Source organism: Hemicordylus capensis, chromosome 3 (genome assembly GCF_027244095.1).
Source record: "Hemicordylus capensis ecotype Gifberg chromosome 3, rHemCap1.1.pri, whole genome shotgun sequence".
Classification (NCBI taxonomy): Eukaryota; Metazoa; Chordata; class Lepidosauria; order Squamata; family Cordylidae; genus Hemicordylus; species Hemicordylus capensis.
In genome coordinates, this window is record NC_069659.1 from 59,979,609 (window position 1) to 60,123,787 (window position 144,179).

The 144,179-nt window shown below is 44.2% G+C and overlaps 2 long non-coding RNA genes across 2 annotated transcripts; one reads left to right on the forward strand and one right to left on the reverse strand.

Moving 5' to 3' along the window:
- Window positions 1–3,413: 3,413 nt before the first annotated feature.
- On the reverse strand, window positions 3,414–49,021 carry LOC128352331 (uncharacterized). The gene is made up of 3 exons (XR_008320325.1): window positions 48,975–49,021; window positions 26,728–26,807; window positions 3,414–3,531 (listed from the first exon to the last, which is right to left on the reverse strand). It is a non-coding gene; the product is annotated as an uncharacterized LOC128352331 (long non-coding RNA).
- Window positions 43,664–46,248, forward strand: LOC128352330 (uncharacterized). The gene is made up of 3 exons (XR_008320324.1): window positions 43,664–43,731; window positions 43,908–43,948; window positions 45,771–46,248. It is a non-coding gene; the product is annotated as an uncharacterized LOC128352330 (long non-coding RNA).
- Window positions 49,022–144,179: the final 95,158 nt, after the last annotated feature.

The following is a 144,179-nucleotide window of genomic DNA, read 5'->3' on the forward strand; positions in this document are numbered from 1 at the left end:
GCCTTGGGGGACGAGATACATTTATTTCCCCTCACCCAATGCAACTTATGTCCCTGCATTATTGCCAGGCTCCTTCCGAAAGTCTGGTTCCTACTCCACCCAGAAGCTTCAACAGAGGTCCAAACAATCCTCCTTCACCAAGCAGCAGTGACTCCTCCTGTCTCATTCCCACAACATGCCTCCAGCCCTATTTGGAAATGTGGGAATTACTGGCCACTGGGTGCTGACCATCATCAGGATTGGATATGCCATAAATTGGATTGGATATGCCATTGGATATGCCATATTTCGTTCAGAGACCACCCCCTCAGCTAGAGAGGAGTACTCCAGTGATGCTGCAACTCCTGCAGGTACTAGATGCACTATTACAAAAGGATGTGATAGAACCAGTGTCAGGTCACCTCGACAGCAGTTTCTATTCACCCTTCTTTGTGGTTCCAAAGTCCAATGGGGGCCTGCACCCCTTTCTAGACCTTCGGGAACTGAACCGCTTTGTCAGATATACCAGGTTTTGCATGGTGACTATACCGGAAGTAGTGCTCCTCTTGTCTCCAGGTGTGTGGTTTTCAGCAATCGACCTAAAAGACGCTTACTACCATATATCCATCCACCTACAGCAGCACCACTTTTTGCATTTCCAAGTAGGGCCACACAAATATCCGTTCAAAGCTCTACCCTTCAGACTCTCGTTGGCCCCAAGAGTCTTCACAAAAAATGTATGGTGGTGGTGATCACCTACTTCCACCACCAAAACATCAGTGTCTTCCTGTATCTGGACAACTGGTTGCTGATGAGTTCGTCCCCACAGCTTCTAGAACAACAAGTAGCTGCAACTATATCCCTACTGGAAGACTTGGGCCTTCAAGTAAACTTAGAGAAATCCTGGCTGACACTAACTAGATGTATCCCCTTTCTGGGAGTGCTTCTGGACTCAATTGCTATGAGAGTATTCCTCCCAGAAGAAAGGATATCTGCAATACTGCGCCTGGCCAGACATTTCTTTGTTCACCTGGTACAGACTGCCCATGCAGTGCAGAATATGCTGGACTTCATGGCTTCCATGACCTCGGCCCTACCACACACCAGACTATGGATGCAAGTGCTGCAATGATGGTTCCTGGATCACTTTGACCCCCAGCTCAACAGACAGAACAAACACCTTAATCTGCTATCGATGGTCTTGCAGTCCCTCTGCTGATGGATCTCTCATCATCATTTAGAGGTGGGCCTTCCTTTCACCTCAGACGAGCCACTGATAGTCCTCATGACAGATGCGTCCAAACTGGGCTGGTGGGCACATGTTTTAGACTATTGGATAAATGGGCATTGGTCGCCCTTGGAAGCCAGGAGTTACATCAACTACCTGAAACTTCTGGCAGTCTACAAGGCCCTGAAGGGGCTCTTACCATCCCTTCTTGGCCATCACGTTCAGGTCCACACAGACGATATGACTGTCAAAGCTTACTGAACAGGGAATCGGGTACAGGCTCAAGAACCCTGCACTCTCTATCCTTACGGATCTGGCACTGGGCGATATCACACGACTTGGAGCTTTCATCACTTCACATTCAGGGACAAACATCCTGGTGGACTCCCTGAGTCGAACTCCTGTGACCTCCCATGAATGGACCCTGCACCTTCCAACTCTTAAAGACTTGTTTCAGCGTTGGGGAACTCCGGCTATAGATGTTTTTGCCAGCCAGGTGAACTGCCAGTGCCCCATATTGCTCCAGGATGGGGGTGGGTCACCGCTCCCTTGGAGATGCCTTTGCTCTATGTTGGGCAGGGATCTTTCTGTACCTCTTTGCGCCAATCCTGCTGATAGTGCGAGTCCTACAAAAACTGAGCAGGGAACCCACGAAGGCAATTCTAGTGCCACCCCACTGGCTGCGGAGAATGTGGTTTCCAGTGCTGACAGGTAAGCAACCTGTTGTTTTTAAAGTTCTATCTTCCAGATAGCTACTTCTTCCCCTTCCTCAAGGCACAAGAGAAGGGGAGAATTGCCATCACAGGAGGAATAGACAGGAAGAACTAACAGCTGGCCTGCCTAACAGCAAAATTCTGTGGCTTGACTTCAGTGGCAGCTGCTCTAACATGAGTTTAAGGGTAATCTAATGTCTGGACCAAGTGTCAAGGAGCACCCACTTCTATATTGCAGTCCTTGCACTGACTGATAAATTGCTGCCTCTGTCCAACAGCTTGTAGAACTGGCTTGAAAAGAGTGCCATCATCCCACTTGCTTCCCACCATTACAATCTCAGATTCATCACTATATCTTCTTGTGTGCAGCTTGTTGGAATATGAGCAGTGGTATGAAACATTCTGACATCTGAGCTGCAAATAAGTTGAGAGGGTATGTCATCCCCTCCCTAATTCTATAGTGTGGTTTTGCCTCCAGCCTGCTACACTGAACAGTAGTCAAGCACACATCAATGAGGCCGGAGTACAAACATGACTTTATGCTGTAAGCCAGGTCCATGTACCATGTAGCTCCTCACCAGGTTTGCTGTAAAGCAGTGAGGGACATCTGTGGGTCTCTGCTGTAGGATAGCCATCTATGGATTCGACAGAAGGGTGGTTCAAGTTGGAGAATGCAAGTTCCAGCCAGTTTGAGCCTGGTGCGGTGCACCTCTTATTTCAGATATGAAACACCATATGACTTCATCTCCTCCACCTGTGTGTACACCCACATCTTCTTTCAAGCTTTGACCTCTACTTTTGTGTTACTTCTCCATGACTGCTGGAAACTTGGCACCTATTGAGAAGCCTTACACTTTAGGGATCACAGTTGCTTTTATTGGAACTATCTATCATTGTCAATGCAAAAGAGCTTGTAGCCTGGCCTTTCAAAGCTAAATATGTCAGGGGGGAGCTTGTTTCCTTGACCATATACATGCAAAGATGGTTGATCTACATTCTTGAAAGGCCCCTTGTATAAGTATCCTGGATACTGGGATCCATCGCAGAAAGGCAATATGTGAATTACCAGTCCTTTTGGTGACTTGTGTTAGAGAACAGCAGCTGCTAGTTGATTTATACTTAGTGCTTAAAATAAATACTAGCTCCCTCTCCAGTGCCTCATGAATATAACTACTTTCTCCTCTACCTTGCTTCTTTTATCTGTGGGAAAAATAACTTTAATGTATAGAAGCCACACTTCCCATAGAGCAAAGAGGATTTTTGCCATCACAAAAAGCATTATTTTAGTTTCCATTATTTAATATTAATAAAGCCTTGGACGAAGCAACTTCATCAAACTACAGTGTATGTCCTGGGGGAACAAAGGTATCCCTCTCTACTTACTGTGCAAAGAAACATCAAATGCTATTTTCTAACAAATTCCAGTGCATATGTTTGTCCACTTAAAAACACTTAAATGAAAACTATTCACAATAACACTCAGGGTAATTAAAGCCCTTTTTGCTTGACATCCATGTTCCTGACTGCAAAATCTTTCTTTTGGCATTGAAGGAAATGTCTTGGTCTCCCCTCTTACTCCAAGCAGTGGCAGTTACATATCTCAGCAAAGCACTGTAATTAAAATAAGACATACTACTTTACCATACACATAATACTCACTATTCCAAGAATAAGACTCCCATGCCTTCCCTGACTTTGATAATTTCCCATAGATTTAAATATTGTAAAGGTTAAATAATTGGTACAGAAAGTGGCAGCCATACTGGTCTCTGGGCAACCTGAAGGGACCAGAACTGCCTTGGCTGCCAATATTTTTCCAAGTGAAATACAAAGTGCTGGTTATTACCTAGGTCCAGGGTTCTTAAGAAAGTGCCTTCCCTGTCATGAACCCTGTTGCCTATTAAGATCTGGAGAGATCCAGTTACGGTTATCACTGGCTGGTTTGGCAGCTTGGATGGGGCCTTCTCTGTAGCTGCCCCGGAGCTTTGGAATATGCTTCCTGTCAAAATAAGAGCATCTCCTTCTCTGTTTGCTTTTAGGAAGAACCTCAAGACGCACCTGTTTTCTCTAGACTTTAAACTGAAATTTAATTTGTTTTTACTTCATGAGATTGCTTGTTTATCTTCTGAAATTTTAACTTTTAACTCTGTTTTACATTTGTTGTGCTTTAACTCTGTACACTACGTGGAGATGCACAGATTTATTTGAGTTGATTTATATTCCACCCTGAGCCATTTTTGGAAGGGCGGTATATAAACCAAATAGATAAATAATAATAAATATAAGGTTTATTATTAATAAATAATAGAAGGTGGTATTAAAATGATTGATAAATGTATACATGTTTCTACCCCAGATCATCCCCCCTCTGTATTTAGTTGCTTTAAACATGGATAATTCTACTCCTCCTTTGCCTTGCCTACAGGCAGGGGCGTAACTACTATTAGGCAAGGGGAGGCAGTCGTCTTGGGGCCCCCCAGAGGCACATCACATGACTCCCCACCCACCCATGTTGCACTCCCTGTGAATTATGTTGAGTCTCTTGGAGATCGGCAGGAGCAGAGAGTAAAAAAACTAGATTCCATGTGAACTAGATTTTCACCATATTCATAATGGGGATGTGAGTGTGAGTGCACTATATACTGTGAAGTGTGTTTGTGTGTGTATATCAGCGAGGGGCCCATTTTAAACTCTTGTCTCTGGGCCCCCTCCAACCTTGCTACGCCCCTGCCTGCAGGCCTGAACCTAGTAACATCTAGATGGTAGAGATTTCATAAGCACAACACATGATTTTCATGTCCTGCCGTTACTTCAACTAGTTCTCTAACTGCTGTTATAGCAAGACCAGCCTATATTGCGTGAATGTGCTGAATTCATAACACCCAATCAATAGTGAAATTCTGATCTCCAAATTTTTGAACAGCTAATCTTGGAATTTTCTTCTGCTAGGCTTTAAATGGTGAATTAGCTTTCTAGGTGCTACTGTACTAGATGAGCTGAGAGCAGTAGTGAACGTCACAGTCCGGCTCAACAAACACCACTTCACTAGTAAGCAATGCTGCTCATTCAGTGTAAATGCTCAATTTGTAGAAAAGCAGCTTGGCGAGTTGCCTTGTGAAGCACAGAGTATCCTGAAGTTTTGTTAGTTATGCTGTCACTCTCCATTAACGCTATGCGTGGGGAGAGGTGTTTTTCACACAAGGCATAGAAGCCTCTGTCAAGATTTTAATCGCTGTCATTTTTAGTAGAGTTGTACATTCTCTCTTGTCCACCCACTGCCCAATTCCAACAGGCGAGAGAGTTGCTTCCTTCACACATGGGGGTGGGGGTGCATAGCTTCCCACTGACTGGTACTGTAATTAACCTGGCTCTAATTACATGCAATAGCTGTTTGCACAAGGAGAATATATAATTAAGATGCTGAGGCATTAAGATTAAATTAATTCCACCAGAATGGCCAGAGGTTTCCTGCAGGGAGGAGCCCTGGTTTGCTTTCCATCCTTGACAACTTGAGCAGCGATGTTTCCCTCCGTCTGCTGGGCTGACAGTCTGTAAGTAAGCTGTCTCTCTCCCCGCCACCCACCCACCCACTCTGATAAACACACATGCACAATCTTTTCTTATGTAGCTTCCCACACCCCCTGGAGTCACTGTATGTGGTGGTTTGAGGGTAGCTTTAATTACTTTGCTTCTGTCTCACCGGTGTGCTGCAATTAATCCTCATGTAATTACTTGCTCTTTGCCTAGATTGTTCCTGCCTTGTCCTTCATGCTGGAAATGACTGTTCTAAATTTTAACTATATCCCCGGTGAAATATGCAGACAGCATTCTCATGTCATGCATAGCCTCTAAATGTTCATCCATGGAGCCGGGGTTGCATAGTGGTGCCATGAGTTGGGTGACTGGGGGGAGCTGCTTTCTCTCAACAGCAGTTCAGCTGGTTGGTCCACTGCTGTGGGGAAAGCACAGAGAAATGCTTTTGAGCGTACAACATCCTTTACTGCCTCCAAGTGTTCCTGCCCTGGGATCATAGGAACATAGGAAGCTGCCATATACCAAGTCAGATCATTGGTCTATCTAGCTCAGTATTGTCTACACAGACTGGCAGCAGCTTTTCCAAGGTTGCAGGCAAGAATCTCTCCCAGTCCTGTCTTGGGGTTGCCAAGCAGGAAACTTGGAACCTTCTGCTCTTCCCAGAGTGGCTCCATCCCCTGAGGGGAAGATCTTACAGTGCTCACCCTTCTAGTCTCCCATTCATATGCAACCAGGGTGGACCCTGATTAGCTAAGGGGACAAGTCATGCTTGCTACCACAAGACCAGCTCTCCTCTGATCCTGGCAATTTCCAAGCAGTAAGTAAGTATATACTTGATTGTAAAAAAATCAAAAATCAATTAAAAAATCAACACAGTGACTTACCATTCGAAGCAAAAAAAATAGAAAATCAACAAAATGGGGGTGGATCGAGTGGGATACATAGCAGCAATAAAAACACATCCACAAAACAAAACATCAGAACCAACAGAGACACTACCAAATATCATCCATTCTCAAAAGCCATATACAAAAGGCTTAACTTGCTACATGAAGCAAGGGACTGCATAGACTTGAAAAGGAAGTTTACTATAGTCCAATATGGAGATGAGCAGGGCATGATTTGGTCACTTCTTTCCAGGAGCAATCACAGCTGGCACATAGCTGAAGCTCATAAAAAGGTGTTCTTAGTCATTGAAAGTTCTGGATCAAGGAGAACTCCTGTGCTGCAAACCTGATGCTTCATAGGGATATGGGAGCCAACACAACAAGCCAACCCGGTTTGGGTGGCTTATAGTCAAACCGAACTTGTCCCCAAAGTGTGTGGGGGGGTGCCAATCAGAGTTTGAACCGAAGTGCCCCTGGTTCACAGAACCGGCATGCAGGCTGCGTCAGTATGGAGGTAGGATTCCCCTTTATAAGCACAGAGGATTTCCTAGCCTTAAAAAGCTTTCAATTTTAAAGAGGTGGCAGGCGGGGGGTTGGATTCTTAACTTTTACCTTTCAAATGAAGCTGTGGTGGATGCGACCGCTGTACTGGCGGAGACTTGGAAGGCGGCTAAGGGGGCTCCTCCAACCACCCCACCATCCTTCCAAATGATAGTCCAGGCTGGCTACAGCCCAGTTGGAGAGGACTCTGAGCATGCACAGGGCCACTCCAAGTGGGCTGCAGACAGCCTGGACTATCAATTGGGAGGGTGGCGGGTCAGTTGGAGAAGCCCTCACCTCCTGAGTTTCTACTGCTGCTGTGGCTGCCCCTGCTGGTGGGGCTTAATTTTAAAGGTTAAAGTTAAGAATCTGCCCCCCCCAGCCATCTCTTTTAAAGTTAACAGAAAGCCTTTTTAGGCTAGGGAATCCCATGTGCTTGTAAAGGGGAATCCTAGCTGGATTCCCCTTTACAAGTATCACAAACACACACACACACACACACACACAACCACACACCCCTGGCCCACAGGCCAGACCGGAACCAGCTGGGCTCAATCAAGCCTGAGCCACCTGGAGTGGCTTGAATCCAGTCCAGATTTGAGCCAAACCGGGCTAACAACTGGCCCACACATCTCTAGTCCTATGAGATATGACTTCTCCAGAAATGGTTGAATGCCACCTTTTCCCAGCTCAACAAGAGCACCTGTGTCTGGTCTGGATTAGGAGACAGCATCTCTGCCTTGTCTAGCCCTAGGTCTGTTTCCCCACATCATCCCGTCTTTCTCAACTGATGCACCATGGTTCAGCATCTCTGCTGCCTTTCCAGGATCAGTTGAAAATGAGAGAGAACAAGAGCGAGAGCTGCATGACATCAGCACACTGACTAATAAGCTTAAATCTCTAGCTGCCTTCAGCAATTTGATTCAGATATTAAGAAGCTTGGGGAACAAAATGAAACCCTATGACACCCCAAAGGCCAAAGGGTGGAGTGGAAATTCCCCAGCACTACCTGCCGAATCCTATCTTCCACCTGTACACGGTGCCTCATAAACTTGTCCTTGTCAAGTATCCCAGAAGGATGCCATAACTAAGCACATCACAAGCCACTGGGTGGTCCAGTAGAATAAAACGGGCTGTGTGCCCTCTAGCGATTGCCTGGCACAAGTCATTCACTAGGGCAAGGAAGTCAGTTTCAGTCACTCAGACCAGATCAAAGGGGAGACTGAAATGGATCTACATAATTTTTGTTCTACTGAGGCAGATGCCACTATAGGTTTGGATCTTGCCCCTAAAAAGAATAAAAGGTAACTTTTCAAATCAAATATCTCTCTGATTTGATCAGTGGCTGACATATAGAACAAGGGTGCACTTATGCAGTGAGAGAACAGCCTAACAGAACTTTCTAACTGTGATGTTGCAGTGGGGAAGTGCCAACTTTTGATATCCTCCACTTCCCCAGAAAGCCTTCTGTACCACCCAAAAATACATCCTCAAGGGTTGTGCAGCTCTCAGGAAGATATTTGGGGATGGCACAGAGGACTTCTTGAGGAAGAAGAGGGTGTCAAAAATTGCTGCTTCCTTGCTGCACCAGTGCAGTTAGTTGGGAAGTTCTGTTAGGCTGTTGTCTTAAGGTACCCTTGCTCTGTATGTCAGCCAGTTTCTTTAATAAGGGATGTACTGCCACCTCTACAATACTGAGGGAGCAGAGCCTTCTTATAGAGAGGCATTAATCACCTCTTCTGTCCACACAAAGTCTTGTCCAGAACAAGCAGAGATTGAGCGTACAGGTGGTTGGTTACAACACATCTTCAGTAATTCTGTCCCCACCTACTGACACATCCATAGAAAAGGGGCAAGAAGGACTCCTGAAATCTCCAATGTGACCACTGAACAACTGGAGTCTAAACTGGAACATATGCAAGGGACTGTATCTGCAAAGGGTCTAGCAAATTTGTCTCAGTGTGTCTCTGCAGGTTCCACATGCTTCCTTTTTTGAGGACTGAGCTGTAAAAAGCCTTTCACCATTTGAAAAAGACCCTCTGGATGACACTGAGCAGCTGTGGAAGAGCAGAAAGATTTTTTCATTGCCTTAAAATATGCCTGAAGATGGATTATTGTGAACCATAAGAGGTAAAGGAGCTGACAAGTGTCCTAGCTAATGATAAACTGCCAGAAATATGCAAGCAGGTGCACCCACAGTTGCTGTGGGAGGTGATGTTTAACCTTTAGGTGGCAGAATTCCTTTTTCAATCCCTTTTCAATCAATGCTGCACATTCTTTTGCAGTAACCACTTGAGAAATTGTGTTTAAATGCCATCCTTTTAAATAAAGTTCTTGGCACCTTTGTCTCATTAAAGTTGCAAGGAACAGGTCTTGTTTAGCAAAGTATCCAGTTTCTGACTCTAGCTGATCTGGCATAATAAAGACCTCCCAAGAGATTGGATCCAGTTTCTGGCTTTCGCTGGTCTAACACAAACTACCTCCCACTCAATTCAGACAATGGGTGGTTTCCTTCACATGATGGTTGCCTTAATCTTAATTTAAAAAATATTATTCTGAGATGAATAGCCTCTGAAATGACTTCCAATATGGCTACATGTCCAAGGGATGAAATAGAGGCTAAAGTGAGCTGGGAAAAGGAATCCCCAGAACCAGGAGCTTTGGCCTCCTCTCTTTCTTCCAAATACCGTATGTAGTCAGGTACACAAAAGCAAGGGAATAACTTGCATGGGTTATTTAAATGTGCATGTGTGCACACAACCCAAGACAGCCGGTTGTGGCTGAAATGACTCAGTGTGACCTTGTAGATATGCCCAAACTTTCCCAGAATCACCTTGGAGAGGCTCTGTTATTTTCCCCAAATAGGAAAGAATTATGTTCCTTATCCAAGCCAATCTGAGGCTTGAAAAAGTAGCCACGTGGCAAAGCAAGGAAGAAATGTTTCTCTTGCTTAACTAAAGCCCTCTTTGGACATTATGTTGTACTTTCATTCAGATGTCTGTACAGAAATGCATGTTTTTATGTGAATGATTGTACCTGCATTAGTTTTGAAAGTGAACCTGGGTAAGGATATTCTGTATCTGTATCCTGTATTCTACAGATACTGCAGTACCTGCATTCAGCATAATGTGAATAACTGTACCTGCATACAGATCTGTACCTGTGCACAGTGTACACACATTGTATGAGTGCTGAACATAATATGTGAATGGGGTTTAAGTGGCTGTTTTAAAAGCTGTAACCTGAAAAATGGGGGAAGGGGAAGGAAATACAATCCCCTATGAGGAACCCTCTGATCCAGAAGGACCTCTGTGAGGGAGTTGTCTTTCCTTCCCCCATTTTGCAGGATGCAGTCCTTTAAAGAAGCAGAGCTAAACAGCAATGAGTCTCTGCTGTGTAGTTCTGAAGCACCTTCTAAGCCTGGCTTTGAAGAACTTCACTGGCTTCTGGAAACAGGAGAAGCTGCCTTATACCAAGTCAGACCACTGGTCCATCTAGCTCAGTATTGTCTACATTGACTGACAGTGGCAGTCCAAGGTTTCATGCAAGAGTCTTTCCCAGCCCTACCTGGAGATGCCAAGGATTGAACCTGGGACCTTCTGCATGTAACGCAGCTGCTCTACCATTAGGGCCCCATCCCTCCCCCACCCCCAAGTGATGAATGATCTCCAACTGGCTATTGACAGAGGAAGTGTGACTCTGCTGATCCTTTTGGCTCTCTCCACAGCTTTCAATACCAGCAGCCATGGTATCTTTCTAGGTCACCTAAGGGAGGTGGGATTGGGTGGCACTGTTTTACAGTGCTGGTTATTACCTATAAAACCCTCAGTGGCTTGGGTCCAAGGCACTTAAGAGAGCGTCTCCTCTGTCATGAACCATGTCATGACCTATTAAGATCATCTGGAGAGGTCCAGTTACAGTTGTCGTGGCTCTGTTTGGTGGCGACTCGAGACCAGGCCTTCGCTGTGGCTTTCCCAGGGCTTTGGAATATGCTCCCTGTCAAAATAAGAGCAACTCCTTCTCTGTTTGCTTTTAGGAAGACTCTCAAGACATACCTATTTTCTCAGGCTTTTAACTGAAATTAATTTTAAACTGTTTAATTTGTTTTTATCTCATGATTTTTGAAAACCTTTTATTCTGTGAAATAGTTTTAACTGTTTTTACTCTGTTTTATATTTGTGGTGTGGTGTTTTAAATTATATACACCGCCTAGAGATGCAAATATCAGGTGGTATATAAATATGATAGATAGATAAATAAAATATGGAATTGCTTCCTGAATTTGTGTGTTATCTTTGTGCAGGGGCCATGCTAACTTTCTCTATGACAACAGTCCTTTTAGGACTATGGTTGTGAGCATTTCTGAATCTAGTCCTCTCTAATAAAACGCTTGGTGTCCGTCCGTGGACGGACACCAAGCGTGCGTTCGTGCCTGGCCTGTTCTGGGCATGCCCAGAACAGGGCAAGGGAGGCACGAACGGCAGGACCCGGCGGCCATGTTGGGGCCGGGAGAAGGAGAAGTGGCCGCCGCCTACGCCAGGAGGAGAGTGCGGGAGAGGCGGCGGCGCAGCCGTGGCCACGGCCAGAGGTGGCGGTGGCCGCGACGGGGCAACTGGCGGCGGGAGTGCGGGTGAGGCGGCAGCGGGGCCAGAAGCGGCCGCCGCAAATAAAGGAGAGAGGCGCCGGGGGAAGAGGCGGCGGGGAAGCTGGCCGAGGCGGTGGTGGAGCCGCCGCCGAGGCCTGGCGCTGCCAGTAAAGCCGGGCGGGGGGGGGAAACCTTGGGGCCCGATCCCACCATTCCCGTCCCCCCGCCAAATTACTAAGGGCCAAATTGGCCCTGAAAAATGCCGCCGCCGAACCGCCCTCCCAGCTGCCCGATCCCACCATTTGTACAGGAAAGAGGAGCTCGCTAGCAGAGCTTCTCTTTCTGCAAAGGCTCTTCTCAAACTGGCGCTTTGAGCGGAAAGGGCGTCCTTTCTGCTCAAAGCACCAGTTTGAGAAGAGCCTTTGCAGAAAGAGGAGCTCTGCTGGCGAGCTCCTCTTTCCTGTACAAATGGTGGGATCGGGCAGCTGGGAGGGCGGTTCGGCGGCGGGGCCGAAAGCATTACTAGCGCCCGTTTTTCAACGGGCTAAAATTCACTTGTCTTCCATAAAATCAAATAAAGCCAAAGACTTCTGTTGATCAACATGCTACAAAAGAGACCTGAGACTTCTACAACCAGAAAGGTCTTTTAATTTTATAGAACTATGGAATCCAAATCCAATATCAAATTCGGATCAGATCGAATTCGCACAGGCCTATTAGCAAATCTGAAGCAAATCTAAAGCAATCTGAAAGGCTCAGTTCTCTCTTGTAGCCACAAAACGTGGTGATGGTTTGGCTTATACAGTACATAAGCATCTTCCTTATATTCTCATCAAATTTCATTGCAAGCTGAGCACTATAGATATACAGCACATGTTCATAAAACATGTGTGTCTCCCTCACTTCTGCTGGGGCAGGGAGTGTGCGGAAGAGGTAACTTGCTGTAGCATACATATGCTGAGAAAAGACTTCACCACAAAAGCCATAATGTCAGCTTTTGTCTGTCAGGTTCTTACAACTGTTTAAGCTGTTTCCGCAGCAGAGCTCCAGTGATTAGCTGGTGCATGATTAATAGCTGTGTTCTGTGTTTAGTGCCAAACATACCACAAATCTGCTAGCAACTATAGGGTATTTATTTGTACACATTTCTCTCCTTCTGTAAAAGATTTTCCAAGGCACCTTGCAAAAATGTTGAACAATGGGAAAGGATAAAACCCACAGAAATAAAAAGAATTAAATAGCTATAAAACAGCAGGATCAGTAGTAATAAAATCAGATTACAGGTAGTGCTAAGTTTGAAAATGATTGTCTGTTAAATGGGCTTGGCTCCAATGCGAGTTTTCCTTCTGGAGCAAACAGGAGTTGTGCAGTGGGAGCTGAAAATCCTGATTGTGATTGCAAAGAGTTACAGAAAACTCTCCTCCCTGTGTGGCATTGTCACCCAGAACCACTGCTGAGTAAAGGAACTGAGCACAGCAGGACCAAGCAAGTGAATGTAATGTATGGTTTGACCCTTAATTTCAGCTTCATGGATGAAGGTGAGGTGACAGTTCGAAGGAGGTGCCCAGCCTTATGCTGAAATTGCTGAAATCTAGGGGAGAAAAGTAATTATTTGCAGAAGAAAAGGAGGTACCGCAGAAAGGAATTGATGCTTCCTTTAGGGGCATGGCCAAGGTTGAGGTAGCAAGCACATGCTTTGTATGCAGAAGGCCCCAGATTCAATCCCTGGCATCTCTAAACAAGGCTAGGAAAGATCCCTGCCTGAAAAGCAGCTGCCAGCAGCTGCCCAGGTCTTTCACGCCAACCATTCATTGACCTAGAGGGATCGATGGCCCGACTCCATAGAAGGACATTACACATGTACAAGGTTGTGGAAGTTACTTTACAGTCAAGGTCATAGACTCTACCTTGAAGCTACTCTATTGTAGGGATGTGCTGAACGTTTCGATGTCAAAATGAGCCGTTTCAAGCATTTTGAGCTCAGAACAGAAGACCCTTTAAATAAAGGGCCTGTTTCAAGCTTGGAGCAGAGCAATCCTGTTTCAATAGAAATGTTTTGAGCACCATTTTGGAGGCCTGTTTTGGGTGCTATCTACCACCCAAACCACAAAAGAAATGGGCAAGTGGGCAATTTTTAACAAATTTCTAACCTTTCCCCCAAACCCTCATAGGATCCCATGGGGTTTGGGGGAAAGTTTAATTTTTTTTGTTAAGAATCATCCATTTGCCCATTTCATTTGTGGGTTGAGTGGTAGGTAAGTAACTAATAAGTTTATTGTTGTGACCACAAGTCATAACATAACATAGCATGGCATATCATAAAACATTACATAAAAGAAAGAGAAAAACAAGAAAGAACTCAGCATACTATAGAATGACTTCAACAGTCTACTTAAACTCAAACCAATGCTACAATTTAGGACAGAGCACAACAGCTACAAATTTATTTCTATGTTTAAAAGGAAGTAACGCAAAAGCAGCAATGACAAGTGTTTCCAACTTGATGGAAACATATTGGCAAGATAAGTCAAACATTCCACATCTTAACCCTTAAATTTTTCTATAATGTCCCAGCATTTACTCCCTGATCACACCATAGATGAGACAGTGTAAAACAGTAGCCAGCACCACATGGGCGGCACCATGGGGCAGAGGTGCTGTTCCATTGGAAATTTGCAGAATCTTCTTTCAGGATTTGCCATGGGCATAGTTGGGAAGTGTAACATTGTGAAAGCCTTTCTCAGTGGTGCACGGGTAATGTTAGCCAGGTCAGTAGCACTCATCATGCCCTACCACACCACCCATTTTGGTGTCCCTTTGAGCTACCCATGGGGAACAAGGGGGTGTTTTGAGTTTCCACATTGGTCCCTATGGCCAAAACACTCAAAACCTTTTGAGTTGTTTTGACAAAACAGCTGGCTAGATGACTGTTTTCACTGAAACGTCCCAGTCATTTGCATTTTGTTTGTAGCTTGAAACAGAATGCAAAATCTGTTTTGTGCAGATCCCTACTCTGTTGTGAAATACTGCATCAATTCCCCCCAAATACAAAGCTTGAGTAGTGACAAGTATCACTGGGCACAGTTTAGTTCTCAGCTGGAATGGCAGCATCAAAAAAAAAAAAAATCTGTGATAGAAAAAATACTGAGCAGAGAACATTTTTAAAGAAAAGGTCAGACAGTGCAGCGATTCTTAAAACCTGAGCAATCACATCTAAAACTTCAGATGCAACTGCAGTCATTCAGTTTTCAGGTGCATATTGGGGAGAAAATTTCAATCCTATTTCACACTAAATTTAAGACAGTGAAGGTGTCTGAACTATACATGACTGCAAATCAAACTGTGCCCAGATTGCACAACATTGACCCAAAGTCAATTGCAAAATATATGTTCAAATTTTGAAGAGCTTGTGAGGGTACATGTGAAAACCATAGCCTCTGATTAAAAAGGACTAGCTCTCATTCTCACTCATAATGGGAGTACAACATTTGTCTTTAGATTTAAGTTAGCTCGGATGACAGAAATAGGATTACTTTGCACTGATTGCAATAAAACAGCTTCTGTCCCAGATGTGTGGAAGAAGAGAAACCTTTTTAGACAGAACATAATGTTTGCTTGTGGACTAATGTAGCTGTTAACTCATCTGTTTGCAAGTGCCTTTCCACTTTTGTTGTGGAGATATCACCTGTTTCCTTAAAAATGTAATATTATGTTTCTATTTTGAAAATCTATTTGATTCGATGAAAAATCATTTTCCCCAGTTTGCAAATCCATCGCAAAGCTGAATGTGCTGCACAATTGCCCCAAGGTTCAGTGCTGAAGCTCGCATCTCCACTCTTTTAATAAAGCAGCAAAGAGGGAGTACTGTCAGAAGCATGGTTAGAGCTCCACTCTCAACACCATCTGGGAGTGGCTGAAGCTGCTTTGGAGGTCAAGGCTGAAGTTGGAGTTGGATGGAATACAGAAGCAAAGAGATTGAGTGATGGGCTGGAACTGGAGGGCAGAATGGCAGGAACAGAAACCTGGGATGGGAAGCAGAAACAGGACAACAAGGCAGAGACTTGGGAGCTGGCTCTGGAGGATTTCGTGGTTAGAGCTGCCTCATTGACCAAGGAGCTTATGAAGAGAGCAGGAAGTCAGTGGGATCCCCATCCAGGTGCTGTGTCAGGGTTCTTTCCTCTCCTGCCCAGTAGGCCCATGGGAAGGGATCACTTCTACAACCAGGCAAGCACTCTGCCTGTATCCTCCCTGGGATCCTGAGAGCAGAGGCAGTGATGGATCAGAACCAAAGCTCAGAAACAGTGTTCTGGGCTTTGGCTCTGATCCATCACTGCTTCTGTTCTCAGGGTCCTGGCATGATGTAGGAGGATCTGAGTGCTGGATCCCAGAGTGCTGGGAAGTGTAGTCCTCCTCAGTGCTCCATCTCTCTTAAAGTGCAGTACTGTGTGGAGATCAGCACAGTGAGAAATGGCTCTTACGCTGAGAGATCTCCCCCCCTTTTTTTTTTGCCCAAGTGGCCGCCACTTGAAAAATAATGAAGATCACTGTACTACACCACACTATATATTACACTGACTGCATAAAAAGAGTAAGTACTTCCCCACACTTGGATAACATAAACTGTTCTGAGACTGGAGTCTATTGTTGCATCCTTTCTACCCAAAACAACTTATTTCCCCCCTCAGTCATTCCTGATAGCTATACATTTAATTGCAAAGATACAACACAGCAAGGAACCCTGTGGGTCTTGTTCATAATGCTTGCACAATTCCTTGTAGTGGTAACAGGCAGTTCAGCATATAAATTACTGGAGTGTTCTTTCTCTGTCCCTTCTAACTCCCTGGAAAACGTATATTAAACACCAACGGTCCTTGCTATGCAGCATGCGTCATGCTGGCTCAATCGTCCTCACAACTCTCTCTGGTCTTCTGCAACTACTTCTTCACTTGTTCACAGCACTATAAATCTTGACCAAATGACACGTCTTTGTCATTTTCTTCAATGAATTATTTATTCGCCTCCAGTCTTTATTTCCTCATTTGAAATCCCATGTTATCCCCTATTCATCAAGGAAACTGCCTTTATTGTTTAGTTTGTGAAACCTCTGACTCTTGTGCTGATGTGTGTGTAATTTCCATGCTTTATATATGAAGAGAAAGGATAGGGAAGTGCATGGCTTGCTTCTTATTGTTTCGCTTTATTATTTCTTACTTTCTGCCAATGATCAGCCGGGCAAGTCCACAAGAAGTCACCTCCCCACACCCGTTTTCAATGAAGGGCTTATGTGTTATATAGTAACATGGCAGGCAGAAAGAAAGACAATGTGGAGTGACAGTTGGAGCCCTGGATTAGGACTCAGGAGATCGGAGTTCAAATTCCCACCCCCACCCCAGCCACCTAATGGCACAGTGGGGAAATGACTTGATTAGCAAGCCAGAGGTTGCCGGTTCGAATCTCCACTGGTATGTTTCCCAGACTATGGGAAACACCTATATCGGGCAGCAGCGATATAGGAAAGATGCTGAAAGGCATCATCTCATACTGCACGGGAGATGGCAACAGTAAACCCCTCCTGTGTTCTACCAAAGACAACCACAGGGCTCTGTGGGCGCCAGGAGTCGACACCGACTTGACGGCACAGTTCACCTTTACTTTACCCCCCACCCCAGTCATTAAATTGATATGACAACTTTGGGATCAACCACTGTTTCTCAGCACAACCCACTATACAGAGTTGTTGTAATAATAAATTTGAAGAAGAAGAGACAGTATTTGTACACTGTTCTGAACCCCTTGGAAGAAAGACAAGAACATGAATAATTCAACAGATAACGAAAAATAAGTATCTTCCATCAGACTAAGCAGACCGGAACCTATAGGCTGGCATTCTGCTTCCAACAGCTGCTTGTCACCATTACAAGGAATTGCACAATGATTATGAACAAGACCCACAGGGCGTCTGGCTGCCACAGGGTAGTCAGATGCCTCTGGGAGCTCACAAGGAGAACATGAAAGTGGTGACCCTTTCCTAACATTTCCTCTATGTGACAGTGGTGGACTGAAAGGAAAAACCAGACCTGGCATGGGATTTCTTAATTTGAACATTTAGGGGCCCGACCTACACCCACCCCCACTCCGACCCCCATAGCCACACTCACCCTGACAGCCATGCCCCATAGCCATGCCCACACCAACAGCCACGTCCCCACATCCACACACCCCACTTAATTAGATGCAATAATTCTGGAGATGCTGATACAAGAAGTCAAGGATAGTTTCTGCCTGTCATTCTAGCAGCTGGATGACAGGAAGAAATTCAGTAGGTGGTGTTTCCCTAACATTTGGAGTTTAGAACTTTGCCAGCTAACATTCTGGCTGTCATGCAGCTGAAGTACAGGCAGAATATCAACAGGTACTGTGTCTATCCATACGCTCGGATAAAGTTGCATCTGTTGAATGTCTGACTGTCATGCAACTGTTAAAAATCTTGGACCTTCTGGCTCTTACAAGGAACTTAGCAGCCCCTTCCGCTTGGGAGGTACAAGGTGCAGGGTGATAAAAGCAGGGAGGCTTATCAGTTCTGATGTAAAATGAAGCAAAATAAAATAAAATTGTCAAAGATAAGCATAATATAACAGTTAGAGAGAACAAACATTTTTAAGTCATTTGTATTAACAGTGACATAGTCCTGGCACATGAACATTACAGATTTCCCACTGAACAACTTTCCCCTTCTCACAGTATCTACACATGCTTTCTGTTAGGGATGTGCAAGCAAGCTCGATGTTGAGGTGAATGGGGAAATAGGGACATTTTGGCAGGTATGAGTGCTCCTGAAGGAGCTGGTGTGCCAGCTGGGCAACAGCTTGCTTTCCCCCTCCTGCCTCTCCCAAGAAGAAGTGGGAGGGCAGAGGCCCCCTTCTCTTTTTGTCCCAGGGCTCACTCCAACTTTGCTATACCGCTGTCCACTGTTCCCTCTAACAGGGATTCCCAGATGTTGTTGACTACAACTCCCAGCATCCTCAGCTACAATGGCCTTTGGCTGGGGATTGTGGGAGTTGTAGTCAACAACCTCTGGGAATCTCTGTTAGAGGAAACACTGCCCTGGCCTCAACTGACTGCTTCTCTGACCCCACTGCTGTTTCACGTGGCTTCAGGCACCATAATTGCCAGCTATATCTGCCCCCCTTTGTTGCTACCCTAGAATCCCAAGCCACCTGTTTTGGCTTCAGTCCTTCCAGTTTATGAGCGACAGAAATGCAGATACCAAGGGCTGCTAATGGTTCCCATTTCCTGCTTGCAAATGTTCCCTTACAAGCTGCTACTCCGAAGTAAGGCCTTCTTTCTTTTTAACATGGTAAAAACATATGTTAAACACAGTTTTTATAGGTCCGTCCAACACAAGAGTTTCCTAAAGCCAAATGGCAGACTCTGAGGCGATTCTCACAAGCAGCAAAAACTGGGCTAAGGGAGCCCAACTTGGTTTCTGCTGCTCATTTGCAGCAACGGGAGCTATGCAGCTCCTGGCAGCAAGTCTGCCTAAGTACCCTACCCTTTGAATGAGGTGAACAGAGTGAGCGCTCCATTAACCCTGTTTTCCGGGTCATGTGTCTGCCGTGGCTGCTCGCTGCTCTGTGGATAGAGATGACTCTCTCTGGCAGCGTTATTTCAGTAGAGGAAAAAAGCTATTAAAAATCAATGGACTGACCAGTCTGCTTCAAATCAAATATACGCAGCCTTCACAACCTGCCCCATATCTGTGCCTGATATCAAAGACCTATGCCAAGCCATCCCAGAAATATACAAGGGAGCCCAGAGTCCCACACACAGAGGCGTAACTATAGGGGGGCAGGGGGGGCACGTGCCCCAGGCACCATCTTTTCTGGTCACGTGGGGGGTGCCGCCATGTCCAAATTTTTTTTTAATTTTTTAAAATTTTTTGTTAATACAAATGTTTCCTGCTCAGTGCAGCAGCGCTGCAGCAGTCAAGGGAGCACGTCGGTGCCCCCTTCCCCATGAGTGGTCCCTTCCGCACCGCCTGCGCCCCCCCATTGCTTTGCTGGTGCCTGGCAGCCAGTCAGTGGCCTGGCTTGGCGGCGGGCGCTTGTGAGGAAAAACCTAAGTATAATGTAGTATGTTGGGGGGGCGGGGGGGCACGGGGGGGCGCCATTTCAGTGCTTGCCCCGGGCGCCGTTTTCCCTAGTTACGCCTCTGCCCACACACACACATACACACCTTCAGGGCTTCCTGGTGGATGGCTCTGAGTGAGGACAGGTGGGCACACAGCACACAGGAGGCAATAGCAACGGCAACATGGCAGCAGAGGGCATGAGAGGAACCTCCTTCAGGGTCTCACAGCAACAGTGCCAGGAAAAGAGGCATCACAGCATAGTGCTCAAGCAGCACGGAGTGTCATTGGCAAGCTCTGGTAAGCAATGCTGCTGCAGCCCTCAAGGAGAGATGAAAGCAAGATGGCTTGGCAGTAGCAAGCTGCTGCTACTACTTCCCTGCCTGCCCCGCGCAGGAGCACTTTTAATTGTCAGGCAGGGAGGTAGGGAGGCTGTTGGAGGCAGTGTGCACCACACACCCACCGCCCACCCTCGCAACAGCGGATGGTCGGGTTGCAAGAAGAAGGCTCCCTGTGCAGCACAGAGCCCTCCAATTGGCCAGGAGGCAGGCCAGAGATGGGGGTGGGGGGCTTTGGGAAATTGTGATTCTGATATGCGTGTTTGTGAGGCGGGAAACATGGCGAGAATTCGTGGCTGTCCCAGGTAAATCGGGACAGTTGGCAGGTATGTTTTTCACTTATTCATATATGAGTTGCTATAATGAAGGGTTCCATTCTGAATATTCATAAGTAAATATCCTTTCTTGGACAAGCTGATGTTTTGTTGAATCCATATAGGGATTTGGTTTTTTTGGTCATGTTCCATTCTGTAAACAGGGAAGTGTGCTGTTCTTAAAATCAAGGGTGGATTTTGCAGTTCGTGTAACTCATGTTATGGAAATTGTAACAGATGTTTTCAAAACTCCAGGCACATATTAACTGGGAGTGACTTACTTATAACTGCTTTTTCCAGTATCTTGTATTCACGCCAAGTCACAAACTGGTGTTTGAAAACTGACTGGGGAACAGTTGATGGAATTTCAGTTCAATTCCACAGAAGAAAAGAAATTCAATCTTGGCGGGGGGGGGGGGAAGCAACAGCAAAATGGTCCACTTTCTTATCCAGAAGTAAGAGCAAGGTAAAGACCTTAATACATTCTCTTTATTTGATAGTTCATGTAATTAATGAAAAACAAGAATCTGGACAGCAGAACAAGCAGCACGTAACCGCACATGGAGTGGGATATCTGACAGAAAATACTGGAGCAGGTTCAACTTCAAGAGCTATATTGACTATAAGGAGTGCAGGGCAGAACTACACATTATGTTAAGACCATTGTTGATCATCCCATGCTTGTTTTTTTGTTTCTAAACAGGAGCCACAGAGGAGGGCTGGTCAGGATCATGACTGTGGTGGTTGGAGGGGGGGGGCAATTTAACCCTTTGCCTCCTGTCACAATCCAAATCTGGATTGGGAGCCTCTGTAGCTGGCATTTGCCCTAGCAAGAAAGTTCCTATTGGTACCAATGGAAGTTTCCAACCCATGGCAAACAGCTGTGTGTGTAGGGACCTGATCTGTATTAGGACTACAGTAGGAGCTGAGGGCTCTCTCCCTCTCTGCTCAGTGGCCCCAGTCCTGATCCCCCAGCTGCTGTTCGGCAAACAAAGGCCAATGGTGTGTTTAATATATTGTACAGTTTGGCCCTCAGTGTAATCTCAATGCAACCTTAGGCAAGCTTACTAATCAGCAAGTTTTGCCAGAACCATGATGTCTAGAACTTAATGCGTTGGTTGTTGCAAGCACCAAAAAAACAGATCCATACAAGCATAAGGTGATGTATGGCTGTAATCCATTCTTTGCATTGCTCTTGTTGGTTTCAGAAAGGATTTGGGATGTGGGTGGGAGTTATTTTTAACGAAAGGTCTTAACCAGTCTTCCTGCTCTGATCTTGCTGAAACTAATGAAGGGAACTGATGAATCTCCCTTCTGTAAAGGCACTCGGGTTTCACTCTGGCCATAAAACCCACAACAAGGGAGAACAGGCCTGTAGCCAGATGTTTTGTGATGAGAAGGAGGCCTTTGGGGTAGGGAATCATTGGCAGAGCAGTGGGAGCAAGTTCTTAGTGAGCAATTGGGTAGAACACTGCCTGCATGCTTTGATCACCACAAGTCAAAGGGCTAGAGTTTTATTACTTTAGATGAAAGCTCAATGTTCAGGGAGAGGCACAAAGTATATTTAAGTGAGGAGGCCCATGCCATGCTGCTATAGTTCTGGCAAATGCCTAGGACTAAAAGAGAAAGATGTTCCTAAGGAATCTGGGCATGGCTAGACTTGGGAGTTGAAGGGAAGCTCTGGTCCTTGGACAACATCAGCCTGATTTCTCTAGGCTCTGAACAATCTCCAGTTTCTATTAAGAAAAACTAACCTCCTTGAGTCAACAAGTCTTTCTGTCAATGAGAAAGCTTTGTCATCATAAGCCAAAGTACACATTCATGCACAGCATCATTATGATGCCACAAGTAAAGGCCCAGTATTGCTAAGGGGGTGCAGGTGAGACTTTCCCCCCTTTCAGCTTGCAGGTTGCTTGTTCACTGTGTCCTCCCCACCGCCACACACACACACACGCACACACACACACGACCATACAGCTGCTTCGCACACTCTTCTTTTCGGAGAAGAGTATCTTGTTGGATAAAGTGTAAATGTTCCTCAAAATGTTTGAACTTGGATCACCATTTAGGATCCCCCTCCCAACCCAGTACCAACCACCTCTTTGACAGGAGAGCATGAGGCAATCTTCCTGTTGCAGCTTCATACACCTCATGCTGCACACATGAACCTGGGCAGATAGAGATGAAATATTGCTTTGGAAGGATTTCTTCCTTTCCTTTCCCCACTCCCTGTGGGAACTTCAACCTTGCCCGACATGGCTTATACTATCTGGCAAGGGGGTTGTTGTAGAAGGCCTGGTAGAGATTATAAATGCGTCTCTAAGGGAAAGTAGAATGCCTCCTAGTCTTAAGGAGGCAATTATTAGACCGCTTCTGAAGAAGCCTACCTTGGATCCCTCAGAGCTGAGTCTTGTGATAGCAAGCATGCCTTGTCTCCATAGCTAAGCAGGGTCTGCCCTGGTTGCATATGAATAGGAGACATGATGTGTGAGCACTGCAAGATATTCCCCTCAGGGGATGAAGCCGCTCTGGGAAGAGCAGAAGGTTTCAAGTTCCCTCCCTGGCTTCTCCAAGATAGGGCTGAGAGAGATTCCTGCCTGCAACCTTGGAGAAGCCGCTGCCAGTCTGTGAAGACAATACTGAGCTAGATAGACCAATGGTCTGACTCAGTATATGGCAGTTTCCTATGTTCCTATGTTCCTAACTACAGGCCTGTCTCCAACCTTCTGTGGCTGGGCAAGGTAACTGAGAGGGTGGTGGCCTCCCAACTCCAGACAGTCCTGGAGGAAACTGATTATCTAGACCCTTTTCAGACTGGCTTTTGGGTGGGCTATGGGGTGGAGATTGCCTTGGTCGGCCTGATGGATGATCTCCAACTGGGAATTGACAGATGAAGTGTGACTCTGTTGGTCCTTTTGGACCTCTCAGCAGCTTTCGATACTATCGACCATAGTATCCTTTGGAGCATCTGAGGGGCTTGGGAGTGAGAGGCACTGCTCTGCTATGGTTCCACGCCTACCTCTCGGGCAGGTTCCAGCTGGTGTCCCCTGGAGACTGTTGTTCTTCAAAATCTGAAATTTTGTATGGTGTCCCTCAGGGGTCCGTATTGTCTTCGATGTGGTTTAACATCTATATGAAACCGCTGGGAGAGATCATCAGGAGATTTGGTGCAGGGTGCTATCAGTATGCCGATGACACCTAAATCTATCTCTCCATGTCAGCATCATTGGGAGAGGGCATAACCTCCCTAAATGCCTGTCTGGAGTTGGTAATGGGCTGGATGAGGGATAACAAACTGAGACTGAATCCAGATAAGACAAAGGTACTCATTGTGTGGGGTCAAAACTCGGGAGATGATTTTGATCTGCCTGTTCTGGATGGGATCACACTTCCCCCAAAGGAACAGGTACGCAGTCTGGGGGTCCTTCTGGATCCAAGCCTCTCCCTGGTGTCCCAGGTTGAGGCAGTGGCCAGAGGTGCCTTCTATCAGCTTCAGCTGATACGCCAGCTGCGTTCGTTTCTTGAGATAGATGACCTCAAAACAGTGGTACATCTGCTGGTATCCTCCAGACTGGATTACTATAATGCGCTCTATGTGAGGCTGCCCTTGTACGTAGTCCAGAAACTACAGTTTGTTCAGAATGCGGCAGCCAGGCTGGTCTCTGGGTGATCTAGGAGAGACCATATTACACCTGTATTGAAGGAGTTATACTGACTGCTGATATATTTCCGGGCAAAATACAAGGTATTAGTTATAACCTATAAAGCCCTAAACAGCTTGGGCCCTGGGTATTTAAGAGAATGTCTTCTTCAGCATGAACCCCACCGCCCATTGAGATCATCTGGAGAGGTCCGTCTGCATTTGCCACCGGCTCATCTGCTGGCTACTTAGGGACAGGCCTTCTCCGTTGCTGCCCTAGGCTTTGGAATGCACTCCCTAATGAAATAAGAGCCTCTCCATCTCTGACAATTTTTAAAACATCTTTAAAGACACATCTGTTCAGTCAGGCTTTTAACTGATACTGTTTTGATTGTTTTTAATGTTGTTTGAGAATATTGTTTTTAAATTTTTAAATTGTTGTGTTTTAAATTTCTTGGTTTTGTTTTTAACTAAAGTTTTAATGTTGTTTTTATCTTCTTGTAAACCGCCCAGAGACACAAGTTATGGGCGGTATAAAAATGTGTTAAATAAATAAATAAATAAATAAATAAATAAGCAAACAAACCTAACAGACAGGATATGAGCAACTCCTTTATCTAACAGTTTGTGCAGAGTTTCTACTACAGGTCTCAAAGAGAATGAGAGAGGGAGAATATGCAGATATGCATGGTTTGGGAATTGAGTGATCCCTACTCACTGCTTTTCTTCTAGCAGCAGTGATCACACCCAGAGTCCCAGCACTCACAGCCCTTTCACTGGTTGGTCAGTCTCTCTGGGCCAGTTCAAACCATATGGCCCAGCAGCACATGTGAACAGGAAGGGGCACACCAAAAGTGCGCCCATCAGAACTATTTGCCCAAGCCGTCGTTCCAGTCCAGATTCTCCCTGCTCATGTAGCTGCTACATGCCTAGAAGAGAAGCTATTTGGAACATGTGCTTAGAAGTTATTCAGATGTACAGGCCCCCCCCCGCCCCACACACAGTCAAGGGATGCACCAGGAGGGCATCAGGACATCCTGAGAGGTGCACTCTCAGCAGAGGTGCTGCTGAGCCATATCGTGTGAATCAATCTATTTCTCTGTCTCACACATGCACATGCACACAACTCCAGAATCTGAGAACCTGGGATGAACACTGTTACCTAAGAAGTTGAGTGCAAGTGCTTCGTTTGACTCTAGACATTGGCACCAAAGGGAGCTTTTATTCCAGGTAAATTGCAACTGCTGATGGGGGTGGGTTGGGTGTCTGGATTGGAACCATGGCTCAGGCAAAGGGTTAACAACAGTCCTCCCCCAAACTGTAGCTCTAGTCCATGAGGGGCTTGATCTTGGTGGTATTTGCTAAATAGAAAACCAAATATTCTAGGTTCAATTATGTACTTAAGCAATGTTCTGTTTGATCCTCAGGCATCTGTTACCTTTCTTTAATAGGGAAAAAGCCACCCAGGCTGCATTCTCACATGTGGACATGGCCTATTCTGAGCTTCTGTGTAGCAAAAATGTAATGTAGGATCAGGAGTGAAAACCTCCCGGAACCTATTTACATACCATGTGCTGGTCTACAGATTATCTTGTGATCCACGTCATAATGAGAGCCAGCGTGGTGTAGTGGTTAGAGTGCTGGACTAGGACCGGGGAGACCTGAGTTCAAATCCCCATTCAGCCATAAAACTAGCTGGGTGACTCTGGCCCAGTCACTTCTCTCAGCCTAACCTACTTCACAGGGTTGTTGTGAAAGAGAAACTCAAGTATGTAGTACACAGCTCTGGGCTCCTTGGAGGAAGAGCAGGATATAAATGTAAAAATAATAATGCAAGAGGTCCCAATTTTGCATCCCTAGATGCTTTTAGATTCCTACTCCTTTGACCACTGTGGCTGAGTATGATGGGGGCTATATTACAATAACATCTGAGGTCCCAGACTCAGAAACCTGTTACAATGCTTCTGATTTAGCTATCTAGTTGATATGAAGGCAGCAAACTAAGCTGGAGGTAAGAAAGAGGGCTGGAACAAGGAAAGTCCTTTATGCTTCTTAAGCATTTGCTTAAAATGGTTGTGTTAAAAAGATTATGACCAGGAATAATAATAATAATAATAATAATAATAATAATAATAATAATAATAATAATAATAATCTGCATCGATATCTATAACAACAGCAACAACATTGACAATGAAATTCAGCCATCCCAGGTCCTTGGGAAGGACTCGATGTCTGGATAAAACAAGCCAGTCAATAACACCTGTCTGACTGTGTAAATAAAAATAATTAATAATAATAATTCGATTTCTATACTACCCTTCCAAAAATGGCTCAGGGCAGTTTACACAGAGAAATAATAAATAAATAAGATGGATCCCTGGACCCAAAGGGCTCACAATCTAAAAAGAAACATAAGATAGACATATCTGACAAAAGTACATGCTAGGGCAGAAAACTAAACAGAGAGGTTATTCACACATGCGTGCAAAACCAGGCTAAGAGAGCCCAATCCAGTTTCGCACATGCATGTGAACCACTGGAATTGGGCCCAATCCTGGCAGCACCATAGTGGCAAACCTGCCTAAGAAGCCTCCCTTCAAAATGAGGTTAGGAGAGCACTCGTTGTGTGTGAGCCGCAGCTGCTTACAGCCATGGCTGCTAGACTGCAGGGAGCCCAGGGAGGGCGGGGGGGTCCCCATGATGCACTTCACATTCCTGTGGTGCATTATGGTATTTCTGGGGGCCAGGACAATACATCCCTGCCCTCGACCCTCTCCGCTGTCTGGGTGCCCAGCACAGGAGGAGCAGTCATCTGCAGGGAAAGCAAATTTAACTCACCTTCCCCATCACCTGCTCTGGAGCCCTTCTCGTCGGTTGGTCGTGAGAAAGGACACCGAATCTGAATACTTGTTAGAGAGCTGTAAAGAAGAGAGATGGAGACAGGGAGAATTAGTGAGTTTATGCTCAAATATCACACAAATTGATTATACTGGTGTTCACCACAGCCCACAGGCTCTGCAAATACAGCTAGGAAAATTAATAACAATCTCATTTCATACAAAGGTTAATTTAAATACACACCACTCCTCTAGAAAGTAAGGAAGGATGTTAAGGCAATAACAGACAAAAACGTTATGCTCACTGCCTTGCATTGTTATTAGGCAGCTGTTGGACTCTGTTATTTGGTTTCCACTGATGGGGAATTATAGTGCTTTAAAGCTGCATCTGCTACAGTCCATTTTGAAGATGTTCCTTCATTACTGAAGAACAATTTCTGAAATAACTCAACATCGCTTGCTTGCTGGGATGTCTTTATATTTAGAATAAGAGATATGCAAGAGAGCTGCTATGGCCCACTGGATTAGAGATTTGGAATTGGAGCTGTGTGGTTTTCCTAACAAATGTCCCAGCCTCAGTTTCCCATTTGTAAAATTTGATTAATAATTACAAATCTCACAAGGGTATTATGAGGTCATACACGATAAAGATGTAAAACACATTAGTTTGCCAAGTGCTATTCAAAAGATTTTTAATAAAATGATTCCTTTTGCAGATAGTTTCCAACATTTCAAATCCAGATCTGTTTAGCTTGCTAAATAGACAGTTTGAGGATGCTGTTTTAGGATGCTGGAAAGTATTTGCTTTTGTCATGAATGTGGAGTAGCTAACTGACAACATTCAATCTGCAATGAATTGCTCAACGTGGCTTGCATACCATATTGACCTGACTTCAAGAGTAGGTTTCTTCCAAGTTCTTTGATGTTACAAATTGGGGGGGATTGTCTTAAATTCAGAGTCCTCTTTATTTTGGGTAAATGCAAATATAACCTGTAGTTAACCTGTATTGTTAAGGGTGCCATCTTAAATTCAGAGAAATATTCTATTTCGGTAAATACAGTTCCATGCAGCGGCGCTCCACTAATCCAAAAGCAGGGATTGTGCTGGTTTCGTTCCCTAAATTTTATCAGCGTGGAAGTGACTCGTGGCAGAGGTGGTGCTTCAGCACTGGCTCAGTCACCCTGGAGACTCTGCAAGTTTGGTAACAGGAGTGGACACCACTTAGTAATGGACTGAGTCAGCACACATACCCTGCTCTTGGATCAGCAGAGTGCTGCACAGCAGGTAAGCCAGTCTTTGGAGTAGTTACTCATGTTTAGCTAGATCAGGGTTTCTTAACCTTGGGCCCCCAGATGTTGATGGAATACAACTCCCATCATTCCCAGCTTGTGACTAGGGATGATGGGAGTTGTAGTCCATCAACATCTGCCGGCCCAAGATTAAGAAACTCTGAGCTAGATTTCACAAAGAAAAATGTCACTGCGAATATTGGCCAATACCACCACAAGCAAATACAAAGGTCAGGTCTACCCATGCTGGAAACCACTGCCCATGCAGGTGGTTTGTTGAGGTGGTTGAAAGGATTTGGATCACTTTAGACTGCATATATGGATATTTATGTTGGAGAGCGAGCTCTAGATGGCATTGACCTTTTGCACCAGTAACCCTAATGACCACCAAGGACATTGGGAGTAGATATAGTCAGTGAGGGTCTCCTCTTTCCTGTTTATCTCGGCCTCTATGACCCCCTCAATTGATAGAATGTACTCAGGAACTTCCTGGGAGTGACTTCCTCCTCCTCCTCCTGCTTCTTCCCAGAATGTTTTCACTCTCTCTGTGCAACATGCTTCTATAGGTCTCTCTCTGACCACCATGTAGCCAGCAGTTAGATAGAGGTCTGTTTTGTATCATCATGTACTTTTGAATGAAGTAGTCCATATGTTCTTAGATTAGTTTACTTTGTCACCCCCACCTCCCGCCCCACTTGCTATGAACCATGTGGGTTCAGTAGACAGCAGCAGGAGTTGTAGGGGAAGAATGGCAGTTCAGTCCCCAAATAGCAAAGCAAAACCAGTTTGGCGAGAAAGCAGCAGAGCAAGAGGTCTCAAGACAGTTCTTTAGGGTTGAAGAACTACAACGATTTTTTTTAAAGAAAAGGTTACAAACAAATGTGAAAAAGCCTGCAGCTTAATTTCAGCTATAGCTCATGGCTGAAGAGAGAGACCAAAACAAACAGCCATCTCTGGAGAGACAAAATGGAGATTAACACTGGAAGAACAAAGAGGGGAGGACTCCAGCACTTTTATCCATGACTCTAACCCCGCCAGCGGTCACTATTATTTTATTATTTTATTTATTTATTTATCAAATTTGTATACCGCCCCAAACTTTCATCTCTGGGCGGTTATGAGACATTGCAGCTGAGAGCTGATGCTGCCAGGGTCCTAGCTCCAACAGGAGTGACAGCAGCAGAGGTGGCATGCATTTATCTCCTGTTTGTGAGGCGACTCTGGCAAATAGGATGTTGTACCAGGTAGGCCATGGGCCTGATCCAGCAAGACTCTTCATATGTTCTTATGTAAGACATAGTGCTATAGGAGAGCTGGCTAAAATCTTGGGAATTCTGATGCACTAGTGGAATCATGGGAGAAAGGGGGCTGGTAGCCTCTTTATAGAGGCTTTGTATATTGATTTTAGCTTTGCACTACCTTATTAATATTGCATTTGACTAATATTGCTCTTTGCCCCATGTATTGTCCTTTATTCCATGTACCATAAAAGGGATAATGGGATAGACCTCTTGTGTTGACCGGGGCCCCTGTTTGCACTGGATAGTTGCCAAAGTGCACTAAGTATGGCTTCTTTACATTAGTGATTTAAAGTTCTCCATAAGAGAGATCATATTCCTTGTCAATTTTTTCTTACTGCTGTACAGCTGCACAGAATGCAAAAGATGTTACTATTTAGGAGTACCACAAGCAAGAATGAATAATATACCAGATACTGTGAAACATATCCAGAACATGTTGTTTGTTGGCTATTTCAGACTCAAACAGGCGTTGGTGACATATGGCTAAGATTTGCCCAGGAATAACTTACACTTTCTATTTTAGGAATAACTATTATGAAAGAACTAAGAGGGTTGGGTTATTTTTCTTTTTTGTACAGTTCCAAGTTCTGAGGTGTCAGCTCAGCTCTGAAGCCTTATAGCGCAAAGTGAATTAACAAAAGCATTGTTTCTCTGAAGAAAACCTTGATAAGGAAAAGAAGCTGATGTGTATATTTCTCTGCATATGTCATGGATTGTAAAGCAATAGTAATTAATCTGTAAGTTGCACTGAGTCCCAAAAAAGTTCACAAGTGGCTATTGGGGAAGTGAGACAAAAAGAATAATCAAGTGAGGGGAAACTCTTTTTTCCCCATCTCTGATTGTCAAAAAGAGAGATTGTCTTTGTTCTTAAGAGCTTCCAAGTACAAGATGAAGGAATTCCATTGTCATTCACATCCTATTTTGTGTAAGGGAAGCTTTGCATCTGTGTGATTGCCATATTGTCTTTCTGTGCTCCTTCCTGCCTTGCAAAGAGGCACTCATGCAAACAGGGATATTACATCTAATTTTTGTAACAAGTATCTGTTTAGAATGTCAGTGAAAACAGCAGATTTTAGCGTCTATTACAATCCATGTGTTATTTGTATATCAAGATATATGGAGCTCTCCTGAGGCCAGGAATTAGTCCTATGTAGCCAATAAACTAGGAACCATCCATCTTTTCTCAGAAAGCCAAGCATATATAAAGCCTTCCCAACTGTACACAGGAGCAAAATCATGAAGTGTATGCTATCTCCCCAGGAACAGCCAAGGTTGGGCAATTATGTCCAGCTTGCTCAAATTATTTTTAGTGCATCTACTGTAATTGCTGAAGATTGTGGCAGATTCAGACATAATAGGAAACCATGACGTCCCGCTACAAGAATAAGCCTATGAAAGCCATGCATGCTCCCTTTCCCCCCTGTTGCAAATGGGAGGAATAGATTGAAAGCTTCCACTTCACCTTAATAGGAAGCTGAAGTTTGATATATATTACATACAAACATGGGGAGCTACAGTTTAAGTGAGAGGTAGGCAACTTTATCTCTCCAGCTGTTGTTGAACTGCAACTCCCATCATCCCCAGCCACAATTGATGGAAGTTGTAGGTCAACAATAGCTGGAGAGCCAAGATTGCCTATCCCTGGTGAAATAATAGTAGTTAAAACAAATCAGGATATCAGATTATCCTGGTGTGATATCCTGACTTGTTTTAACTCTAGGGGTGGTGAAGGTGAAGAATTCTTTATTGAATGATTTATTTAATATATTTCTGTACCACTTTTCTATAAACAAGTGCACAGGAAGCAGTTTATAGTAACTAAAACTAGAAATCCATGTGAAAAAAGCAGAATAGAATCACCATATAAAATCAACCTTGATATTAATCAAAAGTTGGCTGAAATTAAGGAAAAGGTTCTTTTTTAAAAAAAACAAGCATGGGACCTTGACATACGTTGTTGGACAGGAAACCCTATCATTGCAAGGTCACCACAGAGAAGGCCTGGTTACCATTAGCTGGATTTGTGTTAGCGGCAAACCAGACAGCAAGGCCCACAATGATGATCTTAGGGCTTGGGCGGGTACATATGGGAAGAAACCGAAACCATATAGTCTTGAGTTGGGCCCAGAAGTGAACTGCTAGCCAGTGTAATTGATATAAGATAAATGTGATAGGCTCCAATGGCTCACACCCATCAGCAATCTGGCAGTCACATTTTGCACAAGCTGATGTTTCTGAACCATTTTCAAGGATAGCCCCACATAAAGCATTTTACAATAGCCAAGTCTGGATGTGCCCAACGCATGGCTTACTAGTGTTAGGTCTGATTTCTCATCTTACGACCCACAAAGCCATATACATCAATCAGACATATGTATTGTGGTTCACCAAGTACTTGACAGTCTCCTCCTTCAGCAATAGGAGAGAGGCAGTAAAAACACCAGGAGTTTTAAGATCCTGGTGGGCCATTCACTATCCATGATTAATAGACCACATTTGCCTTGGTTAGTCACAGGTTGTAGGAACCTGCATTTTGTCTCCAAATGAGATGATCAGTTAGACAATGAACATGAAGATAAGACCCATTAATCAGTCATTAATTCATGGGTAACTTTTCTCAGCACATTGGGATGCACTTGAATCTCTTGCTGTCTTGTCTCCTCCTATTGTAGCAACTTCATATCCATTAGACAGATGAAGAGTATGTGAGTGAGGTTCGGGGAAGACTCCTTTCCATATGCCTTTAGGTTGACAAAGTATTATATCAGAATGCCTTATACGATAATAGCATAGGATTCTGTGCTTATGTTCATTAAAGAAACCTGTGTTTGGCTTGGTGATGCTTGCAGCTATGGACTAATAGGAAACTGCCAGTTCCCATATGGATGTGATGTTGAGGTACTTACCACGTTCACCAACTAAATTTCGTCCCAAGGTACTTGAGTGCCCACCTGCCCCTTACAATAATTTGTGGACCAACCCCCTTGCAGACTTATCTCAAAGTAAACATGGGAGAGGTATTTTAATGTAGTCAGCTTAGGAAATCACTCCCCTTGAGATTCATGTTTTTCTCACCACCTATTTTATGTGCCAGCTAAAGCCTTTGGCCACATTTGCACATAACGCAGAACCTACCCCCCACACCTGCTCTTCTGTCTGAATTTGGATGTAAGGGAGAGCTCCCTCTCTGCAGTCAGCAAGACTATGGAGGAGGGAGAACTAGCTGCCTGGGCTTCTTTCTTTACTGAAGGCCAGCCCCAGCAGCCAATAGCAGCCAGGGAGGCGCTTCACATGATTAGTGTGACGTGCTGGGAGGGTTAGTGAGGGGAGAGCATGCTTAGCCTGTTCTCCCTGCACACAAGCAGAGCACCTGCCCTGGGCAGCTGGATTGGCCACTCACATGACTACCGGCTATGGTAGGGGTGGCGGGGATGGAGGCTGCCCAGCCCTTGGAAGTCCCAGTGTGTGGGAAATACTGGGAAGACCACCAAGGCTGGGAGGCTTGATGGAGCCTCCCGGCCAGGGGTCTCCTTGTGAGTCGCCACAGAATGGAGGTGCGCCACGGCATCTCATGACCCAAAAACCTAGGTTAGCGGAGCATGTGGTTTTTAGGTGGGCTAGCCACCAGAGAACCACCAGGCTCGCCAGTGAGCCTGGTGGTTCTCATGACTGCCCAAAAGCAGGCTGGGCTGCATTATCCCACTTTCACACAGTTGTGTGTATAGCTTAAGAGTGAGGGAAGAGCTTCCTCTTTCAGTCTCTGGTTGCAGAACAGTCAGACTATGGTGCCATGTTCAGACGCAATGTTGGCACCGCTAAACTGGAGGTCTAGGTGGCGAACCTCACTACAAACCGAAGGTACAAACTGAAGTCAAGGGTGGGGGGACAACTGCAGTTGTCTGCATTTGGATGTACACAAATTTCAACCAGAGGCCCCTTCCCCTCCAATTTTGCATTTTGTGCGAATGCAGCCTTTTTCTTTAGATTGGCTTTTGGATGAGACTTTAGTTTGGGATCTCTCTCTAATTCCCCTGTTGCCTTTGGTTTTACCTGTTTATGGCATCATTTTTTTTAGGCTGTTTTATTTCTATATTTTGTTTGTTTGTTTTTGTTGTAAACTGCCCTGAATCACTTGTGGGATGGGTGGGAGTAAATTAATTAATTAATCTTGCTTTAATGTCACTCTCCTCTCACACTCATTTATGCAGATAGTGCTCCAGAATTCACTCGTCTGTGTAACCAGCATTACATGCTACAGTTAAGTATGTTGGAAAAGGGCTTCTAAAACTGGTGGGCCAGTAGTGAGGAATATTTTGTCCCAAGCCCCTGGAAAAAAATGGCAGTGGCTGAAGGATAAATAGGGAGTTACTGCAACTCAGGGTTGTAGTAACTCTCCCACACTTCAGTCAATTGACACTGTTGCCAAGTTCTCTGAAGGTCTTGGGTACAGCATACATTTTCTGACCATTCTGGTGTGGTACAAACCTATGCATTGGGCTGCCCCTCCATTTTCATTTATATTTTCCAACACTCTCTTGTGTTGCTTAGAACTAGTAGAGCACGGCGAAGAAGGGTCATAATTATTTGAATCCATCCCTTTATGACTGCCTAGAATGTCTGACAAAAAAGATAATTAAATGACACATTAGAAAAGATGACATATTGCAGAGGCTGTGTGTAGGAGGCTGGCACCAAAGCAGTCCATGCTACTGCAGATCTGATGACATGAGTCTCATTAGCAGTTCTGATCTTTTAGCCAAATGAAGGCATTATGATGAACGTGTTTCAGGTGCTAATTTGGATGTGATGAAAAAGCCCATCCTTGCTTAAAGCTACAGCAATTGTAGCTGTATATTAAGGTGCTTATAAATGTGTTAAATTCATTGTAGGTGCAGTGACCAAGGTTTCTCAGATGTCATAGTTTTGCTGTGTTCCATTGCTTCATGTCAAAGCAAATGTTGGGGACTCCAGTATCCCATATGCACCTCCCTATTCTCTGATACTGGCAAATGGGAATTTTGTTCCATGTGTCTTCTGTTCAGGCAATTAGTAGTACTAATATTCAGAGCATAGCCTTACCCGTAGTAACACAGCAGTGACAGAACATCATTTTCCAAGAAGGCTCACTGTGTTGTATTCAGGCACAATGTATAAATTCTGCATTATCCACTTAAGCATAACACATTCTCCCTCTTCCTCTTCCTCTCTCTTCTCTTTGATTAGAAGAAACTCTGCTGCAGGCTACATTAAGAGCCTTGCCAAGGAATTATATATAACCCTGTTATATATACAAGCCAATCATAAAAATGTCTGTCATCACCGTTAGGGCATTGGGCTCTTCAGAGCTTCACTCTAACTGTAAGAGCGTTCGGTGTGGGGGTGAGTGATGTGCCAGGGCAGGGCTTCTAGAACGCTTTGGGACAGCTGTACTCACACATTGTTTTTAAAAAGCTCTGTCTGAATAGGGCTTTTACCTCTTGCGACTCTGATGCAAACTAATCAATACTTAGGCAACATTTGAGCTACTGTATGTGTACTTCAAAGATTTTCTTGCATTCTGGAGCTTCATTCTGTTGCCAACAAGTCGTATTTCGGGGTAGCACAGAGATCACCCTTCTACCCAAATGTCTCAATTGCACTGGACCATGGACTCATGATCTTAGTACCCGCTTTACCCTCCCTAGTCAAAAGAACTTGGCTCAAAGCAGGTTGAAAGCACAGGTTATTCCGGCAGCGTGCCTTCAGGTCTAAGCTACCAAGACAGACCGAAACCATGATGTCCGTGCAGATTTGTGCAGAAATCAAAAGGTACTTTACTTCAAAGGTAACTCACTGATGGGAGGGATCTCCTCATCTAAAAGAGATAACAGTGAAGCACTCTTGGGAATAATGCAGATAAAGCGACACATTTCCCAGACTCATCATGAATTAACAAATTGACTGGTAAGGACTCAGTGGAGAGGCTCATAAAAAACTATAGCTGTGTAATCTTTCCAAACTTGGTCTTAAGATAGTTAACCAAGCACAGCCCTATTACCCACATATGTCACATTTATATAGCTTGCTCCTGCCTTTGTTAGGCAAGCTACCCCCAGAGTGATTAAGTTTGAGGGGCAATAGATTTCTTTGTCTTTCATGAAATTGGCTACCCTTTGGATAAGCAGAATGCCTTGGAAACTGCTGCAGGGCATGTTTCAAGGTATATCTACCTCTAGCCAAAGCACATGGCCTTTGTGGATCACTATCCTACAGACTCTCATACACGTGGGTTGTAGTCTTTTGCTCCTCGTTCCTCTTCTTTGCTCTTCTGCCTGATTTCTCCTGAGGAGGCTTCCCTGCCAACGTGCAACAAATGCAACAACCTATCCAGGAAGGATAGGTGAACTAACGTCTGACCCTTCTAAAACCTCATTGCTTCTCTCCTTTCTCTGCCTCACTTTTTCTGCTTTCCAAGCATTTTTCATGGCACGCCAAGCTCTAGTTTAGAACCTGAGCCAAACTGAATGCCTTTCAGTTAGGACTTCAGCTAAATTATTTCCAGTTAGAATACTAGCCAAGATTTATTGCATTGCCTTCCTAAGCTTCTGACCTTCTGTACCCCCATCCTACCCTTAATAAAGCTTTTGAACTGTATTTCTGCATCCTTGTTCTTTCCTATATACCAAAACTTGCCCAAATGATACTGAAACTCCCCAAGCTAATTTCCCAGTTCAAGCCCAAAGCATAATTGAGGTGTCTAGCCAGAACCTTGGGGCAGTTCGGTTAACAATTCACATGACTTTTAAATCTATGGTATTGTAATTTTTGGAGAACCAGGACTGATCCCTCCCTCTAACAACACATTCTGCTGTGGTGTTTTTGGTTAACCCATTCCTTGATTCAAGGCCAGCTTTTCAATGGGGCTTTAGTTACTTTTATAGGTGGGGCTACCAGCCAGCCAGCAGCAAGAGCACTGAAGGCAGACTGCACTTGCCTCTCTGTAAATAATATCTGTCTCATTAACCCATTAATATTCCTGATTCAACTCCATGTTCTTGTCCTTGCATAACACAACTCTTTCTTCTGGATTCTACAACTGCTGCAACTCAAAGGATCCTGAATGATAGAACCAGTGTTGCAGAGTATGGACTGCACGCCACCTGGACTGGCTATTTGCACTCAGTCACAAACACTACAAGCCTGCCAACATGCCCTTATTTTCCCATTCAGGTGAATGAGGAAATAGGGACAAGTTGGCAGGTTTGAAACTATGATCAAGTACAGAGAGCTAATTTGGCTTGAGCTCAGCACATACTGACACTATAGGTCAAAATTCATGACTAGCAGGGGCTCAAATGATTGTGTGAACATACTGTTTTACACTGCTGTTGAGACAATAACTGGTTACTTTAAATCTTGTAGGTAATATGTGAAGGACACCCCAGAAGAACAGTAAAAATAAAAGAACTAAAGAGAATTGGTAGGTTATGTAACCTTCACAAAATCAGAGTTCATTTAGGTTCTTCAGTTAGTTTTGTGAGAAGCAAAAGAAGGCCTTGATTGACAGGCATGAAAGAAAACACACAAATGCATTCAGTATCATCATTTTAACAAGGACCATGCTCTCTGCTGTATTCTAGCCAGTAATCTTTGCTGTTTGTTAGGACATTTGTCCTAGGGGGGATCCTGTAGAGTGTGGGGGAGGAGCCAGAAAGAAAAAGGGAGGGAAAGGAGAAGTTGTTGGAGAAGTTGAAGTTGAAAATGGAGTTGTTGCTGAATAAACCTTTACTTAATCTACATAAGATTTCCGTGTGTCTATGGGGGAAGCAGCTATGAAACATTTGGGGATAAGATTTGGAACCAGTTAAGTGTGTAATCCTGCAAAGATTGTGAATGTTCATGCAACATCATTGCATTGTATTGCTGGGCCTAGATTCATGAACTGCTTTCTACTATAGCTGCTGCTGATATTTTTTTTCTCCGGCTTCCTGTCCTGCATAACCCTTGAAAGTATTTTTCCCTTATCAACCCTGGACTCTTTTGTTCACTGGATGCCCACTGCAGCATGACTCAGATCCCACCACCATATTTTTTTTTTCTTGTCCACACCAGGAGAAGCTGCTCCCCCCTGGAAACTGTGGAGGTCCTATTTCTGCAATTACCTTTTCATCATACAGATCACTGAATTTACTCCAGCAAAGCAGAAGACTACAGTATATTGCTTCACTTCCTGAGCCCTGAAGGCCAGAGAATATATAATCATTTGCCCTTTTCTGACAATTTGGAAGGGGATGCCAATTCTTATGAAGCTGCTCTTCAAGCTTTAGATTATCATTTCAACCCTTCTTTGAGTGTGACTGCTGAACGTTACAAGTTCTATTCTAGATCCCAACTGCCTGGTGAATCTATTGATTAGTATTTCACAGCATTGTGTGCCTTAACTGCAACCTGTGAGTTTGCCAACCTTACTGATGAAATGATCAGGGATCAGATTGTTATGAAAACCAACTGCTCTGAACTGTGTGAAAAACTGCTATTGGAGTGGAAACATACCTTGGGAAAAGTTATAGAGATGTCTAGGAGGGTGGAAAATGCTCTTCACTGTGCCAAATCAATGTTGGAATACCAAATTCACCTCCCCAAATCCAAGCTGTTCAGTCTAAATTCTTGCAATCCCAATAGTCTCATTCAGCACTGCTCCAGAACAAGGCAGCACAAGAAAGCAGGAGCTACCCAGGGCTGTCCTTAGGGCATGGCAAGCAGGGTGACCACCCTGGGCCCCACTCTTTTAACCCCCATTAGAATTAACTGGAAGGGGACCCTGCAGGGGCGGAGCCACCATTGGGCCAATGGGTTCAAAGAACCTGGGCCGTGCCCAATTAGGGGCTGTGCCTCACAGCCCCGACACGCCCCCTGCATCTAACGTCAGACACGGGGGTGCTGGTTTCACTCCCGAGCGGGGGCTGTGCAGCCCCTTCGGGATTTAAACTAAGGCTGGCGCTGTGTTCTCAGCACAGCCAGGAGCGGCTCTTTCCTGCAAAGGAATGCAGCGCCAGCCTAAGTAGCTCCTGAAGGGGCCGTGCGACCCCTTCAGGAATTAAAAGGCTGGCGCTGCATTCGCAGCGCAGCCAGGAGCGGCTGTTCCCTGCAGTTGAACTCCAACTCCTGAATGGAGCCTCAAGGTTCTGTTCGGGAGCCAGACCATGCCCCCCGCATCTGATGTCAGACATGGGGGGGGGCAGCAGGGCTGCGGCTGCACACGGGCTGCTGGAGGTCAGGCTCCACGCCTGGGACCCTGCACAGGCTGATTTGCCCCAGGCCCCACACCCTGCTAGGGCTCTCTAAGGACAGCCCTGGAGCTACCAATGCTACTGATGTGGAGACTCTGCCCACAAAGCCAATTCTGTTCACTGTCCTGCACAGAATGTCACTTGCAACAGGAGCAAGAAAAGGGGATACTTTGCTAAGGTTTGCAGGTCTGCTGCTCACTCCATTACTGGGTCACCATATGATAAGGATGAGGCCGATGAACTGACTTCCTGACAGCATTTTAAGTGTGACAGAGTCAGAGCTGTTTATCCACATTGCCAATTTCAACTTAATGGCCATGGAGTGTGGATGCTGGCTAATTCTGGTTCTCTGTAAATTATCATTTCCCATCTGCTTTACAAGAAACTCCTCACTATATCAGATCTGTGTCTGAAGGTTCCAGACATCAACCCATGGGAATATGGAGGCTCCTCTATTGCCATAAAGAGAGCCAGCATAGCATAGTCGTAGAGTGTTGGACTAGGACTGGGGAGACCCGAGTTCAAATCCCCATTCAACCATGAAACTCATTGGGTGACTCTGGGCCAGTCATGTATCTCTCAGCCTAACCTACATCACAAGGTAGTTGTGAGGAGAAAAATAACCATGTACACCGCTCTGAGCTCCTCGGAGGAAAAGCAGGATATAAATGTAATAAATAAATTAAATAAATTAAATAATGGATAGTTTATTGCTTTCCTGGAATACAAAGGATGTACTGCAGAAGGGAAAGTGTATGTGTCACATAAAGTAGTCTCAATATTGGGCTGGAAACACCAGAAAGATCTATGGATAACGTTAGACCCAAATAGCATGGAACCCTTTTACAGGTGACAAAAGCATCCATATGCTGACATGATTGCTGATTTCTCAGACGTTTTTGCTAATACTCGTGGAACTGTCATACATTTCTAACATAAAATTCAGATGAAGGCAAATGCAATACCTGTACAACACAAAGTGAGGAAGATACACATTGCATTGCATCAACCACTTGAGGAGCTCTTAAGGATACAGCGTGTTGACATCATAGAATCTGTTAAGTAATAAGAATGGATCTCTCCCATTGTTCTTGTGCAGAAATCAAAAGGTACACTTTGAATCTGCATAGACTGAAGAGATGTGAACTCCAACATGGCAGTGGCTTGTCATTCATTACCCATTATCAATGAAATGCCGCTTACTCTGAAAGCAGCCTCAGTATTCACAACTTTGGACTTGCCTTTGTCGTATCATCAGATTTCTTTGCTCAAAAACTCTCACAAATACACAGCCTTCATTATCCCAGAGTGTCTTTTTCAATCCAAAAGACTGCCCTTTGGATTAGCCTCTGCAGCTTTGGTATTTCAACAAACAACAGATGGCATTACTTACTTTCAGAATGACATTTTAGTGTATGGCAAGACCATGAGGAGCATGATGCTTAACTGACAGAATTCTTACAAAAACTCCAACACCACAGTCTTACCATCTCTGCAGAGAAATGTCAGTTTTGCACATACTTGGTGATATTATTGGGACACTCTGAGGCTATTCACACATGCAGTAGAAACCGGGCTAAGGGAACCCAGTCTGATTTCTGCTGCGCATGTGAACCGGCAGGAGCCACGTGGCTCCCGGCAGTGGAGAGGTGACTAGCCCTCTTTGGGTGCGAGTGCACCCCAAAAATGGGTTATAGGATCATGTGTCTGCCGCAGATGCTTGCAGCCGCAGCGCGCGCGCACACACACACACACACACACACACACACGGTGCATTACTGGGGCTCTGGGGGGTGAGGCACCATGCAGTGGCACTTCTCTTTGCCTGACCCCAGGAGCAGTGGAGCAAGTGGCATGCCCTCAACTCCTGCCAGTGGCTTCCAGCGGCATCCGGTGGGCCACTGTGCAAAACAGGATGCTGGACTAGATGGGCCTTGGGCCTGATCTAGCAGGGCTGTTCTTATGTTCTTAGTGTCAGAGGGAAGCTGCCGCTTGTCTGCACCACTGATCTTCCTGCCCAGAGCCCTGCCCGTGATCATCTGTGGGGAGGTAAACGCTTTTGGGCTTCCTCCTGGCAAAAGAGGGTAGCCCTTCCCACTTCATCGTGGGAAGAGCTTCACTATCTCAGTGTGGCGTACATCCCAAAACAGATTTGGTGAAAGCTATTTGGGAAGCACCACAACCTCACAACAAGGATGCATTTCGCTCATTTTTAGGACTCTATAAGTATTACTCTAAATTTGTTAGAGAGTTTGCCTCCAAAGTTGCTCCATTGTGTCTTCTTTTTAAAAAGATGCTTCTGAATATGGTTTGGGTGCTGTCTTGACCCAGCAAAAAAAGAGAAGTTACAGTTGCCTTTGCTTCCAGAGTGCTTACTGCTTCAGAAAAGATGTATTCTGTTATTGAAAAAAAGATGCTCTAGCATGTTTCTGGGAGTGAGGCACTTTAAGACATACTTGTGGGGCAGCAAATTCATTTCCTGCTCAGACCATAAACCCCTATTTGCTTTATTTACTACTCAGGGATCAAGTTGAGCAACCCCAAGAACAGCCAGATGGATCACCAGATTATGGATTTTGATCTTCCAGGTCTTTGGAGTACAACTGCAGATTGTTTATCTTGACTTCCACTTACAGGCCAAGAGGAGATCCCAGAAGATGAGGATGAAGGAGTACTAATTGCACAAAGAGCTTCATCCACTCATGGAGTGATCATGTCTTCTGATTGGAAAGCAGCCCTCAGTGCTGATCAACTGCTTACTGAACTTAAACCTTACATAACTACTGTAATGGATAGCCATGCAAAAACAAGGTACCTGAACATCTTCAACCATACATGCACATAGTGGGTGTGCTTTCTCTTCTCAATGAGTTGGTGCTGATTGTTTGGTGGTGCCGATTTCCTTCCAAGCAAAAGTGATCAAATTTGCCCATGAATGTCACCTGGGCATGAACTGACTAAAAGGCGAATCAGAGAAGGTTTCTGGTTGACAGGTTTGGACAAACACACTAAAAATGTGATCAGACACTGTATGGCTTATGCTGTATCTGACAAATCGCAGAATACTTTTACCACCCCCTTGACTCCAGTAGAGGATCCCAATGGTCCCTGGGAAAAACTTGTTCTGGATATAGCGGGGCCTTTGATAACCAACCCGCAAAGCAAAGCTTTGTTATAGTGATGGTGGATTACTATTCCAGGTTGTCAGAAGTTTCATTTGCTGACAACATCACTACAAACAAGATGATCCAGTTCATGGCTGCAGTTTTTACGAGGGAAGATCTCCTCAAAGAACTAGTGACTAACAATGGAACACAGCTTACCTTATTTGAAATGGAGCAATACTTGCAGAACCATGGGATAAAACCAGTGATGTCGTTGCAAATTCAAAAAAGCAGGTGCTCTCATGACAGCTGAGAAGTGCTGGCCCTCTGTCCCTGTGTGTCCTCCCCCCCCCCGCCGCCCAACTACACCCCTGGATAAAACACAAGACTCTTTCCTTGTACCATCCTCGAGGGAATGGCTTAGTAGAAAGAATGAAAAGATTAGTGAAGGAAAGTTTACAACTGGCTACTACTACACAACAACAACCCTGGCAATTTGTGAAATTCTAGTTGCCTGTCGCGCGACTCTTTATTCTACTACAGGAAAATCACCTTTTGAACTCTTGAGAGGAAGCAAAGCTACCACCAAACTTACCAATGGCAAAAACTGATCGGGCTTTCTGTGCCATCTCACCCTGAGGATGCACAGATTCATGACTGGATAAGGGAGAAGCAACAAAAATGTAAATTGTATGTAGATCAGAAATGGGGTGTGAAACAGCTAACATTTCAGGCGGGGTACTTTGTTCGGGTATGGCTGCCAAAAAGTGAGAAAGGGATGTTTCCAATATTCTGGACCAAAACAAATAATGGAAATCTGAGGAGATTCTGTCCTATTGGATGATGGCAAGAAGTTTCTTTCGAGACATTCCGAGACTTTCCAGCATGCATACTATGAGATAAGAAGAAAGGGAGTCTGATCTCAAGAGAGGAACTGAAGAGGAAGATGATCTTGCATCTAGTTTTTACCTCACAGATGAGGCTGATGAAAGTGATGGACAGTCCTCGGTACCAGAAGACCAAACAGCTCCTGTGCCAGAGAACTCAGGACTTAGGAGAAGTATTTGTGACAGGAGACCACCTAAAAGACTTGAAGACTTTTGTCACTAGATTTTAAATCAATTCAGTTTTTTTGGTTATTGTGAAGGATGTGCTGTATCCTATCCAGTAATCTTTGCTGTTTGTTTGGACATTTGTCCCGGGGGGATTCTGTAGAAAGTGTGGGGGAGGAGCCAGAAAGAAAAATGGGGGGGAAAGGAGAAGAAGAAAATGTTGTTGTTGCTAAATAAGCATTTAGTTAATCTACATAAGATTTCCTTGTGTTTATGAAGGAAGCAGCTATAAAACCCTCTCTTTACCCAGTTTCTTTCCTTTAAGAAATAGCAGGTTTCTAGCTTAGCAATTGGGCTGAATACATTATCTGCTCTATTTTATATTCTACGGTCAAGTAGTTTTTGTGTAATTAATTTTCTCAAGTAACTTTTTAAATGAACACCCAAGATCCAAAAGTCAATTGCTGCTGCTCTGTTTGCTATTAATGTCTGGCTATTACCATAGAATCCACTTAACTTGTGTCTTGTAGTTGTCCCACTTCCCCTTTGTTAGGCGAAAAGACGTGCCAAGTAAGTTACTGGGCTAGATCTCAGGTTTTAAAAATGCTTCTTGCCAGCTGCCTTGAATTAATGGTTGCTTTTGAGGAGATAAAGCATCAAGGAATGAAGTGCCTCTGTCATAGACTGTCTCCGTATTATGTTATACAGCTTTCCTCTTTGTATATTATTACCATGGTGTTACTCTGCTTGTCTCCATAGCACCTCTGCTTAATTCAAAGCGCTGCCTCAAAAAAAAGAGCCTATGCAGCACTTTCCATGACCTCTAACAATGACAGAAGGGCACCTTCTAGAACATTCTAAATGGAATGCTTCATTGTGGCAGCATGTTAATTCCTAGAACTTCCTAGGTATGTATTTATGCTTGACAGCACCAATTTTCAACATTGCAGCGTTCCCACGCTTCGGCAATCTTCATGTACTTTACAATGGTTGGATATTTGTGTGTTTTCAATGTTTACACAATTTTCTCTGTTTCCAAGACATTTTACATCTAGCACACTGACAAAACAAATAGCCACTAGAAAATAGTGTGTGTTTTGGTTTTTTTGTTTATTTGTTCATTCGTTCATTTGTGTGTCGCACCCCCCCCCCCCATGTTTTGCAGGATACCCAAGATCTATAGACCTTGGCCATTTGAATACAAAAGTGAGTAGTTCTAAAAGTGGTTCAGGTAATTTCTAACATGTGATTACAAACCAAAAAGCGAGGGTTCTCCCCAGTGTGGTGGAAGTTGCATGGAGAGCCAGTGTATATGACTAACTGTTCAAATAAGCCCTAGCCTCACCTACTAAGAAGTGATAGATACATTTTTATTGCACCCTTTCTCTTGGGTGATCAAATAGGCACACATGATGGTCCTCTCATTGTTGTCTCCACAACAACCCTATGAAACAGGTTAGATGAGGGATAGTGATTGGCCCAAGGTTACCTAGTGAGGCTCTTGGCTGAGCAAAGGCTTGAAGCTAAATTTATCAAGCTGAAGTCAGGTCTCTAGCCAGTATACTGTTTGACATTTGGAAAAATGGACAGCATAGAATGTGAAAGTCTCTTATCTCTAGTTTCTGTGCGAACAAGGTATATGGCCCAATCCTAGGAGCCCTTGCAGCCCCCACAAATCCATGCATAGTATGGGATTTGATGATGTTGTAGCAGCCCAGTAATTGAGAAAAGAGCACCTTTTAAAGTGGTGGTTCTCTTCTCTTTAGCAGGAGAGCAACTGTCTCTATTCAACCCCAGCATAGTGTCCCTCAAACAGCTGTTGCTGGTGTCTGTTTTATGTTTCTTTTTAGACTGTGAGCTGTTTGGAAACATGAGACCATCTTGTTTGTATATTTTTCTATGTAAACCTCCTTGAGAACTTTTTTTGAATAGTGGTATATAAGAATTTGTTGTTATTGTCATAGTAGCATGGTATTATGGCCTGTGCTATAGCGCTGGTGTTGCAAAGCAAGAGCCATACAGTTGGCACCTAAGGACATAGGTGGCTGCTTTTTACTGAGTCAGACCATTGGTCCATCTAGTTCAGTATGGTATTGTTACTCTGTGCTGACTGGCAGTGGCTCTCCCAGGGTTTCAGACAGGAGCCTTTCCCCAGTCAGAGGCTAGCAGGGACAGAGCCTGAGACCTTCATCCTGCAAAGCAGATACTCTTCTATGGCTCCATCCCCAATCCCTGTATTTGCAGAAGCTACCACTGCTAGATGGCCTATGGCAAACACAGTATCTCAAATGCTATAATACAGACCAAGCAGAAAGGATATCTGGAAGTGGTGCAGCAAAGACAAATTGGGAATAGCTGCCATATATAATGCAATTAAAATCTCATGAGTGTTTTTCACACAAGGATTTTCAAGCCCTTTAGCTCACATCTCCTCCGGAATGGAAGGGTGCGTTCACATATCAGGCAGATTTACCCCGAAGTCCCTGCAACCTATTGGGGAGCTCTTCACACATAATTCAGGTTTTTCACTGCACGTTAGAATGTATCCCGATTTACATCCAGGGTGGGGAAAAATCCACTTTTTGCGTCAGTATTTTGGGACAACTTCGAGTTCCCAGTAAAGCCTCACAAAAAAACCCGTGGTAAAGCCTGCTGTGTGAAGAACTCCATTGAGAAGACGGTGTCAGATTCTGCTTAGGCTTTACATTAGGCTAGGGCTCTGCTGCCCCTTGTGGCAACTCTCAGCACTGCAGCAGCCCTTAAGCCTAGCTTAGCCCCACCCTGTGAGATCAGTCATGGGTTCTCTTCCCATTTCCAAGCAGGAAATGTTTAAGAACTTCCTTCCTTCAGATCCAACTTTGTCCTAGTATCAACATGCTCTTGTGCTGGTATGTCTGGCTTGGTGCTTCTCCTGATAGTCTGCTTGAAATGATCCTTGGTTTGTTCCTGACTTCCAGTTTTTGTTGTGACCCCCTGGCTCATGACTATTGATAATTCTTGACCCTTGTCCTTGTCCTGGCTCTCTCAGGTCTGGCTTTGGACTTGCAACCCCTATCAACTGCTGCCCATGGCTCAGCTTCTGACAGACGGAAAGAATTCAGTAGCTCATAGTCAACATGAAACCATATCATCTGCCTAATACGGGACAACAACTTGCTGTAACAAGATTGCAATTGACAGAGAGCACAATGGAACAGATGTACACAATGCCCCACATGGCACGCATAGGAGATGATGCAAGTCACTCAGTGCACTTTCATGTGTGTATACTTCTGTAGGATTCAGGTCTGAGTATTTCTGCACTGACTGTAGTCAATTATTGCCATATACTGGCCCATTTGGTGGCCATTTCCCATACGTATACGTATCTTTGTTTCAACAGGGCACTTTGCTTTTCTAAGAGAAAGTCTTAAAGGAAACTCGAACACAGCAAAACTGCAATGCAGATTTTTGCTGCTGTGGGAATGTCTTCAAAACTGACCCAAAATGAAAAGTCTATCTGTCATTTTTCTCTCTTTAATATGGTCAGTAAATTGGCATAATTTTCTGAAGATGTTTTTCATTCACAGTAATTAATGCACAGTTAAGCTTTGAAGCCTGAAGCTTTGGAGCAGCATTTCCGCTCAAACTCCCCAGCTATACAGAAAAAAAGTCATCTTCAGGATTTAGCAAAGGCATTATTGCCTTGAAGGCCTTTTCTTCAGATCTCAGAATGATACTAATTAGTGGGTGTATGACTGATCTGAGAGGTTTGTTGCCCACTTCTTCATTTCAACAACTTAGTTAAATTGTAAATGACTGACGTTCCTGTTATTGCCACAAGCCCCATTCGCACATAACAGGAAACTGGAGTTAAATGGGGCAGAGGTTTCTTGTACATCTGAATGCATGGAACCTCTGCCTTGTTGGAAAAGCAACCTGAGGTTTCTTTCCCCAAACTCCAATGTGAACCTCCAATTTATGGTAGATTTTGCTGCTCCTGCCTGAGGTTTGCAGCCGGTTGCTGTACACCTGTATTCAGAACTGAAGGCTGGATTCTCTGAAATTGCAGGAGGGAGGAAGCTCCTCCCTCTCTCTGTTCCAATTGGCTGCCGTGGCTGTCCATGTGAGGGAGGAAGCCCAGAAGTCAATTCCCCACCCACACAGCCAGTTCCCCCTCTCCTTTACTGCAGTTCCGGTACTGGGTGATAGAATGCAGAGAGGTAGGCATGTGGGGGGCAGAACTGGGGGTCCATTGGACCCTCTGTTCCATGTTACATGTGAATGCAGCCACAGTGTCACTAGTTCTGAGCCAGATTTGAAATCTTAGTATTAGAAAGGGAGCAGAAGGCGCCCGCTCTTTGTTCTTAAAAGTTATACTCGAAAGAAGTAATAGTTGTGTAAAAGTTATTCCAAAAGTGGTCCCTAAAGAAAGCTGGAATAATCTATTCACATTTCTAGGAGGAAATGGGTGAAGTTGGATACAGAAGGAGCTACGTGTTTGCAACCAGGGCTAATGGGCAACGTAGAGGTAGTTCCGATGATATTTCTTTGTTCAGATGAAAGGTGGCATGACAAGTGTACACTTATCATAACATCTTTTGTGGACGTCCTGATGCTCTTCTGGGGCATATTTTTATTGCATGTGAGTGTCTGTTCATCTGAATGGCAGCTCCACATGAGATGCAAGTGCTAGTTTAAACTAGGATTTGGATTAGAGTTGCCATTCTGATGAACAGCCCCTCCCCACACACATGATAAAGGGATGTGCCAGGAGGGCATTGGGACGTCAGCAAAAGACATCATGACAGGCAACACTTGGCATGTTGCCTGCCCACAACATATACATGCTGGTGCCTGGTGTGCACAGGCACATCTGATATTTCCAGTTACTTTGGGAGATGCGGTGACGGGGCAGCAGGGAGGTACGCTGCTGCCCTGAGGGGCTTTTAAAAATGGAGCGCCAGCAGGAGAAATGCGGCGGGAGGGGTAAGTGCACCCTCCCTGACCCTTGAAGATGCACACACCCCCTGCTGTCGAACCACCCCCCGCCTGGTTCTATGCACATCCCTAGTGCAGGGAAGAGAAGCAACAAAGAAGCACACACGTGAAAAGGTTCTTGGGACTGCAGTTGTTCATGAGCTGGACATGAGCCAGCAGTGTGATGCAGCTGCAAAATAGGATAATGAAATCTTATGTACCATTAACAGAACCATAGTTTCCAAGTCACAAGAAGTAACAGTTCTACTTTATTCTGCACTAGTCAGATTTCATTTGGAATGCTATGTCCTGTTTTGGGTGTCACACTTTTAAAAATGTAGACACATTGGAATGGGTTCCACAAAGAAGGGACACAAAGATGGCCAGGGGTCTGCAAAACAAGTCCTATGAAGAAATGTTGACGGAATAGGGTATCTCTAGCCTGCAGAATAAAAGACTGAGGGGCAATATGATAGCACTCTTTAAATACATGAAAGGTTGTCACGTAGAAGAGGGCAAAAGCTTGTCATCTGCTGCCCCAGGGGGCAGGACTAAGTCTAATGGGCTTAAGTTCTGGCTGAACTTTAGGAGAAATTTCTTAATGGTAAGAGCAGTTCCACAATGGAACCAAATAAGCTGCAACGTGGAATGTTCTCCCTCACTGGAGCTCATCAGGCAGAGACGGGAACATATACTGGAAGTTGCCATATACTGAGTCAGACCATAGGTCCATCTAGCTCAGTATTTACACAGATTGTCAGTGGCTTTTCCAAGGTTGCAGGCAGGAATCTCTCTCTGCCCTATCTTGGAGATGCCAGGGAGGGAACTTGGAACCTTCTGCTCTTCCCAGAGCAGTTCCATCCCCTAAGGGGAAGATCTTACAGTGCTCACACATCAAGTCTCCCATTCATATGTAACCAGGGTAGACCTGGTTAGGGGACAAGTCATGCTTACTACCACAAGGGGACAAGGGGACAAGTCATGCTTACTACCACAAGACCAGCTCTCCTTTCCAATAGTCATCTGTTGGGGGTGCTCCAGCTCTGGATTTCCTGCCTTGAGCAGCGGGGTCAGACTAGATGGCACCGAACATCCCTCCAACTCGATGAGTAGTCAAAATTGAATGAATATGTTTATGACCAAAACCTTGGATTTGATCCAATCCATGCAGATGAAATGAAATTTTGCACAAATTCATATCAGGAGAAACTTAGAATTGAAATAGGACTTCTGCAATTTCAAAGGGGGGGGGAACACCCTTGTAACAAACTACCTTCTCTGCTGATCTATCATCCTGGAAGGTGATGAATAGGAATAGCTATGGCCTTCTTCTCTGATGTAGCTGCTTCTGGGAATCAGAAATAATATGAGATAAATAGAGAGAGAACGATGTGTTTACAATGATAATCACCAAAGATGCCCAAGCCATCTTTCTGTGTTTAAGTAGACCTATTTGTTTAGCGCTAACTCAAGTATTGCTTATAAAAACATTTGGCAGCATCTACACCAAAGCAGCATCCTCGCATTATGAATATGACAAATATTTAAATGAATACGGTGAATATTTATATATTGCTTTTCAACAAAAGTTCCCAAAGCAGTTTACATAGATATAAAGAAATAATTAAATTAAATTAAATTAAATAAGATAAAATGGCTCCCTGTCCCCAAAGGGCCCACAATCTAATAAAAGAAACATAAGATAGACACCAGCAACAGCCACTGGAGGGATATTGTGCTGGAGATGGATAGGGCCAGTTGCTGTCCCTCTGCTCAAAAAAGAGAATCACCACTTTAAAAAGGTGCCTCTTTGCTCAGTTAGCAGGGTACCAGTTAGAAAGTTTAATGCATGCAGCAATTTTTCCTGAGGCCCCCTTCTTTCTGCTGTCCCTGATGTATCTTGTGGAGGGCCCCTCAGCCTCAGGGTATGTTTTTGGTAGAGGAATGGGGGACAGCAAAGGGAAGCACAGCCACAGCAAAATATTGTTGCAAACACACAATGTTCTAATGCAAAGGAAGTGTTAGTCTGGATGCTTCCCACTGAGTTGTAAAGGATCTAGCGGTCCCAGTCTCTCTGGTATAAACTTGTGCCATAGCATGGGATAACCTAGATCTAATTATATGGGACACAACTAGATTTATTAGGACCAGACTGAAGTAGAAGGTCAGGGCCACCCTTATTTCCTCACAAAACTTTTCGATTCCTGGTAAGTCCTCTTCCTCTTCTTGAGCTGTCAGCTGGGGGCAAATCAAACACTTTGGGTGGAGTCTGCATTTGGCATAGAGGAAGCCAGTTGCCAGTTCCAACTTGGTACAGAAATGTTAGTATTAGTTGTTTTTTGTGCAGATGGCTGCAGAGTATCTTGCAGCACCCTGGACAGCTCCACAACTTTAAAAAAAAAAAAGCCTCTTGACCTCCAAGCAATAAGCACTGCTTTGTTTAACTTTCTAGAGCTCTGACAGCTTGATGCCAGGCAATTAACATTACATCTAAATCCATAAAGTAGCTGATAAATTTGAATACGCTGACTCAGTTTTAGCTTGCATGCCTGTCCAAAGTAGTTTAAAATCTCATTTTTAAGCAGAAGTAGAAAGTGCCTTTTCACGCTGATAGTGAGAACCAAAACAACTTGCCAGGAATGATCAAGTTGCTTTATTGTTTCTATCAGAATTTGGTTGATTGTATTTTAACCTTAGGCTTCTGTCAGAATTTAAACAACACTATTTGTTTCTTGGGGTAGATTTATACTGGAATGGGGCAATGAATGGCAACTCCCCATTATATGTTTCATCATAGACCCTAAAACCCTATCGTGGTAGATGGGCATGAGAACATTGATAGTTGTTAACATATTTCAGGGTCACTGTGGTTTTCAATGAAACTTTTAAAATTCACTAAGTAGATTTGTACCCTGACTAGTTTCATTTTGGCATACAAATTGTTTGGGATGCCTTTCTCTGAGTGTATTTTTAGACGTAGAAGGTAAATGTGACATAAATGTTAAGGGCATACTTAAGATATGCTTCATAACAAGTTGCTGATGACAGTGAGTAATATCCAGATTTAGTACACTAGAAGTTTGGGGGACCCTCAGGAGGAGGTGGGGATGTAGGGGCTACAGAAGGAAGGGGGAATGGGCAAGAATTGCACTTCTTCTCCTTTCATGAGCAGAAGAGTTCTGTTGGTGGATATACTAGTTTGGATACTACCTAATGCCTTAAAAGGGCAAAGTAGTAGAACCACTAACTTGAGAATGTTTACAAGATAAATATATATGGGGTGCAGATCTGCCTCAGCTCAATTTAAAACAGCATTGCATCTCTTAGCTTTATGAATGCTTTTGTTTACCATCTTGATTTTTTTCAAAGTATATTGCTCAGACAATCTAGATTTCTTGGAACACAGCGTAAAGTAAGAAGGTTTTATTCTCTGGAAATAAGAACTCAGAATTGAAGGTTGTGATATCAAAATTACACAAAAAGGCATAACAGATAAAGTGACTTTTTATCTAGGTAGTGACATCCAGCAAGACAGTGACAAAATTATTTTGCTATCCATGTGATTGATTGTAATCAGGATTATTGATCTTTCATTTCATATATAATGTTAAGCATGCAATTCTCTTCCATGTTCTTAGTGGTTTGGCACAAGTCAATTGTCTGTATTCTCAATTGTTCTTATGTTTGTATTGAGTTTAATATATCTGTTATGATCTATGGCTGAGAAACACAAATCTTGACCATTTGAGTAATCCTATGAGAGGGTTTGGTATAAGACAGCTCCTCATATCTTTGGACAATCACACTGTTTATAAACATTCCGGCTGTCCAAATGATTTTTAAAAACTCTTTGCACAGGCAGGGGGCAAATTGGGACTAGGTACTACTGGTGAGAAAAGGGATTCACACAGAACGGTATAGGGTGGCAACAGAATGCTGACTTTGATAGACTGTTGGTTCCTGAAACGAGGCACATTCCAGGTAGATAGCACTGAAAGTGTTGAGCAACTATTAAGCTGTGTGTATAAATGATGTGTGAGTGTGTGGTGTATAAATAACATGTGTAAGAAGTCAGCATGGGTCTGTGTATTTGAATAGGAAGTGTGTGAGAGAGTGAAGGGGATGATGAACAGAGAGAGTTTAAAAAATAAATCAGATCTAAATATATGTAGATTTCTTTTAATGTAAGCCATACCTGCTAAACTAAGCATGACCGGCCAGTGGGGGGTGGGGGGTGCAGGATGCATTCCCACAATCACAGATACACTGAATGACACTTGAAAACATGTACTTTGTCAATTTCCAGTAATGCCAGCTAGTGCATCCTACATCGATGGTTTTGATTAGTGGTTAGTCTGATCATTCTGATCACTTAATGAACATTACACATGTGCCATGTGCCCATGGGTGTTGTGATAACCACAAAATATTGTATGTGACTGTTATGTGCTAATGTGCATTAGTACCTCAGGCGTGTCATTGTTTCTTATATGTTTTACGAGCACGTAGAATTTCTATGGTGCCTTTTCCCCCAAGAATTCAAATGATTGCTGTGAAGGAGACACAGGAGAGCACAAACTCCCACCCCCCCCCCTTATATTTGCCCTTTCAATATTTGTGCTGCTTAAGCCTGTGTGTCTTACTGTGATTGTAGCTCTGTGCTTTGAAGCTGTGACCTTCAAGATCTAAACAAAAGTCATTGTAGCTTAAAAGCAACAGCAATGAGCTAACAGAATGCTAAATCTGCTCAGTCAGGGACTAGGAGAGTTCTTCTGAAAAAGATGTGCTGGCTCTTTAATGTTCAGCAATTATGTCCTTTTGCTGTGAAGTTGTTAACATGTTTAATGTATCTCTCTCCCTTTGTTTAGAAATAACTATGCAAGGCATGATGCATGTCTAACTAAAGTTCAAACTGTGACTGGCCTCTTTGTAGTTAAGGAAATGTATTAGTGCAAGGCCACATTCTCCATGTCGATGGAATTCCTAGAGGAGCATGCCCAGTCCTCCCTGTGCTCTTATTTCCAAGCTCACTTTCTCTGGAAGCGTATAAAAGGTAAAGTTGTGCCATTGAGTCGGTGTCGACTCCTGGCAACCACAGAGCCCTATGGTTGTCTTTGGTTGAATACAGGAGGGGTTTCCTATTGCTATCTCCTCTGCAGTATGAGATTATGCCTTTCAGCATCTTCCTAAATCGCTACTGCCCGATATAGGTGTTTCCCATACTTTGGGAAACATACCAGTTGTGATTCAAACTGGCAACCTCTTGGTCCCTAGGCAAGTTACTTCCCTACTATGCCATTAGGTGGCCCTGGAAGACAGAGAAGCAAAAATATGGAGGAGAGCCCAGCCTCATCTCTCCAAAATTGTGGGCTCTGGACAACATGGGAGTATTTCTAATTATACAGATCATTTGCTTTGACTTGATCCAAAGTCAACTAGAACACGATGTAGGAGGACTAGGCTCCAGCAACTCCATTCACCATCATCCAAGAAGCTTACTAAGAGTAAACAGCTTCCTCCAGCTATATTATTAATTAAAGCCCCTAGCTGATACTGTAATTCACTGACTCCCTTTCTATGATTTGTGTTCTTGTACCCTCTCTCTCTCTCTCTCTCTCTCTCTCTCTCTCTCTCTCTCTCTCTCTCCAATTATCTCTGCAAATATATTTCTGATCAAGACAAGATTTAAATATAAGAAACCATTTTTTTCAACAGAGTGGAGGTTTCCACCCCAAACGTCAAAGCAAAACCTTTGTGTCTCGGTTCAGGCTTTGATATCTTTGCCTTAGGAAAGACATTTTTCTGTTTCCCTTTGAAGTGCATGCTATCCATTCAGCCCAGCTTAGTGGCTGATATATGTCAAATGCATGGTGTTTAAAATATGAATGGAATCAAGATTATTTCTGAAGCAAAATGAAGAATAGGAGAGAAAGGTGAGCTTGTTACCTGAAGGCGTGGGTTTCATGGGGCCCTTGGCAGCCATTCTGCTCTCTTTATATTTGTTACTGCATTTATTAATTTCATTTATATACCACCCAACCAAAAATGGCTCAGGACGGTTCATGACAAAAAAATAACACTAAAACATAAAATAAAAATTAAAAACCATTTAAAAAAAAACCCCCTCAATCTTATTAAAAGCCAAGCTGAAAAAGTCGGCCTTTATGGCTCTCATGAAGACCTACAGGGAAGGAGGCCTCTTATTTCCATGGGGAGCACATTCCACAACCTAGAGCCGGCTACTGAGAAGACCTGATCCTAAGTTGCCAACAGACGAACTGATGGTATCTGAAGATGGACTTCTCCTGATTATCTTAATTAGCAGTGGGGATCTTGCAGAGAAAGGCGCTCTCTCAGGTAACCCAGGCCCAAGTTGCTCAGGACCTTGAAGGTAACAACTAGCACTTTATATTTTGCAGCCAGTGCAACTGTTTAAGAACAGGCATGATTTATACCAAGGGAGGAGATGTCCTTCCCTTTGCACTTTACTACATATATAGCAAGTTCCCTTATATTAAGTTAGAGACAATAGGTTTGTCTAGTTCAGTAATACCATGGCAGCAGCTCTTCAAGGACTTGGGTAAGACTAGTGATAGGCAGGATCTAGACACCAGATCTGAAGGTCATATTATATTGATTAGTTCTGGAGACCACTGAGCTTACTGCATTTCTCTTGACAGATTGGACCCTCTCTGCCCCTCAGATAACTTCATGAGAGCTGTAGAAAGAGCCCAGTCAATTACAACAAAAAGTGCAACAATCTCAGGGCTTTCCAAGGCTCCATTGTGCTCTTGGATGAATCACTGGGAACATAAGACCCAAGCCCTGAATAGACTTTCTTGTTTTAAAGCTGTATGCAAGTAAAAACACCCCAAAGTGCTGAGAGTCCCATTCAGCACATCACTCACCCCTCCATCCTGTGTTGGGCACAGTTATGCTGGCATTCATCTGGAAAGGCAAACATTGTAACGGTGGTGGCAGGTGTTTCCATGATTGGCAGGCTTAGGTGTCTGAGCCTGCAAATCATCAAAACACCTACCATCATGGTAATGGCGTTTGCCTCTTCAGATGAATGTCACCGAAACCATGGCCAGTGCAGGTGGAGGGGTGAGTGACATGCCAAGGCAGGACTATGCATGTTTGTTTATGTCAAATGGTATGCCCAGTGAAGCTTACTTCCAAATAAGCATGTCTAGGATTGCAGCCTGAAAGCAGCAGCGATTTAGTGGGTGGAGAGGACTTGGCATTTGCGGGGAACTGGCATTCATTCCAGATGCCCCACTGACTGAGTCCTACTGCTAAGACTACACATATTTATATACTGCTTCTCGAGTAAGGACATCGCCTATTTTCTGACCACTATTCTTGGTTAGAATTGTAAGTGACTTGATGTGGCGGGGGAGGGCAGGGAGGGAGAGCCACAAGTAACTAATAATTGCTTTCATTAATATTTTAAATAATATCAAAGTAATAACCCACTGGGAATTGACCCTGACCGCTCCCCCCCCCACACACACACCAATTAAGCTATGGATATCCTACATGCAAAATGCATGTTCTGCAAACGAGGTACAGCTAGTGGTGAGGAAACTGAATCCAGAATCCAGCATCCAAATCTCAGCACTGTCCGTACTTTCAGTTAGGTAGTGATTTATATTTAGATGATGGTGATAGCATTTTATTAGCGCAGTTGATAGGCAAGATCCAGCAGCACAACAGATGATTCTAGTAAGGTCTGCTGCACTCCAAATCCTCAGCAAATAGTCAAGAAAAAGATAAAGCCAAATTCTCACATTTTCAGGTGCATCAAGTTTCACATAAATTTTGAGGATTATCTTGATTTACCTATTCTAAAGCCTCTGTTAATTAAAAGAATTGTCTTCTTGAATTCCATTTGAATGAGAATATATATAAACTTTCCAAACTGCTGTTTCATGTATTTTCTATTCAGTTTTAGTGCTGTCATGTTCTTTTCCTGCACACAAACTGAAGCTTTTAAAAAATATGATTACCATCTCACCATCTGTCCATTGCCCAAACAAACGGAAAATGAAAGTCACAACCCAAACTCTCAGTAACTGAAAGCTTGATATTTATATATTGATATTAAGCTATGGGTATCCTACATGCAAAATGCATGTTCTGCAAATGAGGTACAGCCAAAGGTTCACATTTTCAGGTGCATCAAGTTTCACATAAATTTTGAGGATTATCTTGCTTTACTTATTCTAAATCCTCTGTTAATTAAAAGAATTGTCCTCTTGAATTCCATTTGAATGAGAAAATATATAAACTTTCCAAACTGCCTTCATATATTTTCTATTCAGTTTTAGTGCTGTCATGTTCTTTTTCTGCACACAAACTGAAGCTTTTAAAAAATAGGGCTACCATCTAGGGATGTGCAAACTGGTTCAAATTCGAACTGGTTTGAATTGGTTCGAAATCAGACCAAACAGGGCATTGCATTGGCAATGCCGGTCCAAGTTTGAACCGATCAAGCCTGGTTCAGTTTGAGCCAATGCGAAGGTTCTAGTGGCCATATTAGATCTTGTCCTCCATTTTGTGAGACTTGTTTTGCTTGATTGCATTGGCTGAGCTCTTGCTTCCCTGATTGGCCAGATGAGTCTGGCTCTCTGGTAGGCTGTGCTCTGTGCCAGTCCTTGAGAACTGGCACCCTATTGGCCAGGGGGAAGGGCAAAGGTGAGGGCTCCCAAAGGAGGGAGTTTCAAATCCTATTTAAAGCCAAGTGTCTGGCCTAGCCAGATCACTCTGGCTGTAGTTGCTGCTTGGCTTCCTCTGTCCCTTCTGATGTGGTGAGGGTCTGCTTGGCAGGCTGGTGCTGTGTTTTTGTCCCCAATCGCCTGTTCTCTCTGCTCCTGCTTTAAACCATTTCCCCCCACTGTGTGTCTGTTCTGCTGTGTGTTTGCTGCTTTTATTTCCCCCCCCCCTCAAGTGAGTGAGTAAGTGAGTGAGTGTCTGTGTCTCTCTCATTCCCCTACCCAGGCCCTTTGGCCTGAGGCCTCTCTCTGGCCCATCCAATTCCCTAACCCAGTCCCCACCTGTTTTGCTTTTGGTGGCTGCTGCTTTAAAATCTGTTGGCTGAGTTCAGAATCTCTCCTCAGCAGAGCAGCCACTGCAAGTTGTTTTACACAAGATGAGCAGGAGAAGACCCAGGTACATGTTACTTTAAGTTCTCCTTCAGTGTGTGTTTTTGCCTTGCCCCTCTTTCTTTGCAGTTTGCGTGCCAGGTTGGTTTTACTGCCTTGTGCCATCTAGTTAGGTCTTGTTGGTTTGTGGCTGTTGTTGTGTAGCTAGTCTGTGCTGTGGTTTAGTTTGGTCCCCTTGGCTTTGCAGTTGTGTGGGCACAGCAGCAGGTCTATTGCTGTGGTGGTTTTTGGTTTCCAGTTGGTTGTCTTCTTACTTGTGTCACTGTGTGTTTGGATGGTGGCCTGCTAGGGGCACAAAACTGGGGTGGGTGGTAGGCACCTGGGGTGTCAAGCACCCACCAAACCCCAAAGCAATTGGACACTTCTGTGATTAATGATGAATTTCTGAAGTTTTTTTCCAATTTCTTCACATAGGGAATAATGGGGATTTGAGGCAGCCCATTGGGCCCATTCTCCCCTTGGGGGTGTGTGTGACTAGGGTACCCCAAAGTGGGTCTGGGGGCATGGCAGGTATGGCCTCTACTACCCCCAGGCACCCCCAAGTTTGTAGGATTTTTTAAAAAAGAATTGTTTAAAAGAATTTCCCCCCTTCATTGCAATGCATTAGGAGGAATTCTCCATCCATGTCCTGTGTGTGTGTGCCCTTAACTGCTGTGAACTCAAAAATTCACAGGAATACAAGAGCAATACAAAAGTTGGAAAAATCTTCACAAACTCATCAATAATCACAGAAGTGTCCAATTGCTTTGGGGTTTAGTGGGTGGTTGACACCCACTCCAGTTATGTGCCACTAGGTGCTCTACACAGGGGATAATGGGCCAGTTTGAATCCCCATTATACCCTATGTAGAACCTTTCAGAAGCGGTTTGAATTAAAACCAAACCGGTGTGTGTGTGTGTGTGCATTGACTAAAACCAAACCTACCCACCCTGGTCTCAAGCTGGTTCAAATTCAAACCAAACAGGCCAAGCCGGTTTTGTGCACATCCCTACTACTATCTCATCATCTGCCCATTTCCCAAACAAATGGAAAATGAAAGTCACAACCCAAACTCTCAGTAATTAAAACGAGCTTGATATTTATATTAGAATTGTACCATACAGACATCTTGTTCAGCCTACCAATGAAAAAAAGAATTGTCTTTGTGGGCTAGATTTTGATCTTTCTGTCACTTATTTTCCAACAAGAAAAGAGAGAAGAGCAGCAATTGTGAACAGCTCTATGTTGCCTCAATGCATATGTGAAATTAGTATGCCCAATTTGTCAAGTCTGAAATTCAGGATGGAGACCTACTATATTAAATTAGCAGTGACTAATAAAATGTTCACCTGCAGTGGTGAACACTTTGTTCTGAAATATGCTGTAAACTGAAATGTGATACCAGTAACCAGAGGTGCCAGGGACTAAATCTCTACCTTAGATTTGCCGAACATGCTTGTTTACTATTAAATTATGGCCAGGGCTAAGACCTAGCTATAATTTAATAGTAAATTATACAAACATTAGGAAGGCAAAAACTGGGATTTTGGAAAAAGTGAAATATCCAAAATATATGTTGTGGTTGTTTTCCACAACAGTGTTCCCTGATCTGCTGCTCTTCTAGTTTTATCTTCTTTTACACCTTAAGTGGTGCAGTGGGGAAATGCTTGACTAACAAGCAGAAGGTTGCCAGTTCAAATCCCTGCTGGTACTATATCGGGCAGCAGTAATATAGGAAGGTGATGAAAGGCATAATATCATACTGAGTAGGCACTGGTAACCCACCCACCCCCCGCCGTATTCTTCCAAAGAAAACCACAGGGCTCTGTGGGTGCCAGGAGTCGAAATCGACTTGATGGCACACTTTACCTTTACACTGATTTTGGCTAATCAGGGATCACAGGGTGATTGAGAGGAGAGAATGTCACATATAGCCAATTAGACTTGCCATGCAGAATTGTGAAGAAAGACTATCGCTCTCTGTGTCTTCCAGTGCTGCACTGTAAGTATGGACATTTAGAATGGTGCTGCACAAAGGAAAAAGAGTGAATGTGACCCATAAACAATATTTCCTCCCCCCAGCACAATGAATGAACATTTTGCTCCTGTACTTACCACCCACTCCGACCACGCTGCAAAGCTGTGCCAGTTAATAGGACTTTGAAGTTGAGAGGGTTTCTCCCTGCCCTAGTTTATGGCTGCTCCCAAAATGAGCTCCTGGCTGGAGGGCTAGTGAGGGATCTGAGAGACAGCAGCCAGGAAGGATCACGCTGTATTTGGGTGTAACACAAAACTGGAGGTTAAGTGGCCTCCAGTTAAAATTTATGTTCATCTGAATGTGTGCAGCCGCAGTTTGGACAAAAAATTGACCCACGGTTTCCCTCCCCAGACTTTGATTTGTACTAACAGTTTGTGGTAAAGTTCGTTGCCTTCTACTCCAGTTCTGTGGTGCCAGCATTGCATCCAAATGCATCACTGCAGTCTCCTTTTTCGGCAACTAGAGTTGAGGGAGGAAGCTCCTCCCTTGCTTCAGCTGCGATTTGCTGCTGGGGCTGTCCTTCAGACAAGAAGGAAACCTAGGCAGCCAGTATCTCTTCCTCTCTGCAATCTCGCTGACTACAGAGAGTAAGCTCTCCCTTATGTCCAGAAGAGCAGTGGGAGCGGAACCGTAGATCTATTGGGCCCACGGTTCCACATTCATGTGAATTGTGGCCTAGTCATAGAACAGGCCTATTGCACAATACAAGTGTTCCTGTGAATATGCTATTTGCTGGATGTTGATTTCATGAAGATGCTCTGAGTTGAAGGCTTGGATTCCAATTCCCCTGTGTATTCAGTTACGCATCTCTCCTTTTGTCTGCCTTTACACTTTTCCATTTAGGAAGTATAATTAGACAAGAGGGATTACACCAGTTCATGAAGAATAGGTCTATTAATGGATACTAGTAACAATGGTTGTATGGAAACTCCGGTTCTGCTTGAAGAACAGCTTCAGAACTAATTGACCAAAAATCTATCCAGTACTGAATTCATCATGGTTCTGTTCCTGGTATTACACTGGCATATTTCCTCTTGTCTGCATGGCTCCCTGGTTTAGCAATGGGTTATGCTAATCTGGGGTTAGAAATTCAAATGTGCTGGTACATTAATCTGATGCATTCAAATTAAAAACAGCACCACATTGGTGTGTTGTTGGAAATAGGATAATAAATACTGCAGCATTACAAATGTCATCCTGCAATGCTTGGGCAATGAAGAACATAGAAACATTGAAGATCTAGCAGTATGGAGAAGATTATCTTTATCTACTAAGTACATTTCAATGACATTCCAAAAGGAGTGAGATAATGATTTACAATTCTAAATTACTTTAATCTGCAGTGTAAAATATCTTGACAACAGCTTAGTGTCATTTGCTACTAATTTTGGTCTTTGCTATTTCAGAATAGGTTTATCGTCTTCCTATAAAATTTCTGTTGTTGTTGACCAGCAATATGCTCTATATAAGCAGGATTTAACATTTTGACAACTGAAGTTGTATTCTGTAGCATTTACCCAGATGGAAGATGACCCTGAATTTAAGACTACTCCCTTTAAAAACAGAGGTTAAATACAGGTTATACAGGTTATACCTGTATTTACCCAAAAGGAACAGCAATCTGAATTTAAGACCACCACCACCACCCCCTGGAATATCTAACATTAAAGAACCTGGGGGAAAGCTAGTCTTAGGTTCAGGGAAAAACAGTAGTGCTTGTGAAATGAGTCTGTTTTCATTGTATCCTCAGGCAGCACCACTAGTCTTGGTCTGGGTTTCAGTCTGTCTTTTCAAGACTTGGAGAATGTTTGAGATTTCAGCCAGAGATGAAATAGGATTGGGGCTAAGGACCATTGAGGTGCAGAGGTCCTGGAAAGCTGGGCATTTTTGAAGCTGGCATATTTTAGAGCTACTCCTAGGAAGGGCAGAAAGTGCATGACTGATTTTCCTATCCAGCCACTCCTTCCCTTTTGCAGGAAGTGATTGTTGGGGAAATGAACAATCAAGTACATTTGTGTGGTCCTATCCATCTCTTGGACCACTCCCAGATCAGCATATCACTGGTTATACTAGCACTGAGATTGTACGTGTGTGTGTGTGTGTGTGTTTGCATAGCAAAGGGTTTTTAGTAGCTACATAAAAATTGGATTTCCCCCAAAACTCCTCAAAGCCTGCTGGTGAACATATTTTTATAAAGTGTACTAAATAGGGACATCAACATATTAAAAACAATTAGTTGATGACTATATTTCTTAAATGATTCATCCCTTAAATCTAAACACACATTACCAAAACTGCAATATATAATATTGAAGCAAATGTGAGAACTTGGACATTAATAAATAAAGGTGATCAGTCATTACTGTGGAAAGGCCATTGTTGTGTTAAATTTTCTACTGCACACCAGAAGCAAAATAACTTCACTGGAAGGTGTGTCATGCAATATTAGCCTAATTGGTTGACTAGAGTTTTTATATATATAAAAATATTCTCTATATTATATTATATACTCGATATTATATTCACAGCCTTGAGATTGTTTTAGTGAAAGGCGGTATAAAAATTTAACAATAAATAAAAAAATATTAAAATGCCATTTGCAAAACTTTTCTATTGGACTAGATTTGGGGGACTGGGAGCAAGACTACATACATACACTCTCTCCTTCAGGGAGATGGTAGGTGTTTTGAAAAAAACTGGGATAATATCCCAGTCCCTGAAACCGACTCTGAGATATATAAATAACAAAGTTGGTCTCATGCTTCCCCCCTCAAAACTACCTTACTCTATGAGATCGCGATGTTTTTTTCAAAACACCTACCATCTCCCTGAAGGACACAGGGATTTAAAATAGTTAGCATTTTCCTCAGTGTTGATCTTTTTATCCGCCTATGCACCATGAGCCACAGGCGCACCAATTCTCTCGAGACTCCTGTCAAAGGCATGACCCACAATTTGAGAAATGCTGCTCTAAAGGAGGATTTATTTTTTTCTTGTTAAGCTACCACTTCTGTCAGGAGGCAGGGTAGGTTAAAGCAGAACCTGTTTCATATTGTAATGGGCTGAATTGTGCGAGTATGCAGATCATTCTGGCAGGAATTCAAAGGCAGGCATTTCTTTCCCCTCCCACTCTCTTTTTTTTTTTTTTGCTAAATATTTGCTGACCCCTTTGCTTGGTGATCAACCCATCACAGACACAAATTTTTTACTGCTATTTCCTGTTAGTGTTGAAAGTAGATGCTGGAATTGAAAAAAGCCTACATGTAACACACATCAGGCCACCAAAAGCCTATGATTTTAGACAGCCAGACTATCATGTCTTAACAAAAATGTCCGCTTGTATGAATTCACCCAAAGTACTCTTTCCCACATGCAATGCTCCTATAAGACTCCGGAGTAAAAATAAAATAGTAACATGGGGAAGTATTTATTTACCCTTACCCATTCAATTATGGGTAGGATCTCTGATGCCAACATAAAGCTTCACTGCTCACTACCTTTAAATGAAGGAAGCACTCTATATAAGGTACAGCTGTAAGGTATTCACCATAATGCCTCTGTTTACAATGGCTGAGCAGATGTAAATTAAGAAGGGCTATTTCTCAAGAGAATAGTAAAACTCCCTCTTTTGGAATGAAGGATTAGTTTCACTAATTGTCTTCACAGGAATTCAGATAAAGCCGAAGCACTCCCACCCCACTATCACGGCATTAATGGTCTAGCATGGACTGTAGTTTCAAAAGAATCTTTATCCTGCACCTGAACTTACCCATTCACTCCAGCCCATACAAGTTGTCCAAACCATTTCACTTTACTGTTCATTAAGATGAGACCTACCATTGATCAAATCAAGCAATCTATCTATATGTATAATTTTCTAAGGCATACCCATGGCTAATCCCGTGTGTGGCAGCTCTCACAAGAGTTCATGAGCAGAAACACCATGGTGATTGGGCAGTGGCAATTCCATTTGCAGATAGGGAGGAGACACCTTAGACACCTGACCACTTCTGGATTTTTCTTGGAATCAGACCCTGTCCTGGTTTCCTCTCCTTTTCCCTGTGAGGAGACCCAGCAATGCACTCTATTCTGTAAGTGTGACTGACATACCACTGGATATTGGATTAGGTATTTCTAACTGCCTATCTTCCTAACTCTCCTTGCCCCCATCTCTTTTCTCTTTAAGTGTTGCTCTTCAGACCATTTCTGTTCTTCCAAAGCTGCTCTTCAGACCATTTCCCTAGCCAGCCCTAAGCTGATTTTGTCATAATTCAAACCTTAAACTAAAATACCTCTTTGTGAGATTCCAAATTAGCATTATTGGTCAATGTTTTATTGCCTTCTTGCCTGCTTAATCATTTTTTCCTCTTCCTTACCCCAAAATCCTTAAATAAATTTGATTGTACCATTTTTCTATCTTTCTCATCATTTCCAGATCAAAACATTTCACAAATTGATACTGTAACAGGCTGTTTGTTTTAGTCTCACTGATTCCCCACACAGTCCAAAAGTAGTCTCAGGGCATTCTGCCACGACTCCAGAACAGTTCTATTAACACCTGTCTTCTAGCTGAAGTCTTTTAGGTTGGTTTACAATATTTCATACTAGTTATTGAGGCCCGGGCAATGTCTGGGCAATGTCATTTTGCATAGATTACACTGATAGAGAAGTTCAAGAAATTATATATATGTAATAGAAATTTTTTATTAATGTCCTTGCAAAAGGAAAGTGTCTGGCGGGCAGCTTCATGGAAGACCCCGCTGACCTTACTGGGTCCAGTGGAGCCACGGCAGAATCAACAGAGGCTGCAGTGGACCTTAGTGGTGGTCCATGTTGATTGCACACATTTGCTCAATTGTAAATCCACCCAGGGCAATATTTATCTATATACAGAAGCTGACATCCAGATTAATACAATGCTGATGCTATGGGGGAGGGATTATTTTTTCCAGTCTCCCCTTCCCTCTGAAACCCACTGTGCCTTCTGAAAATAAGTCTCCATAGGGTTGCATAACCCTCAGGAGGCACAGTGGATTTCAGAGGGAAGGAGAGATTGTTTTCTAGAAAGAGGGAAGGAAGGGAAGTTAGCAGTTACCCCTGCTAACTTGGCAAAGAGGCACCTTTTAACATGGTGATTCTCTTTATTTAGCAGGGGGAGAGTAACTGGCCCTATCCACCTCCAGCACAGTACCTCCAGTGACTGTTGCTGGTGTGTATCTCATGTTTCTTTTTAGACTGTGAACCCTTTGGAGACAGGGATCCATCTTATTTATTTGTTATTTTTCTGTGTAAACCGCCCTGAGCCATTTTTGGAAGGGCGGTATAGAAATCGAAATAAGAAGGAAGGAAGGATCAGTGTGGCCAATCTATTGCATGTCTGCAACCATGTTGCCAACTGCTTTGCTTTCTTTGGTTCTTTCTTGTAACAGGTTCAGTTTTGTCCATCTACTGTTTGTTAGCAATTTGCTAGAATTCATGGGTTAGTCAAGAGGTGAATCAACTGGCTTATTCTAGCTGAGTTTGGGATTCTCTTTCATATTCTGGTTTGAGTTTAGAAAATGTCCATAAAATATGTTGCACTTCTAAACATCTCTTTTGTCCTCCTCATCCCTGATTATCTAACATTGTATCATATTAACCAACAGCAAATTCCTCTTTTCTCAAAACTTTGCTACCACCTACAGATGAAATAATTCCAGATTATTTGTGCAGCTGAGCTTCATTTGTTTCTTCATCTGATTTTTATCTATGTTCAGTTTTCAAAAGTGCATATCAGCACTGAGATTTATATATTTTACTTGCATTTTACTGAAATTCAGATGTCTTCAGATTTTGTAGATCATCAAAAAGAGCTGATACTGCTTCATTTCTCCACTCAGTACCATCCATTTTGTTCCCTGGTTCAGTATTACATGATCCAGATATTTAACCACTTCTATCGGTTCAAAGCTAGACTGTCACAGGCCATCTTCTCAACAGTTAGCAATTATCACTTCTGAGGACACTCGTATTGCTGTGGTAATTTGCTAGTGTCTGTAGACAAGGCCATGCAAACATTAGAAATGACTAGTATTCTTTTCTTCAGCAGCCTCACAGATGTCACTTGTAAGCTGAAGAGTTATTCAACTTTCCTCTTTATTTACGGGGACAGCAACATGGATAGTGTTGGCCTAGATGCATTGCACCCACACCCCAAGGAGACACAAGCTTTTGGTGAAAAGGGCCACAATTTGATTTAAACATAATTAACTGAATGCTAACGGACTGAACTGGGATTGGTTCTAAAAAGGCTGGCCTGCATGGGGCCGCCTTAGCCTAGGTGACATGGGCGGTAACACCTTGGCTCCAAGCAGCCCCATGGCTCAAGAGAGGAGGCTGCCCATCTTTGCTGACCTATGGTCAGGTCTCTGTTGTTGGTGACACCCCCCCACCCCCAGGTTGCCTAGCCTTTCAGAAGGATATCATTTTACACAGTTGAGTGGCTAAGTCAGCATCCCTGATCCTCCAAGCCTCAAGGGATCTGACCGTCCTCCTTGCAGCCAAGTGCTTACCTAAGATGCTCACCAAGGCTTCGTTGTTACTTTCCACCACACTGCACCTGCCATGGCAGGGGTTAGCCTAGCTTAACACCCCACACTGCCCACCAACCCCTCAGATTCGATGCCAATCCCAGCCTCAAGTCCTCCACAAAGAACCTCATGCCAGCTGGCGAGAGATGCACCCCATCACCTGGGTAGAAGTGGGGCTCTGAAAATATTAAGTCAGGCAGAGTTAAGCAACCCCCTCCCAGACTGCCCACAAAACAGGCCAGGGCCATGTTGATCTTTCTTCTTGCTCTATCAATCCTACCCAGTTTGAGTGTGCCCCTCCATACTCTATGCTGGATTATTTCAGACCAAACTGCAATCAGGTCTGGAAACCACAATCGTACCACCCCCATGCATGCGTTATGAATAAGGAATAGCCCTTACTGCCTAACTAAGTAATTTCCCCCCAAGTAGGCCACAAGGATATCCAGCGGCAGATTGTCCTTTAGAAATTCCAGAAACAGAGGCAAAAAATGGGCAAATAACATGCCCCTCCGGCCAAGCCAAATGATTGAAGTCCACTGTCCCAGGCCAAGTTGTGTTCCGGGTGCAGCACCACTTGCCCACTTGAATGTCTAGAACACAAACAAGTGCCCGACGATAAGGACTCTAGCACGCTCGGCCCTTGACGTTGGTCCTGCAAGGAAAGAAGAAACACTAGCAACAGCAGCCACACACCCTAGCGCACATATCTGTGGTACAACCCTGAACACCACCGACCCAATTGTTGGATGGCCATCCCTGGGTAACCCAGCTTTGATGCTGCAGAGGCAGCCCCAATCCTGAAACAGTTCAGTGACATCCACTGCATGGGAACGTCAGCAGCCTCTAGCATCTTGTGCATCACAGCCCAGAATTGATACTGTGAGAGGGGTTGCCCATCAATGTGAACAAAAAGGCACCCCACCCCACGGATCCTCTCAGTGTAGTGAAATGCTCCAGCACCCCCAAGCACTGCCTTGTCTGACTTGTGAAGGGTGACCAGCTGTTCTTTCCTCCTCTGATCTGTCTTAGAGAACCGCAGCAGCAGCTGTATTTCCCCGGACACAAAGGACAGATCCTGAAACTGCAGGACCCTGGAGGCGAGGTCACACCTTCCCTTGACAAACAACTCCCGTGCCAGGAAGGCACTAAAAAAGGCAACCAGTGGGGCTGCATGAAACAGTGCTGCTCCATAGGGCGATGAATAAAGTGTACCTCTCGAGACCAACCCTCGAACATACGCCTCACTCTAAAATCACTAGGGTGATCCTGCCAACCCTTAGACTTAGCAAAAAATGCCAGATCTGCCAAATGTCCCGACAAAGTCCCTGCAGCCAGTCCCTGTGACTGAAGATGTACCATGTATGGCATGAGATGTTCTAGAGGGGCTGGCCACAGCTGGCCCAGTCCTTCCTGGGACCTAAAGTGCTGGAACACCTTGACCTTTTGCTCATATGCTCTATGTGTACCCAGCACCAAGGAAAAGCTAACAGTTCTGTCAGCCTCTAGGCGCCAAGACTCCACGGCCAGTGGGGCATCGTATCGTACTGCAGAGCAGCTCCTGGAACCAGCTGGCAAAAACGGTGCACCTGAAAATGAGACAGGGCATCCACAAAGCCATTCTGGACACCCGGAATGCGGCTTGCCACAAAAACCCAGTGTGGTGTAGTGGTTAGTGTGCTGGACTAGGACTGGGGAGACCCGAGATCAAATCCCCATTCAGCCATGATACTTACTGGGTGACTCCGGGCCAGTCACTTCTCTCTCAGCCTAACGTACTTCACAGGGTTGTTGTGAGGAGAAACTTAAGGATGTAGTACACCACTCTGGGCTCATTGGAGGAAGGGCGAGATAGAAATGTAAATAAATAAATAAATAGGATGTTATGCTGCAGCATGCCAGAACCCACAATCATGCCTAAACCTACTTGGGGATCGAGCACATCTGCCATTGCTGTTAAATTCCCAGCAGATGAGGGGGCTTTGAACCCCCTGAGCACCTGCCCCTGAAGCGGCAGGCGCTGCCAGCACCCTAGATATAATGTGCCCACTGTTGGCTCTCTCCTTTTGGATGGGCCTAGATGGTGTCATGATTACCAGCCACAATTCCTGGTGTTGTTTGTCCCAAGGGATGGCTGGATTTAAAGATGCTCTTAGGAGGAAGGCACAATCATAGCGCTCCCACATGTTTCCCATACAGTCCATATAGCCTCTGTGGATTATATATAAATATTTTACTAATGCAGGCCCCTTAGCCGGCTGCACCTGCATAACCACACCCATATATATATGGTGAAAACTGAAATCCAGTTCGCTCAATTATGTTCTACCAGTTTTCTTTTGGACTTTCCCTTTTCCTTCTCCTTCTCACCCTCCTTGTCCACTGGCTCGGGCTCCCTGAATAAGAGCTAGAATACATCAACAAAGTCGCCTTTCCATATGCTCTCCTTCGGTAAAAGGTGATCCTCCAATGGCAGGGAAGTATCACCAGGAGGGTATGGCTCTTGAGATGTGGCCTATGGTGTTAATGTAGTGGTTCATGCTGGCCATCCCATCAACCCCTGCGCAGGTAAACCCTGCCATACCTGGTTACTGGCAGCATAAGGTGTAAGCTGACCAAACGCCATAAGGGCCAGGTGGGATGCCATAGTGTGGCATGCTCCAGGGCCAAAAACCCTGGGGGGGTTCACCTGACCCCATCTCTCCTTGCTCGCAGCCATCTCCACCATCCTTCTGGGGTCTTGGTGCTGTGCAGCCATCATCAGGATTCACCTCAATTGGCCCAGGTTCAGGATTCGTGGCCCCCTCCATAGGCACTGGTACTGCATTCATCCTTTCAGCCTTGAGATCAGACAGTTTATCAGAAAGTGCCTCCATTAGTTTGGCCTGTTTAGCTGCCCTCATGTGCTTCCTTGGCTGTGCTATCACCCCTGACGGACCCCCTCATTCCCCTCCCTCCTGGGGTGTTTTGTGCTCTTTTTCAAGTGCTTTTGGAATGAGCAGTGAGCGCTCTGACTGTACCCATGCCCAGAGACTCATCATCTGAAGAAGAGGACTCAGGAGGTGGGGGTCTCCTGGGAGGGTGAACCAACTTACCCACACTCTTCCCTTTAGCTTTCTTAGGGCCCATGGCAGGAGTGAAGCCCAAACAGCTGGACAATATGTAGAGCATCTACAGATCAGCCCCCCTACGCCCCCACAAGACGCTGCTCAAAGACTTCCCAGTTGTGACTCTGTAAAACACTGTTGATGACTAATGCAACCAGCAACCTGATCCCCAGCAGGCGCAGCCATCACCACCACCAACCCACACCCAGGCGTGCTCCAAACCTGGACCAGAATAGCCCGGCCACTTCCAGATGCCAGCCCCACTCGCAAAGCCTCAACTGCTCCTCATGCTGAGCTCCATGCTCCTCCCAGGTGGCTGCAGGCTGGAAAAGTGGTCCCCACAACCAGCCTCTGCCTCCTACAGCCTCCAGGATAGCCACTGAGCTCCTCTCTGAACACCCACTCTCAATGCCTGTGAGAAGCAGACTGATGAGGAGAATGCCGACACGGCTGTTGCCATTCAAGCCCCGCCCCCCCCAGCCCACAAAGCAACCAATCAGGAGAGCCGCCAGCCTCGTGCTCCTTGATTAAAGAGGTGGCTGGGGCAAACAAGCCATGCCACCCATTCGGGCGGTGAGCGTTTAGATTGCAGGATGTTTAGGCCAGATTAAAAGTTAGTTAAGCAAAATGAATTGAGGCCACAGCAATCTGCTTGGTTAGGAAACTATGCAGGTCTTTCTCTGCGTAAGAATGTGTGGTTAGGAGGTGAAAAATTTTCATATGACTTGCCAGTTGACTTCCCCATAATTCTGGCAACTTGCTGACAAAGAAGAAAGTTTAAAGAGCTGCAGATTGTTTAATTCTGGGCATTTGTTTTATATTATATTGTGAAGCTCATTGAAACTGCAGCTTCATGCAGAAAGTTAGACTCTTTCTGACATGTCTGCAGCAGAAGATGCCAACTCCAATGTGTGAAGTTTTCCTCCTCTCTAATTTCCTACTGTCGCTGCATTTAAATTTCTGGGGCCACTTCACGTGAGACACTTTCCTACAAGAATATGCTACCATGTAAAAGAAGTACATATTTGCAGTGTTGCTCACATGTAGTGGTGGTTTTGTACTCAGGCCCACGTGTCACAAGAACTAAAGGTTTGCTTTTATTTGCTGTCAAACATGCTTTTTTGATGCTGGATAGAACACATATTAACTTAGAAACTGAAAGGAAAAGAGAAAAACCCAAGCATGGTCTGACGCCAACCCATAATAAGAGGTTTTAATATTTAAGTCTCTCATGGTCATGTTACTTCAAGTGGATGCCCACATTTATTGCACTGATAATGTATTCACTCTTCACACTTGCTACAAGACCTATTCACATGACCATTTGGAGATGGGTTGGAGGATTAGAGAGCTCTTACCCCATTAGCAGCACACATGCAGAATATGTGGGTCAGCAAGCCCAGGAAACACACAGTTCATTCCCCTCTATGTGTGTAGTGAGCAGAATCAGCCATGTACCCCTAGCATCAACCCACAGACATTCAGTTGGACATGTTAAAGGGGAACCTTTGAGCACAGAGCCGTATTCTGTAGTTCCCACAGAAATGGGAACTTTGCACATTTAGCTCCCCGATTACATAATGAGCCTGCGTGAAGGTTCCCATTTCACACACCCCACCATATGTGTGGATGTTGGAGTGGGTTAATTCCTTCCACTCATATGCTCTGTACATGGAAAAAGAGACAAGTGAATGGGGATATTGTTTCTTGGCAATATGTTAATGTTACCATGTGCAGAACTTTTAGCATGTGCAAAAAGAGAGGTTGGTATTTTGTCAAACCTTCCTTTCCTCTATTGCCCCCGATACCCCCCTATATGTCCCTGAAGGTCTCTCAACTCTCAGGAGCATATATTTGAGCAACATCCAGGCCAGCAGAGGGAAGGAGTGATAGATGAAAATGGCTGTCCTCTCTTGAGGATTTGCAATGTTCTTATGTACGCCCAGTGTTAGGATGGCTCCTCCTGTTTTGGTCACCATGTTCTAAACCTAAATAACAAAAGGCATAAATAGCTTCTTTTCAGATTATTGGAATTTGAGATGGAACTGGCAGTGCTGCCAGATAAATAGTAACTAAAATAAGGAGCCATCCTAGCTCTCTTCAGCTTTATTCCTAAACCATATCACTCATACTAGCATCATATATTTGTACAGCAGCAACCGATAGTTTCTAGTTATTTACATTTAAAATTTATCACTTCTTTCTGGTGTTATTGTCCTCTACGAAAGAAATATTTTGCACAGTTGTATAATAGGCCTTTTTAAAACCAATGGGTACAACCAAAAAAAATTAGTTATGACTGAGCACCAGTGAAATCAATGAAATCTAATTTTAGTCCCATTAATTTCAACAGCATTTAGTAATGACTAATTTTATTTGGATATAATCCTATGAATTAGTAGGCCCAATAACAGTTCCTTTTCTACTAGATTCCAGTTAGACAATTTTTTAAAAAAATGCTGCCCATATGGAAGAAAACAGTTAAGATTATGCAAGTTCATTCAATTAAGAATGCCATGGCAGCAATGTTTGGTATGACTGCATCTCAGTGAAGTAAATATCCGTATCCCAAAGTGAGTCACTTGAAGTGGATCAGTTAGTACAGCACTCTCTGCATGAGTTCAGGCTCACTGTTTGGAATTCTTTGACTCCTCCTTCAGATCTGACATCTCCATCTGCTTCCTGAAGACGGGGAGCTTTCTTCACTTACTAGTTCTTCAGTGTGAGGGTTTTCTTCTAGTTTTCTTAATGGTTGCAAGCTATGAGAGACTTATTCTTTGAAACCAGTGGAGATGAGGGAAGTGAGGAAAAAGAGAACATTCCTGATGTTTCTCCTTGAGAGGAACCTTTAAATTCTGTTCAGATTTCACATTGAACAAATTTCAGTTCCAACCCTACCTGAGAATGATATTTATTTATTGTTTGTTTGATTTCTATACTACTTTTCATAAAAAAAAATCCCAAAGCACTTAGGAAACCTGCAGCAGATTATTGTAGCTCTTCTTCACTAAAATATTAATCAAAGGCAGCAAAAGAGATTGCAGCATCTGAGGCAAGGCACTAAATGTGATGTGGGCCAAGACCCTTTCAAAACTGCCCTTTGCTAGCATTGGAAGTGGTATGAAGGGTGAGGAGGGGAGAGGGTTGACAGCAGTCTCCTCTTCTCTCCTTCTGCTTCTTGCGAACGTTGCAAGGAGTGTGAGGAGAAACACTCCTTGCTATGTTTAGAAGGGTCAGATCAGTCTCAAATGGCTGTTCTGATGGTAGCGGGGAGCATCTCACAACCCTGCTGCTGCCCAATAATCTGCTGTCTGAGACAGCAGCCTCACCTTGCCTCATGAAAATGCCATCCCTGGAAGGTCCCTGGCTTGAAATTCTCCTCTGCTAAGAACTCCCTCGGCCTCCAGCCATCTGCATTATTGAGATAATAATACAAACCTATTTTATGGAATAGTTGTTGCAAGGACTAGAAGATGACATATGTGTGGTGCTTTGAACAATTGGAAGTGCTATATAAATGCTAATAACCTCTATGGAAATAGGAGCAATGTATTCTTCATGGGACTGTTGTGTGGATAAGAGCCCAGTCTCTAGCACAGAAGTGATCCTACTAAAATGAGAATGGGTTACAAAAAAAGTGTGTTGATGCATTTCAGCCACACAGTAGCAATCGAGGAAATACAGTGTGCTGCTTCAGAGTCATGTGACCTCTCTGTGCTTGGCAACTGCTGCAACTTAGGACCAACCAGCTGCTGTGATGTGTGAAATGCATCTTAGTTCATTAAGATCAAAGGATCCAGGCATTTGTTCACAGTGTGGATGTCTCCAGCCCAAAGTATTTACGCTGATTAACTGCTTTTGCTTGAATTGTTAACCTTCACATAAGCCATCCCTTGGGAAATCGCTGATGCCACAGCCACTTGTCTCAAAACTCAGCTGTCTGCTCTTTATTGAACTTGATGTGCAAATATTTAAAAGATAATTGAAACACTAATTAAATACTGTGTCTGGGCACTCTATTCAAGCATTCATAGATGGGGTAAATCACCTAATGACAATTTCAGGAGCTAGAAACTCAGGCCAGGGATGGGGAGAATGGCCGTTTTTCATTTGTTCTTGCTGATCTATCATCCACTGCTTGTTCTCAGGATATCACAGTTTTCCCGGGGCGGAGGGGGAGGGGAGGAGAAGAAAAACAAGAAAACCACAATATCCAGGCAGCAAAAGGGCTTCCCTGACAAGATATTCAATGACTTAAATGATATTAGAAGTCATTGCTGGTTCTGTCATAAGGTAAGGGTGTACTGACACCTCATATTGAGGCGAGTCTCACGATCAGTGAACCCCGCTTTGAAAGGGTTTGTGGGGACAGCCGGCTAAGCCCACTTTCCCCACAGACGATCAGCAAGCCCTGCCTGGGTGGCCAGATTGGCTGCCCACATGACTGCCGGCTCCGTCATGGAGCCGGTGGGGGCTTGGGAGCTTGGGGCCTATGTGGCCCCTAGAAGTTCTAGCATGCCCTGTGTGGGTGCACAGAGCATGCTGTGGAGAGTTCCCTGAGCTGGGAGGCTGCTTTTTAGCCTCCCAGTCAGGGGTCTCCTCATGAGTTACCGTGGCATGGAGCTGTGCCTCAGCAGCACATGATCCGTTAACCCCCACTCGTTCCACTAACCTGGGCTAAGGGGAGGGCTTCTCAAGTGGATTAGCCACTTGTAAACAACCGGGCTCGCCTGCGAGCTCGGTGGTTTACACGAGCAACAAAAATTGGGCTAGGTTCTCCTAGTCCGATTTTTGCTAGTTGTGAGAATAGCCTCATTGTCTTGTAACAGAGGCAGAGAAAGTGGCTTAGAGCTTATCATCCTGTCACTGTTCCTAGCAGGTAGGGGAGGCTCTAGGCAAAACATGCTGTGTGTCAGACCAGCTGCACCCAACTCCCAGCATCCCCAATGGAATCAGTCTCATCTAGATGGAAACTCCTCTGTAGTAGGAGTGGCAATGGGAAGGTAAGTTCCATGGAAGCAGCAAACCCGCAACCCACTTTTGTGTGTAGCTCAGTGCACAGTATCTAAGCCATTGTTATGTGAAGGGATAAAAGCGAGGTGGGGAGATGATGCATGTTAACAATAGATACAACACTCCAGCTCAAAAATAGGTGTGCCCCTTGCCCACTGAAGCCTATATGCCCATATGAATGCTAGACGAGTCTAGGCATATCCAGTTCATGCCAAACAGTTCAATCTGCTTAAGACTGCATGATACATTTTGGCATGGGATCATGATCAATAGCAGCATTTATATAGCTTTCTAATGTACACAGTGTAACTGGTTGACATCCTGACTACCGAAGTGAGGATGCAGCAGGGTGCTTCTCCTAATGGATCTGGAAGCTTCCCCACTTCCATAATGCACAGGTGCCTGGGGAGGGAGATCCATGTTTGCTGCTCTTCCCTGCCTCTGGAGGCGCTCTGTGCCTTCCCAGATATGCCCCTGTGGGCTGTGCAATGCTCAGAGACATATTTTTGGAAGACACAGAGCTCTCCAGAGTCAGGGAAGGGCAGCAAAAATGGCTCTTCCGCCCACATGCCGTGGAAGTGGAGATGCACCTAGCTGCAAGGATGCAGCCTCCTAATGCTTCCTCAGTCAGGATGTCAGCCATTAATTCTTGACAATGTAAGAACCTAAGAAGGGCATGTTCTATGGTGTTTTCTATAGCCAAATTGACCAGATTACTTGACCAAAGTGCAGGAAAATTCAGGCTTTCCAAGTCTACTAAAATCAAAATTGTGCCTTTCAGGCTCGTTTCAGACATAGGTTGTTTTTCAAACAAGTTTCCAAATAACAAAAGATGTGCCTTTCAGAAGGTGCAACTTTCAGAAGGCATACCTTAGCAACTTTCCAGTGTGGGTGAGGTCCTACATCAAAGAAACTGAGAGGATATTATGATATGGGCAGGATGGGCATAAGCACAAAAGTTCCTGTCTGGTTCTCTTAATGTATATACTATGAAGTAGATTACAAATGAAAATCCAAGACATATGGAAAATGCAAATATACCTGTATCAAATTTCATAAATTCTACATAAATCATGGTCCAAGACCAATTGACCAATTATTGCATAGATAAATAGTATGCTAAATTAATCTGGCCAATCATGTTAAAACAAACAAGGGGGGAAATTTAAGGAGGTGATGTCAAGACAGGATATAATTATGGGGTAGTAGTAAGTCAGAGGCAGGGAGGAAATAAGCAGGGGAAAAACAGACGCAAACATCCGGCTCAGAGCAGCTAGGTTTCTGAAAAAGATCTCCATTTAGAATGTATGATTAGAGAATGCTGCCTGCATCCTGGTGCAGTGGGGAAATAACATGCCTAGGCAGCAAGAGGTTACTGATTTGAATCCCCACTTATATGTTTCCTAGGCTATGTGAAACACCTATATCAGGCAGCAGCAGCATAGGAAGATGCTGAAAGGTATCATTTCATACTGCGTGGGAGATGGCAATGGTAAACCCCTCCTCTATTCCACCAAAGACAAGCACAGGGCTCTGTGGTCGCCAGGAGTTGACACCAACTCGATGGCACAACTTTACCTTTTTACCTGCATCCTGAGGACAGCAACAAGATCCTTTGTTGCTGTCTTCTGAGATTGTCAAGAAATTGAGTGAGAATAAAGATTCTTAATTTTATCTGTGTGTTTTCTTGAATCCCGGAGGGGCACAAATCAGGCAGACAAAGATAAAAGAACATAGACTTTCTGAATGCTCCTTTCTCCAACTGAGAGAAGGGAATTTTGATATAAATTAAAATCTTTCAACAACAGTGTGGTCAACATCATTATCCCCATATTGCAAATGGGGACTGAGGCTGACAGTGGCTTGGCTAAAGCCCCCAAGAGAGTTTGAGGCAAAGATGGATTTGAGTGGGGGGGACTTCATGGCTCACATGCTTAGCCACTGTGCTTTCAGTGCAGGGTACAGTCATTCTGTAGTGATATAGCCACTCATCATTTTATTTAAATCAAGAAATACTGTATTTACCTGAATCCAAAATTAGTTTTTTTTAAAAAACAGGGCTCAAATTCAGTCGTCCTTTATTTGGGTAAATACAGGTAGTGTTTTGATGGAATAAACTTTCCATAGAGTGAGTGGAATCTCCATCTTTGAAGGCTTTACCAAAAAAATTGGGAATGCTGTTCAGTCCACCTTGAGACAGGTGATTAGCCTCAATGAAGCATTAGGCCTGTCATATCCCATGATTCCATTACACCTACAGTTTAATGTGGTAAAAACAGTACACCTTACACTGTTTTTGAACATGAGCCTTGGATTGGGTGAAAGCAAAGTGATGTTCTTTCAGTGATCTCATCATGTAACAATGTCTGATGGGCATTGGCTATGTAGCACTGTATCATCATCAAGTCTACTGCATGATCCATGATCAGGTAGGATTGCCCGTGGCCCTGATTCTGAAAAAAGAAAGCAACAGCAAGTGTGTGTGTGTGTGTGTGTGTGTGTGTGTGTGTGCGCGTGCAGTAGCAATTGTGAGGGGAAACAATGGCATTAGATTGCCCTGAAACAAAGGTAAGTATTAGTATGTAGTATTTGGGGGGGGGGAATATTTCTGTTCCACTGAAATAACTATTTTCAAATAGAAAAGTGAAACTTTAGACTATTCAGCATAGCCAAAGTGGTAGTAATATCTCTGCCTTCCTCAGGCTTGTAAACTCCATACTGCTGTTTTCTAGCTCCCCTCTGAATTGGTCACCTTGAATTGCCTCTAAAATACCTAAACCCCTAATATCCATATGCAGGACACTATTGATAGAAGAGTCTTATCATATAACAAAGTAAGTAATTCTTCACTGGCTCAAGTAAACCTCTGTTTTACTAACTACTTTCTGTGGAAAATAACCCTCGTAAAGATGTAATACGTCTATGGAGAATTGCTCCTTCTAAAGTATATATGCGTAGTTCTGAGTAAGTCCCCATGGAACCCTTTCAACCTTTAAATGCTCTTTTGCAACTCTCTCTCCCTCTCCTCTCAATGCAAATGATTGTGTGACAGTTTCTTTTCACTTAAAGGACATGGCTTACCATTTTTCCCAAAGGACAAAAATCTCTGTTCTTCCTGTCTGCAATTGTTAAGAATTTCCACTCAGGAAGCATAAGTACTAGGAATGTTCTATTTAAAAACTCTAGGAATCAAGACCCTGCCACCAAATGTACCCCAAAAACATTATAAATGAAGGGTTTCTTTTGTATAACTTCAATTTTTCCATAAGCAATCCGATCAGGCTGAATCACAAGCCAGGATGTGATAGCTCATCATTGTCATCATACTTTATGACTACAAACCAGCAAATCCTTTACCCATATCTGCATCATTCTGAGTTACTAAGTCTCAGGTCAGAGAACAGAGAAGGGAGTCCATACTGCCAGCCCTTGCATATGTTTCCTTTAATTAATTTGCTTGAAATTACTTGAATATGTTCATTGCAGTCTAATTTGCTAACAAAAATGTCTTACTATTTGATAAACCCATTAAAAAACTCATCTACTAGTTCATCTTGGTTATTTGCAAAATATGCTGTAGATGATTCTAAACTGATTGGCTGACATCCAGACTAAATTACTTATGAGTAGTTCCATTGAAATTATTGGAACAAGTGAGTCATGAGTAGTGAATAATTAACTGCAGTGGGGCTACTCATGAGTAATTTAGTCTGGCTGTTAGCCACTGGGAAAATGTTGAAAGGCTTTTACAATGAAAATTAGAGGTATTGTAGGAATGTTTGAATTATATTATGGACACAAAGAAATAGTGAGCTGTCATACGGCCATTCCCTGCAGTTCCCCCTGCCATCACAGTAGTTGGATATACACTGAATCAGAGAAAACTCTGTCTGCATTATGTTTCCAAAAGCAGCCAGTCAGAGATAGATATCACTAGGAATTCACAAGCAGAGCACTGGTAATTGGATGCACACTGCTTTAGAACATGGAGTTTCCATTTACTATCATGGCTATTAACAGATCTGTCCTCCCAAATAACTGTCTCATTCACATGGCTTTTGCTGAGGGTGTTGGGAATTGCAGTCCAACATCTGGAGAGACAAATTTAAGAACCCCTCTAATCCTAAAGACATCTGTGGGCTTGTGTTAGAAAACCTGGTATGTCTTTTGCTCCCACACCCCAATAAGACATGAGATACAGGTGTATGGTAATGAAGGGCCACAATTTATTAATTAATTCAAACGCAAACAGTAAAATAGGGATTTTCACTGCACACACACACACACACACACACACACACACACACCAACAGTGCGGTAACGAAAGACATGCCCAAGCAGGGCATGCCTTACGTAATTAGCACTGGCGACACACCTTGGCTACAGACAGCCCCCAGTGTTCTAAAGAAGAGGCTGCCCTTCTTAGCCAATCTAAGGCCTGAGTATCGAGCTCAATGCCCAGGAAGGTAAGTCTAGAAACAGGGCCCTCGGTCTTACCATGTGCTAGGGTACTCCTAACTCTGAACATAACTCTAAAAAGGATTCCAAAAGGTGCGCACATTGAATGGTCCTGCCCCTTCCTGCAAAAAGAAAATCATCTAAAGTGTGAGCAGATGAGGTAAGTCCCGCCCTGCGATGAACTACCCATTCCAGCATGGAACTGAACACCTCGAATGTGGAACAGGACACAGAACAGCCCATAGGCAGGGCTCAGACAATGTAGTACTGGGCTTGAAATGCAAAACCTAGGAGGTCGAAATCTGCAGGGTGCACAGGCAGCAAGTGAAAAGCCGACTCAAAATTGCACTTTGCAAGCAAGGCTCCTCTACCACAGGAGCGGATCATGTGCACTGCTTCATCAAACGAAGTATATCGCACCGAGCAACACCCAGGTGGTATGCCATTGTTCACAGAAGACCCCCATGGAAACGACTGGTGATGAATCAACCTGAACTCCCTGGGAGTCTTTTGGGGCACTACCCCCAAAGGGGGATATGCAAAGTGCGGAGGGGCAAAACATCAGGGGCCAAGAACCCTACCCAGTGCTACCTACTTTCAGGTCTTCCTAGAAACTACATCTTCCATGCCCTGTATTGATTTTAAATTCTGAACTGACCTGTGTTCCCTCAGGAAAGTGCATGGGATCCTAAACCCAAAATGAAAACTAGCCAAAAGATATTCGGCCTTTTGACACTGGGGATAGCAGCACAATGAATGGACCAGCACATGGAGTTTAATTGGGCTGGGTCCCTTATCCATTTCTGCCACCCTGAGGCACCCCACCTCCCTTCCTGCCTCCAGCTTGTTAGTCCCTGAATCCATCTATGAACCCACTGGCATGGGGGCATTTGTTACCTGAGTGTTGGCCTCCACAGAAGCCACAGTCATGCCAAAATCTGCAAGGTGAGTGGGAGCATTTCCCATTACTATTGAACTAAACATAGCAAGGGGCTTTGAACCCCTGTGCAGCCACCTTCATTGAAGCAGAAGCTGCAGATGCCTTGGATATGATGTGACAACTATCAGAGTGTTCAACCTTCATGGTCTAGATGGCATCATAATCTGCAGCTATCACTCCTGATGCTGCTTATACCATGGAATAGATGGGTTCAATGCTGCACGTAAGCGGAACATGCACAATTATGGCACTCCCAAGTGTTACCCATGAAATCCATGTACCTTTGGTGTATGATGTTGAAATACTTAACCAGGGCAGGGCCTTTTGCAGACTGCACTTGCAAGACCACCCCCATATAGACTAAGAAAGCAGACAACCAATTAGACCAATTATGTTCGATGGGGTTCCGCTTCGATTCTTCAAGTTCCCTATTCTGCTCCCCTTCTTTAAGCACTGGTTCTGGTTCTGGTTCTCTGAAGAGCAACTGGAACACATCCACAAACTCCCCCCTCCAAACGCACTCTTTAACTGAAGGCAGTAGGTGATCCTTCAGTGGAAGGGACATGTCACCTGAAGGGTAGAGTTCCTGTGCCGGTGTGGGCACCCTGCAGCAGAAGTAGATGGTGCTGGCCAACCTGAATAGCCAACCGCACTCACCCCTTGCCAAACCTGTGTGCATGCACAATAAAGTGTCAGTAGTTGGAAGAACCCAGGATGCCACCCAAAATAACCTGGGGAGACCCCATAAGGTGTGATGCCCCATGGCCAAAACCCCTGTGCATTCTCACCTTGTTCAGAATCCCCCGGCATCGTGCCACTAGCTCCAGGTATGTCAGGTCCCAGTTTAGCTTTGTCTTTCTCCTGGGTCAGCTTCACAAGCCCTGGCATGGGTGTTGGCTTGATCTTCTTAACCTCCAAAGCAGCAAGCCTATCAGATAATGTCTGCATCAATTTAGCTCTCTTAGCCCCCCTGGTGAGCTTTTGGGGCTCAGCAGGAACCCCAGACAGCCCCCCTCATTCCTTTCCCCCAGGTGGAACACGCTTCTCTTTTTCAAGAGACTCCAAATGACTAATAAGATTTGTAAGGTTGGCCTTCCAAGGTTTGTAAATTGTTTTTTAAAGTATTTTAATTATTTTTAAATGGTTTTAAAAATTGTTTTTGAATTGTTTTTACATTGTTTTTAGAACTGTGTTTTAAATGGTGTGTGCCTTTAGGTCTTTTTAAATTTGTTGTACACCATCCAGAGCCTTTGGATGGGGCAGTTCATAAATGTAAAAATAGATAGATAGATAGAATAAATGCCTTAACTGAAGGAAGCCATGTCAGATTCTTCATCTGAAGATGATGATGATGGGGGAGCAGGTCTCTTGCGGGGGGCATACTGGCTTCCCCTAAACTCCTCAGTCGGGTCAGATTCTACAAGACCACCTAGGCCATCCGCTAGGCCACCCCCAGCCCTAGAAAAGCCCACGCAAACCATTCAAGCAACCCCAGCAACCCGTAGACCAGGCCCAGCAAGGAAAGAAGGCCCACCCGTAAAGGCCCTGGCTCCATGCTCTGTACGACCACAAAAGGGAGGAGGACCCGACCTCCCAAACCAGCAGGCCCAAATAGGGCTGTATGAACTGCGCCGTGGCCCCCACCACGACCCTGACACCCCCAAACCATGGAGCCCAGCACTCCCAACTACGGCTTCTCCTGGCTGCTGCGATGCCGCTCTGCCCCACCGCGGGAAGGCTTTCTCCTGCCCATGCTCACTGCCGCAGCTTACCCTTGCAGCCCTTGCCTCAACCCCACACTTCCTGGCTGAGCTCCAACAGTGGCCTCCGTCCTCTCTGCCAACTAGGAACTGACTGAGAGGGAAGGACACCAATGGCTGCAGCATGCTTGAAGACCCACCCCCTTGCGCCCAAGAGCCAATGGCCTCCATTCAGGCCTCATGCCTTATGCAAGGGGGACGGGGCAAACGGGCTGCACCACTCATTCAAGCAGTGAGTGGCCAGAATCTGGAGAAATTCCTTTTCTCCCAAACTTAACTGCTAATCAATTTCATTTCACACTAGAACCCCAAGATGTAGTATTATAAGGACAACATTTTATTGGTGACTCTCTCCGCAAAGTTCTAAAATGCAGCCATTCCCCAGTCCCATGCTGTGAGTGGTGTTTTGCCTCACCCACCAATTTAGAAAGGCAAGAGGCAATCTCCATTGACTGAAGTACCAGGAGGGGCTGGAACTTGAGCAGCCATTTCTGGTGACTCCAACTTCAGGCAGGCAGGCAGGCTCCCCCTTGTTCTCACTCTGGTACAGCATGGGTTTTGCTGGCTGTCCTTTTGGGGCTCTGTGTAGGAATTTTTTTGCTTTCCAACAGATTGGCCAAGTTGGGAGGGGTCTTTTTTAACCTATTGCATTCTGTTTCCCACCATTTAGTTAGGCGGCTAATTAGGCCACAACTGGGAGGTACAGTGTGGGCTGAGAATAGGTGGGGTATACTGCATGACTCCATTGTTACTGGAATGGGGAGGGCAGGGGGCAAGGAAGGCAGGGTTGAACCTACCTCCCCCTCCCCCAGACAATTGTTTGAATTCCACTGGATGTGCAACATGCGCAGACACATGATCCTCACTGCTGCACAGCGCAGATCTCTGGAGGCCAACGAAAAGAGTCCTGGCCTCTAGGAATCCCAAGATACACTGCACAAGGAACATGGGGCATTGTGGGATTCCCCCTCAAGTCAGGCACTCTAGGCACCTGGCTTTGTGATTGCTTGCAGGGGTGTAACTATAATAGGGCAAGGGGAGACAGTTGTCTGGGGGCCCACTGTCTTGGGGGCCCCCCCAGGGGCAAGTCACATGACTGACTCCCCCAGCCGTGCACCCACCCGGGCTTCCTTGCATTCATCCTCCGAAATTGATGTGAGTGTTAAGACCTGGAGCTACCAGAACAGCATGTCTTTCTCTAGTACCATGAAATGACTTGCATCATCCACAATTTACAAAATCTTTTTAAAAATAGGATGATGCTCTATTGTGGCACATAGGAGAATACACACACACACACACACACATACACTATGCTTTTTGTTACCACTATTCAGCTCCAACCTTGCTACGCCCCTGATTGCTTGAGCTGCTTGCATGACCCTTTAACCCTGGTAAAAACCTCAGTTTAAAACCTGGGCAACCGGGGAGGAAGCCTTACCCAGGTAGGGCTGGCCAAGCCTGGGTAGGGTGGCTCAAGGGAATAGCCTTATTTTCTTATTTCAGAGCCAAGGGTTGGTACAGATGACCTGTGGTTCCCAAACTCTTAAATTCTCTGAGTTTCTATTAGAGGCAGAGGTTTATGTGACAAATTTATGGCATATTGTATCATAATTGGCTTGCTGGGATACAGCAAGATTGCTCTTTCCCATCTATGCAACCTTGCATGGATTTACCTCTATAAAATGCTCCAATTCAGGTTGTGCTGTGTTGGCATTTCCCCCCTGCAGTGCTCCTGGGAGCCTTGCCAGTTGTCCAAGCCACAACTGCTTGGATAAGGATGGATTGTCTGCCTATCTCAAATGTTATATTCTGCAGAATTTATTGATTCCATTTGCAAATAGATATACCAGCAGCCAAAGGCAAGTATAAAATACTTGAGCACACAGCTGTAATCAGGGGGTTCCGCTGGCAGCACTTCATACCTTGGAAAAGTTGTAGTCTAAAGAATGGGATTGAAATATAATTTGCCCCAATTCTTGGGCCTGTCATACTGATCAAATTCTGAGGACTCCAACTAGTCGCTATGGGACTATAATGGGCAGGTTGTTTATAAGATATGGGCAGTTCTCAATTCTTATTTCAATCTCATCTTTGTTGTTGTGATCAAAGGGCAAGTCCCAGAAATTATTTTTAAAAGAGCCGCTAGCTTATTTGGACTTGCCTTTGTTTCCTTGTGGACTGAGTTAACTTTGTTTTTATTGTAACGGTTAAGTAGTACTATACAAAGCCTGTAAAATACTTTTAGTATTTCATTTACAGATGTAGTAGAGGTGAAATAATAGGATTGCATGACCTTTTTATAGGGACAAAATGCCGACACCTGTTTTGATAGAGGGTGGAGAATAAATTGGGCCAAGGTGAACCCCCAAAAAACTTGAGGAAAATTTGGTAGGTAAAAGCAATTAAGATGGCCAACAGCGGTCAGCAACTTTATCATATTGTCCCTTGAAGAAGTTCAGCAAAGGTGTGTTTGGTGTCTAAATAGGTGTGGTTTTGGTCACAGAATCCATTATTGTCAATGTAAACATTCACTAAAACTTCTAGAATAGTTTATTCTGTAATGCTATGGGTTATTGTACATTACTGACATGCAACTTACATGTGAGTATAAGCTGCTTTTTACTATTTTATGCAGATAACCATTACAGAAACTCACTGGCTGACATTCTTACAGTGTTCATTTGCAGTTGTGTGTGTGTGGTTTTTTTTAAAGCATATCTGCAGATCCCCTGTCTCTTCAGAAGTGCTCCAGGTAATCCAGATTTTACTAGGTTGCCAAAACCTAAGGGGCAACTCGTGGGTCAAATGGGCTGGAACCCAAAGTTTGGCTTAAAAAAAGCCAAACCTGCCAACCTTCCAGATTCCAGAAGTAGGTCCCTGAGGTCTATGACCTTCTGGGACCTACTTCTGGACCATGTGGAACCCTTCTGGAGGGAGGAGGAATCTGTGAAAAATGTCCCTTCCCACATAAACACTCACACTTTAGAGCAAGGCAGCTAGCACGATACACATGCTTTTTTGCCTACACATGTGTACTATTATTCAGGATGCCAGCCAGTGGATATGAAAAGGGAGTGGGTTCACACTGGGGTGTGCAAGCTGGCTTGATTCAAACCATGGTTCAAAATGAACCGGCCTGGTTTGGGTGGTCCAAGTTTGGACTGGACCACCACCCCACCCAAAGTGGGGGGCCTTGGTTCTAAGAACTGGTTTGTGGACCAGTTCAGGGGTATACTTGTAAAAGGGAATATGGCGAGGATTCCCCTTTTACAATAAAGGGTTTTCCCAAACCTAAAGAGGGGGGAGAGATGAGAAAAAGGGTAATGTTTGTATCTTGTGGAGGCGGCGGAGAGACAGCAAAGGCAGTGGAGTTCCTCCCCCAAGCCCCCCGCTGGCCTCCCAAATGACAGCCTGGGCTGGCTGCACCTGGTTCAGACCTCCACACGTGTCACCATGGTGACACAAATGGACTCTGCACATGCGCATGCATCACAGTGGTGACACAAATGGCCTCTGTGCATGCGCGGAGGTCACATGTGCAGAGACCTCTGCATATGTGCGGAGACCCCAAACCAGGCTGCAGCTGGCCCAGGCTGTCATTCAGGAGGCTGGCGGGGGGACTGGAGTAGCCCACGCCATCACCACCGCCAATGGCTCTCTGCCGCCTCAGATGTCTCTCCACTGCCTCTGTCATGGCCTCCTAAAGGTATAAACACTACCCTTCTTTCACCTCTCACCCCCCTCACCCACCTTTAGGTTAGGGAATGCCCTAAACTAACCTCCTTGTATGCCCTAACCTTAACTTGTAAAGGGGAATCCAGTGAGGATCTTCACCACATTCCCCTTTACAAGTACACTCCCAAACCAGCCCAGTTTGGCTGAGCACAAGACTGGACTGGGCCGGGTCGGTTCTAATCCAGTCCAGATTCTAACCGAACTGGCAAAACCGGTTCTGTGCACACCCTAGTTCACACCTACTGGACTCTGCACACAGGTGTATGCATTTATTATTAGTGTGAAAGGAGACCTACACTCAGGCCAATCAGGGATCCTGCTCATGTGGAGGAGCCCTATAGGTATACACTGTATGCATGTAGCCCTTTTAACACACTAACGCTGAATGCAGCTCCTTGCAAGCACTATCTATGAGCACATCAGTGCAAGGGGATGTGGCCAGCAGCTGCAATCCTGCTCCCGCATCATGTGTTCAATGGGGGAGTGTCATTTGCATACTTCTACTGAGTCAGACCATTGGTCCCACTAGTATAATACTGTGTGTTCTGACTTACAGTGGCTCTTGAAACTCTAAGTTATTTCTCAACCATAGAAATTCAGTGGCATTACCAGGGATTGAATATGGCACAGCATGTTCTCTACCTCTGAATAGATAAATGCATTTCCCAACCGAGTGAATGCATTTCGAAAGGTGGTGGGGGGAGATTCCCAAAGTGCTGAATGGATTAACGAATGGTTTATTCAATACTGACTGACACATTTTGAACAATAAAAGCTCTTCTTCAGAGACAAATGTACTTCTTTTATTTTTCTAGGGATTGTATCCCAGATTGTATTCCAGCAGGAAGATCTGGTAGTTTATTGGGACTATCCCAGTGGCAGGGAGAGGCGGGAGACAGAGCGGCAGATGGGACAGGGCAAGAGGAATGTGAACTTGTTTGAAACTCTGGGACTCTGAGTCAATCTGAAACTCATTTTCCACACACCACAGCCCACCATCCTTACTGGTTGCCACTGTTGTTGTCTGAGGTTCTACCAAGTTAATCAGATGCAAACACAGCCAAAGGTTCATTGCAATCTTAATTGTCACCATTTTAATGTTGAAATCTGGCCATGACTCCTCAATTATTCAACTGTCCGGCCCACAAGAACTGGCAGGGAGGGCCTCCTGGGCATGCCACTTCTATACAAGGTCCATCTGGAAGTCACATGGGATAGCACCTTCTCTTTGATGGCCTCTCCATGTGAAACTTCCTCTCTCAGGAGGTTAGGCTGGCCCTTCTCTACCAACTTCTTGGTATCTTTTAAAAACATGCTTGTTCTGGATGACTTTCCCCGCTACTGTCTCATTGAAATTGCTTTTTTAGATAGTTTTAATTTTATTATAGTTGGTGTCTGTTACTGGTTTTGGTACAATTGTGGTGCTTTTTTGTAAGCTGCTTCGAAACTATTGTGAAAAGTGGAATAAACATTTTTAAAGAAAGAAAGAGCGGAGCAGGTGAGTGATGCAGCAGCCAGCAGTCTTTTCTCCAGATGTGATGTTAGTTAAGGATATTTTAATTTGGTCTCTGCAAATCTTCTATTCATTCAGTTGCTGGAGCGAGCATGGATGCTCTAATTACTAGAGCCATAGTGACTGACTGTTAGTTCTTTCTCAGCATGTAAAATGGTTAGCCAAATTACTAATCTGACCCTCATCTGAGGATTTGTCTGCTTCTGATGTTTTGGTCTCAACTTTTTAACAACTCTGATCAAATTCTTTATTATTTTCCTCTTTGAATTTCCATCACCCTTGGAGATGTCATTAAATGTTTTGGGGCAAGGGCTTGAAACAGCTTGACTTCTTGTAGTTCCCTCTTGAACCTTCCATGTGAAATTTTTAATGAGGATCAAGTTAGGGTCTACTAGTGATGTCGCATCGTCACCTTTTCTCATATGGACCTGCTGCTGTAATAATTACTTTTCTGGGTAGAATCAGGGGCCGGCCCTCAAGTCAAGCTAACTTTAAAATTCCTGAGTACTTCTGAACTGTGGTGATTTCTGCTAGAAGATAATCAGTGCTGATCACTGTGTCTGACACTAAGTTTAAATTGAATACATTTATTTATTTATCTATCATATTTATATGCCACCTGATAGGTGTATCCCTTGGCAATGTATAGAATTTAAAACACAACAAATATAAAACAGTAAAAACAGTTAAAACAGTTTCACAGAATAAAAATTGAAATTGATCCAGGCTGATTACTTTGAAATCTCAAAAGTCTGGTAATCTGAAGTTTGGATTTGGTGTGGTTAGTATGATCAAACTATCTGTCTGTCTTTTACTAAACATATTATATTATTTAATAAATCCTACCAGGTTAATCTAATTTCTTTTAAAAAATCAGGTTACTAGTTTAGTGGATTGCTTGAATGCTCCAGACATAATTTCTCTTGATTTCTGAAAAGTTTTTGACAAAGTTCCACATGATATTTGGTAATCAAACTGGTCAAATGTGGAGGATAATACGATCATGTGGAATTGCAGCTGTTTGAAAAACCATGCTCAAAGAGTGCTCACAAATGGCTCCTCATCAAACATGAAGGAAGTTTCTGACGGGGTGCCACAGGACTCTGTCCTGCATATAGTGGTACTCAGTATTTTAATTAGGTGACGGGCTGAAGGTACAGGAAGCTGCCTTCTACAGAGTCAGACCATAGGTCCATCTAGCTCAGTATTGTCTACACAGACTGGCAGTGGCTTCTCCAAGGTTTCAGGCAGGAGTCTGTCTCAGCCCTATCTTGGAGAGGCCAGGGAGGGAATTTGGGACATGCTCTTCCCAGAGGGAACACATTCCCTAAGGGGAATATCTTACAGTACTCACACGTAGTTTCGCATTCAAATACAACCAGGGTGGACCCTGCTTTGCAAAGGGGACAATTCATGCTTTCATGACCAGCTCTCCTCCTTAATATAGCACAATGTAATATAGTAATATAGCACATTGTAGTTTGGATGCTGCTGCTGCGAGCAGGCTGCAATGCCTTTCCTGCAAGGGAGAGAGGAAGAACACAACCCCTCCCAACCTGGCTATTAGTATTTTTGTATAGAAACTAGCTTGCATCCTTCTCAAGTGAGCTCTGTTATATAGGATTATTACAGTATATTACACAATAATTTCACTTATGCAGATTGTGAGGCTGTTCACACGAGCAGCCTTACCCCAGCTTGGGCAGCCCTACCTGGGCAGGGCTGCTCGTGTGACGCACTGGGATCATGGCCAATCCTGGTGCTACCTCACTGGGTATCCTGGGATTTTTACCCAGGTCCAGGGTTGTGTGAATGTTTGGGTTATAGCCTGAGCAGACACAGAGCTGGGTGCCTAGAGCACCTGGCCTGAGGGGAAATCCCTCCATGCACTGCACTTATCACACGGTGTGTTATGGGATATCTGGAGGCTGGGATACATTTTCCTGGCCTCCAGAACCCTGCACAGCTTGCAGCAGTGTCTGTCATGTGGGCGTGTGAACCGCGCATCTCAGATCATCACTGTATCATCTGGGGAGAAGGTAGGTGCTATCTGCTGCTCTCCCCAGCCCAGCAAAAGAGCATGTGAACAACCTTCTTGTGGCATTCTTTTGTTTTAGATTATCTGATATCGACTTCTCTGTCTCTATCTCTCTGTCATTTGCCCCGTCCCAAAGTCCCTGGGTAGGTGATTTTTAATGTGTAGAACTATTTATTCCACGATGGCTGGAGTTCTAGTATTATTATTTACTTCCTTTCTCCTGTTTAACTTTATTTAATAGTATTTGTATTTAATTGTTTTAATTTTATTTTAGCTGCCTTGAACGTTATTTGGAAAGGCAGGGTAAAATTTCTATGATGAAAAATAAATAAATACTAACAATCACATTAAAGCACAGTTAAATCCTATATGATGAAAATATGATTGAAGAAATACTTGCAAATATTGTTGAAAATATTGTTGAAGAAAGAGATGAAAATATTATTTAAGAAAAGGAGGAGAGGTCTATCAATGGCTACTAGTTGGAGGGCTATAGGCCACCTCCAGCCTCAGAAGCAGGATGCCTCTGAATATCAGTTGCAGGGGAGTAATTGCAGGAGAGAGGGATGACCTCAACTCCTGCCTGTGGGCTTCCCAGCATCTGGTGGGCCACTGTGCGAAACAGGATGCTAGACTGGATGGGCCTTGGGCCTGATCCAGCAGGGCTGTTCTTATGTTCTTAACCACATCTCTTTGCCAGCTTAATACAAATTCAAATTTGTATTAAGTACATTTTGTATTAAGTACTTACACATTCAGCCAAAATTGGTCAGCCTGTCTTTGCTCCCAAAACATGTTCAGGATTTTGGATTTTGATAACTTTAATGGGAGAGAGTTTCATAACTGGAAGTATGATCACAGAGGTGTATCTGCTTAATTATGGTTGGGTTTTTGGGGGGGGGAGAGGAGATCTCCATTGAGGATTGGGAATCCAGCTCCTATAAGAAGATGCTCCCATATATGGCTGAATGCTTGGCTCATAACTGTAAAAAAAAAAAAAAAAGCAGGGATCTGCATATTATAGCTCTTGAAAACATGCTAATTCAGTCACACCCAAAGAGTAGTGGGTTGTTGTTGTTTTTTAAAAAAATCTTAGGGTCCACTGTAATTAAATAGTATCTGAAGCTAGTAGTATTAATCAGTACATTTTGTATCAGATTCATCAATCAATGCTTCTTGAAACATTTCACTCCCCCTCTGGCATCCATTTTGTTACTGACCTCTTCTTGTTTGCCTTTGGCCAACCCTCTTGTATTCAACATACTAGGAATTTACAAGGTACTATATAGTTAGCATCTGCAGTTTGTAGTTGTTGCTCTGTAATTACTATGCTCATTCAAATGCAGTGGGATGCAGTGATTAAACAGATTTTATTTCTTGTCACTGATTTATCACTGTAGCATGAGAGGACTTGGTTAGAATTGATTTTTGTTTCAGATTTCCCTGCTCACTAATGATGGATTGTTTGGTAGTTTAAAGCTCTGTCTTCATATCATAAGATTGATTGGAATTGTTATTGCAGCCTACTGTTTAATCATCCTGCTGCACAATTCTTCTTGTTGTGATTATTTTGGAGTAGCTCTTGATTAGCAATATTTCTTGTAAAATGGCTTGGTCATTTTAATAATCTGTTAGGAGATGGTAATTGGGTCACCACTCAGTGGTATTTAATGGAACTATCAGGACCTTTGCCAGAATGAGTATTTCAGATTGCCTAGCTATCTTGGTTTGACTGGCAGTTTTTTTAAGCTCATTAACTGCAGACAAAACATGCAGCCTCAAAAATGCTTATGAGCACAGGTTCAACAACCTCAGGAACGCATGCGCGAACAGGTTAAACAGTGTTATAGGATGTAGCATTGTTCTAAAGCAAGTCAGAATGAGGGCAATGCTACCTACCCTCATTCCAGGAGGGAACCCTGGGTAGGGATATGTCCCTCAGAATTCCCATTATGGCAGTTTGCTTCCAGTTTGCCCTCTTTTACAGCTCCCATGTACCTCTCAGCTTGGCACCGTGTAAATGGAGTGTCAAAACTGTGGGGTGGGGATATTTTAGCTCAGCACCAAATTAAAGGTGTCAGAACACCAGCAGTGTAACTGATCCATGTTTACTTTTGCAGTACAAAGACGTAATCCCTTGAAAAAAATTTTTTAACATACTTGTTCTTTGTAACATTGACTTTCTCTCTTGCTCTGGCTGTCAACTGCCCTTAAAGATCCTGTGTCTATCTCTTAACCTTAAAAGCTGATTAGTTAGAAAAACACATCTCTGCTATAGAGGTGATCTGTCGAGTTTTCCTGCTATGGTAAAATCTTCTCATTTATTTTCTTCCTACATGTGTTACATTTCACTTCACATTTGGTTTAAGGTCCGCAGTAGCACACCTCGGTTTAAAAACCTCTCACATCTCTACCACAGTAACATGTCAAAGATATATTTTTATTTCCTTTGTTTACTAACACACTTACTTTTTAAAAATGATTTTTTAAAAAAAGAAACAAAGTGTTAATAGAGCGAGAGTCAGTGTGGTGTAGTGTTAGCATGTCCAGAGTAGGACTGGGAAGACGAGTTCAAATCTCTTCTCAGCCATGCAGTTGGGCTCAGGGCCAGTCACAACGTTCAACACACATACAATCTGTGTGTAGTGTATGCATGTACAGGTCTGTACGCACACATAATTATTCACCTGTTACGTTTAACACACATACTGCAGGACACTTTCTCTCTGTGTACACTTTCTCTCATTTGCGGGGCCCATATCGTGATTCATTTTTAACATGTCCACATGTACAGTCATGCACCCCAAAACATATACATGTGCACAGACGCTGAATGAATGTAAAACATAATGTCTGAATATGGGTTAGCTCTGCCTAATCTACCCCTCAACATTTTTGGAAGGGTCACTGGATTTAAAACAACAACAACAACAACTACTAGTAAAACCAAATTGCCACATTGATTAAAAAAACTTTTTTGACAGGTACAGACCCACTATTCTGAGGAACTAGAAGACATGGAGGTCATTTGTGAGAATGACGAGGTAGGAGAGCTGTAGCCTAGGTAGGGCTGGTTGTGAGAAGTGCTAGGATTGCTCCCGATCCTGGCACTCCTCCCCTGCATAGCCCGGGTTTCAAACCCAGGCTAAAAGTGAGGTAGGGGAAGTGCACGTGCCTCATACCTCACACCTGGGTTGTGTGGAAGCTCAGGCTGTTGGCAGCTCCTCCCAGGCTGCTGACAGCCATGGCTTCCATAGAGCCAAAGGGAAGGAGCAGCCAGGCAGCACAAAACTCCCCCAATGCACCGTGCTCCTCATACAGTGCATTGTGGGATACCGGAGGACACATACCAGAGTTTCCCCGCTCCCCCTCGCTGCTCCAGGATTGCTCATGCACTGGTTGTGTGGGTGTATGACCTGCAGTGTTGGTAGCAGTCTTGAGTTGTCTGGGGGAAGGGAGGGAGGTATTTAACATCCAGCCAACCTGATTTTGGTCGTGAGAATGGCCTTCTGCTCTTGCTGCCCATGTCGCAACACTCTAGTCTATAATAACGCCTCGCAGTTCTCAGGGGCCGCTGGGCCAGATGGTCAGGGCCAGCGGCTGCTACTGCTCTGCCCGCTACCGCCGCCACTACAGGCGGGGAGGCTGGGGAGGCCTGCTCGGCTCACCCCCCACCCACCCCAGTGGCTAGAAGTATTGAAAAAAATTGGCGGTTCAGCCTTGTGGTGGGGCAGTGGTGGCAGGATCCCCCCCCCACAGACCTTGGAGGCCACAGGCTGGGCCTCCAAGGTCCCGTCGTAAGAGCGCCTCTGACTGCAAGCCACCCTCGCCAAGGATGCCTTCATGCACTGATTGGCCAGAGTGGGTCAGGTGATATTCTTTGGCCATACCAAAGCTTCCAGATCTAGATTCCTTGCTAGTCTGAACAACTCTGCTTTTTCTGTTCTGCTTTTTCTGTCTCTGCCCTTGCCTCAATTGCTATCAGTTCCCCAGAAGCTGAATCTGTCACATTATGTGGTTTTTTGGTTTCTATTGTTTGGGGTTTTAATGGATTTTTACTTATTATTTTTGTAGCTTTTAAACTGATTGTTGTAAGCTGTCTTGAGAGACCTTTGGGATTGGCAGGAGGAATATAAATATTTTAACAAACAGAATATTATTTTTCTCCAGGGAAATTTCACAATGAAATGAGAAATTCCTGTGATTCTTGCCTGTTTACATGTTCTTATAATATCCCTCCACACAGTTAAGAAGAGGCATTTTGGGAAAACAAAAACAGTGTATTTTCAGTGAATAAAATATGTTCATATTTTTTCATATTCTGGGGTACATTGATTACAGCCAAGAAGGAAACATGAAGCATGTGAGGGATTGCTCAATCACAAATGAATGTCATAGCAGTACATATCAGCTGCTGCTTATCAGGTTTGATCTTGTGATTTATGCTTTGGTCTTTGAGCTTGTATCCTGCATGTCAGGTAAATGAAACAAATGTGATTAAGTGATTAAAGTGCAGAGCTCACCACAGCTGGAAATAGTTTCTTCAATTCTCACATCTGTCATTGACTGATCCTGAATATGTCAGCTTTCATGTTTGCAAAGCAAGCTTCTAAATCTGTGCCACTTCCACACTAATAATTGAAGTTGTATAGGCATCTTATAAATTGCCCTAAAAGTCTTCACATTTGCAAGAATGAAAAAGGACAAAATGGCTGATGCACCAGAATTTTCTGTTGCATGAAGTGGGAGAAGCCATTTTTGGTGGTCTCCACTTTTCTCTGCAGCCACTCTGCCTTCTGAAACTACTTCTCTGAGTTGGTGCAGGGTTTGTCTGGATGTCAGGCAGTGGAACTAACTGCATCAATAACTAGATTTTAACCAGTGGCATAAAAGCCCAATCTACCCTACTGGCCCTGAAAGAAAAAATATTAAAAATAGCAATAGCAATAGCACTTACATTTATATACCGCTCTATAGCCGGAGCTCTCTAAGCGGTTTACAATGATTTAGCATATTGCCCCCCAACATTCTGTGTACTCATTTTACCGACCTCGGAAGGATGGAAGGCTGAGTCAACCTTGAGCCCTTGGTCAGGATCGAACTTGTAACCTTCTGGTTACAGGGCAGCAGTTTTACCACTGCGCCACCAGGGGCTCAGCATTTTGTAGTACAGCTCAAAATGCTGTACTACAGTATCTACGAACACAAGAACAGCCCTGCTGGATCAGGCACAAGGTCCATCTAGTCCAGCATCCTGTTTCACACAGTGGTCCGCCAGATACTGTTGGAAGCCTACAGGCAGAAGCTGAGGGCATGCCGGCTGGAGGTGGCCTATAGCCCTCCAACTAGTAGCCGTTGATAGACCTCTCCTCCATGAAGTTATCCAAACCTCTCTTAAAGCCATACAGGTTGCTGGCTGTCACAGCATCTTGTGGCAGATAATTCCACAAGTTGATTATGTGTTGTGTGAAAAAGTACTTCTGTTTGTTGGTCCTAAATTTCCTGTCGTTGCAGTACCCGGCAGAACTATACTTCTAGTGTACACATGCAGCAGTCATCTTTGCTGCAAAATTGTGATAAGGGATGCATTTTTATTGGCATTCTTGTCCCATGTTCATTTTGTGTAGGGTTGCCAACTTTTTTCTGGTAGTGCTGTTGTGCATTCTCTTAAAATTTAAATCTAATTGACGGGCCAATTAGAAATCATAGAGAATATTAAAGATGCTTCTTTCAAAACCATCCTATTTCTCCCCTGCCCTTTATCTTTTATTTGAGTCCATCAGCAGATATTGTAATGGGCACCAGGACCTAAATACATTTACTGATTACATTGAAGAACCATTTCTGGACTTAGGATTTAATATATCCTCTTAAAACGCATGTTTCAGGAATTCTATGAATTCCAGATGGGGCCAATTTGGATTAGGACTGAGCTCTGATTTCAAGTTTGTATACATAAAAAATGTATACCCCTCCCTTTATGGCATGCTAATGGTGCTGCTACTAGGGTGAGGGGATCCCAGGCAAGCTATCTATGCTATATACACCAGATACCTGATTAAAAAAAGCCCCCCATGGTTCTTCTAAAACTCCCCTGTTATCTGGAGCTTAGTTTTAACACACCTATCTCCCAAATTATCTCAAGGCAAGAGAAGACAGCTTTTTGCTTTTTTTTTTAGTTCCTTTATGGGAAAATACTCAGTCTGCCCATCCAGTCCTCCATGATCTGCTTTAGGACTGGGCTATTCAAAAGTGCTTCCTCAGGGAGTGCTGTGAAGAGAGAGCAGGAGGAAGAAAGAGGATGGCCAGAAAGAGACAGCATCTTACCTTCTAACTAGCCTGATTAATACTAAACTGATAAATTATGGGCAAGCAACAACATCAAAATTAAGGAGCAGTTTTAAGGTTAGAGTCTCCTTAAGCCAGCAAGTTTTGGTGCTGCATTTGGTTGTACAGGGTTGGTTGGAATCATGACATAGCTGTAGATCTGAGCATGAACAAACACTCTGGCTGACATTCTGACTAACGAAGCATCATTGCAATGGGAGAAGCACTGGTGCTTCTGAAAAGTTCAACTAAGTTCCTCTGCTTTTTCAGCAGGGGTAGCAAATTTTGAAGACCTCCCCTTCCTAAGGATGCACTCTGTACTGCCTGAGAATATGTCCTTGAGGGTTGTGCATCCCTCAGGAATATGTTCTCGGGTAGTACCGAAGGTTGCCAGGGAAGGGAGTCATTTAAATTACACACACACACAACCCTTTCTCATGATTGGTGAGAAAGGCCATGAGGAGAGCAAGCCTTAAAAAGCTTACGTCCCTGCAGATGATCTGCGTCTGGGTGCGGAGATCGTGCACCCATATGTGCAGCTGCCTCCTCTAGCAACGTGGAGGGTCAGGGGCTGTGATTCATTGCTCTGGCCCCCAGAACTCCCATAATGCATCACACCAGTGCATGGTGCATTATGGGGATTCCCCTGGCACTGACCAGGAGGCTGCTGCTGTGTTGGAGCTGGGCAACACTGCACAGCATTATGACATGATCATTTAGCCTGGGTTAAGGCTGTACTCATGCCCTTAACCCTGACTAAGTGGCAGTCCTCTTTGGTGGATTTACTGCTGCGCCGCTGCCAGGAGCCACATGGCTCCCTGAGGTTCTTATAATCTGCAAAATCTGGGCTTGGCTTCTTTAGCCTGGTTTTGGCTGGTCAAAAGAATAGCCTCACACATAACCAGTGCAGCATTAATCCGGACCTCTTCAGAAGTACTGGTGTTACACTGGTGATCCTCCCATTGCACTGATGTTTCATTAGTCATGATGTCAGCCACTGACTTCAAAAACAGACAAACACTCATGAGCTCTCAAAGGCCTGTATGCCTTATCAAGGGGCATCTATGAGACTTATCTAACCTAATTATTACAGTGCTTCGGGGGGAATTTAAAACCATTATGGATATTTGAACTTAAGATGACCCTCCTCAACTAACTTTCTTTAAACAAAGGTGATCTCGATAAGGATAGTGGCTTTCTATCTCTCTGCATTTTGTCTCTGAGCTTTAAAGCTTTTTTTTAAGGAACAGACAGCTTCTCTGGAGTGAAAATAAGTTCTAAACTAACCTAAACTGGTTTTAAAATGTCAATGAAATTGACATGCCACATTTGTTGAGTTTTAGGGGAGCTGTAGCCAAAGCCCTGACAAATAAAGGAAGTACTTATTAGAAAATCTTGCTCACAATTTTGTTTGCTGTAAACCTGGTATGTGGGGGGGTTTTTTAATACCAATCTTTAGATTTTTGTATTACAAGATGGCAGAAGGCTTTAAGTAGCTTATTCCCCCCCCCATTTTTCATATGTGTATATTTATTTAGCACTAAGAATACATTCAGAATAAAAAGAAATGCAGAAAAGACGCAGAAAGGGAACCCAGACAGCAGCTGATCCATCAGTCTAGCTCATGTTGAAACTGGACACAGAAACTCTGGGCTTATTGGAAACATCTATTGCACCTTCCTCAGACTAATAATAGGACTATTCAAATCACTCTCAGGCTACTCTGGCAGCATGACAAATTCTGATTGGTGAGCTAATGTAATCCTCCCACCCCCTCCAGACAACTGCTCCTGCTGTTTGACCCCAAAGATCAACTCAGCACCTACCCCAAAGATGCAACAGCTGCAAATTTACATCCTGCCTAGCCAAGTTGTTTCCAACTATTACAGTGGAACTGATCTTCACTAAATGATCCTGTGTTCATTCCCATAGCTGATCTGGTTGTGACCTTTCTCTGTGTTCCTATTGTTCCTTTTGATGACCAATAATTTCATCATATATGAGTCAGTCAGCACACTTTCCCTTTTAAATCCCTGACAACCCTTTCTATACAGAATTCTCATGCTAGGGAATCAAGAAGCTAGGTCAAGAGCTGTCATGGGATACGAACATCATAGCCGTTTCATATGCTTTAGGTAATGGGCTGTTGATCAGCCTTCAGCCATCCTAATTTTACACAGAACTCTTGTATAAGAAACTGCCCATAAATAGCCGAGGTATTTCCTCGCTTCTTCTCAATTAAAGTAGGTGTCATTTTACTATTCTAGAATCTGGAACAGACACTTACTGATATTTTGCAATGTACTTCTTCATCATCTTCTACTGGTAGTTATGCTATCCTTGGATAATGAAGCTATTCAGTATATTAGCATTAACATTATGCCAAGTGCTGAAACTGAAACATTTATCTGGCAATTTCCATATAAATGTCTCAAACAACTCTCCAACTCATCTCAGTGTTCGACTATAAAAGATTCATCTTTTGTTGGCTAATATCAGATGTGGTAATGCCTTTTGCACTGCTATAGGCCTCACTGTAATGATCACCCTTATGAAATAATTTAGGCTCACTTGCCTTTTTGAAATGCAGACTTGGTTCATAATGAATTAAAATGCAAGCAACACAAACCCACCTGGAAATGAAATTATGTACGAGCTTCACTTAAAAGGATGTAATGGCATTATAATAAAGCCTCCATTCTTGGAGAGAGTGGGTGATGAAATATGTCATAAGCTGAGAGGGCGCAGATTGTTCTTACAGATATTATTCTTTAAAAAGAACCAAGTAGATCATTTTAGTAAATGATATACTGTTCAACAGGGAAATCTCCAACTCCAAGCACATTAAAAGAGCTGGATGACAGGCATGACACAATTCATCTATATAGTGAAGCCTTAAAAGGAATCCAAAGGGAAGCACACTGTTGGAATGGCAGTCCAAATATATATCTACAACATTTAACATTAACTTTCTTGTTCAATTTTAGTTAAAAGCTCTATGTGATATCGGCTTTTGTTTGGCTTGTAGTACCATTCATCACTGACCATAATTCATAGTCATGGTGGATGGACCAAATTTTTATTCACTGGGATAGATTTTCCTGCACCTTCATATGATGGAGACCTCTTACCACTTGGATGGTGCTGGATGCACACAATGGTGGCAGAGAAGTAATCTCTTTGATGTAAAAATCTGTGATCAGTGAAACTATCAGTTCAAAATAAGCTATATGTACTCCTTGGTATGATTAATTCTTTCAGAATGATTCTAAAAGAAGAATTAATAAAGAATGATCCGATTCTTACTAGGGATGTGTCTCTTTTTGAAACATTTCATAAGAAGTCAAGCCTTGCTGGATCAGGCCCAAAGACCATCTAGTCCAGCATCCTGTTCCACACAGTGGCCCACCAGATGCCTCTGGGAAGCCCATAGACTAGGGATGTGCATGGAACCGGATGGGGGAAGTTTGAAGGTGGGGCAGGGATACCTTTAAGAGCGCTCCATTAGTAAAGGCTCTGTCAGGGTGGCAGCATACCTCTCTGCCGCCCCATTCCCTCTTTGGCTGTAAGTGGACAGAAGTGCCAGGTACATGTGCACATGCTGGGTGTACACACACATTGCACTCGCACTCACTTCAGGCATGCATGCATGCACCCAGCGTGTGCACATGCACCCAGCACTTCCGGCCACTTCTGGCCAAAGATGGAACAGGAAGGGATGTGCACAAACCCATTCGGAGGCCCTCTTAAGGGCCTCCAAACCGGTTCGAGCAACCAGCAGTTCGGCCAGTTCAAAGGTGTGTGTGGGGTGTTGCACTTTAAGGGTGGGGGAGGGTGCACTTACCCCTCCCTCTCCTTTCCCCCTGCCGGCGCTCTGTTTTTCAAGGCTCCTTTGGGGCAGCAGCATACCTCCCTGCTGCCTCATCCCCTCTTTGCCCAGAAGTACCCAGAAATAACAGGCACACATTGCACTCTCTTGTGTGCATGTTGGCGCGACGTGCACACGTGCACGCATGCCCAGTACTTCTGGATACTTCCAGGCAAAGAGGGGACGGGGCAGCAAGGAGGTATGCTGCCACCCCAAAGGAGCCTTGACAAACAGAGCGCTGGTGGGGGGACAGCGGAGGGAGCGGAAAGTGCACCCTCCCCATCCTTAAAATTATCCTTCCTGCTTTCGAGCCTCCGAACCGCCTGGTGTTTGTAAAAGGGCCCCTGAGCAGGTTTGTGCCACATCCCTACCAGAGACAAAAGCTGAGGGCATGCGCTTTCTGCTGCTGTTATTCCTCTGCAACTGGTATTCAGAAGCATCTTGCCTCTGAGGCTGGTGGTGGCCTATAGTACTCAGACTAGTAGCCATTGACAGACAGACCTGTTCTCCATGAATTTATCTAAGCTCCTCTTAAAGCCATCCAGGTTGTTGGCTGCCAACACATCTCCTGATTGTTCAAGGAGCCTGCTATTTGATCATGTGACATGGAGTGGATCCTTCCACAGTCTCAGACAATAGAACTCTATTAAAAATATTTAAACATGGACAAATTGGATTGAAGAGGATCATATAGATGTTTGTTGGATATTCAACTGAATATACATATTACAACTGATAACTGTTTCTGTACACAGATATTTGATTTGAGTGAAGGCATCTACCAGCTGCCTTTTAAAAAAAGAGCTTAGCTCTCAAACTGCTGAACAATGCTCCTAAAAGAATGACAGGGAAGAACGCCTAAGTAGCTTAATAAACAGCTGATGATTTTTTCCCCCCCACTGCCATTATGCTTGGATGAAGGAGGATGTTCAGCACATTCTCTGGATGTAATGTTACTTTTAATAAACCCTCAGGGACAGACCATAGGCATTCCATACTGATCTCATTGTTTGGGACTTGAGATGAAGAGCTGCCTTTGAAGCTCCTGGGAATGTGCATGCTTCCGTTTTTGAACTTAGAGATTTGCACTTGTGTATGCAATGGAGGGAATCCATATTTGCAAATATTTGAATTTCTGTGCATATTCCAATTTTCAGCATTCTGATTCTTGAATGGAAGAATTCAAAATAAAATTCAGATTTACACATTCAAATTGAAGTAAATATTTTAAATTTCTTGTGATCTGATGGTTTTGTTTTTGGCAGGCTTCAAATATGAAATTTCATATACTAAATGACAATTGCATGTTACCCAACAAATGCTATCAGATTAGGGGAAATGAATAAATAAATATCAACTTTCAAATAGTAATATTAACTACTATGGCATGCCAACCAAAGAATACTATCAAATATTATTCCTAAGTAATTTCCAAGCTATTTTGTAGGAAACCCTGAGTACCTTTTTATCATTCTTTAGAAAGAAGGATAGTGAATGACAGTTTGGCCAGTGATCTTAATGTGTGATACACACCTACAAGGGAATGTTGGTTATGTTCTAAAAAGATAGTAGGCAATAATAAAACTTAGTGGTACTCTATGTGAGAACTTTGTACCCTGCAGCATGCCACAGAATCCTCCGCAACACTCAAGAGATTTTGTTGTAGCCATAGTGTGTGATTCCTTGTCACAAAACCTTATTGGGTTTTATTTTATTTTAATTTTTGTACACCACCTTGGGATGAGTTTTATGAAAGGTAGTATAGAAATTGAACTATAAATAAATGAATAAATCAGTGCAGAAAGTACTTCACTGTTGCTGCTCATCTTGTCCTGGGTTGGCCTTTAGGGATGTGCATGAACCAAAAATCACAGTTCGGCTCGGATTCAGATTTAATTCGAACCGAACTGCATGCTGTCAAACTGGTTCAGTCGAACTGACTGGCTGGTCCAGTCCATTTTGGCCAAACAGGTTTGGCAGTTCAGGTGGCTAATACTTGTAAAGTGGAATCTGGTGAGGATACCCCTTTACAAGTAAAGGGGTGGAGATCCAGAAATGTTAAGGGGTGACCAGGAGGGGTGGCAAGAGAGATAGAAAGGTCCTTATTCAGCCAGCATGGCTGCTGACACTGGCACTCGTCCCCTCTAGCGTGGATCAAAGCATGCATGCAGCTTTGTTTAAGAAGCTGCCTGCAGGGCGGCTGCCTGCCTCTGTGTATGCACAGAGACCATTTGCATGGCCACACAAATGGTGTCAACACATGCACAGATATCACACAAATGGCATCCGCTTCCTAAATAAAGCTTTGTGTGCACTTGGGGCTGCACAGGGAATGGGGAAGCAGCGGTGCTTTGCTGCCGAACGGGTTTGCTCAAACCAGGCTTGGTCCAGTTCATTCATAGGTTGAATGACCCCAGTTCAGTTTGTGATCAAGCCACTGAAATGTCCCAGTTCAAGGCGAATCGGTTCAAGGTGAACAGATCATGCATACCCCTATTGGACTTCCATCAAGGCTTGATTTTACCAACTAAGTAAAACCCTACCTCAACAATTGTTAATTAAGTAATAGATTTTTATACTCCCTCACCCAGGTGGCTCTAGGCAGCTCACAAATATAAAAACAGCTAAAGGCCAGGCTAAAAAGATATGTTTTTAGGGCTCTTTTAAAGACTGCAAAAACTCTTAAGCCTCTAATATCCACAGGGAGCACATTCCAGAGCCAGGAGCAGCTACAGAGAAAGCCCGAGTTGCCACCAGGTGAGCTTGCAGCAGCCAGAGACAGACCTCTCCTGATGACTTTGAAGTGCATTGGGGATTATACTGAAGAAGGCGCTCTCCCGGGTAACCCGGTCCAAAGCCATTTAAGGCTTTAAAGGTAATTATCAGCACTTTGTATTTTGCCTCGAAACATATCAGCAGCCAGTGCAGTGGTTTAAAACAGGCATAATATGGTTTGTTATGGTTTGTTATCTCATTGCATAAGATACCTGTGTTCTTTAGTCTCATCTTGAAAATGTGTTTAACTCTTCTTGTCCCTTGGGGCTATACATGTTCTCAAATGAAGAAGTGAAGTTCTTGGAGCTCAGGCTTGGGACTCAGAAAAGCAACCCTCTTCAAACAAGGAGCAGATTTTCCAAGCACCAAAAGTGCTTCCCTACGTTCGAAGAAATTCTCCACCCCTCTTTCACCAGCCTCCTCTTCAGCCCCCTACTCTTTACTTATAGGTTTCAGTAAACAGGCAGCAGGAGAATGAGCAGTGAATGACACCATGGGTGGTGGGGAGGAAGGAGGCTACCCCTTAGGCCTGGATAAAAGTGGTGGCACTACTACTAGGGATGTGCAAGCCAGCTCACTTTGAGCCAGGTTTGACGCTGAGCTGGGGCAGTTCAACCGGTCTGGGTTTGAATTGGACCTGCCCTCAGTTCGAAGAACCGGCTTTACAAGTAAAGGGGGCATGTGACCAAGAGTCACATTTATTTTTTCTGCCAAAAAAAAAAAAAAAATAGCAAAGCACTTCAAATATATTATCTTACTATATCCTTACTACAATCTTGGACTATAGGAATTATTTTCCCTATATTGCAGCTGGTGGTGTAATATTGTACATGCAGGAGGTATGCATACCAAGGAAGAAGAATTATGATTAGGGGTGCTGACTGAGAGGCCCTGGTGGTTATCTAAGGTCATCCAGTGCCTAAGGTCATCTAGTGATGGCAGAGGCAAGAGTAGAACCAAGAAAAAACTGATTAGCAGCTCATTAATTTGGTCACTTTGCTATTCCAACTCTCCCACAGTGGTGATAAAAAGGAAGGGGGCTTGACAGTGAGGCTGGTGGAGATGGGGTGAAAAATTTATCCAGGCCACCTAGATTGTCTCAGCTAATTGTTCAAGTTCTTCCTGATTTTTTGGTGAAGAACTTGAATCACTTCTTGAGTAGCCTAAGGTAAACTCTGAGGAGTTTGTCCATCTCTAGTTGCTTCTGTATTATTTATTTCTAATCTCTACAAACATGAGAAAATTATTCATGTCAACATTAATACAAACTGTAAAGAAAAAAGCCCAAACTGTAATGTACTCAATAAATTAAAGGAGATGAGTATGTTGGTCAGGAACAGTGAATTTAAATGTCAGCCATTATTAATTTCAGGCTTCCAAACAGAATGTAAACCTTAGATCTGTAACATGCATTTTAAATAACTTTGGAAAGTTTTGAAAACGCAGAGAGGTTTTAGGAGTTGTTCTTTGATGGAGAAGGCTGTCTTCCAATGAGTGCTTGTTTTTAGTTTCTGTAGCATTACATAATCACATGGAAATCCTGCTTTCTGTGTGAAGTTAGGGCAGTTAACTTATGTGAATGCTGAAGACTACCTCAGTATAATAGCTTTCATTCAAATAGTCATTTTACTTTACTCCTAATATGTCCATTTATTTTTTACAGCATTATTTAGTGCCTTGCCTTCTAACATCATGCTTTGGTCCCATTTTTAGAGTACAATGTGTAAATTACTAAGGATTTTTTCTTATTTTTAAAAGGATGTGTGTATTATTAGAAGCACTATGATAAGTGATTAATTGACGGTCTATATAACTTCATTTTGAATATGAAATATGTCTGTCAGGAAGGGACAGGATTCCTTTCTCCTTATATGTACTTTTAAGAAAAGAGAACATTTTTAATTACAGTATAGCAGGAGGTCCAGTTACAAGATAAGAAGGAGTTTTCCTTTACATTTTATTAGAGTGTCCTGTTTCACTGACTCTTTCTATGTATGTATTCAGTTACTTTGTATATTATGTACTATGTATTATTTATATGTATACTAAAAAAAAAATTCTCTGGTTAGTTTGCTTGTAAACAGGGCAGAATCACTACAGGAGCCAATGAAGCTCTTCTCTTTCCCCTCTTGCTTTTCACTGTGTGTGGTTGAAATAAATTGGCCCAGTGGAACCTAGAGTGTAACTTCCATACAAGCACGTGGTGATCGGGGAGGGATAATCTTTATATTATCAGATTCTGTGATCAGTGTTCAATGCAATATGTTTTGCCCCCAAACAAACCACCTTTTTATGACACTAGATCAAACAAGAGTAGGGTTTATACTATCATAATGCAATAATCAACTATCAATAATCAAATTCAGTATTCAATGCTTGAATTATAGGAAGAAAGGTAGGGGGCCCTAATGAAATCTATGATTCCCACTCCTGATTCCTCTCCTCTGTAGACTTCTAAGAACTATGGTAAAGGTCGGGTCACAAAAAAGTAAAGGGGGCAACCACGCCCCCCCCCCCCGCCGAGTCACCCTGTAATTCAAGCACTGTTAGTTTCCCATTTAATCAGGAATTCACTCTTTCCTATAAAGATGTATCTAAATACACAATCTGAGTGGAATAGTGTTGTACTGATTATGTACAGACATACAGTATTTGTAGTAAATTAAGCAAGAACCTGTGCAAAATTGAGCAAAGAAAACAACTCCCTACTATTTCATCAGTCATAGGGAAAGTCAGCTGGAATCCCAAGAATCCAAATTCCAGGAATATTATTTGTTTGTTTGTTTGTTCGATTTATATGCCACTCTTCTAAAATGGCTCAGGGCATTTTACAACAAGGTAAAAACAATTAAAACAAGTTAACAGTTAAAATCAGAGCTCTAAGAACAAAATAAAACTAATTAAACAATACAACAGCTAAAAAAACGCTGGAGATCGAGGACAACCATTTAAAACAATTTTAAAACAGTTTTCTTTAAGTTTACACTTAAAGAAGCCGCCCGCTACCCCCCACCCCACCCCACCCCCGGAAGCACGTTCACGGCCTGCGCCTGTTTCTAAGATAACTCGGACCTAAGCAGTTCAGGCCTTTAAAGGTAATAACCAGCACTTTGTATGTTGCCCAGAAACATATTGGCAGCCAGTGTAACTGTTTCAAAACAGGCTTAATATGGTGTCTCCAGGTTGACAGCACTGAACTAACTGAAGTTTCTGGACTACGTACAAAGGCAGCCCCGTGTAGAGCGCATTGCAATAGTCAAGCTGGGAGGTTACCAGCTGATGCACCACTGTTTTGAGGTCATTCTCTTCAAGGAATGGGTGCAGCTATCGAATCAGCTGAAGCTGATAGAAAGCACTCCTGGCTATGGCCTCCACCTGAGATACCAGGGTGAGGCCTGGGTGCAGAAGTACTCCCAAGCTGCATACCTGCTCCTTCTGGGATAGTGTAACCTCATCAAGCACAGGAAGATCTAACTCACCGCTCAGATTCTGAGCGCCAACAATGAGCACCTCCATCTTGCTTAGATTCAGCTTCAATTTGTTATCCCTAATCCAGCCCATTACTGCCTGTAGTCAGGCATTTAGAGAATGAGTGCCATTTCCTGAAGATGAAAAGGAGAAGTAGATTTGGGTTTCATCAGCATACTGATAACATCCAGCACCAAATCTCCTGATTACCTCACCCAGCGGTTTCATGTAGACATTAAAAAGCATTGGTGACAGAATGGAGCCCTGGGGGACTCCATATAACAGCTCCCGTTTTGAGGAGCAACTGTCACCAAGCTCCACCATCTGGAATCTACCCAAGAGGGAGGAGCGGAACCACTGCAAAGCAGTGCCCCCTATCCCCAACTCTCCCAGGCGATCCAGAAGGATACCATGGTTGATGGTATCGAATGCTGCCGAGAGATCCAGAAGAACCAGTAGAGTCACACTCCCTCTGTTGATTTCCAGATAAAGATCATCCATCAGGCCAACCAAGACTGTCTTAACCCCATAGCCAGCTCTAAAGCCAGTTTGAAATGGGTCTAGATAATCAGTTTCCTCCAAGACTGCCTGGAGCTGGTCGGCCACCACCCTCTCAATCATCTTGCCCAACCAAGGGAAGTTGGACATTGGCCTGTAACTATCTATCGCTAAGGGGTCCAGGGAACGCTTCTTTAGAAGTGGTCTAACCATTGCCTCCTTCAAACAAGGGGGCATCCTACCCTCCCTCAGCGATGCATTTATGATATTAACTAGGCCACCCCCATCAATCTCCCTGCTAGATAGAAGCAGCCAAGTCAGGCAAGGATCCAGAGAACAGGTGGTAGGCCGCACCACTCCAAGCAGCTTGTCCACATCCTCAGGAGTCACAGATTGAATCTGATCCAATCTAATACTGCAAGAGGGATTACTAGACACCTCCTCCATAGACCTTGCAGAAATAGTAGAGTCCAAGTTGGCCTGAATACAGGAGAGCTTGTTCGCAAAGAACCCATTAAAAGCATCACACAGCAGAACGACCCCGGGGACAGATTTGAGGTAGAAGCAGCAGAAACCAAACTCCTCACAACCCAGGATAGCTCCACTGAGTGCGAACGTGCAGTCGCAATGCGCACAGACCAAAATCTGTTCTTCCCTGCACGCATCATCACTGCATAAGTCTTCAAATGGGTCACATGCTGTATGTATCATGTCAGATTCGAACAACTCCTCAGTATACAAAGGGGCCATTTTTAAAGTAGGTCGGAAGGGACGCTTTGGACCGATCATGTCTACTGCCCTGATGAGTTCTCTGTTCCAGGTTTCCACCAGGGCATCAACATAATCACCGGCCACACCAACATCAAAATCCTCCAAGGACTTTTGAAATCCTACTGGGTCCAGCAGCCTTTTTGGATGGACCATCCTAATAGGTCCACCACTCCTCCAGGGGTGGATTGGAGACCAACCTTAAACAGGTAGTGGTCCATACATGACAATGGGGAAACCACCGGATCCCCTACCCACGGAACATCCCCATGATCTGAACAAAAGACAAAATAGAGTGTGTGGCTGGCAACATGAATTGGCTCCAAAACTAATTGGGATAGGTCCATAGTTGTCATGGCCGCTATGAACTCCTGAGCTGCACCAGACAAGCCAGCCCCCAAATGGATATTGAAGTCCCCCAGCACCAAAAGTCTAGGAGACTCCAACACAAACTCCGCAACCAGCTTCATCAGCTCAGTTAGGGAGTCAGTTGGGCAACGGGGTGGACGGTACACCAACAGAATCCCCAATCTATCCCTAGTTCCCAGCCACAAAAATATGCACTCAATGTAAGTCAGCTGTCTCACAGGGGCCCTGGTAAGGGAAATGGTATTCTTATGGACCACACCCACTCCACACACACCCACACACATCCCCTCTGCAACAGAGTAACCTGGTGAGAGAAGCTGAGCACACACTGGACCACTCGCCTCCCCCAACCAGGTCTCAGTTATACATGCCAGGTCAGCTCCCTCATCCACGATCAAATTGTGGACAATTCTGGTCTTATCCTGAACTGACCTGGCATTGCAGAGGAGCAAGGCCAGACTCTGTGGGTCATTGGAGCTGCTCCCCAAAGCCTGAGAGTTGACAAAGCAGTTGGAAGTGGAAACTGTTACTAAATTACTGATTTCCCTTCCCCTGTAATGGCCAGCTGCTCTGCCAGCGCCAATTCTTCTATTCCCCACCACTACAGTAATAGCTGCCCCAGAACCGCCATCCCACTCAAGAGAGCCCAAACACATATCTGCAAAAGGCCTGGCACAAACCAACCCCCCAGCCCTCAGTCCCACCCTCAAAGGCCCAGCCACTTTGGCAACTGGCTTCGGCAGCCACCTACAGGCAACCCAATTATTATGCCTTTGGCGAGCCTCCTTACTTTTAAGCCAACAAGCCCCAACAGCCACTCCTCCCACAAGCAGCTCCCAGGGCAGGTGACAGGTGGTATTGTTCAGCAATCTAGGGGGTGGCAACTCCCATCTCTGAGGTGTATCAGCATAGTGATGGCTATGCAAATGAGTTGCTGTTCATGGTGGCACAAATACTAGGACTGGCAGTACTACGAGTCACTGAGCCCTTTCTCATGATCCCGTGAGTGGGCTTGAGGGCGGGTGGTGGGGAAGGCTTCCCCACAGATGATCCAGAAGAGTTTTGGGGCATGTGGATTGCGCACCCATGCAGCATGGAGGTTTGGGGGCTGGGACATGTCATCCTCGACCCAGAGAATCCCACAATGCACCATGTACATTGAGGGAATCCCCCCAGCGATGGCCGGGAACCCACTTCTGTGTCAGTGCCAACTGGGAGCAGCCGGCACTGACACACAAGCAGTTACCCTGGGTTAAGGGCATGCTTGCGCCCTTAACCTCAGCGAACCAGTGGGCTTTTTAGGTTGGTTTGCCACCGAGAGCCATGCAGCTCCCAGCAGTTCTCATAAAAACATAAGAACAGCCCTGCTGGATCAGGCCCAAGGAGGCCCATCTAGTCCAGCATCCTGTTTCACACAGTGGCCCACCGGATGCCACTGGAAGCCTACAGGCAGGAGTTGAGAGCATGCCCTCCCTTCCTGCTGTTACTCCTCTGCAACTGGTATTCAGAGGCATCCTGCCTTTGAGGCTAGAGGTGGCCTATAGCCCTCCGTCTAGTAGCTGTTGATAGACCTCTCCTCCATGAACTTGTCCACACCCCTCTTGAAGCCATCCAGGTTGTTGGCTGTCACCGCATCTTGTGGCAGAGAATTCCACATGGGCAGCCAAGCCTGGGATTAGCTGCTCTAGTCTCACTGAATACCCTTTTCAATGGTTTTGCCTCAAGAAATAATTGCCTATGGGACTAAGAGCAGGTATGCTAGTGAATTAGATTTATAATCCAGTAATTTAGGCACATGGATAAAAATATCAAGCCACATGCCAGTAAGGCTCTTTTAAGTCAGCAGCACCAATCTTGAAACCAAATGCTTCATAGTGCTGATGTGAGGGGTTTTGAGGCATCAAATAATACTATTTATTTTGCATGACAAAGACTGTTGGCAACACAATGCTGAATATGCTGACAAAAGATTATAGATCTCATCTTATCTGTAACAGATGAACAGTTGAGTATGACCGAAGTCTTGCCTAGAGGAAATAAAAGCACAGTTGGGTTTCCTGGAACTGGCTAATGATGGTACTGTGTGTGTGTGGGGGGGGGGGGGGACGACAACTGAACAAGAGCAGGAGTTCTTCCACACAGCATGCCTGACTAATGTATTACTCATCAGTTCATAATGGAGGACCATACAGTGATCATCTTTATTCTGCTAAATTCTATTTATACTCTCAAAAAATTAGATTAGAAACTGTGATTTGGGAGAGCTGACAAGGGGAAGCCAAGAGTCTAACTACTCTCACCCCGTTTTTAATCTTGCTTTTCAAAGAGTAAAACTTTCAACTCATCCAGGTTTTGTGTCCCATTGGCAACAGGTTAGTTTTGTCACACTGTGATTCAAATAAGCCTTTCTCAAAGTAATGTGGCAAGTAGGAATGTGCACGGAACTGGTCTGGGGCCATGTTAGAGGCCTCCAAACTGGTTTGGAATTGGACCGGTCCGGAGGTCCAGCAGGGGTGTGTGTCTAGCTTTAAGGGCGAGAGGATAGTACTTACCCCTCCCGCCGCTTCCCCCCCCCGGCACTCCACTCTGGAGCAAAGTTTTAGGGGCGGCAGCATTCCTCCCTGCCACCCCTGCCCCCGTCGTTGCCCGGAAAAGGGGGAAGTTGGCTCCACGCATGTGGCCGTTGCAGGGCGTGCGTCCATTGCTGCCGTGCGCGTGCGCTGCACACATCACACGTTGCGTGCACCGCAAAGTGTGTCATGTGTGGTGCACGCGTGTGGCAATGACTTCGGATGCACGCGCCCCGCAACGGGCGCATGTGTGGAACCAACTTCTCCTTTTTCCGGGCAACGACGGAGGCAGGGGTGGCAGGGAGGAATGCTGCCACCCCTAAAACTTTGCTCCAGAGTGGAGTGCTGGAGGGGAGAAAAGCGGCGGGAGGGATAAGTACTACCCCCTGCCCTTAAAGCTAGACACCCCCCAGTGCCGGACCGCGCCTCTGTGGTTCCGTGCACTTCCCTAGTGGCAAGCTGGTATACAATTCATTGTCAAAGAAGTGAAAATTAAGGACACAACACTGATAAATTTGTTGCTTTTAGCGGCCTATAAGCCAAAGTAAACATTATATTAAACTTGTTATTTGCAAAAGGCACCTTTTTTCTCTCAAATCAGAGCTGTGTGGGGTAGAATCCAGATCAAGATGGTGACAAAGGGCAAAGAGTTTTGGTTCCCTCATCCACCACAGTCCCATTCTGGATTGGGTCCCAGCTATTTCTGCAAGAATATTTAAGCCTCAGTGCTGATGGGCTTTTTTTTTTATATAGGGCCACCTAAACCCTGTTGGGTCCTTAGACCATATGGTCTGGCTTGGCTGATGAGCAGCACTACCCCCTGACATCAACTGCAGTGCAGCAAAGATGAGGCAAATATGGAAGCTGCTTTCTATCGAGTCAGACCATTGGTCCATCTAGCTCAGTATTGTCTACGCAGACTGGCAGCTGCTTCTCCAAGGTTGCAAGCACGAATCTCTCTCAACCCTGTCTTGAAGATGCCAGGGAAGAAACCTGGAACTTTCTGCATGCAAGCATGCAGAACTTTCTGCATGCAAGCAAGCATGTAGGTGTTCTTCCCAGAGTGGCTCAATCCCCTTAGGGGAATATTTCACAGTGCCCACACATGTAGTCTCCCATTCACATGTAACCAGGGTAGACCCTGCTTAGCAAAGGGAACAAGTCATGCTTGCTACCACAAGACCAGCTCTCCTCCTGTCTGAGGGTTGCATTATGATGCCACAAATAAGGCATCTGGGTCTGGGTGCAACAGGCCCTGCTTTGAGACTGCCCGCCCCCTAACCTCACCTGACAGACAGACAGCAAACTTGCTCACCACTCCTGATCTCCTGAACCTATCACAGCAGCCACATGAGGGGACTGTGGAGAGGCCTAGTGTTGTATTCCTAGAACTCAGTGGATCCATGTTGGCCTCCTCAGGGTTCTGTCATCAGCTAGATAAGGAACTCATGGAGACTGGGAAGAATAGGGAAAACATCTTCTTTTACAGTTTTGCCCTATGAACCCAACCTTTATTATTGTATTATTGTTGGCCCAGTTTTGTTCCGATTAGAAGGATAGGGTGTTATTAATTTTCCATGCATTGTGGTTTAGAGTGCTTTTTTTTAAAAAAAAAATGGTGCTTAGTGTAGACAATTTCCTTTGACTTTAATACACATTAAAATAAGTTCTTGAGATAGGAAAAACTGTGCCTGCTTATCCTCCAGAGAGTATATACTGTGAGTGAGATTTAATCTGCTACAGGATGTCATCTGAAGAATACAGATGAAAATGTACTAATATGAATAACAAATTAGACTGTATTTAAGGTTCGTAATTCTCCTCCAAGCCCCTGCTGTGTTTAATTTCTGACTCCCAGCACTTAACTGATTGCCTGGAGTGACCCACTTCAGAGATCCCTGGAAGGGGTAAGTGCTCTGATCCAGGGGTGTCTTGATATATGACACCTAAGAGAGCTCTTGGAGAATGAACTTGTATTGAATTCTTAGACAGACTTCATAATAGATTCAGTGAGCTGCACTGACAACTTTTATGTGGCCACATACATTTACCAAGACTAACTTGAAGGTTTTGCTGCTCTGTGCAGAGTAGAGTACCTCATCCATTGCAAAATCTCCCAGTCTATGGAGAATACAGAAGCCACATAATGGAGCAGCAGGGAAATGACATGACTAGCAAGCCAGAGGTTGCTGGTTCAAATATTTTCCAGACTATGGGAAACACCTATACCGGGCAGTAGCAATATAGGGAGATGCTGATAGGCATCATCTCATACTGTGCAGGTGATGGCAATGGCAATGGTAAACCCCATCTGTATTCTACCAAAGACAACCACAGGACTCTGAGGTCACCAGGAGTCAACACCAACTCGATGGCACACTTTACTTACGGAGGATACAGTCTTTGGTTTGACTTCTCCCATGGCTTCACTGTCTGCACTCAGCAAGTGATTTTGTATTCAGCTCCGTGTCTCGATGGAATTGAAATAAGGGGTTTTGACTCTGAATATTGTTCAGGATATGCAGAAAAATAGAACAATTTGGATATACAATGGCAAGCCACATCTAGATATATCTGCGGCGGGGGGGTGTGTGTGCAGGGTCACAACATATGTTAAGTAACTGCCACCTGTGAATTGTCTTTCCTGCTGGCTATCTGGTGATACTTTAGCTGGCTGGCAAAGAGCTGTGGGCAGTGTTGAGAAGGTGCTGTCAGCTTCAGCAGCAAGGAGGAGTGGTGATGGGCTGCAGGTAGCAGCAAATGGGGACAAGGAACCAGCTGTTGTGGAGTTTAGGTTACTGGCTCAGGCCCAAGCTGTACCATGCTGATGATGGCACCAGTAGTGTCACTATTTAGTAGGTAGGCTGCACAAATTGGGGCTTAAGACTCACATAAGACTCACACAGGCAGTTGGTCCAGATGTGAGGAGAGCTGGTCTTGTGGTAGCAAGCATGACTTGTCCCCTTAGCTAATCATGGTCCACCCTGGTTGCATATGAATGGGAGACTAGAAGGGTGAGCACTGGAAGATCTTCCCCTCGGGGGATGGAGCCACTCTGGGAAGAGCAGAAGGTTCCAAGTTCCCTGCCTGGCAACCCCAAGACAGGACTGGGAGAGATTCCTGCCTGCAACCTTGGAAAAGCTGTTGCCAGTCTGTGAAGACAATACTGAGCTAGATAGACCAATGGTCTGACTCAGTATATGGCAGTTTCCTATGTTCCTATGTTTCTTTTCCCTGGCTGGCTCCCCATAGGTGTGTGCTGGGTGCATGAAGTGTTATATGCTACTAGTATTTTTAAGCCCGTTATGATAACGGGCGCTAGCTTTCTATCCCGTCTTTTCTCTCTCTCTCTCTCTCTTTCTGTCTCTTTTTTTCCCCCTTGTCCCCTCTCTCTTTTTGTTTTTTGTTTTGTTGTTGTTGTCTCTGTTTTTGTTCTTCCTTATTTTGCTTATACTTTTTTTTTGGGGGGGGGTGGATGAATAACGGCCAAAATGGCCCATGAGAAGGTGGCCGCCCCCGCCTATCGCCCTCCCGCGCACCCAGCTGCCGGAGCCCACCTTACCCGCTCCAGCCCGAAGGAGAAGAGAGGAACTCGGGAACAGAGTTACCCTCTGTGTTAAGCTGCTGCCCATACTGTCGCAATGGATGCAATAGGCATCCTTTGCGTCCATAGCGGCAGTTTGAGCAGTGACTTAGCACAGAGAGGAGCTCTGCTCGTGAGCTCCTCTCTTTTCCCTCGGGCTGGAGCGGGTAAGGTGGTCTTCGGCAGCTGGGTGGGCGGGAGGGCGATAGGCGGGGGCGGCGACCTTCTCATGGGCCATTTTGGCCCTTAATCTTTTGGGGGGGGGAGCGGGGAAGGTGATTTTGGGCAGCTGGGAGGGCGGGTGAGCAGGCGGGGGCAACGGCTGTGAGCGGGCAGGGGCCTCGTTGGCGGCTTCGCCGCCACCTCGCCCAGCTTCCCTGTCCCCCGTCTCGGTCTTCCCCCGCCGCCATTGCCCTCGCCTTTTTCAGGGCGGCCGCTTCTGGTTGCCTCGGCCTCCTCTCGCCGTGCCGCAGCTCATGGCCGAGGCGGCGGCTCTGCCGCCGCCTCGGCCACTTTCCCCCGCCGCCACACACCGGCTAATGGCTGCCCGTGGCTGTGGGACACTGGTGTCTGAGGTCCTGTGTCCCTTGGGCTCTTCTGGGCCTGCGCTTCGCGCAGGCCCAGAACAGCCCAGGGAGGCAGGGACGCAGATCCCCAACGTTCCAAAGCCACGGCCACTCACTTAGCCTTTTATTATATAGGATGTCTTTTGTGTGCTGCATGCAGTTATGTACTGCATTAACCTGAATCCAAGACTAGGTTTTCAAGTTTTTTGTTGTTAGAATTTGGGAGGTCATCTTAAAAACAAGGTCCTCTTCCTTTTGGATAAACGGTATAACCTGTATTTCACCCATATTTTATAAAGAGGTTGAGGTGGTCCCACAGTCAGTGGGAACCGCCTCGGCAGGGTTAGCAGGGAGAGCGGGCTTAGCCCGCTCTCCCCACAGACGACCCAGCAGTCTGCTCCAGGTGGCTGAACCAGCCGCCCACATGACTGCCGGCTCTGTAATGGAGCCGGCAGGTGCTAGGGGGAGCGGGGGCCGATCGGCCCACAGAAGTTCCAGCATGCCCTGTGCTAGTGCGCAGGGCATGCTGGAGAGACCCCCAAGCCGGGAGGTGGCTTTTTGCCTCCCCTCCGGGGGCCTCCTCATGAGTTGCTGAGGCGTGGAGCCATGCTGCGGCAACTCACAATCAGAACGGTTTTAGAACGGGGCTACTTAAGCGGGTGACCCGCTTTCTCTCACGATGAGAGAAAATCGGGCTAGCCTCCACTAGCCCGATTTTCTCTCATTGTGTGAAAAGCCTCATTGTCTTAAACCGAGGGTCATCTTCTAGTTGGGTAAATATGGTATAGTATGTGTTGTTTGTGTGGACTAGGAAGCAGTAGACACTATGTTCTGTAGCTGTATTTAAGTGTCATGTTTGTGTGAGAAGCAGTAAAAGAGTCTATATGTCTATCACATCCGTGTACTGTCTGCTGTAAAAGAAAACAAAGAGGTCATTCACACAATCGAAAACTGTGTTCTACCCAGGTTTGGGAGCTGGGTGTGCTCCCAATTTTCGGTTGTGTAATAGGAGGAAAACCTGGGTAGAAGTGATCATGTGGAAGCAAGATGGGAGGAAAACCTGGGTAGCTTTTCCTCCCACCTTGCTTCCACAAAAATTGGGAGTGCACACAGCTCCCAAACCCGGGTAGAACACAGTTTTTGATTGTGTGAATGACCTCAAATAGTAGTTGATTTGAATTAGTCTCCATCTTCACCTTCTGCAAAGTGGGTAAATATTTCATACATGCTTAATTCCTTAACCATATAGGTTTGTGACTTGGCTCACTGTCTTGAGTTATCTGCTGTATGTATTCTGAGTTCTCTGCCATGGAGTCATTTATTGTCCTTCAGACTGGTCTTAGCCTTAGTGTTTCCCAGCTGTAAAAATAGTAAATGTTTTTAGGCTGTTTTCTATGTTTGTCATACAGATGTGCAGGATAGTATCAAGGAATTCTGTGTCATACATGTTACTTGCCATGCAACCCGTGGTTGGACTTACCTGAATGATGCCTCTGCTTTGCATTCACTCTTAGTTTTTGCTTGGTATCTGTGATATAACTCTAGTATAGATTGCTAAACTGATCTGTGGTAGTCTGATATCATGTGTGGACTGTGTTGCTTGGTGTCAGAGGATTTGTAAATTCATGCACATAATTGTGCATCTTTGATGAGCAGAAGGTTTTCTATGGACTTAGCCCCACTGGGTTCTGAAGTAATAGAATTTTTTATTTCAAGAGTTGGCAACTCTAGAGTGAACTTGGGCCCATATCTATGGCAAGCAAAGCTGGGAAATAAATATTTTAAATAATCAAAAAATCTAATCTCAAAACATCTACAAACTTCCCATTAACTCTATGCATCTCTCTTGTTTAAACACTTACTGCAGAAAAGCCCTAATTTTTAAAAACAGTAATCTGTTCTAAGATTATTCAGGGCATAATTGAACAGGGGTGCCACTAGCTAGCCCTGCCTGCTTTTCAGCAAAAAATACTTTGCCAATACTTCTGCCACAATGTCCTCTCTGGCCCACCTTCTGAGAGTGATGCTGTATGGGCATGGGCACCCACAATGTACTCCCCATCCTTCTCTGATTCTTAAAAGGCCCCTGTTCTCCCTTTTGGCTTAAGGACACACACACACACACCCAGTCTGACATCACTGTGTTGTGATACAGTTCAATATTGAAGATAAAAATTTATTCCACATCTCACTGATGTACAGTCCTGGACATTAGGCATTCAGGGCAGGATTAAAAAGGTATCCTGAACAACACTGTAATAATAGTTACTCAAAGTGGAGTTCTAAGCAGCACCCTGCAAGGTATAGAAACCTCAAGCACAGCAGCCATTTTATACTACTGAAAGATTGGCAGTGTTACGCTTTTGTTGCATGCACCAATTTGTATCAGTTATAGAGTTTGCAGCAGCAGCAACTACAGCAAACACAACAGCCCTAATTATACATTGTATTGTACATATATTCAGGTATCTGTACATGTGTACATGTTTTTGTATGAATGACTGTACATGTGTGTAATAGTCAGGGGAGTGATACAAAATCCCTCCTCTAGCTGGGAGGTGTCACAGCTAGGCTGCCATCATCCTTTTTAATATGAGCAGATTCACCCTTCCAAGGGGATATTCTGGCACAGTAAAGTGGAGAACCCCTCCCTATAAGAAAGGATTGAGCAGTCTTAGGCCTTCAGTGGCATGTGACTAGGGGAGGACCCAATAAGGAGTGACACTCTATAACAACAAGGATTTATTAATAACTGGTTGATAAGGAAAACTATAGAGGCATCAACAACCACTGCTTCCATTCAAGTGAAACTCTTCCCCAGGAACTACAAGAACCATGCAGTCAGAGCCAACCACTTAAACAAAAATAAATTCCCTGACACATCTAGCTAAACTGGTCCCTACCCTTCCTACTTATTTCCAGGTGAAGAACTTCCAGCTAATTTCCAGCCCAAGGCTGTTTGTCTCCCTTCTTCCTACATTAGTTCCGGATCAGCCCTCACTCCAAGGTCCCCAGAGAAAAACTGAACACATCCTCCCCTACTCCTTTATAGGCTGTTGTACAGTAAACCCTGCCCCTTACTCTGGATTGAACCACAGCAATTTGATTCTCCCGGGCTTTCTTCCTTTTTTGGAGAACCCCACCCTCAAGCAGTTACTCTAATTGAGGCCTAGTCCTCTCTCAAGCCTGACTATCACTGCAACATGTAACCCATGCTGTTACTACCAGCCTTATTAACAATAATGGTAGGGAATAAAGATAGAAAACCCTTTCTTAATCTGGTAAATAAAGGGTATAATGAGTTCCCCTCCCCCTTTCCTTGAAGTGAAGCATGCTCTCTGTAGGGTCTTTAGAAGCTTCTGGGAGCTTGCTACAGAAAGAGGCAAAGAAGGGAGCTACCCCAGATCAAATGCAGAAGGAGGCCTGCAAATATTTCATTTTATGGGCCTGTCTGTATTTGTTACAGGGACTGTAATCAAGTGGTATCTTCATTACCCTTCAAGCAAGTTGCATTCACCACATGATCTTAGCCAAGGGCAGGAGAACTCTTTCTATGCCCACCCCCCCAGGATTACATAAGTGTGGACACTGCTATATTTGCATCATCAGGGGTGCTGAAGTGAACTGTGTATTTTCTTATTAGACTTTTGTATAATTGAGGGCTATGGTATAATAACAGCAAGATTACTGCTTATGTTGTAAATTTAACCTGGTTTAAAATTGTGTTCTGGTTTAAGAAAGGAAAATACTTAATTTCAATCATATTGTATTTGTTACTGTTCATTTCAAAAAGTTGGTTTAGGGAATTATGCAGCCATGGGTGGGAGTAACTGTTCCCACTGTCTAGTAAGAATGAACCCGCCTGCTCCTTAAGAGGAGTGGGTTACAAAGCTAGGTACAGAATCCATGAAATCCAGCATATAGATAGGAAATGTACTACTGTATGTGTACTGAACAATATGTGTGAACAAATGTATGGGTGTAACATGTGAATAGAACTGACGGTATTCCTGACTGAGCAGAACAATTCTGCATGGTTGGCCCAAGGAAGCAAGGGCACTCACTGTGTTGAGTGCCATATTGTATGTATTGGGAAGTTGCAGCTGTGACTTTATATTGAGACCACAATATTTTTAATTGGTTTGCAGACCTCATGCCTGATGAGTCACTAGGATCCTGATATATGTATGTATTAATTGCATCCTACATAGCCTATCCTGACAATAATCCCAGATGCCCTTTGACACTCCTCATCTGCACATACATGTTCACACACAAATAATGTTTATAACAAAGGACTGACATCACTTGTCTTCTCCAGGCTATAAGAATGAAGGAAGCATTGTGAAATGCTTGTATATAGGATTGCTTGAGTTTCTCTCTCAGACAGAATAATTTGCTTTCCCTAATTCCCTGCAAAATGGATTCACCTTGAAATGAAATGAGCACTCCGGTTTGCATAGCTGGATAAAGTCTATAAACAGGATTTTCCACTAAGTTGACAGAAAACCTCTTTAATGAATAGCAGACTAAAGTATAAATTGTAAAATATTTCATTGACCCACTTTATTCTGCTCTATAAGGCTCATTTCTATAAAGAAATGAAGTAAACCTCCTATACTAAAATAAAATGTATTTGGAATTGAAAACCTATAAAATGCTTCACAAAATGCCCCAAAGATAAAGCACTTGCTCCATAAATTTAATCTTCCTCTGGCTACTGTTTGTGGTGGGATATTGAGGAAGGACCATAACTCGGTGGTAGAGCACATGAGCTGCATGCAGAAAATTCCAAGTTCAATCCCTGGCAGCTCCAGGCAGGGCTGGGAAAGGTCCCTCTCTGAAACCCTGAAGTGCTGCTGCTGCCCTAGTCTTTACAGACAGCACTGAGCTAGATCAAACAATGGTCTGACTCACTATCAGGTAGTTACCTATGTTCCTGGTGCTGGGGCTGGCACCTAGTACGAGGCTTTGTTGAGTTTTCAACATTAATGTTTTCCTGCCATGAACTTTAGTTTCTGTCCATTTTTTAAAAATTGTTTTTGGCTTTTTTATTCGATGCAAGTCATTGTGATTTTATTCTGTACACTACCCTGGATGCCTTTTTTAGAGGCAAAAATGCAGCGGCTCATAGGTTTCACAGCATTATAAGGGCGGAACAGAAGCTGTGTACTCACAAAAGACTGTTTTGGAACTCACCTGGAGCATTACTCAGAAAAAATGGCCACACCCCATAGTTACAGGGTGCAGCCATTTCCCTGCCAGTAATGTACCAGGAAAAGGATGCAATGTCATGACATTGCTTCCTGCCCTGGTGCATTCTAGGACAGGAAGATGGAAGGAAAGGCAACAATTTGAAGAGCTAGCTACCACTGCCTTCTGGGTAGTCACTTTCTCTGGGGAACGTCAGCTCTTCAGAAAATATAGGCCCCTCCCCATGCCCGATAGGTTTGATGCAATGTTGCTATGATGCGGGATTGCATCTAATCTATTTTAAATAGATTGAGGCCATTTTTCAGTGGAATAGTTTCTGGCTGAAAATGCTCCAATATTGAAACTGATTACTGGACCGTTCCAATGCACAGCCTAGAACAGAAGGGAAGCCAGTTAAGAGAATGGTACAAAGAACCTTTTATGGTCAAGCCTTTTAGGATCAACCATCAACAGTAAAGGATCCAGCAGACTATCACTTGGTTGGGTTGCAATGAAGGCCTTGAAAAGGTTATTTAGATGATGTGACATGCCTATACCTACAAATATTAGAATAATTCAGACAATGGTTTTTCCCATGACACTCTATGGATGCAAAAGCTGGACTTTGAAGAAGCAAGATAGAAAAAGTATTGACGCTTTTGAACTTTGGTGCTGGAGAAGACTTTTGAGGATACCATGGACAGCCAGGAAAACAAACAAATGGATCATAGAACAAATCAATCCATAATTTTCACTCAAGGCACAAATGACCAGGCTCAAACTATCATACTTCAGACACATTATGCAAAAACCCAGCTCCCTTGAGAAGTCCATAATGCTGGGAAAAGTTGACGGAAAGAGAAGAAGAGGATGACCAGCAGCAAGGTGGATGGACTCGATTACAACAGCAATGAATGTACCCCTGAGAGACTTTACAGGCCAAGTTGAAGACAGATAATCCTGAAGAGATTCTATCTATGTGGTCGCTAAGAGTCAACACCGACTTGACAGCACTTAATCAATCAATCAATCAATCACAAAGGACTAATATAATGAGCATAACATATAAAACAATCCACAACACTTAAGAAATGTTGAGGTGAGTCTCATGATCAATTAGACTTGCCGTAAGGGGGTTTGCGGGGAGAGCGGGCTTAGCCCGCTCTCCCCACAGACGATCACCAGGCAGCCCTGGGTGGACAAATGGGCTGCCCACACGACTGCCAGCTCCATCATGGAGCCAGCGGGGGCTGCGGGGATCAGGGGACATTCCAGGAAGTTCCAAGATGCCCTGCACGAGTGCGCGGGGCATGCTGGAGAGACCCCCAAGCCCGGGAGGCTGCTTACAGCCTCCCGGTGGTGCTCTCCTTGTGCACTGCAGTGGCACAGAGCTGCACCACGACAATACATGATAAAAAACCCACAGTTAACGGAGCGCTCGCTCCATTAACCTCCTTTTAGATGATTGCTACTTAAGCAGGTTACCCGCTTTGAGGAAACTGGGCTCTCCTGCGAGCCCAGTGGTTCTCACACTCGCCCAAAAGCGAGCTAGGCTCCCTTAGTCTGCTTTTGGCCGATCATGAGAATAGCCTCAATGTGGAGGCTTCAATGCAGAACTAGAGAAGCATTCTTCTTCTTCAGCAAGAAAAAGAATGGTACAATAGGTCTTTTCTGTATTTGCTTTAGCCCTGTTCCACTCATGGAACATTATTTTGATATTTTAGTGAAATATGTCAGTATTTCCCATCTGAAAATAGAAAGAATAATTAAAATATATCCCTCCCTTTTAAAATATTGAGCTTCAACTACTAAAACATCACACTATCTTAAGTTTCGTTGTGAGCCACCTTGGGGATCCTACTGAGGCTGAAAGCAACACATGTTTTAAATAAATACATAAATAAATGGCTCACTAAATGACATGATATCAGGCTCTGAGTTTGAATGCAAATGTGTGTTTGTTGACTGGTTAACAGCTGAACTACTTTAGTCTTTTCTTGAGCTTTCCACTTCAGCTGCCTTTCCATTCACTGCATAAGTTACATTGTGCAAATAGATTACACATGTCATAGTATCACAGCAGATTCTTGGCTGGATGTTGGAGTGGGGAGAAGCATTCATAATTACTCATAACATAGTTTAAAATATGCCAAGCTGGGGGATTTATTAACATCTTGACAAATGCCTGCTTTGAAGTACTGAATCTAACCAAATAAACACAACTGACAATGAATGAATCAATCAATCAGTTACCGTTTATCCTGTCTTTATCAGCCTCACTTAAATGCCTTTCACATGGTCTTTCAACTGTGTGCGGTGACCCCCATGGCAGCACCTGCCTTCTGTGCCCTGGCCTCCATGCATCAACTGTACCTGTGTGCGCAGCCAGATAGGAACAGCAGGTGTGGCCCTGCTCCACCTCCCATGGAGTCATTCTAAATGGTTGGAAGAGCATACAGAAAGAGCAATTGTCACTCAATAATTTCAACTGGCTTATCATTACCAATTGTATTTGATTATTTGAAAAGTCAAATACAAGCCTTGCACAGTACACTGCTACTACTACTGCATACCATCTTTCTTGTCCTATCCCAGCTTAAGGCAAGGCAATCTTCAGGATCTCACAGAATAACAAAGGCACAAGCTGATTCAACAAAGTCCTTTCATTATTATTATTATTTTTTCCTGGTTCTGACTTCCCTTTCTAAGTTTCACCCCCATTTGTAGAGTGAGGGTCCTTAAAAGAGAAACTCCTAGGCCTGGAGCCAAGTGTACGAATGTGATGAATATTTATATATCACTTTTCAACAAAAGTTTCCAAAGCAGTTTACAGATAGATAGATAGATAGATAGATAGAGTATTGTGTGCATAAGGCGGGGGGGTAAAGCTTCTGAATTTCTATTAACTTTAATTAATGATTGCCATACAGCTCTGGTTAGTTCACTCTAGTACAGCTGATCAACCCACTCAAATTAGATACAACGGGGATTACTCCCTCCGTTTCTTAAAGGGAGATACACATTGACTAATTTAGCACATAGATTACACCAAGCACTCCACCGCCTCCCAGCCGTCTCTCACCTAATGTTCCTTGTGTCGGTGATCAGGCACTTTATCTCTTGCATTATTAATAAATTCCATCTGAAGGGCAAGATGCTCCCAGTATATTGGGATCTAACTCTTTGGGTGAGTCCAGCTCAGGAGGAAACATCTCTGGGGGTGGGGGTGAGCTTCTGGGCCTCCTTGTGCTTGGTTCATCTTTACTGCTGGGACCTGGGGTCTGCAGCTTGGCAGATAGTGCTGGTGGCAAGAATTTGCCTGGCTCCTCCCCCTGGAATCAGAGTCCTAGATGCCAATGGAGGCTTCCATGCTTTCAGTTGGGCACTTTTGTGCTGTAGAAGGAGTGCATGAAGCCAGCAAAGAGAGTAGCTGCAAAATGTGGTTATTCTTGAAATGGTGTGGAGATATTGTAGCACTAGTCCAGTTATAAGGACTGCTTGCCATGGCCTGCAGTAGAGGTGGCCAACTTCAGGCTCTCTAGCTTTTGTTGGTCTACAGCAGGCATCCCCAAACTGCGGCCTTCCAGATGTTGCTGAACTACAACTCCCAGCATCCCTAGACACAATTTTTTGTGGCTGGGTATGCTGGAAGTTGTAGTTCAGCAACATCATTTCCCCTCCCCTTAAACAAGGTTAATGGAACGAGCTCTCTGTTAACCTTGTTTTTTTTGCTCATGTGCCACCACAGTCTGCAGCGATACACGAGTAGACTCCCTTGACCAGGAGGCTGCAGCCAGCCTCCTGGCCTCGGAAATCTCTCCAGAATGCCTCACGTGCTTGCACAGGGCATCCTAGGACTTCTGGGGGCGGGTGGCCCCCGATCCCCACAGCCCCCACCAGCTCTGTGATGGAGCTAGTAGTCATGTGGGTGGCCGATCCAGCTGCCCAGGGCTGCAGTCTTGATAGTCTGCAGGGAGAATGGGATAAGCCCACTCTCCCCACAGAGCCTGCTAAGGCGCTTCACACTAATAGCATGAAGCGCCTCAAAGAGCGAGACACAAGTGTTACTACATTTGCTCAGATGCATGGTTATCAATTTTTGTGACTATGCTTCCAGCTTATGTGCGGGGGCGGGGGAGGAGGAATTAGCTTAAAGCAGTGCAAATGTGTATAGAGTGATGTTGTTTTATAAGGTAACTGGGAAATTGGTCATGGATAAAGCCAGGGTCAGCACTGAAGTACACTAAATACTAGGAATGGAGGGCTGCACAGTGATGCCACGGTTCATTAATTTTAGTGTAACTAAGAAAAGAATGTTGTCCACAGGCAGTCTAACTCTCTTGCATGACCGAATGTGTGTGAAGTCTCAGTGTTCTGCAATGGGGAAACTCGTGGTAAAGCTTTTAAGGAAGAATTGAAAGTTTGAATCTCCTTTGGAACATCTTTGGAGTCAATAATTTAACAAGAAAAAGCAATGCGAATCTTGCAGACCACTGATTTTTTCTTAAACAGGCACCATTTCTAGGGAGCTGCCAAGCAATTTACCTTTTGACCATTGCCATGTGTCAAAGCATGACCATGCAAATGGCCAGCATATGTACACAGAGACTATTTGCATGCCGTTGTCAGATGCGGGGGCAGCTGGGAGATGCCCCACTGGCACGCAGCTAATCCTGGGGGGAGCGCCAGGATGGCGGCGATTGGAGGAGGAGCAGGTATGGACCTGCTCTCCTCAGTTTTTAAGGGGCTGGGGAAGTCTTCATTTTTAAAGGGCAGTGCCCCGCGATTCGGCTTCCGAATCATGTTTCAGCACATCTCTACCCATTTCAAGACTGATCATCCAGGGTCATCTTTTTGAATGAGGGCCAGTGAGCTCTTTTTTTCGATTAGAAATTCTTCAGGGTTTATTTCCCCTGACTAACTGAGTCTGTGTGATTTCAATTGGAACAAAGCATGCTGTGATGTCTCTCAGATTCTCTCTGCTTTTGGCTTTCGTTATTAGCCGGTCTAATTAGGATAAATATGCTTCATTATCATTGATTGCTTCAGATGGGTCTTGATTTATTGCCAAGGATGGGAATAGGTGAAAGGTAGACCAGGATCTACTGGTAGATTGCTGATTGCTTTGCAGTAGATTGGCAAGAGTTTCTGGCTCCCACGTGTTTAATAAGTTGTTTAACAACAGTAACAAAAGGGTTCCCCTCTCACCAAATTAGGCTATTCAAATAAAGTGAGCTTGCTGGGAAATCAGGAGTGGATATTTGAGTAGAAAGACTATCTGCTCAGTCATCCCAATATACTGCTCATGAGATGCACTAGGTAATTGGCTCTGCCCCCCATTTCAAATTTGCATCTGCATCTGCCTCCCCACCACTGTTTAGCAGCTGGTGACAGCAGATAGAAGCCCTCCGGGTACTAGCAACTGGTGGCTGCTGCTTTACTTATGGTGAGGAATCTACTGTTTTCAGTGCTGCAATTAAAATCTGTTCATAGCTTCAGGGTGCTGGGTGTACCATCGCCTTCATTTCATAGTGAAGAAGATGCATGATCTATTCATATGAGACAGTGGGGCCTATTATCAACTTTAATCCTCATCTACCTAATTTTAAGTGACTTGCTGGTCCAAAGGAGCGATAGATAAGACAACATTGATTTTCTCAACAGTCAAAAGATGTTTTAAAGTATTCATTTGAATTCTACTATTTATGAAGCCCAAATGTTTGACAGTATCTTCAAACATGATTTATGTGCTGAGCAAATTAGTCAGTATGAACAGCTTCCCACAGTTGTATCATCCATGGGATAATTATTGCAATGTGTTTCAGATCTGACCTAGAGGGACTTCTTTCTATCATTACAGGACAATTCAATTTCTAGTGCTTGTACTTTATTTTCTCTAGTCTTGTAGTTATTCATGGTGATGACTCCTGGGATATAAATACAGTATACAATTAGATCCTTAATGAATTAACTTTCATTAATGCTGTTCTTCAAAATTCAGCCTACTGAGGATGTTCCCCCAAACTACAAAACCACACAAATATAATGATTTGATTTGCACATCAAGGGGTTGAAGCAGAAAGCCTTGGATATGAACTGGAGAGAATCCAGACACGCTGCTTAAATTTTAAATCTTCCCCCAAGCAGTCAGTGGCAAAAGTGGTAAAATGATGCCTCAAAACAATCATGTGTGCTTTAAATTTTGCACAGGTTAGAAAGAACCGAAGCAAGCAATTTACCTCTTGACCGTTGGCATGTGTCAAAGCAAGAGCTGAATATAGTCAATTTGTCTCTAAAATGTGACATTGTCACTGATATTCCCTTAGAATGGAACTAAACAGATCTCTTGTTCATAAACAGATCTGAGAAATGCCATCAGCCAGATTGAAAGTAGAGACTAGAGTATATGACTAGTTTGCAACAGGGATTGATTCAGTCAAGATGTCCCCTGCTAACTGGGCAAAGAGGCACCTTTTACTGTGGTGATTCTCTTTATTTAGCAGGGGGAGAGTAACTGGCCCTATCCACCCCCAGCACAGTACTTCCAGTGACTGTTGGTGTGTGTCTTAAGTTTCTTTTTAGAATGTGAGCCCTTTGGGGACAGGGAGCCATCTTATTTGTTTATTTCTCTTTGTAAACCGCCCTGAGCCATTTTTGGAAGGGCGGTATAGAAATCAAATTATTATTATTATTATTATTATTATTATTATTATTAATAAGATAAAAACTGGTTTGTAGCTGTGATTAGCACAGCTGGGTTGGCAGCAGATTTCTGGATTCTCAGTTTAATTTCCCTATATCTAATGTTCTAGACTTAACAATATAGAATTTAACAAAGTGGTATTTTATAGCTGGAAGTAATGACTGTACTTTTGCTAAACTTTGGAGTTTTTCTGGTCTCTATTATGTCTGTTCTATTCATTTTGTCTCCCCACCCCCACCCCAGTCATTGCAATAAATAATGGCATCTATTTATCTATTTTTAATCTGGTTATGTGATGGTTTCAGCCATCAGAATTTGTCCTTCAGAATGGTTTTTGTTTTTTGTTAAGTTTACTTTCTTTTTTCTTCAGCCCCCAACCCTGACAACTTCAGTGGCACAGCTTGTAAAGTGAGGGGGGCAGGGAATCATATCTGAATTCCCATTAAAGCAATATGAGATATATAAAATTTATTACAGAATAAAAACAGTTATGTGTTGGAAAAGGTAAGGGGAAACTGCAGATATAACTCATTCTCAATAGATGACACAGCCACTGGCAGAAACACTTACTGTACAATAAACAATGTACAATGTAAAATAAGTGCCTTTCAAAATCAAATAACTCCATTGGTCTGTTCTGCTTCAGACCAAAGAAAACGTATGTGTCAAAAACAGATCCCAAAATATGGTTATGCCCATTTCGTGGCTCTCTTGCTTGATTCTGCATGCCTTATTGATGGGCTGTGGCACAGGTCAATATAAATCTATGCAAATTGCAGTCACATTTTCTTTGAACCTCTGATTATATGCGCACTTTGGATATCAGGAGGATGTTCTGTAGGATAAGTTCCTTGTCAAGTGCTGGCCCAGAATGATCTCAGTTCTTTAGGAAAAATATCAGATTTGTATTATTGTATAATCTAATGTAAATGTAGATAATTTTTGCCAATTATGAATGGAGAATGCATATATGCATATATGCAGCCCCCCTTTTGCCAAAATACAATACAAGTAGATTTTGCCAGGTAAGAATGGCATACACATGCATATATATATTCCACTTCCCCCCCTTCCCCCCCCCCAAAAAAAACCTATATGGAAACTGGTTATTTGATCATTTTTAGTCTACATTCCAAAAAGGTGGAATGCTTATGAGGGGAGTGTGTGCATACACATGCACCCCTAATAATGTTTGGTTTGTTTAATGTAGTGATTGCAGTCCAATATAAGCCAAGTATAGCACATGGGAGGGGGACTCTGGCAGGGGCATTTCTATTACTGGTGCAGAAGTCCCAGCCTTGTTGCAACCTGCTCTGTACAGGTGGAACTTGGACAGGTAGTAGGCCACATCCAGAAGTCCACATCCTCAGGCCACAACCACTGGCATGTACCTAGGAAGAAAGGACCAGGTGGTGCACTGGTCATCTCCATGGATTAAACTGCAGCATTGGCCGAGTCTAAGTCAGAGCAAATGCAGGTGACTTAATCTATGAAGACCTTGCCAAACAAGTCACAGTAAGCCAGTGATAGGTTCCCTACTTCCCTTGTTCAAGCCTGAGAAGACCATGGACCATCCACCCAACAACAGCCCTTGTTGTAGTCTATCTAGTAGTCCTTTATGTTTTGTTGATTAGAACTTTGTTCCAGTGGGGATCCTATAGAGAGTATGTGTGTGGGGGTGAGGGGTGGGGGGGTGGAGTCAGGAAGATAAAGGAGGGAAAGCTGGAGGAGAAAATGGAGTTGTTCCTGGAATAAAGTATTAGTTAAACAAACATAAGATTACTTTGTATTTATGAGGGAAGCAGCTATAAAACAGTCCTGTACTGGATTGATGGTGGTCCATCAGTCCATGTAAGTTTCCCCCATGAAAAAAGTTGTGGTGACTGTGTGAATTACATATTAGTCTTCTTCATATGTACATCTCCATGCATTCACTGAACATGTGGGGGAAGCAGGGCTTCTCTGGCTAGTATAGCTCTATTCCAGGGCTACACAAATCAAATGCCCTAGTAGGCTGGAACAGGGGCATAGCTAGCCCGCCGGTGGCCTGTGTGAGGCCGCAGCGGGCACCCAGATAGCCCTGCCCTCTGAGTCTGACGTCAGATGCAGGGGATAGCCACTCCCTTCGCGTCTGACGTCAGACGCGGGGGGCGTGGTCTGGCTCCCGAACGGAGCCTGCAGGGAAGAGCCGCTTCTGGGCTGCATTGCGAACACAGCACCAGTCTTAGCTCCTGAAGGGGCCGCGCAGCCCCTTCAGGAGCTAGTTAGGCTGGCGCTGCGTTTGCAGGGCCAGCCAGGAGCAGCTCTTCCCTGCAAAGCTGCGAAAGCAGCGCCAGCCTTTGTTTAGCTCCCGAAGGGGCCGCACGGCCCCCGCTCGGGAGCTAAACTACTGCCCCCGCGCCTGAAGTCAGACGAGGGGGTGTGTCAGGGCCGTGAATGGCGGCTCCTGATTGGGCACGGCTCGGGTTCTTTGAACCTGTTCGCCCAGTTATGGCTATGCCCCTGGGCTGGAACCATCCACAACTTGGCATGCAGGGGCCGAGGTCAATTTCTAGTACATTATTATATTCAGATTAAAAATATTATTAGTTACCTGTGGATTTATTCCCCCTGGCAATGGACCCATTGTTTTAAACAAGGATAGTGGCCAGAAAATGGGTCCTGTCGCTGCTCAAACAGTGGGGCCCCTGGAGTGCATGCCAGCCCCAAAACAAATGCCAAGCCCTCTCTTCTCCATAAATTGCTGTTGCTTTCAGGATGCAATCCTAGGCATGCTTTCGTGGGAGTAAGCCTCACTGGGTACACTATGGAACATATTTCTGAGAAAACATGCATAGGATGGTGCTATAAGGCAGTTTCCAGCTCCTGTGTTGCTGCAGGATACCTGAGGGTCAGTAAAACAGTCCCTGCGAGCCGAATCCGGCCCCCGGGCCTTATGTTGTACAGGCCTGATCTATTCAGACATCATATTAAAATAAAAGTTTTTAAAGCTGTACTTTTTTAAAAAAAAAGAGCTTTACTCATGTGCAGCTGTCAAAGTCGGGTGCTGGGAATCTTGGTCTCTCTCACTCCCTCTCTTGTGGCGCTCATGATTACGGCATTCAAATAGGTGTGAGCACTGTGGGAGGGGGAAAGAGGGAGACTGATGTGTCGGGGGCAGGACTTCCACACGCCTTTCTTCAGCTGCACAGGAGCACAGCTCTTTAAATATAATATCTGAATAGGGTTTTTGTGTTCAGTATTTGTTTGAAAGGCCTCCCACTCACATGGAGAAGCTCTGTGCATGCACACCTTCACACTAATGCCAACTGTGCACCTGTCATGTTCATGGCCAGTGGGTGTGTTGGTGTCCAGGACAGTGCTGGCATCAGGGATCAGCACAATTGTGCAGCAGCCAAGGGCCTAGAGCCCTCAAGAGAGTCCACAGCTGATTCTTGAGACTATCTCTGTTGCCATATAGCTTTCATTTGGAGGTGGCAGAGTGACTGTCTTTCAGGGTCCACCCAGGGAGGGGGCCCATGAATGGCACTTGCTGAGGGCCCCCTGAAATCCAGAGCTGGTCCTGGTTGGCGGTATGACCAGCAGATGAAGCCCCCCTCCCCTCTTATACATTTGCTGAACATGTGAGAGTTAACACATTAAGAGGAATTCAGTACCCCAGCTGCTAAGTATGTGAAGTGCATATTAGAAATAAACAATATTATTGTGACTTATATGCCAGTTCCCAGGAAATACTACTACAATGGAAGCATCTCCATCTTTCCATACCCATTTCAAATACAATAACTGTTTATTCATAAATAGAACTGATACGTTAAAGCTGCCTTGTGGAAGTTAATTGTAGAAACTGGATGACTTTCAATTATACAGACCAATGATATCATGGCAGCCATTAGATAAATCAGGACTAAAGATAAAACTGAGGACTTTAGCTGCATCATTGGTTTTTATTACTCCATTAAATGACAATATGAAACCTTATAGAGCAAGGCAAATTAAGAACTTATTGGAAAAATGCAATTGGAAGAGCTCTTTCCTGTTGAAGGTACATTCACAAACATAATGCCTTCCTAGATTTTATAGCCATAAAATAAAAGTGATGATATGGCTGTGCACAAACATGTTTAAACTTAATTTCTTCAGATCTGCACCAAAATGTAGTTGGCTAAGGGTTTAGAATTATGTAATATGATGGAGGATAATGTACTGAAGATGAAAAGGATGGGGACCCTTTGATACTGGCTCATTATAGAACCACTTCCAAATGTCTTTCCATGACAACCAGAGGGAAGAATAGCTGAGAGGCGATTTCATTACATAAAACTATTATATCTAGAATTGTAGCCTAAGGGTGGTTTCACATAAGCAACTTTTCTAGGCTTATATTATCCCCTAGCATGCATACAGGTATGTGCACAAGAAGGAAATGTCTTGTCCACAAGCTCACACCTCCTATGACAGCTAAAGGCTTCTTCTGCTCAGTGGTGGCAGCTAGGAAGTGGACAGGTCCTCTTCCTTCCTTGGTTGTCAGGCAATGCAGTGCATGATTTGGCACAGGCCATAGGGCAATTCCAAGGATTACAGAATCAGTCACATTACCACTGTTTCGATTACTGTAACCATAAGTAACTTTTTAAGAGCTAATATTACCCACTGGCAAGAGAATACCTCTTACTGTAAGACCATATTTTGACAAAACCCTTAAATACTATAGATATAGAGGCTGCTCTGATGATCAGCCAAAACCAGGCTAAGAAAGCCATGCCACGTGGCTCCTAGCAGCTAACCCATCTCCGGAGCCCACCTTTAAAATGACTTTAAGGGAGCAAGCACTCCCTTAGCCCCATTTTTTAAATTATCTGCCAGCCCCAATTGCTTGCAGCCGGGACTGGGAGACTACAGGGCTCCTGCCCGGCATTGAGGGAATCCCCATTATGCACCTCACACTCGTGTGATGCATTATGGGAATTCCAGGGGCCTCCTGGCCCCAAAACCTCCCTGCTGCTAGCAGCAGCCCAGCAATCATCCGACAGAGATCATCTGCAGGGGAGATAAGTTTTTTTAGGCTTCCTCCCCTGCCCTTTCTCACAGATCCTTTCTCACAGATCATCTGAAACGTGAGAATGTCTGAAAGGTGCAAAATACATTGGTAATGGAATTGGAAACCATGACCAAAAATTCTGATTCCATTATCAATTGCATATTTTGCATGTTTCAGACACTATCTATAATATTTAAAGGTTTTATAAAAGTATGGCCTTATAGTAGAAGATTATTTATTTATTTATTTATTTATTAACATATTTTATACCACCCAAAACTTATGTCTCTGGGCACTTTACAACAAAATAAAAAACAGAAAGTAAAACATTAGTTAAAACAAAAACTAAAAGTTTAAAACATTACAACAATTTAAAAATTTTAAAATAATATTTTAAAACAGCATTAAAACCATTAAAACAACATTAATTAAAAGCCTGGGTGAACAGATCTGTCTTTAAAGACTTTTTAAAAGCTGCCAGAGATGGGGAGGCTCTTATTTCACTAGGGAGCACATTCCAAAGCCTCGGGGCAGCAGCGGAGAAGGCCCGCCCCTGAGTAGTCACCAGAGGAGCCAGTGGGAAATGCAGATGAACCTCTCCAGCTGATCTCAGTGGGCGGTGAGGTTCATGTTGAAGAAGATGTGCTCTTAAATACCCAGGGCCCAAGCTGTTTAGGGCTTTATAGGTTATAACCAACACCTTGTATTTTGCCCGGAAACATATCGGTAGCCAGTGTAGCTCCTTCAATACAGGAGTGGTCTCTCCGAGATGACCCAGAGACCAACCCTGGCTGCTGCATTCTGGACCAACTGTAGTTTCCGGACTACATACAAGGGCAGCCCCACATAGAACGCATTGCAGTAATCCAGTCTGGAGGATACCAGCAGATGTATCACTGTTTTGCAGTCGTTCACCTCAAGAAACGGACGCAGCTAGCATATAAGCCGAAGCTGATAGAAGGCACCTCTGGCCACTGCCTCAACCTGGGAGACCAGGGAGAGGCTAGGATCCAGAAGCACCCCTATACTGCGTACCTGTTCCTTCTGGAGAAGTGTGACCCCATCCAGAACAGGCAGATCAAAATCGTCTCCCAAGTTCCGACCCCGCACAATGAGTACCTCCGTCTTATCTGGATTCATTCTCAGTTTGTTATCCTTCATCCAGCCCATTACCACCTCCAGGCAGGCATTTAGGGAGGTTATGCCCTCTCCCGATGATGCTGACATGGAGAAATAGATTTGGGTGTCATCAGCATACTGATAGCACCCTGCACCCAATCTCCTGACGATCTCTCCCAGCAGTTTCATGTAGATGTTAAACAACATCGGAGTCAATATGGAACCCTGAGGCACACCATTCAAGAGTTCAGATTTTGAAGAACAGCAGTCTCCAAGGGACACCATCTGGAACCTGCCCAAGAGGTAGGAGTGGAACCACCGCAAAGCAGTGCCTCCAACTCCCAACCCCTTCAGACGCTCCAGAAGGATACTATGGTTGATAGTATTGAAAGCCGCCAAGAAGTCCAAAAGGACCAACAGAGTCACACTTCCTCTGTCAATTCCCAGTTGGAGATCATCCATCAGGCCGACCAAGGCAGTCTCCACCACATAGCCAGCCTAAAAGCCAGTTTGAAATGGGTCAAGATAATTAGTTTCCTCCAAGACTGTCTGGAGCTGGGAGGCCACCACCCTCTCAATTACCTTGCCCAGACACGGAAGGTTGGAGACAGGCTTATAGTTGCTCAACTCTGAGGAATCCAAGATAGACTTCTTCAGAAGCGGTCTAATAATTGCCTCCTTAAGACTAGGAGGCATCCTACCTTCCCTCAGAGATGCATTTATAATCTCTACCAGGCCTTCTAGAATAACCCCCCTGCCAGATAATATAAGCCATGTCGGGCAAGGATCAAGAGAACAGGTGGTAGGCCACACCATTCCAATCAGCTTGTCCACATCCTCAGGAGTCACAAACTGGAACTGATCCAACCTAAGCAAGTAGTCGCTGGACACCTCCACATCAGACACTGAAGTAATTGTGGAGACAGAGTCTAAGTCGGCCTGAATACAAGAGATTTTTTCCACAAAGATTTCATTAAACACATCACAGCGGGTAATTCAAGGGAGGAGGGGCACATACTAGCCCTCTCACAACCCAGAACAACTCCGTTGGATGTGAACTTACAGATGCAATACAGGCAGAAAAGAATAACTTCTTTGCCGCACGTATCACCTGAGCATAGGTCTTCAAATGAGCTCTATGTTGTAATCTGTCAGATTCAAGCCGAGTCTTTCTCCACTTGTGCTCAAGTCATCTACCTCACTGCTTCAGCCCCATAGTTCTTGTGTATACCAAGGGGCCAGTTTTGAAGCGGGTCGGAGAGGACGCTTAGGAGCAACCATGTCTGCTGCCCCGGTCAGTTTGCTGTTCCAATTCTCCACCAGGGCATCAACAGGATCACTGGCAGAGCCAACACTAAATCCCTCCAAGTCTTCTTGAAATCCTATTGGATCCAAGAACCTTCTCGGGCAGACCGTCCTAATAGGTCCCTCGCCCCTGCAAAGGTGGGAAGTGATTGTGAGTCCAACTGTAACCAGATGGTGGTCCATCCATGACAATGGGGAAATCACAGGAGTCCCCACCCATGGAACACCACCCTGATCAGAGTGAAAGACCAAATCAAGTGTGTGACCAGCAATGCGTGTTGGCCCCGAGATCACTTAGGATAGGCCCATAGTCATTATGGCTGCTATGAACTCCTGAGCCACCCCAGACAAATTGGTCCCAAAATGAACATTGAAGTTCCCCAGCACCACAAGCCTGGGGGACTGCAACACCAAGTCCGAGACCAAGTCTGTCAGCTCAGTTAGGGACTCTGTTGAGCAGCAGGGCAATTGGTACACCAACAGAAGTCCCAGTCTATCCCTGGTCCCCAGACTTAAGTACACACATTCGGTATGGTCCGACACTCTAACAGGGATCCTGGTAAAGGAAAGGTTATTCTTATAGACCACAGCCACTCCACATCCCCACCCACGGTCCCTCACCCACTCCTCAACAGAGTACCCTGGAGGGAGAAACTGGGACCACACCAGGCCCCCAGCCTCCCCCAGCCAGGTCTCTGTAATATATACCAGGTCGGCACCTTCATCCAGAATCAAATCATGGATGGTTTCTGATTTGTTCTGGACCGACCTGGCATTACAGAGGAGCAAGGTGAGGTTCCAAGGGTAGTTGGCACTGCTTCCCAAGGTCAAAGAGCTGGCAGGACAGTTGGAAGGGGAAACAGCTATTAGATATCCAAGTCCTGTTCCCCTGTAACTGCCAGCTGGCCTGCCAACGTTACTTCTTCTGTGCCCCACCATCACTGGAATTGCTGCCCAACAGTCAGTGGACATGCCCCATCTCCCCATCTCCAGGTAAACTCAGACACATCCTAGGACTATCTCACCCAGGACTAATTAAAACAGAAGCCCCACTATTAAATACTGTTGGAAGTTAAGGACTTTGTGCTGTCTCTTGTCTCAGACAGTGGGGGACAGACTAGTGAGTCAGAGGGCTAGAGGGTCAAGACATTGGTCATTCCTTCTCTACTGCTCTGACACTATCCCTTTTGAAATGTAGATTGGTACTCTTAGGGATTAACTTCCTCCTTCCTTTTCCCTACCTGTCCTTCTACCTTGCAACATGGCAAGCCTCTCTCCCTGCACCATGTGTGCAGAGAAGAAGATGCAGAATCCATCTGCATCCAGCTAGATAGATAGATTAGAGATCCTAACTCCTCACTTTCCTATCTAGAATGGAGTTCCTTAATAAATGCCTTATATATTGATTTGAAACTATGAATTGGCTCCAAGTTACTTTACTCTCAGCATACACGCATGCCTAAGTAAATTCCGCTGTGTTGTGCCTCTGTGCACTCTGCTATAATGAAAAAGGGATTCTCTCACCAAAGAGAATTCCCAACAAATACCATCCCCACCCACAAATTCCTTGGCCAGGAGACCTGGCCCTCGCCCTCGCTGTCCCCTGAAGTGGCTCTCCCAAAGGGGTGACCCCGCTGGTGGCGGACCCACTGCCACTGGCAGCACCCTATATAGCCCTGAGCCATCAGCCCTAGGCAGATGGAATCCAGGAAACTGCCAAGTCACCTTCCTCCCTGGGCCCCAATCCTGCAAGGCCTCACCTCAGCACAGCAGCCAATCCTGGGGGCAGATAACAAGCAGCAGGGCAGAAGGAGAAGCAAACAGGCAGGCACCCAGCCTCTCACCCTAGGGTCTACCTAGGAGCAGATGTTGTCCCTCCTCTGCTCTCTCCTGCAGGCTTCTGGGGGGCTGAAGAACCCTATTCTGGGGGGCTGGCAGAACCCTATATAGCCCTGAGCAGGCAGCTCTAGGCAGATGGAATCCAGGAAACTGGATGTGCTCTTGCCAGTGGATCTATATAATAGCAACTTGAAAAGTTGCTTATGGTTGCAGTAATTGAAACAGTGATAACTTTCCTGATTCCATTACGCTTGGTATTTAGAGAACTCTGCTCTGCAAATGCAACAGACTTAGGATCAAATACAAAATACCTCCTGCATGGGATGGCACAATTGATCTGAGTGGCTGAGGCCACAAAATGCCAGTCTCCTGGCACAAGTGCAATGGAGAGCAAAAGGCCTTGGGATCAGCTTGAGAAGTATTTTACAAGCTGAGCAAGTGCTGCGGAAATACAAGATGAGAAATAACTATGAGAACTTTCTGGAATCTCTGTGCAAACTGATAGAATCCTATGATGCTCTAAAATTTGTCCTGTTTGGGCTGAGGACACCACAGTGGGTGGGGGGAGGGGAATTATCAGAAGTCAAGAAGAAAGGAACTCTTCCATTCACTGGTGGCGCAGTGGTAAAACTGCCGCCCTGTAACCAGAAGGTTGCAAGTTCGATCCTGACCAGGGGCTCAAGGTTGACTCAGCCTTCCATCCTTCCGAGGTCGGTAAAATGAGTACCCAGAATGTTGGGGGCAATATGCTAAATCATTGTAAACCGCTTAGAGAGCTCCGGCTATAAAGCGGTATATAAATGTAAGTGCTATTGCTATTGCTATTCACTCTGCAAAAAAGCAAGGCAATTACACTAAAGAGAGAGAGAGAGGAAGTTAAAATTGTTTCAAAAAATAACAATACTAGCAGTGAAGGGGAAAATTCTTTTCTACTAGTATCTTCCATCTACACATATTAATATTGTTCTCAAGAAGCTCAGGCTTGTATCCCTTCTTGACTCATGAACTGAACATTGAAAGGTTAGTCGTTTCTGCTTGCACTGTGCAATACAGCCCCTGATTCAGAGGCTGACTTAATTTGCCAGCTTCCATTCAGCCCATCTCAGTAATCCAAAGGGTGTTTTAATTGCTCCATTTGGAGCAATGAGAGTGAGAAAAAGGGAACAAAGAATGTCACACACTCCCTCAACACCTTACCAGGAGCTTTCCCAGACAGCGACTTTACTTTGCTTCACCTCCGGGAGGGTATGTGTGTGTTCACATATCAGCCAGATTTACCCTGAAGGGAGTGCAATATATTGGAGAGCACTCCATATGATCCAGGGTTCCCCCTACGGACTGGAGGTTAGGCCAATTTATGTATAGGGTAAAAGAAATCCACTTTTTGCATCTGTTTCTTGAGGGGTAATGGCTAAGATTTGCTCTCGGATACCCCTCCTCTGTGTTTTAGCCCACTTTTAAGCCTGCTGTCTGGGAATGCTCCAGGCAGTGGAGAGGGAAGGAAGTAGGGATGTGTGAACCTGGGCTCGGTTCGGCATGAGGTCAAGCCGGACCTCCTGGGCTGGCTTGGAGCTGGTACTCACTGCCAGTTTCGGTGGCCTTGGTGTGGGGGGGGTGCTGCCACAGCCACAGCCACAAGAAAGTCTCCGACAGTCCCTCCCCCCCCGCCAGCCTTCCCCCGGTCTCCAAAAAGCTGTTTCAGCCCATTTTCACACTGTTTCAGCCCATTCTGAGGTGGTGGCAATCATTCTGTGGCCATTCAAATGGCCAGGTTGCATGCACTGTGGCCTCCAAAATGGTTGTGAGTGACCACCTCAGAATGGGCTGAAAAGGTGTAAAAATGGGCTGAAACAGCTCTTCAGAGAGTGGGGGAAGGCTGGCGGGGGGAGGGGGAACTGCTGAAAACTCTCGCATGGGCACAGCAGCACCCCCAAGACTAGCAGTGAGTTTTTTAAAAAAATCCCCAATTGTAGAACCCCCAAACTGGCTTGAATTCGAGCCAGACCCCTCATTCGGGATGACAAAACCAAACATGCCTGGTCCAGTTCAGGTCCAGTTCAAACTCAAAATGAACTGGGCAAACTGGTTTTGTGCACACCCCTACAAGGAAGTCTCTTGTTTTACTTTATTTTGTTCCTGACAGCAAAGCAACATTGGCTACTGCAGTGGCTTGATTTTAAAAAATACTGCTACATATTCTTTTCTTTTTCTTCTGCAGCCCTGGGAATGGTGTGGGTGATCTTTTTTGTAGCCTTTTCAGGGGCTACTGCAATGGTCTTACTGGGGTCAGAGGAATATGGGTTTCTTTGTTCCCCTTTTTGATCCTATTGCTCAACCAGAGCACTTTTTTTTAAAAGACAGAGAGAGAGAAGAAGCCTTCAGACCACCTTCAGGACAAATGGAATAATAATAATTATTATTATTGTTGTTATTTATTTTTTACATTTTATATCCTGCTCTTCCTCCAAGGAGCCCAGAGCGTTGCACTACATACTTAAGTTTCTCCTCACAAAAACCCTGTGAATTAGGTTAGGCTGAGAGAGAAGTGACTGGCCTAGAGTCACCCCGCTAGTCTCATGGCTGAGGGGGGATTTGAACTCGGGTCTCCCCGGTCCTAGTCCAGCACTCTAGCCACTACACCATGCTGGCCCTCTTATTTTGAGGCCAATATGGCCTAATTTGACCCAAATTGGACAGCAGCTTGATTTCGGTTGAATATGGCCGAATCAGAATAGATGCACAGCCCAAGTTTATGCAGCTTAACTTCTGTTGTGGTGTTAATGCAAAGTACAACAATGTTAAGGCAATAACAACATAAAGATGACCTGACAACTTCAGATTAATTTCTCCTGTTTACTTTGCATGCAATACTGTTCTCCCCCATTCTTTGTTTAATCACTCACCCTGGATATGCTGTATGAGAATACGGTCTAACGAGTGTGCATAAGTTAGGACCAGTGGCATCAATGGGCCCCCTTCTAGTCCTCCCTGTAATCATAATCTGTGTCCCCATCTCCACAGTTGGTATTTTTGAAAGAAAAGATAGGCCCTTTAGCACTAATTGCAGGCGTAACATAATTTATAGCTTGATTGTGTGTTTCGCTCAGTCAATGGCCTCTCCCTCCTTGTCTTCCATTGTCAATGAATGTGCATGCCAATGAAATATTGAATAGTGTACGTGTCCAGAAACAACACTCTGTTAAAATGTCCCAGAGATATCTGTTGTATTTTGCTAGTCCTGTGATGAAATTTCTGAAGGATGACAAATCTGATACAGCAACTCCAGATGAAACTACTCCTCTTCGAAAAAGGTTGTACCTGAGTGGCTGCTTCACATCAGATGAGAGTGCTCACATTTTCAAAGGCCTTACACCAAAGGAGCACATGAACAAAACAATACACCACTACCACTCAAATTCTATCCAAAGAAAGTTAGCCATCACAACTAAGTACTGTTGGAATCAATTAGACAATTTAGTTGCGACTACCTTAAGACCCATTAATTTCCATAGCACCTAGTCAGGACTAATTTTCTTTGGATACAGTCCCATTTTTATTTATAATTTATAAAGCACCTAACATTTCTAGGGGCTGCGCAAAAATTTAAAAAACAACAGCACAGACCCTGCCTGCAGACTTACAATTTAATAGACTTTGACAGCATGAAAAAGCTACATTTCATTTAGTAAGTGAATTATGAAATCACCTCCTGAATTACTTCTGCATACTGTTTTTCCCCTAAGGGTGGCGAGCAACAGTGTTCCCACCTGTTACTGTGATATGCTCCCTTGGAGACGTCTGTGACTTGCTAGGGTGAGGAAATGAAGAGTCATTAAAAAGGATAATAGAATAAAATGTGCAGTGAAAAGTCCAGAGAGCCCATCGATAAAAGGAAAGAAAGCAATTGCTAAAGACAAGCCATACTAAATGTAGCTTTTATAGCCAGAGGACAAAATATGGAGAGATAATTTTGCAAACAATTGAATTTATAGTAATAGAATGTAAACACATTGCACCCATCAGTGCAAAGTGCAAAACATATACAAAGACAATAAGCCAGTACCTGTTGGAAATGTTTTCCCCGCTTTGTTATGTCTTGGTACTGGGAATTGATATTGCAGGATTCTATGGTCTATCTGTTCTTCCTTAGTGCCAGAGGGCTCATGTGTACTGGCAGAAGGTTAAGGATGAGATGAGCTTCTGCTTCTGAGCCCAATGTTTGGGGATGAGGGTTAAGTGTGTGCTCAAGTGAACTTTTGATGATCTTTCAGCTTAAAAAGAATAGTTGTATTAGTCTGAAGCAGCTCTTTATTTTTATTTTTTTTAAGGGCTGTGGTGCCTTACCTTGTAAATCAGCTGTTTCACTGTGCCATGAGTTTTCATAGGGGAGAAAATCTAGCTCTTTAGATGCAGTAAACAGATGGAATGGTCACTGGTGTGTATAACATATATACCAATATGTTGAGGTGTACTAGAAGATGTACATAAGGGATAACAAGACTCAGCTAAAGGTCTGAGGTTATCAGTCTTCTAAGAATTGTCATTCTTTTGTATGTTTCTCCTTTTGTGTTCATGAAGCTCCCATACATTTGTTTTTCTTTTGTTTCTACGTATGTGTTTCTACTCATATTTATTTTGTCTTCTGTTCATTTCATTATTTTTTAAAATCATTTTTTAAAAATCATTTTTAAAACTATTTTTAAAAAATTATAGTTGTTTGCACAGAAACCCACTGACAAGCAGCATTTTGATTGTTCCACAGTGCCCTGGGTGAAGAGTAGTTCCAGTGCATTTGGGAGGGAAATGGAGCCACCACCACTCTTAGGGGCCATTTCCAACACTTCCCACAATGTTCTACTCTGACACACCATTTGGGGCATTATGGAAGGAAAACATGGTAGCCACTGTGAGCCTGCTGGAGCTCTGGTGCTACCTGGCTATGCTACACGGTAGGTTCCTCCACTTCTGTTCCAAAAACAAATTAACAAGGATTATATATGGCACATACACTATTTGTACTCATTTGCTATCCTTGGCATTCATTTTCAGAACAAATGAAAATGAACCAAATGGGCCCATTCAGCTAGCTCACTTTTCCATTTGTTCTGAAATGCACACCCCTATATGTTGGAGGGAGTTTGCTGTTCAAGTTCACCTCTTGACAGGTATGCACATAACATCCCTGGAATTTAGATGGAAAGAGGCCGATTTTCATGTAGAGCTGAACAGCCACAAACTGAAAATCTTTCTTACATGACTCAGCATCAACTCAAATTGATGCTTCCCTCAAAGCTACCTGTAGTAGTCAATGAAACTGGCAACCAAGACTTATTAAAACCAGCAGAAAACAGTGAGAGCTGTATCTTAGAGTGAAAATGAGATGAACTTGATGAAAATAGTGTTGCATGTGGCTAAGAAGGAATGAGGAACAATAATTTTCATGACAATGTTTCAACTTTAGCACACACACCCCTTGAGAGGCTAGTTTCTTCCCTAAAGCAGTACTTTTCTGGTCCTCTTCATGGAAGGCATGGTCCTATTATTATTATTTCTTATATATGTATATGCTGATGTTTGGCAATAAATAAATAAATCTCAAAGCAGTTTACAAAGAAAATGTAATAAGGTGGTTCCCTGTCCCAAAAGTACTCACAGTATATGAAAACAACCATTTTCTTGGTGTTTCAAGAAACTGTACAAATCAGTAGCCTTAGTACTGCACGGAGAATAGATGACAACATAGACCCTGAAAATAAGAACAGTTCTGCTGGATCAGGCCCAAGGCCTATCTAGTCCAGCACCCTGTTTCCCACAGTAGCTCACCAGATGCCTCTGAGAAGCCGAAAGGCAAGAGGTGAGGGCATGCCCTCTCTCCTGCTGTTGCTCCCCTGACACTGGTATTGAGAGGCATCTTGCCTTTGAGGCTGGAGGTGGCCAATAGCCTGCAGAATAGCAGCCATTGATAGACTTGTCCTCCCTGAATTTATCTGAACCCTTCTTAAAACTATCCAGGCTTTTGGCTGTCACCACATCTTTTGGCAGAAAATTCCATAGGTTAATTGAGTGAAAAACTACTTCCTTTTGTCGGTTCTAATTTTTTTGGCAATCGATTTCCTGGGATGACCCTTGGTTCTAGTGTTATGAGAGAGGAAGAAAATTTTCTCTCTATCCACTTTCTCCACAACATGCATGATTTTATAAAATGTGTCACCACATTCCATGGCAGATAAATCCATAGATTAATTATGCAATGTGTGAAGAAGTACTCCCTTTTGTTGGTCCTTAATTTCATTGGCTTCATTGTCATGGGATGACTCCTGGTTCTAGTGTTGTGAAAGAGGGAACATTTTTGCTTTCTGTCCACTCTCTCTACTTCATACATAATTTTATACACCTCTATCATCTCTCCCCGTAGTAGCCTCTTTCCCAAAATAAAAAGCCCCAGGTGCTGTGGCCTTGTCTCACAAGGAAGCTGCTCCAGGCCCTTGATCATCTTGGTGGTTCTGTTTTGCACCTTTTCCAGTTCTGCAATTTCCTTAACATATGGTAACCAAGAACATTTACATTTTCTCAAATGTTTTAAACTGTTTTAAAATTTGTTCTTTTATTGTTTTAAGGTGGTGGTTTTAAATGGTTGTTTGTTCATTTTTTGTTTTTGATTGTTGTATATCACCGAAAGCCTTTGGATGGGAAGAGGAAGAGGAAGAAGAAGAAGATTTATATACTGCTCTTCAACAGAATTCTCAAAGTGGTTTACATAGAAAAATAAATAATACATAAATAAGATGGTCCCCTGTCCCCAAAGGGTTCACAATCCAAAAAGAAACATAAGGCAGATACCAGCAACAGCCACTGGAGGGATGCTATGCTGGGGTTGGATAGGGCCAGTTGCTCTCCCCTTGCTAAATACAATAGAATCACCACTATTAAAGGTGTCTCTTTGCTCAGTTCGTATTCAGTATAGAAATGTAATAAATAAATAAATAACTGTATGGAGTACTCCAAATGCAGCCACACCACAGATTTGCATAAGGGCATTGTAATATTAGCATTCTTATTTTCAATCCCCTTCCTAATGATCCCTAGCGTGGAATTAGCCTTTTTCAAAAGCATTTTGGAAGTCCGAGTATACTATGTCAACCTTTATGACCTTTATCCACATGCCTTTTGACTCTCTCAATGAACTCGAAAAGATTAGTGAGGCAAGACCTGCCCAGAAGCCATGCTGGTTCTCTTTTAGCAAGGCCTATTCTTCTATATGTTTAACAATTTAGTTTAACAATATGCTTTCCAGAAATTTACCTGGCGTTCGGGCCTTGTGTGGGGAACTGTCTGGGTAGGACAGTTCCATGTCAGATTAAATTTACACAAAGTTGTGAACCCAGAAAATAACTGGACTGAGGCAAGGTTGAAGTTTCAAAAATCAAAAGAAGGGTTTATTGAAAGGAGGGGTGCAGTGGAAAGAAATGTGTGGTTAAAACAATCCTATTAAAGGTATGCAAAGAGCATTTTAGCTTGAAGTCCGAATTGTATGAAGAAAAGAAAGTAGTACATCACCTAAATGGAAGATTAGATTAGAAAATAAAATCGCCAGGCTTAGATCAGATGCTAGTAAATTGAAAGATATGAAAGACAAGAAGCTGAAGAATGAGAACATCAAACAGTATCTGATCCAAAAATACCACCTAGATTCAAGGAAAATTAGAGAAGTCCTGGAAATAATAAAGCAGCAAATAACAGCAGTGTCAAAGAAGATTAGCAGATACGAAGCCAGAATTACACAACACAGGCAGAATCTCTAATTCCAATCGAATCAGAGACGTTTCTACCAAAGCATAGAAGGAGAAGCTACAAGAAACGTAGAAACACCAAATAAAGAAGAAACAGTGCGATTTTGGTGGAAATTATGGGACAATCCAATAGATTATGATTAAAAAAAAGCAGGCTGGGTGAAAGAGGTCAAAAAATTTAACCAACAAATGCAAGATCTAATAATAACACCAGAATTAATAAGTGAAAGAGCAAAGAAAATTAAAAATTGGACTGCACCAGACGATGATGAACTGCATGGCTTTTGGCTTAAACACCTAGCAAGCCTTCATAAACAACGATCAAAACAGTTCAATCAGATTTTGCAAGGAAGTGATATTGAACAATGGCTAACAGCTGGGAAAACACATCTCATAATGAAAGACCCAGCAAAAGGTGCACACCAGTTAGAGCACCCTGCCTGTGTGCTGCCTGTGAGGATGTATGAAACAGACTTCTGCTATTGGATAGGCATGTCTGTTTCATTCCTATGAATGCCTGTTCAATCACAGGCCCTGACAGTACCTACCTCCCTCCATCAAACCCAATGGAAGTACTATCGTAGCCTGCATTTGAACAGGCATTCACAGGAATGGAGCAGATCCACCTACACAGCAGGGAAAGACTGTTTCTTATATCCTTGCAGGTAGCGCTGGCAGGGTCCTTCTCCCATCCTTTGGGCTCTACTCAGTATGTAAGCCTCAGTATTTTAGTACTCATTTAATACTGCTCAGTATTTTAGTTTATGACAATTATTCAAAATGTGGCACCTACGTCATTTTAGAATTTCATTTTGTCCATGATGATGGTACTACTGATTTCAACAGGATTGCTTTTATATATTCATTGATAACATACATGCATACATTCATATATACCCTTGCTCTGTGCTGTCAGCTATTTGAGAATGAAATGCCAATGGCATTCAGCAGGGTTTCTGAGACTGTTGATGGAAAATATAGTTTCTCTATTCTGTGAGAATTCTTTTAGAACAGATGTAAATTGTGCCTTCATCATGAGCTATCTAGCAAGAACATTCTATTTCTGAGCATCTGTAGTGTTACATATAAATGAAGCCCCTGGGAGTTATGAGGAGCAAATCCTTAGGGTTACAGAGCCATCAGTATGCAGGGAACACTGGGCTCCATCATACTTTTCATTACTTGCACATGATATACTTCCTCTGCTGCTCTAATGCCTCCTCAGCAAGGAAGGAAATGAGTTACTAAACCTCTCTGCAGATAAGATAGAGGTGGTGGGAAGAATGGTGAGGTGAGACACTGAATGGATTTACTTGCTAGGACCTCCCACTGAGTGACATGCTCCGTAGCCCTGCTCCCATACTGACCATGAATAAAGCATTTTCCAAAGAGATAAATGCTATATTTGGGGAGTGATCAGCCTCATGATTGGGAATGGTAGGGTGCTAGCATTCCTATTCATGGGAGGATGGCTTCCCAAGTAATGCATTTATCTCTTCAGGCAATGCAGTACTCATGGCCAGTGTAGGGGTGAGACTATGGGATATGTCACATGTCTATGGGACTAGGGATGGGGCTTGCTGGCACACTCCTGTATCTGGGTACGGCGTCCATATGTTATGTCACACAAAAAGGGCTTAGAAGAATTTCTAAAATTACCTGTGAAAGTGAGGATGCACAGTTTGCTGGATCCTTCTGTTCATTTGCACCTCTCCCCAGCCGATTACTGATGCACAAAACAAAATTGTGCTGTGATCACACTAGGATACTATCAAGACTATTGATGTGTGGTGATGAGCACATCCTGCACAATATTAAGGATTCTTGATGCAGTCAAGGAACAATCACATCAAGATGTTCTTTGGGCAGTGTTTTATCAATACACACATGCACATGAGTAAAGTAGTACCGTATTTTACGGACTATAAGACGCTACAGACTATAAGACGCACCTTAATTTTAATCCAGTTTTTCAGAGTTTTAACATATTAAACTGTTAAAACATATAAGACGCTCCTGAATTTTGACAGATATTTTTCGAGGAAAAAAGTGAGTCTTATAGTCCATAAAATATGGTAATAGGCAAGCATGACGGAACTGAAAAGCTGCAGTAGACTGCACATGTGTAGCATTTTGCACAAACAAGAAATAAAGAATGGAACCATGAAGAATCCCAGATGCATTGGTTCCACTTCAGCCATAACGGCAGCCTGAGAAAAGACTACAAATCCCACACCATTTCAGTGGGTTCCATGGGAAAAGGTAAAAATGTGTTCTTTCTAAAGTCAAGCTGTGGAATGCAGCAGCTTGTTGCCTCACAACAAGGAGCAAAGGGAAATACAAGAACCTTTTCTCCTAGCCCTTCTGGTCCTGGTA